This window comes from Schistocerca nitens, chromosome 4, assembly GCF_023898315.1.
Source record: "Schistocerca nitens isolate TAMUIC-IGC-003100 chromosome 4, iqSchNite1.1, whole genome shotgun sequence".
Taxonomy (NCBI): domain Eukaryota; kingdom Metazoa; phylum Arthropoda; class Insecta; order Orthoptera; family Acrididae; genus Schistocerca; species Schistocerca nitens.
In genome coordinates, this window is record NC_064617.1 from 401148876 (window position 1) to 401293054 (window position 144179).

The window sequence follows — 144179 nt, forward strand, 5'->3', positions numbered from 1 at the left end:
AATGCAATGATTTCGCTCTTACCTAAAGTTTTGCCAGCTACGCATCATATCTGGCAGCATAAAGTGACAACTGAGGCAAGTAGTATCACGAGGTCGCCCAGGGTTTGGTATTAGGTTCCATGCTCTTTTCATTGCCTGTCAATGATGTGTCATCAGTTTTTGCCCTGCTGCAAATACCACATGTACGCTGATGACCTCCAAGTGTATCAAAGTGCAGAACCAATAAACCTGAAGACAGCTACCGAGAATCTCAGTGTTAACCTGCACGCACTTTCAAAATTGGCACAGAATATAGGATTAAAAATGAACCCATTCTAAATCCAAGAGGTGCTAGTTGGTCATTGTAGGCTCCTTAGCCAAAATATATATGGAATACCTACAACCTTTAACCCTAAATGGGACAGATATCAACTTCTCTTCCCCATCAAAGTGTCTAAGAGTAACAATAAATGGAAATTTAAACTGGACTGAGTACGTGACTGCATTATGCAGGTAGACTTCAGGATCTCTCCAAGTCCTACAAAAATATAAAAATATCTTCCCTCCTGATGTGAAAAAGAACATGTACAAACCTTTATACTTTCAATTATTGATTACAGCGATGTTATCCAGAAAGATCTTTCTCAGGAAAGTTCACGGCGTCTGGAACTGGTTATGAATGCCTGTGTTGAGTATATCTGTGATGTTCGACTCTTTGATCATATTTCACATCGAATGCACAGCTATCCTGGCTGTGTGCAGAGAAGTGCACAGATTTTCATACCCTCAGTTTTCTCTTCTGTCATATCAGCGTACACTGACCCTCATATCTCTCCTTGACCTTAACATTCTTGTCTGAACAACATGGCAGAAACACATCAGGAGCAAAATTCTTTCTGTCCCAATCCGTCGTTAGCTACTTTATCGAAGTCCGTCTCAGCAGCAGGTACCAACTCCTTAATAGCCTCCCGTATTATATCAGAGAACTTAATAACATCCCCAGCTTCAGATAACAGTCGCTGATATATCTAATGAAGCAACGACAATTACTACTATTGCCCTATACGCACTCGATACAACTATGCTTACTTGCTTTCAACCATATCTTCCTCATTTCCCTGTATCCTTACCTGGTATGGTCACCGGAAATTTCGTTTTCCCAGAATTCGCTGTTTCAGGAAACATCTACATCTATAAATTCTTTTTATATCTGTCCCAGTTATTATTACTGTCATAGTTATTATTGTTAGTATTTGTCACATCTAAATTGTTATTTCTTAAGAAACTACGATGTAAAAGAGGTAGCATATGTGTGGAGCCTTGGTCCGGTGTATGAGAAGGCCTGAAGGCCCTAATCAGGACAGGTTAAATAAACAAATAAAACAAAAATATCCGAAGATATTCAATTTTTTATCCTGGTAATTCAGTAAGAGTTACTCCAAACAAAAAATCAGCAAATTTTTGCGTGGAAGTTCCCTGAATGACTGCGGAAGATGCGGTACCCAGGAACATTCAACTTCTTACATAAATAGATTGTCGAGGCTACAACTACTAGGGTAGCTAAAATGGCATACAACAAATGCAAAAATTAAGCCATACTCTTCAGAACACAGGCGTTCAGGTATACGTGCAACAGACTGTTTTTAATTATAGATCAGAAAAATACAACTGACCGGAAATATTTATAGTAAATACGAAGCATAAACCTGCCCTTCTTATTGCCTGAGTGTTTCCCTTAAAAGGAACACATTAAACACTAATCGTGGCGAAAGTGAAATTACACAAATCTGATATTGAGTTAAGGGCCAGCTAATGTTGCAATCATTCCAGCTACCATACTGAGAAGTCATCCAGGAAACCTCTCAGTGTTCGTCTGTGAGTACTTTCTGGATCGACCTGCACTATTACTACTAAAGGTTTTACTACTAGTTTTGGTAATGTCTCTGTTTTGTCGTTAATATATTTGTGTGATGTAATGTTTTTCGATGTCTTCGTTTTCCATCGACAAAATTTTTCTATGTCGTAAATCATGGTATAATTTCATAGACGTATTAGCCTCAAAAGTAGGATACAACAGTTGTAAACGAGTGAAAATCTGTTTGAAGTTGAGAATGGGCAAAGAAAGGGAAGGGATGGGAGGGAATTAGTGACTTCCAGCCACACATGGCATTGTGAGAACGCAATGGTGGAAGCTGAAAATTTGTGCCAGACCGGAACTCGAACCCGGATTTACCGCTTTTCATACGCGGTTGCCGTTACCGCTTCGGCCTGACAGACTCAAATTTCCAACTCATCGCACGCTGCAACTCAGTGCAACTGCACTGAAGCAAACGTCAGGGTGCAATGTCTGTCAGACAGACACCACTCAGATACTGGTATATACATGTGAAAATTTAATTAAATAATAATAAAATATAATAAGAAATCAGAGACAAAAGTGTGACACTTCAATAAATATAACATGGTCTGCATGGTCTACAGTGTATAAGCTGCTAGAATCGTCAGGTTTGTGTTCTACCTGTTCTGAATCTGTATCTACCTCTTTTGTGCATATAATTGGTTCATCTGATCACATTTCCATTATACCACTTGATTCGTTGTCGTATTATCATTTCCAGTTCGAATTGCTCTCATTTTGTCCACAAGTTTACTCTCGTCACAAAATTTCTTTAATCATTTTTCGTTCAGAGTTTCCCGAAACACTTTCCAGAGATCATCTCCTGGGCATCAAAATTCTACAGCGTCGTGTTCTGATTCCTTTGACTTTCTGCTTGGAAGACTCCAGTACTTTTGCTTCTTTCCAAAGAGTGAAATATCTTGGTTTGTCTCCGGAAGATTCTCATTAAATGACTCCGGCACAAATGACATCAAAACAGACATAATTAGGGTCACAGCTGCTAGTACGCCGAACACGATATAAATTCCATAAGTTTTTCCCTGTAGAAAAAGGAATCAACGTCATATACTCGCATCTAAATAATATCTATGTTTAACAGTATTTTATCTGATGAAAATACAGATATAAACAAAAACAGTACACAAACACGCTTGTTGTTGTTAGTGGTCATAATGAATGAGGAACTCCAAGTATGTTGAATGACTCAATAATATACTAATGATTTCGTAATGTTAAATGTTAGCACCTATTAGAGAGAGTTTTATCCATGCCAAAATAAAAAGTGTTTTTAAACCTGAGTGTCACTGATACAAGTTTTTTTATATCACTGTATCTCTAACCAGAATGTACATGTGACACACAAAAGTGCTGAAGGAACGAATACGACAAAGAAACAGACTTCAGGGCTATTCAGCCAAGAGTTCTACAAAAATATTGGAAGTGTGAGAATCATGTCCTACTGGTGTCAACGTCGAGAAATAACTGCTGCCATATTCTGCACTGAGGGCAGTACCAAAATATCTAGGATTACAAAACAACACACATTTGAATAGTTAATACTGAAAGGAGCGGTGTTAGAAACATAGAAGATGATTTTGTGAAAAAAATCGACAATAATAAATCTGCAAATGAAAGAATCTGAGAATCGATGAAAGAAAACGGAATGATAGGAGGAAATGAAATAATGTTAATGCACATACTGGAAGAAAACGTCACCATGAACAATAGTATGATAAGGATAACACACGTATTGTGTGTAGATTGAATAGAAGCACAGTGCAATCTATGAAATGGACAGACACATGACAAAGAGCAAATAAAAAATAACAGCCATAACAGGAATGGTAAGTAATTAAAGGAAGGCATAGATTCACAGAACTATTAAAATGATGTGAAGCCATTATGCAGAAGAATTGTTTGACCCTCATAATGAAGTATGCGAGAGGAATGAATTAGAGGAATAAGTAGAAGCAGAAGAATACAAAGAATGTGTGACGAGTGGTATGGTGCAAATATCACAAAAGAACAAGTTAAAAAATACATGGCAGATCTCAGGAAAAGAAAGACGGGGGCTGGTGATACCACACGTTACAAAAGATGTTGAAGATTTTAGGAGATGCCATACATACACTGTATTTCTCTACAAACAAAATATACTGTACACGAGATTCCCGAGGAAACTTTCTTGCCGGCCGCGGTGGTCTAGCGGTTCTAGGCGCTCAGTCCGGAACCGCGCGACTGCTACGGTCGCAGGTTCGAATCCTGCCTCGGGCATGGATGTGTGTGATGTCCTTAGGTTAGTTAGGTTTAAGTAGTTCTAAGTTCTAGGGGACTGATGACCACAGATGTTAAGTCCCATAGTGCTCAGAGCCATTTTGAACCATTTGAAACTTTCTCAAGATATTGCGGTCCTCAAACCGACAAACCCGAATAGCGGAGAGTAGTATTGTGGTCGCTTTCGGACGTGGGGAGCCGAGCCAGCCCCCAGGTCGACGATACAAAACAGTAGAAATATTGTAGAACTACTCTGCTACACATAATTAAAGGATCACTTTTTCTACATCAAGTAATTGTCCTGTATTTCGATGAATCAATATGAAATTTTACGCAGAGATGTCTACAGCCATCCCGTGCAATAGTGCAAAAGCGTGGCGCCCTGTAACGTCAGCCTCTGGCTCGACACCGCTTCAAATAACGAGGAGCCGACAAATGTGAAAAACAGGCCAAAGACCAAAACTTCATGTGAGGTGCAAGAATCGACACGAAAGGGCCTCAGGCGGAGGCATAAAGTGTGTTAAACCGCCCATTTGCTTGGGGCACTGATTCCTACACATTTCGCAGTCGAAAACGATATTTCGCAGTGCGATGAGCAACAACACGATGTTCTTGACAACCTTTGAGATTGTTGACAACCCACGAGGTTTCAGCTCTTCTCTACGGAAATTGTGGTGCTGTGTCCCCACTGGACGTGATCGCAGACCTTTGGAATGCAGTGTGACCCTAATTTTTGCCCTCGTCTACAGGCTGGAACCACTAAGAAGCATTTAAAGCCATTCGGCGAAATTTGAACACGAAGCAGGAAAGGGTACTTATGCATTTTCAGCCCTGATGTTTTGTTTCCTCCTGTTGTGTCATCGGAGGGGGAGTGCCACATTGTCTCGTGTGTGAATAAAACGGCAAAGAATCACTCTAAGACCGCCTGGTTTGACGGCCTCAGTGCCACCCGCCCACATTTATTGACACTTTCAATAATATGCCATTACAGAGAAAACTTTCGAAGCAGTCGTAGGGGCATGCAGGCGGGAAATCACTTGACGAACCTATGATTCTAGTTGCCTGGCTTTCGAAATAGTGATCCTTTAATTGCGCTGCACATTGTATTTCTGAAATATTGTGATGCTTTGCGTTTCGCTTCTTTGATTTGACGATATTACTTCTTCTTTCCCTGTTACCTTTTAATTGTGTCGTGCAGTATATTTGTAACGTGTCTTCCACTAACAAAATATGGGATATGAAAGAAGAATGAACAAACCGTCAGAAGATAATTTTGAATCCAGCATACAATAGAACCAAGAAACAAGACTTTGGAGCATCAGGATATAGAGAAGATGAAAAGCTTATGCAAGATTAATCGAGTTATTATGAAAATGCTGTTGTTTTAATAAAATGAAAAATAATCTTAGAAATACTAAATGAATGAGTAATAGATTGTAAGGACAGGAGATTAACAAGAAAACTATATATAAAATAGGGAGAAACGGTGAAACTCGATCCTGAATAATTTGATACATTAGTTATTAGAGATGTGTAATATAGGGTTGTTCCACTACTCTAGGTCTCTTTAGTATTTTCTCAATGACCTCGAACAACCTAGTGAAAATGAGTGTACGACGAGACAAAGTGAAAGCTATTAAATATGCACATCATTACGTGTTAACCGAAAGCAAAGAAGATCCTTAAAAAACAATGGGGACAATTTGAGAAATAGGGTAAAGAATTAGAATTTTTTAAAACGTGTTCAAACCAAAACTAATGAAAAAAACAGCGAAATAATTAAAACAGATGGAGGACAGATATTTGAAGATGTGAACTGCTTCACATAAGAAGCATTCTTGTAGAAGATGGAAGCTGTGATAGAGAAGTTGGAAAAAGGAGAGGGAACGAAAAAGAAGACTTCAGAAAATACAACGCTTACTAATAAAAAAGGCAATAACAATGACTGCAAGAAAGAGATTACGAAAACTATTTGGAGTGTAGTTAAGTAAGGCTCAGAAACTTTGATAATAGGGAAAAAAGACGAGAGATATTGAGAAAGGTTTGAAATCTGTCTGTTTCGTGCTGACGCTGTAGCTTCCCTAATGAATGATGGTGATATAATTATTTATTATTTTTTGGAAGATGAAGTCTAATCTACAGGGCTGAAATTGTGACTTTGCATATGAGGTGAAAACAAGTATAGTAGCCTTAAAAAATATGCAAATATAAAATTCATTTGTCTTGCCTGCCATTTTTAAATCGTGATTTTCAGCTATCATCAGTGTGGTTTTACATAGTTGATGAGTTTACGTTAACAACAGACAGTAGTCTTTACATTTCAGATGAGCCACGTTTATGTCACAGTGCATCCAAAATATGATACTGCATGAATCTGTATACGTACTACCGTAACTATTTTTAAGTAAATAACCATCTGCGTACATACCACGTGAGCAATATAAGGTGGAACACTCATAGTACATTGAACAAAGGCGTATTCAATTGCGATGCCTATCTGGCGTAAACTCGTTGGATGTAATTCCAAGCTCTGCAGGTTGGTGAGTGAATGTGAAGTGTTACAGCAGAGCAGTAGTACCAGGCACAGTGTCGTTATGATCCACTGCGCTGAAGATGCTGGAAAAGCCCAACTCTATTACCATAACACAGTGCTAAATATGTACGTGTTAAAGAATTTTGAAAAAAATACTTCCAGAGTGCAATATAATAAAACTGCAAGCTTATTTCTCCTACAGATATTTGTAAGCAATTTGTGATAAGAAACGTGGAAGAAAGTATTAAACCATGAGATACCTGCGGTTAAGCATACGAGAATGATGCACAAGCAACCTGCAGCCAGTAGTACGAGACAGTGTGTTATCCGTCTCCCAAACCTGTTTCCGACAGCGTGAGCCACATATGAAGCAGCCAGTTGCAGGGATCCTTGTCCGAAGTATGCAACAAAAGGATTCGCGCCGAAACTTTTGTTGGTAAAAAGTAGAGTGAATACAATAAATCCAGCAGCTGACCTGTAAAAAGAAAATATTGAAATTTGTTATCCTAATTAGTTTAAGCATTGAAATTATACTGGTTAAATGCAGTATTTTTAATGTTCATGTTTATCATCACACGACCAGAGAACTTGTTTGTGTAGCACTTGTACAATAAAAGCACGGTAATTCGAGGTAAATGGGATCAGGTAGAACTCGGATTTGGGAAAACTCAAATTACGCTACTAGTAACAATTTTAGAGACCTCTTATTTAAAAATTTAATTACAACTTGATGTTCCCAGTATTAACTTCGATCATGATATCAGTGATAATGATTAAAGAAAACCACCTTAGCTGTTTTAATTGTGACCGGTTTCGCCGTGTTGCGCTAAAGTCATGACACAAAAGGTCTGGTTGCCGTACGTAATGTTAAAGAGCAAAACATTGATCATAAGCAATCTGCTGATTGCCTGGTGGAAGCATGACGAACAGCCATGGCATGCTGCGCGCGTATCTTCAATGCAGCGTGGTCCCACCATCTTCGTAGGCGTATAACGTCAGATGTCGTTTGCCACTTTGCATTGCTCCACGTATTTGCTAATCGTAATGGCGTCATTTCATCACTACGACTAACTTTGTTGGCATCGAAGAATTGATCCCAAATGATTTAGGTTTTAACGACACGTTATAGAGATTGAGCACTGGTTGTAGTAGAATCACATGGTCTTCACCTGTAAACTGCCTTAGGTAACAATTTCTGGATTTGGCACAACATCCTTCTGCTAAAATGTAGTCTTAGAATCACGTTGAGCCTCTGTCATATGGTATGTCAGTAATTTTTGATAATCTCAGACTTAAAATTTACGATTTGTTAATTACGTGAGTGATTTTATTTCAACACATTTCTTGATTTTCTGCATTTATAAAGCTACTAAAGCGACATGGCTGAAAGAAACGGAGAAATGGAAAAATAAATGAACGTCGGAAGGAAAAGATCACGATATATAAAAGAAAAAATAATTTCAGGAGAATTTGAAAGCAGCGGGGTCAAAATTTAGAATGAAAATAGAATTTGCATGTTAAATGCAGAAGAGAGAGCAGACAAATGGCAAAAGACGTTGACGTCCTCTGTGAGAAGGAATAGTTATCTCCTACAGTGACATGATAATAAGCAGGCGTTAATCCGGGTGATGTAAGGATCTAGTGTGAGGGCCGATGTTTCACAGTGCATTGGAAGAACTGGGATCAGACAAGGCAGGAATTCTAGATAATATTTCTTTGTAAGTACTAAAAAGTAAAAATCAAACGATTATTCGAGTTCGTGTGCAGAATGTATGGTAATGGTGATCGCAAATTCCGAAGAATATGGGTCACGCAGTCATGAAGATGGAATCAGGTAACGCGAGATCGCACGAACAGATTGACGTCTGATGAATTGAAGTTGATGACTAGAATAACACAGAAAGGAAAAAATGAAAAAATAAGTATCTGGCAGATGAGACATTTGGCTTTAAGCAAACTAAAGCCTGAGGGACGAATTTTCGACGTTATGCTTGCTAACTGAAGCAACGGTCTCGAAAAATGAAAATATTTTATAAGCATTTGTCGACCTATAAAAAGCGTTCGACAATGTAAAGTTATGCAAGACCTTAGAAATATCCAGGAAAACAGGTATACTTCGTAAGGGAGGGCCATAATACACAATTGTACTAGAAAAATGTAGAAGAAAAAACTATGGACTTCAAATACACGCGGTAGGGTTAGATAGAGTGTAATGCAGGAATGCAGTATTTCTATTATTCTGTTGAACCTGTATATTAAGGAAGCAATGAATAAATAAACGTAAGGTTCAGAAATCAGATTAAAACTTGTTGTTGTTGTGGTCTTCAGTCCTGAGACTGGTTTGATGCAGCTCTCCATGCTACTCTATCCTGTGCAAGCTTCTTCATCTCCCAGTACCTACTGCAACCTACATCCTTCTGAATCTGCTTAGTGTATTGATCTCTTGGTCTCCCTCTACGATTTTTACCCTCCACGCTGCCCTCCAATGCTAAATTTGTGATCCCTTGATGCCTCAAAACATATCCTACCAACCGATCCCTTCTTCTGGTCAAGTTGTGCCACAAACTCCTCTTCTCCCCAATCCTATTCAGTACCTCCTCTTAGTTACGTGATCTACCCATCTAATCTTCAGCATTCTTCTGTAGCACCACATTTCGAAAGCTTCTATTCTCTTCTTGTCCAAACTATTTACCGTCCATGTTTCACTTCCATACATGGCTACACTCCATACAAATACTTTCAGAAACGACTTCCTGACACTTAAATCTATACTCGATGTTAACAAATTTCTCTTCTTCAGAAACGATTTCCTTGCCATTGCCAGTCTACATTTTATATCCTCTCTACTTCGACCATCATCAGTTATTTTACTCCCTAAATAGCTAAACTCCTTTACTACTTTAAGTGTCTCGTTTCCTAATCTAATCCCCTTAGCATCATCCGATTTAATTTGACTACATTCCATTATCCTAGTTTTGCTTTTGTTGATGTTCATCTAATATCCTCCTTTCAAGACACTGTCCATTCCGTTCAACTGCTCTTCCAAGTCCCTTGCTGTCTCTGACAGAATTACAATGTCATCGGCGAACCTCAAAGTTTTTACTTCTTCTCCATGAATTTTAATACCTACTCCGAGTTTTTCTTTTGTTTCCTTTACTGCTTGCTCAATATACAGATTGAATAACATCGGGGAGAGGCTACAACCCTGTCTCACTCCTTTCCCAACCACTGCTTCCCTTTCATGCCCCTCGACTCTTATAACTGCCATCTGGTTTCTGTACAAATTGTAAATAGCCTTTCGCTCCCTGTATTTTACCCCTGCCACCTTCAGAATTTGAAAGAGAGTATTCCAGTTAACATTGTCAAAAGCTTTCTCTAAGTCTACAAATGCTAGAAACGTAGGTTTGCCTTTTCTTAATCTTTCTTCTAAGATAAGTCGTAAGGTTACTATTGCATCACGTGTTCCAACATTTCTACGGAATCCAAACTGATCTTCCCCGAGGTCCGCTTCTACCAGTTTTTCCATTCGTCTGTAAAGAATTCGCGTTAGTATTTTGCAGCTGTGACTTATTAAACTGATAGTTCGGTAATTTTCACATCTGTCAACACCTGCTCTCTTTGGGATTGGAATTATTATATTCTTCTTGAAGTCTGAGGGTATTTCGCCTGTCTCATACATCTTGCTCACCAGATGGTAGAGTTTTGTCATGACTGGCTCTCCCAAGGCCATCAGTAGTTCTAATGGAATGTTGTCTACTCCTGGGGCCTTGTTTCGAGTCAGGTCTTTCAGTGCTCTGTCAAGCTCTTCACGCAGTATCTTATCTCCCATTTCATCTTCATCTACATCCTCTTCCATTTCCATAATATTGTCCTCAAGTACATCGCCCTTGTATAAACCCTCTATATACTCCTTCCACCTTTCTGCCTTCCCTTCTTTGCTTAGAACTGGGTTGCCATCTGAGCTCCAAAGGTCTCTTTAATTTTCCTGTAGGCAGTATCTATCTTACCCCTAATGAGACAAGCCTCTACATCCTTACATTTGTCCTCTAGCCATCCCTGCTTAGCCATTTTGCACTTCCTGTCGATCTCATTTTTGAGACGTTTGTATTCCTTTTTGCCTGCTTCATTTACTGCATTTTTATATTTTCTCCTTTCATCAATTAAATTCAATATTTCTTCTGTTACCCAAGGATTTCTATTAGCCCTCGTCTTTTTACCTACTTGATCCTCTGCTGCCTTCACTACTTCATCCCTCAGAGCTGCCCATTCTTCTTCTACTGTATTTCTTTCCCCCATTCCTGTCAATTGTTCCCTTATGCTCTCCCTGAAACTCTCTACAACCTCTGGTTCTTTCAGTTTATCCAGGTCCCATCTCCTTAAATTCCCACCTTTTTGCAGTTTCTTCAGTTTCAATCTGCAGTTTATAACCAATAGATTGTGGTCAGAATCCACATCTGCCCCAGGAAATGTCTTACAATTTAAAACCTGGTTCCTAAATCTCTAAATCGCTTCAGGCAAATGCCGGGATGGTTCCTTTGAACGGGCACGGCCGATTTCCTTCCCCATCCTTCCCTCAACCGAGCTTGCGCTCCGTCTCTAATGACCTCGTTGTCGACGGGACGTTAAACACTAATATCCTCCTCCTCCTAAATCTCTGTCTTACCATTATATAATCTATCTGATACCTTTTAGTATCTCCAGGATTCTTCCAGGTATACAACCTTCTTTTATGATTCTTGAACCAAGTGTTAGCTATGATTAAGTTATGCTCTGTGCAAAATTCTACAAGGCGGCTTCCTCTTTCATTTCTTCCCCCCAATCCATATTCACCTACTATGTTTCTTTCTCTCCCTTTTCCTACTGACGAATTCCAGTCACCCATGACTATTAAATATTCGTCTCCTTTCACTACCTGAATAATTTCTTTTATCTCGCCATACATTTCATCAATTTCTTCATCATCTGCAGAGCTAGTTGGCATATAAACTTGTACTACTGTAGTAGGCATGGGCTTCGTGTCTATCTTGGCCACAATAATGCGTTCGCTATGCTGTTTGTAGTAGCTAACCCGCACTCCTGTATTTTTATTCATTATTAAACCTACTCCTGCATTACCCCTATTTGATTTTGTATTTATAACCCTGTAATCACCTGACCAAAAGTCTTGTTCCTCCTGCCACCGAACTTCACTAATTCCCACTATATCTAACTTTAACCTATCCATTTCCCTTTTAAAATTTTCTAACCTACCTGCCCGATTAAGGGATCTGACATTCCACGCTCCGATCCGTAGAATGCCAGATTTCTTTCTCCTGATAACGACGTCCTCTTGAGTAGTCGCCGCCCGGAGATCCGAATGGGGGACTATTTTACCTCCGGAATATTTTACCCAAGAGGACGCCATCATCATTTAATCATACAGTAAAGCTGCATGTCCTCGGGAAAAATTACGTCTGTAGTTTCCCCTTGCTTTCAGCCGTTCGCAGTACCAGCACAGCAAGGCCGTTTTGGTTCATGTTACAAGGCCAGATCAGTCAATCATCCAGACTGTTGCCCCTGCAACTACTGAAAAGGCTGCTGCCCCTCTTCAGGAACCACATGTTTGTCTGGCCTCTCAACTGATACCCCTCCGTTGTGGTTGCACCTACGGTACGGCCATCTGTATCGCTGAGGCACGCAAGCCTCCCCACCAACGGCAAGGTCCATGGTTCATGGGGGAATTTTAACGTCCCGTCGACGAACAACTCAATAGAGATGGAGTACAACCTCGGATTGGGGAAGGATGGGGAAGGAATCATCCCGGCATTTCCTGAAGCGATAGAGGGAAATTACGGAGTATATAAATCAAAGGAGTCGCACGCGGATTCGAACCGTCGTCCTCTCGAATGCGAGTCCAGTGTGTTAACTACTACTTCACCGTGCTCGGCGAAAAAATATCAGTAATAATATTTGCTGCAGACGTTTGTAGCTTCGAAACAAGTGGAGATGAATTTCAGGATCCGCTGAATAGGGTGAACAGCCTACTGCGCAGATAATTTGGGTTGACAGCAGCCAGAAAAAACTTTGGAAACAGCAATATAATGCATGATGCCCGAACTAAAAGCACATAATAAGTAAACCAGCAGAGACGAATACATTATTTGCCTCCAAAAGGAACCGATATAATCGAATATAGGTTTTAATTTGAGAAAGAAATTTCTGAGAACGTACGTCTGACACGAAGGTAGTACGGAGCTGAATCATGGCCTTTGAGGAAAGTGAATAATCCAATATGCCGTAAATTCAAATTCGGAAGTGACTCAGAATAATCAGCTAGGAAAGAAGTATGTGAAAACTATTACATAGAAGAAAACATGGTAATCTCCATAATAGAATGAGTCGTTGACAGGAAACACACAATTAAGAAAGTTAGGAGTGTTACTTTAAAGTAAAAAGTTTGGCGAAGGAGAGGAATTCGAGGCGTGCTGCATCAGAACATTGTGTAGACTAATGATCCAAAAAACCGAATAATAATAATAGTAATAAAACAGCAGTAGATAAAAAATTATCGTCTGACGCGTAGCGCACACGTCTTGCGCAGCCTGCTTGTCGATTTCGCTGTTTATTTCTCCTGGCAGCTTCTCGTTTGGCCTCACGTAAACTCGTGGAGCCAGTTCTAGAAACTGATACATCATAAGTAACCAACAGTGATGTGCTACAACATCACGAGCACTGCCCTCTACTAGAATGAAGGTTGTCTGGTGGCGTTGGGACCCAGTGAAGTAGTAAGGAAAATGTATAAGTAGAGAAGCGACAAACGGGAAATAATTCTATGGTTGATATGAACCACAAATGGGTAAATCCAGTGACATAAGCCACTTTCACAAAGGACGTATTCTTATGGACCATCGCCTGGGATCGAGCATCTCATATACGGCGACACTGGGGAGCTATTCGGGTGATACCGTCTGGAGCATCTATGGAAAGCAGTTGAATGGTGGTGAAAGCAAGAGTAAGCGACAAGGTGTGGGATCTCTGAGCCTCGTCACAGTACGTGGATGTCAGTGGTTGACCGCTCTGTAAAGCAGGTTGGCTGACATCTGCAGCTTATCTGATGACAGAGTAAAATTGCTGGTGCAGGCCCGAGTGTTTCGTTGTAGCCTGTTTATAGTAAAAGTTGGTCAACATCGGGCTCCAGCTGATCTGAGTCCGACATAACACACATGGGACTCTATCGGGAGCCAGACCCTCACGCAGAAGCTACCGGTCAGTAATTTACAGGCACTGAGTGACCTCTAAGTAGACATCGGTTGCCACATACCTCCGGAAAGCTACCCAAGATTAATGGAATTCATGCCACACGGAATAGCTGTTACGTTGTCTTATTAGGTCACAAGTAACAAACGTCGAGCCTAAAGTCCAGATGAAGTCGATGCTGGACACTAGACTTCTGACAAGCTCAGAAGCTGTAATATCGAGACAACTCGTGAAAATTTTGGCAATACATTACGTCACTCTAGAGTCAAGTAATAGAAGGAACATCAACATATTCCTACAGCTTGTGATCTTCTACTATGGGTACATTTCTACGGTAATGGAAGAACATGCTTTAGTTTCTGTGTAGGAGGAGGAGGATATTAGTGTTTAACGTCCCGTCGACAACGAGGTCATTAGAGACGGAGCGCAAGCTCGGGTGAGGTAAGGATGGGGAAGGAAATCGGCCGTGCCCTTTCAAAGGAACCATCCCGGCATTTGCCTGAAGCGATTTAGGGAAATCATGGAAAACCTAAATCAGGATGGCCGGAGACGGGATTGAACCGACGTCCTCCCGAATGCGAGTCCAGTGTGCTAACCACTGCGCCACCTCGCTCGGTAGTGTCTGTATATAAGCCTCAATCGAATCTCTGCATTTTCAATGCATATTATCAAAATAAGTGCATAAATTCGTCTGCGTCTATATGTGCATGTTCCACATCTCCTACTAAACCACTGGACTCATTTCAACCAACTTTGTGCACTTATCCCGTATTGACAGAAAACAATCGCTGTGGGGATAAGAACCGTCTGTCTAGTGCAGTTCAGGAGATATGACGTCAAAAATGTGAGATACCTGGTAAACTGCCACACAATGCATGACGTTTGAAATTATTACCTATACGCTACTTACTCTATTCGCAATACTTTTCACAGACAGTATTCAAATTTACACCTAAATGCATCTAAAAATTATACCATGGTACCACACATAGCTGAGGATAAATGACTTAACAAACACTGAGATGCGTGAAAAAATGCCACAACACATATGAAGTTTTAATACATATTTTACTCTTTACTACTAAGACACTCCTTCAGTCGAGTCAACTTAAGAAAATACCTGGAACCACGCAGCGCTTATGACAGCTATCAACTGCGAAGGGCAAACGGCTGTAGGCGAAAACAGTAGCCATTTATACAGTAGCCTTTTATTATAAAGGTGTTTCCACAAATACATGGAAAAGAAGCTTTTTCCATGTTACACAACAAAGTTCATTTTTTTCTCTTCTTCTCTAATAGAAAGTTGACAAAATTATTAACTGGGCAATGCAGTTAGTATTATAGATAAAAATGGGTGTACGTATATGTGTATGAATGTATGTATGTGTGTTCCAAACCTCCTCCTAAACCAATGGATCGATAAAACAAACTCGGTTTACGTATCATTTACTGCCCAAAGAGAAACGCTGGGGGTAAGAACCACCAACCTATCAAAGGGGTGGGAGTGAAGGTGAAAAAGCAGTGTATCCACGAAGCGCCATTGCCTGTACTTTAGTCACTCAGTTCTTGGGAATGAGAGCACGTCGTAACTTACAACGAAGTTCACTCATAATTTCAAGGATTACATAAAATTTTCCTCGGTGACAACCACCACAAAATGATGAAAGGAAAAACGTTTATCGCTTAATACATTTTTATCGTTCATGCCGTAAAACTGCGGCAAGATGCATCATGTTTTGCTTTAATACGTTACTCTAGCTGTATTCGTGACCTTTTTACAGACAGTATTCACATATACTGCTTAATGTACCGGAAAAAGTGTGTCATTGTACTCCACATACTTCAGGATGATAATAATTATAATTTCGGGTGCCATAGTGCCCTGGCATAGGTCTTTCTATTGGATACTACTTCGGCAACTTGTATTTCATAATCTACTCCAGTTATCCAAGTTTAACGTGGAATCCGAACCATGTCTTGCTTCTGGCGACTCCTCGCGCCGTTCACAGGTGAAGGCTAGGTTAAAACGCAGACTAAAGAATCCGTGGTCCGGCAGGGATTCGATGCCATGATCACTCGGTTTCCAGGTAAGCGCTTTACCTTTTCTCTCCTTCATATTATCAGTCATTGTTTTCGACATTTGGTCTAGATGGTCGTCTGATGACACCCCTTTAAGTTTATCGTCGAATACTTCATTAGTTCTTTTTTTTTAATTACGGAGGACAGCCAGCCCTCTGATCGTCGAACACTCAGGGCTAATGTGTCCGCGACGGCATATACCAAGCATATGACGTCACAAACACTGAGATGCGTAAAAGACTGACGCATCATGCAAGGCATTTTAATGTATTATTTCCTTAGTACTAACTTTATTCAGAGTACATCTCGCTGACAGTAGTCACATATATCACTGGAAGTACCTGCAAAATTGTGAGAGTCTGTAGCGCATATTTCAAGACATACGACATGATAAACACTGAGTTCCGTGAAAACGAAACTGCTAGCAAAATTCGCTAGAGATACAGGAGAAGTACGTGTACAAATACGCGTTAAATGTGTGTGAAATATATTTGACATGTGTGTAGGCGGGAAAGCCATGAGTGTGAAGTTCATCCTAAAACCTTGGAAGATTTCTACCAAATTTCGTACTCATACTAGTTACGATCTGAAAAAAATACTGTGAAGGTAAGGACCACCAGCCTCCAATATAGGTGAGCATGATAGTTTGGAGAGAGATGAGTGGAGGGGGGTTGGAGGAGATGGACATACAGCGAGGAGGAGGAGAGACCAGAGCAGGAGATAGACAGAGAAAGGAAAGGAGGAAATCGACAGAGATGAGTGAAGGAAGAGATGGGCAGGGAGGGGGAGGGTGTGGACGAGATGAAACGAGAGAGAAGGAGGAGAGAATGGACAGAGAAAGTGAAGAGGGAGAGGAGGAGATGAACAGAGAAATGAAAAAGGAGGAGAAGAACAGGGAGAGTGGAGAGGAGGTGGACAGCGAGAGTGAGGAGGAGGAAATTGGCAGAGGATGGGAGAAGGAGTATATGGATGGAGATGGGAGGTACTGATGGAGAGAGATAAAACTCCTCCTATTAAGAAACCAGTTGTAATTAAGCGTAATCTTTGGATTTTTAACGTCTAAAGTAGAAGAAACATCACTAGCAATGCTCAAGCAAGATTACAGCAATGACACATAGAAAAGCCACAGTTGACGAAGGTGAAAGCAAGACGACGTTTGCTGGAAGGTAGAACGACAAGTACAGCCCATTAATTGCATGTACAACTCCAGCTGTTAATAAATTTTATTGTCTTTCTATCAGTTTTTTTACATTCGGTACCTAGTAATACCATCCAGCTACACACGCTGCTATATGAGTGCTGACCTGACAGAAGAAAGTCCACGGGCAGTACAGATCCGTACCAAAACGCTGATGGTCCAGCATACTATGAATAACTAAGTAGTAGCTGAGAAGTCAGGTGACTGCATGCAACGTCTGCTGGTAGAGAGACATCCCTGAATCTCACTTTCTTGTGTTCTTGATCTCCTCCAGGGCTTAAGCCATCTACCCCTGCCTCTCTTGGACATCAGCTCCGCTGGAGAGCAGATGCCTTTATTCCATCTGCCGGTTTGTCTCTCGTGTGACAAGCATCTGCCTTTTACTCTGATATTCTACTTTCGCCTTCAAATTTCGCCTTCGCCTTCAATTCTTGCCTTCGCCTTACATCCGTAAAATAACACATTTCTTTAAAATTGTCTAAGCTTCTAGTTACAAACCACTGTCGTCCATGCGACTCGCATATGGTAAATCTATACCCTTACTGGAGCTTTCCAGAATAGTCCGAATCGGCAAAAAACGATAGAGTTTTTTGGATTTTTTTACTTTCATTTACCCTCACACATGCTCCCCACAGTCCACTCGAGCCATCCTGTACAAATATAAGTATGGCAGTTTCAGAAACAGGATCTGGGACGATTTCGATGACAATGGGCAGTCAAATACAAAAATAAGGACTTCCCTAAGGAATATATCAGAGAAAAAGTTGTAAACCTAGAAGTGAAAGAGACGATACCAATTTACAGTCGGGAGGGTAGGGAGGGGGGGGAGTAAGATAAGAAAGAGGTCCAGTAAAAATAGAAGGGGTAATCGACAAGATGATGGGAAGAGTCAATTAATGAATATGATGAAAAACTAGAAGGACGACATGAGGGCAATGAAAAAGGTGAAGTGTACAGAGATTTGGCAAGGAATTTCCTTAGTTGGGATAAATTTTGACAGTAAGTTAAAGATTTGCAAGGTGTGGAGTTATCGAATAAAGAATTGAATGCTGTATAGGCAAACTGGACACTGAATACGAACAGAAAATCCAAATCAAAGTTAGAACAGCTCACCAAAAGAGTTTGAAATAAATTCAAGCAGTTCAATTAGGTTCAGGTGGAAAGTTAGATAAGTTTTTGGGAGGAGGCAATAATAAAGAGATGCTAACCATCTGAAGGCAAAAGTGAGCGGGGAAGTTATTAAAATTTGTGGTAGAGTTACAGATCAAAAGTTGATTAACAATGTTCAGGTACAACAAAAAAGTGACATTTCGGTAAAGATTAAGAAGGTGAGACAAGAACAAAGAATGCACGAAGAGGGCGGTACATTCATTGTGATATCATGATGCAGTAATCGGTCTTCTACCAATAAAATGTTTGATCATCTAGGTGAAATGCATCAGGTAATTTTCATTGACATAGGGATAATGTCTTCGATTGGTAATCAAAACATCATTGGTCCCGGGTTCGAATCCCGCCACTGCTTAAATTTAGATTAATAATGAACATTTTGAGACGAACACATCCGGCATAAGAAGTCATCCTTATTCTGCCAACGGCCTTGTCCAGAAGGATAGAGAAGCAGGCAGAGGTTCAGGGCACTCTTTTGTCCTTGGGGTGGGAAACTGTCCCTAAAGGCGGAAGAATCAGTAATGATCAACGGCATGAGGATGCAGAAGGCAATGGAAACCACTGCATTAAAAACAAGTAACGTGTATCCACAGGACTGTAACTGAGAAAGGGTCATGTTGACCTCTCAATTGGCAAAAGATTCCGGATTAGTCCCCCACTCTGATCTCCGGGAGGGGACTGCCAAGCGAGAGGTTACGATGAGTAAAGACTGAATAAACAATGAAAGGATAACATTCTACGAGTCAGGGCGTGGAATCTCAGAAGCTTGAGTGTGGTAGGGAAGGTAGAAAATCTGAAAAGGGACATGCAAAAGCACAATCTAGATATAGTAGGGTTTAGTAAAATGAAATGGGAAGAAGACAAGGATTTCTGCTCAGATGAGTATAGGGTAATACCAACAGCAGCAGAAAATGGGCAACGGGCGTGGAATTCTTTACGAATAGGATGGTAGGGCAGAAAGTGTGTTATTGTGAACAGTTCACTGATAGGGTTGTTCTTATCAGAATCGACAGCAAGCCAACACCGACAACGGAGGTTCAGGTACACATGCCGACGTCACAAGCTGATGATGAAGAGATAGAAGGAGTATATGAGGATACTGAAAGGGTAATACAGTGCGTAAAGGAAGATGAAAATCTAATAGTCGTGGTCGACTAGAATGAAGTTGTAGGGCAGGGAATGGAAGAAAGGGTTACTGGAAAATGTGGGACGAGGAATGAGAGAGGAGAAAGACTAATTGAGTTCTGTCATAAATTTCAGCTAGTAATAGAGAATCCTCTGTTCAAGAACCACAAGAAGAGGAGGTATACTAGGGAAAGGCAGGGTGATAAAGGAAGATTTCAGTTAGATTACGTAATGGTCAGACAGAGAGGGGGAAGACTTGTCTAACAAGACAGAAGAAAAAAAGGAGTCGATTTAGAAGAGATAGAGGATGCAGTATTAGAATCAGAATTTAAGTCAGCTTCGGATGGCTTAAGAGCAAATAAGGTAGAAGGGATAGATAACATCCCATCAGAATTTCTAAAATCGTAGTGGGAAGTGGCAACAAAACGACTTTTCACGTTGGTGTGTAGAATGTATGGGTCTGACGACATACCATTAGACTTTCGGAAAAATATTATCCAAACAGTTCCGAAGACTGCAAGAGCTGACAAGTGCGAGAACGATCGCATAATCAATTTAACAGCTCATGCATCCAAATTGCTGACAAGAATAATATACAGAGGAATGGAAAAGAAAATTGAAGATGTGTTGGGTGACGATCAGTTTGGCTTTATTAAATGCAAAGGCAGCTGAGAGGCAGTCCTGACGTTGTGGTTGATAATGGAAGCAAGGCTAAAGAAAAATCGAGACACGTTCGTAGGATTTGTCGACCTGGAAAAAGCTTTCGACAATGTAGAATGGTGCAAGATGTTCGAAATTCTGAGAAAAATAGGGGTAAGCTATATGAAGACACGTATAGTATATAATATTTACAAGAGCCAAGACGGAATAATAAGAGTAGACGACCAAGAACGAAGTGCTAGAATTAAAAAGGGTGTAAAGGAGGGATGTAGTCTTTCGCCTCTACCGTTCAAACCATATACCGAAGAAGCGATGATGGAAATAAAAGAGAGGTTCAGGAGTGGAGTTAAAATTCATGGTGAAAAGATATCATTGATACTATTCGGTGATGACATTACTATCCTGAGTGAAATTGAAGAACAATTACATAAACTGCTGAATGGAATGAGTACAGATTATGGATTGACATTAAATCGAAGGAAGACGAAAGTAATGAGAAGTAGCTGAAATGAGACCAGAGAGAAACTTAACATCAGGATTGATGGCCACGAAGTAGATGAAATTAAGGAATTCTGCTAGATGAGATTTACTGTTTGGACAGCGAAATAACTGATGACGGGCGAAGCAGAGAGCATATAAAATGCAGACTACCAATGGTCAGAAAAGCGTTTCTAAAGAAGATAAGTTTATTAACATCGGAGATGGATTTAAGTGTCACGAAGTCTTTTCTGAAAGTATTTGTATGTTGGGCAGCCATGTATGAAAGTGGAACATGAACGATGGACAGTTTAGACAACAAGAGAATACAAGCTTTTGAAATGTGGCGCTGAAGATTAGATGGGTGGCTCACATAACTAATGCGGAATAGAATTGGGGAGAAAAGAAATTTGAGTCACATGACTAGAAGAGGCAATCGGTTGATAGAACACATTCTGAGACGTCAAGGGATCACCACTTAATGCCGGAGGGATGTGGGGAGGGGGTGGGGGTAAAATTAGTAGAAGGAGCCCTATACATGAATACAATAAGAAGATTCAAAAGGATGTAGGTTGTAGTAGTCATTCGAGAATGAAGAGGCAGTGTATAGTAGCATGGAGAGTCTTCGGACTGAAGACCACAACAACAACTGGCAAAGACAGAATATTGTGCAAGCAAAGGTACACTACAGGTCAGAATTAACTGCCCATTTCACTGCTTCTGCTCAAGTGCGAATGATTACATAGTATCAAGGTAAGCCATACTTCTGTATCACACAGTTGTTTATTAAGGATTTTAATCACATTATATTTTTTAATTGTTGAATAAAAGCCTGCGTTTGGGATAATTACAGTCACCATGGTCGAGTGGCAGTGGCAGTCACCCTGCATACGCACCATCATTGCCTCAGTTGTACGCATTTTTAAACAATTTTGTTTTGATTCTTTTTGTTAAAAAACATACGAGGAAGACTGAGAAAGCTAAATGGTAAGCAGAAGATTTGAAAAAAGACTGAATACGTTGCTGTTGAAAGTTAGATTAGAAAAGCTCTGGAAACTTGTAAAGGCTTTTAGGACGGTAGAAACAAGTTTAAAGAGTGGAACGCATTCCCACCCAAGCTCCTGCATACGAAGAAGTTCTAAGTATCATGTTAAAACATCTGAATCAGGAGTGTGTTTGAAGAAGCGACTCAAGGAGCGTGGACTTCAACTTGCCACCAGTACTGTAATTGACAAATGTGGATTCCAGCCTCAAAGACACAAAAATTACGACCTGCTTCCAGACACAATTACATGTATAGTATCTTCTTCTTCCAACTATGGAGAAATGAATTATATTACTAATCTTGAAGACGATCTCAAATTTAAAAATCGTATGTATACTTTCAAATTGCGTCATCAATTAAGTTATGAACATCTGTGACATGTACTTGAAAACTCAAATAGTTTGGATATTTCACATTTTCAAGCAAGAAGGACTTATATCGCCTGATGAAGTGCTACTGTTTTCCATTTCTCTTTTTCATAACCTTGCTTGAGATGAGCGAGATTATCTCAAGGCATACTTTCCTATGGGTCACCATTATGGCGTAGACAGCTTTTATCTATGACAAACATGCAGCAGGGTTCCCAAAAAGTTAAATAGAGACAATGCTAATGTAATAATTCTCTTCAAACAATATGAAGATAGTTTGCGGTATGTATTTCCACAGCATGTTAACCCTATTAGAACTTTCAATGCGTTCGTCGAACTGTGTAGATGTGCATGAAGTGAGGTATAAGTAAAGATGATAATTTAAGTAAATAGAATTATTGTATTAATTTTGATAACTGTACTTGTATTTAATAGAGTGATGGAAGAGAAAAGCCTGCATGTTAATTTATGCTTCATATCATTCAGATACTTTTTAAAATGGCGCCAATTTACGTAAAATTCATATCATTCAGATATATTTGAACATGGCGTAAATTTACGCAAAATTCAGATCCTTTGGATGCCTTGGAAATGGTGCAAGAAACTTCAGATAATTCAGGTACGTTTCAAAATGACGGCTACAGGCTAACTGTTCGGTTTATCATAATGACTGCTATGTTTTCTTGTTTCATTTTAATGATTGGTAAAATACTGGAATTTGATTTGTGTGTGTGTGTGTGTGTGTGTGTGTGTGTGTGTGTGTGCACATGTGTGCTTGTGTACTTTTTGATAAACAGTGTACGAGTAAGAGAGATGGTCTGGATACTTTCGAACGTGTTTAAAAGCAAAAATTCAGATCATTTGGATACATTTGAACATTTTTGATTGTAGCATCAGTGGGCCTGCAAAGAATAACTGGGCTAGAGCCGCCTTTGCATTCTTTTTTTTTTTTTTTTTAATTTTTCCAATATCGTCATTCTGAATTTCTTTTAAATTTTCCACGACTTCCATCTTGCATTTTTAAATTTTCCCACCACTGCGCTTGGTGTTTGGCGACTGTAGTGCTATCGCCACGTTGCTTTTTTTGAATTTCTCACCATTTGAATCTTGCATTGTTGAATTTTCCGCCACTGCTAGGTTTGTGTTGTTCGATAACTGTAATGCCGACTAGGTACGGACACTTGAACTATGACCCAGAAGCCCTGCATTTATCCTTTTGCCGAACGTGGAGGCTGTTATAATATGATCCGTTATCAGGGCAACCATACAGTCATTTACGACCCTAGTACAGCCGGAAGAGCTAAGCGCCTGATGGCTACGTATTACAAGCGTCAATAGCTAGTGCTTTGACCTGGCAGTTGTTATAGATTCAGACCAACCGTTACTGTAACAAAGTCTGATAGTCGAAGATCTGCAGGGGAAGGCAGTTTCACGACAATTTGCGCTTGGTGCATTATATATCGTGATTTAAATATCCCGAGCCTTGATGCAGCTATGTATATGCGATCAGCGTTCAATTAACACGGGCCGAATGTTTGTAGTTCTTTTGGGTGATTATAACTTAATATTAATTTTGAACGCATGTGAAGTTTCTAACAGTTCTGACAGATGGCAGAGTGATCATTCCAAATGCCGTCTACTCAAGGCATTCTTTACAGTCAAAGTGCTGCAGTTGAATTCTTGGTTGTGGAAAAGGAAACCGTGGTGGAATCCATAAACATTTCGGTGCAGTGTACGGTAATGGTGTATTTGTTAGTAATACTGTTGGAGATGGTAAAGAAAAGTGCAGTATTCCAGTTACATGATCGGTCGAATCCGGGAAGTCTTGTCACAGCCACTGTTTCGTAATGCTGAATGGCGCGGAAGGCGTTGCTTGCGCAGACCAGTGTTTCAGAACTGGACAGTTTGGTCGATAGCTACTGGTGAGCAATGGAAGTGGGTGTGGATTGTTGAGACTCTTCGTTATTCAAAAGTGTGCTCATACTGGGTTCTACAAATGCTCGCAACAGACCACAAGATTGAACGGAAAGCCATTTCATATCAACTGTTGGAGTAATTGGAGGCCAAAGGAGAGGTCTTTCTATAACGAATCAGTGCAGGTGACGAAACCTGGGCGCATCCCCTTGAGCTGGAAACTAAAAGGCAGTCGCTGGTGTGGCAATCACCAAGAAAGAAGAAATTAAAGGCAGCTCACTCTGTTGGCAAAGTCATGATGACCATCATTTGTGACAGTGACACTGTTTTCCTCGTGAATATACTGCCAGAAAGGTCAATCATTAATCGCAGCCATCTCTGATGACTATGGATAAATTCAAATCCGTTGCCGACGTGCTCGGGCAGAAGGAAACCAAAATAAATCACCAAATTGCTTCATCCTTGATACAGTCCAGATCTGGCGCCATTGTACTTCGATATGTTTGGACCACTCCAGGATTCTCTTTGTGGGACACGCTTTGACGACGATGAGAGCGTAATTGATGGAGTGGAAACATGGCTTCGAACACAGGACCAGAACTTTTACCGACAGGAAATACAACTCCGACATAAGATCACATAACATAATGGAAAGTGTGCAGATCAATAGTTCATGTTGTAAGTAGGCTGTTTAGGTTTTTATGTTCGTAACGCCACTTAGCGCTCTATATGAAAATCACTGACTGTGCTGTGTGCAGTCTGTGGCTGGTTGGCATTGTTGGAATATTCGCTATTGTAGTGTTGCGCAGTTGGATGTGAACAGCGCGTAGCGTTGCGCAGTTGGAGGTGAGCCGCCAGCAGTGGTGGATGTGCGGAGAGAGATGACAGAGTTTTGAGAGCGGACGATCTGGATGTGTGTCCGTCAGAAAAAGGAAATTAGTGAGACTGGATGTCATGAACTGATATATATATATATATATATATATATAATGACTTTTGAACACTATTAAGGTAAATAAATTGTTTTTTCTCTATCAAAATCTCATTTGCTAACTATACCTATCAGTAGTTTTTGCCTTCAGTACTTAGAATCATTTATTTAGCTGGCAGTATTGGTGCACGCTGTATTGCAGTAGTTTGAGTAACGAAGATTTTTGTGAGGTAAGTGATTCATGAAGGGCATAGGTTATTGTTAGTTAGGGCCATTCTTTTGTAGGGATTATTGAAAATCAAATTTGCGTTGCGCTAAAAAAAAATATTGTGTGTCAGTTTACTGTAGATCAGAATAAGTAAAGAGAGAAATGTCTGACTACGTTCAGTTTTGCTCATCTGTTTCAAAATCAAATAACGTAGAGGTTTACCAGCACAGTCATTTCTTAATTTTTCTAAGGGCATGTTTCAATGTAAATAAAATGTTGACTGATATTGCAACTAAATGCTAACCCTTAAGAATATATATATTCTGGGGATAAGTGATGAAGCATCATTTATTGAGCAACCATTTTAATTACTTTATCAACAGGAACTATTTAATTATCTAACGAAGAATGAGAGTCTATATTTTAGGCGTATTGTAAGCTAATGATACTTAACACAGTACAAGCTAACAAATTTAAAATTTTACTCCACTCACCTGCTCAGCACTAGTAAAACAGTATTTTTGAGGAGAGTCTTGTTGCTTATGATGGTTTTAATGCCCATGTTCTTTGATATTTGCTGAGAAAGAAACTCAATTTTCTTCTTGATGTCAGGGGACAAAGCTTTTCCGTTTGTGCGCGCTATACGTTCCACGACCTCGAAAGCCTCTTTCGTGCGCCCTTTATTTATCAGCCATCGCGGTGACTCAGGCAGATACCTTCAAAATAAGTAGCACACAGTTATCGTAAGTTTCAAAAATTTCTATTTGTTACACTTTAGTAATCTGTGGGCGAAACCATCACGAGAAGTTCAAGTTACTTTAGATCCTATGTTAACAAGTAAATAAATTAATTCAGTACTAAATATGCCATTGTGATCCTACAAGAAAGTATTTAATTTAGAGAGGGATCTTACCGGGCACTGTTGTCACATTCGAGGCGCCGTTGAATGAAATAATTGTAAACACTTCGCTCCTCCTTCTCACGATGCTCTACAGCTCGTACGAATTTGAGAGATATCTGTGACGAATAGCGGACACTAGCGTAATAAAACTCAAATTCTAAGTACTATGTAAACTGTGTCTTATTTTAATCAGTACTAGTTGTGCCCATAAGGCTTTGCAATGCCTCTTTTTCTTTCTAGGTAGTTGCATATTTAGCGCCCCTCCCCCCTCCCCTCCACCACTACCCACTACCCCACACCATAGGGATTGAACGTCATGGTGACAATCACCACTAGATCTGGCAAACCCGAAAACTAAGGATTTTATGTCAATATTGGTCGTTATCGAATATTTTGACGTGTCACTTCTACTCAGTCCCATCCGCATTGCTAGGGGTGGTTTGGATGTATTGCCCCCACAATTCTTTTTATAAAAATGGTCACTTAGACACACAGAAGATTTGATTGAAGTTATTCCGGGCGTTCCTCAATTAAGCTTCTACGTCACTACCTTTCATCCTCACTCCTGCGGGTAGCAAGTGGTTGTTACTGCCACACCAACCTTCACCGGCGTTCGCGCAACGACTCACCGAAGTTTCATCACAATGGGATGAGTAATACAGGAACGCATAGAAGATGAACAAACTGTTATTCATTCTGACGTGAAAACGTCTATACGCTCGTTACAGTGAGATTAGATCAGACTTGCTTGTGTGACAAAATACTGTTTAGATTTGATTCTCTAATAACTGTGAGTAATAATGCGTAAAGAATGAGTGAGCCCCCAACAGACAGATAGTGTTTGTATGTGTTTGTCGCGCAGTATTTGTCCTGCGTGTGATGTTACCGTGCCATTGTAGGTGCATGCGCGTCATTGTTAAGAACTAACTTTCTGTAGAGTTATAAACCGCTGTAGAGTGGGAAAATATTCAAGCAAAGTAGTAATTCTGATGTTACTATGAACAACTTGTGGAGCACTATTAGCACACAGACAGAGACAACAAAAATATGGCCCTTAATACAAGAGAAGATTGGTATTAAATAGAAAATTACAAAATAATGAAAAATGTCGTCTCATATGACTTGTAATTATGGTTGTAATTGTATAAAGCACAAGTCAGAAGAAATATTGCGTCGAAAGAAATCCAAAAAGCCTAAGAAGTCCAGTTCTGAGTTAATGCAATAGCTAAGGCAGTGTCAAGAAAGATACAGCGAAACGGCGCAAAACTACGACATAGTTCGCCCATCGGGCACACAGCGGTCTGTGACTGTGAACCTCTACAGATCATCTACAGGCGTCATTGGAAGGCAATACAGAAAACAGTAATAATTTACAGGTAGATGTGAACGTGACAATCCCAGACAAGTATGCATCGCGGCCGGCCGAAGTGGCCGTGCGGTTAAAGGCGCTGCAGTCTGGAACCGCAGGACCGCTACGGTTGCAGGTTCGAATCCTGCCTCGGGCATGGACGTTTGTGATGTCCTTAGGTTAGTTAGGTTTAACTAGTTCTGAGTTCTAGGGGACTAATGACCTCAGAAGTTGAGTCCCATAGTGCTCAGAGCCATTTGAACCATTTTTTTTTTATGCATCGCGACCACGAAATATCGTGGTGTTGTCAACTGAAGTTATATGCGATTACCTTTTGATTTTTCTATTTTGTAAGCTTTATACTGCTATGTGTAGCCATTGTTTTAAAGAGATCATAAATAATTTCCATATTAATACGAAACGCTTGTTACGATTTCATCCCTACGTTTTCGCGAAAAAACTATGGCGCGAACCCGAACTGCACACAATTATTTTTTTTACATATTAGCTGCAGTTCCTGTAGGTGGTACTGATTGGAGAAGTGGGATAACATAAGTGTTTAACAAGAAAAACAATAGAACACTAGTAATTAATGCCCTGGGGATACAATATCTTGAATGTTAGCAGAACATAATGTAGAATACCTCATCCACCACTCCTACGGTAACGAGTCAAGTGTATAACTTTGTCGTGCATTAAACTTTTCGGAGAGTGCTAGCGGGTTTCTGTTGTCACGAGTTACAGAGAAAATGGAATAAAGGGGCCTGCAAATAGTCTATATCTGTTAAACAGCAAAAAATAAGCTAACGTGTTTAACGTGCTTATCTGACACAAGGGCCACTGCCAACATACTCATATGAAATACCAGAGGCCTGGCGTTTATCTCAGAGTATTCGCTCAGTCTTATGATCAGGAACTGTACGCCACGACGTCCCCTCCCGTTGTCAGCTAATATTAGAAGAATAATTTTTTTTCCCCAGAAATCGAACCTGCTGTCTTTAGAGTAGCATTAATTAAATTAATGTGCTGAATAACGTATCTGTCATAATGTAAACTTAAAGCTAAGATCTTAACGTTGAACTCAATAACCAAGCGGGGTGAGAATGACGGTTATTATAACCTGTGGGGATAACATCGAATTATGAGTAAAATGTCTCAGCTACCAACATGCAACTTGGAGAATACAAATCCGATTGTAAATTTCTGGAAATTCAGGCCAACATTTAGTCAGTCAAAAACAGATGCTGTCTTCTAAAATTTATGTCTCCACCATTGATCCACTGCTCTATTTATTGCTTGGTTGGGGAGAATAACTACTTTCGTTAGGGAGGTAAAGCCATTGTTTGTGTAACTTATTAGTGGACTTCAAAATGGGGTGTGTATACTTTTATGACGGCTTGATATGTGCTGGAGACACTTTCAGTGGGATGTCTGAATGTCTGTGAAGGAATGGCAGCTCATTCCCTTCAAAAGTGGCAATCGATGATGCTGCCCATGTTCGACACTGGCGTCTGGATCGAAGTCGATATTCTAACTTCTCCCAGAGGTGTTCCACTGAATTCAGGCCGGGACTCTGGGCTGGCCGCTCCATTTCTGGAATGTTATTATCTACACACTATTGCATGGCAATGGTGCTTTATGACAGGATGGATTGTCATGGTGCTACAGTCATTGTAAGGACAGCTCCTCTACTATGCGCAGTACGCAGTTATCGATTTGTTAAGTACAACAAGGGGGGCACACTATAAGCACCAAGAACAACATCATAACGTAACACCGCGTGCTCCGTGCTTCACAGTAGGCACAACGCATGATGGCAGGTGACGCTCTCTAGACATTTGCCAAATCAAAAGCTTCCATCAGATTGCCGTAAGGAAGAGCGTCATTCATCACTTCACGTCATTTGTTTCCAGCTATCTATTGCCCAGTGAATCGCCATTTGTACTACCTCAAGTGTCACTTAGCACTGACTGCTCGACCATTATGCAGGATACTTTTTAACTCCCTACACAGAGTCATGATGATAGCTGGACAGCCAGTAGCACTTTGGAACTCACTAGTGATTCGTTCCGCCAGTTTCATGCGATTTTCTACAACCACCCTCTCTGTCAGCAAATATGCTCTGTCTGGTCTTGGTTTTGCGGTGGTTGTTCCTTCGATTTTCAGCTTCGCATTCACATCACCAATAGTCGACATGGACACTTTTGAAAGGTTGAAAAATTCATGATGTATTTGATACATAACGTCCAATGACTAGTCGACATTCTAAATCACTGATCTGTCCTTACCGACCCACTCTGAGGTTGCTGCTTCTCTTCTGACAACAAAAGGCTCCCCGCCTCCTTTTATAATGGCGGATCCGCCTGTGGTGACATCTACTGGTCAAGCCAGCATTACATAGGATCTGTTCGCATACTTCTGATAGGATAGCGTACTTGGAGCAATCGGTGAAATTGGGTCAAAACCACAGCAAAGGCTACTTCGCCCACTGCCGAGTAACACATCTCTTAGACAAAAATTAAGGTGTGGTGGCATCACGCTCACGGTTTATGTCTCAGGACATGACTCCTAAAGACCCACTTTGAATGTGAAAGATGGTCATGGATGTCAGAAGTACGAGAGCTTCAGTTACTGACTGGAGCTGCTGATTCTCTTGAAAGTCGTTTTCCTATGTCTGCCCTCCAACTCGGATACGGCACGTGGTAAAGAAGAGTTCCCATTGGGTTAGACACCAATACATTCTTACTGGCTGTGGTGCAAGACAACCTCGACATCAAGAAAATTTTGCAACAGTATGCTGATAATAGAGTGAAGGAAGCAAACTGTCTTCTTAAGTATGACTGTTTTCGCAGCTGTTCTGAGACGAAACCGTACGTAATCTTGTTTGTGACACCCAGAGACAGGGGGAGGGAGGAAGAGACAGCGAGGGAGAGGTGGGAAGAAGCTACACACTGTTGCTTCTGCTGAGCTACAGCTGGCTAAAGCCGCGTCCTACTGAGGGGCAGAAACGACCGACATCGCATCACTTCACTCCTGCTACAAGTAGCAGGAGCAGGCAACATGGACGAGAAGCACATGTATAAAAGCGACAAACTCCCACTAAAAGATGGCTACAAGAGCGTTTCTAAAAAATGGCCCCCATAAACAGTAGAATGTTGCAGCTCGAGAATAACGCATGGAAATTAGCTTAAATTAGGAAAATAGGCGAAAAACGACCGCTGTGGATGACATTTGTAAAAGGAGTAATCTTCATGGATAATTTAATCATTTACATCATCAAATACTGTGCGGCTGATCCCGGCGGAGGTTCGAGTACTCCCTTGGCCATGGGTGTGTGTGTTTGTCCTTAGGATAATTTAGGTTAATTAGTGTGTAAGCTTAGGGACTGATGACCTTAGCAGTTAAGTCCCATACTATTTCACACACATTTGAAAATTTTTTGAACATCATCAGCTACTAAGATCACTAGCCACGTTCTTCGAACAGAGGAGGACACGGACAGCTAAGCCCGACTATCTCGTCTGTGAGTGAAGGACATTCTTTCTTATTTAAACACGAACTTTCAACAGCTGATAATTACAGAAGAATGATTAACTGTTGCCTCGAGGTTTTTCTGGTAATGTTTGTCGGTAGTAACCTAAATTGACACAGCTACGGGGCTAGAAATCAGCCACTTTTTATATTTTATGTGATTCGACTACAATCCTGTAGTGCACAGTGAGCTTTATCTACACTGTTTACACTGCTTATTAAAGCACATTTAAATGCCTTGGCAAAGTACTTTTCCTTTAAGAGTAAACTTTTTTTTTTGTTAAATTGTCCCATATCCAGGAAATGAGCGTAGGGGTAACAGGTGCAGAAATCCTGCATCGCCGCTCATCGGTACCAGAGAAGATGGTTTGCCGTTGCCTGCTGTGAAATGTCGAGTGTGTATAGTGTCGTGTGGGTGACTTTGGCGAGTGCTTGTACGATGTAGTGTTGAGTCTGTGTTGTCATGAATAAACAGAAGGGAGAGAGTGAAACCTGGTGCCGACACACCCACTCCTCCCGAAAACGAACAAGCGACCGCTGAGCTTAACGTCCCCATCAACAGTTTACATGGCCTCACGTATCAGAAACTGCAGGTACGTCCAGAATTTAATCCAGGACGTTGACCTTTTTAAGTCTTGGATGTTGTGTACTCTCAGTTAATTTTATCACTACCCATACTGATGCTAATCTTGAAATATGGTAGACATTATTGGAACGCATCTGTTCCACGATACTTAAAGTTCAATTTATTACTTTGCATGTAGTTGATTTTCAATTGTTTGCAACTCTAAATTGTTAAACTTCTATTGTTTGGTTCATCTTGCAAAAAAATTTTTTTAATGGTTCACCTTTCCACTCCCCATCCTTACTAGCAGGCCTGTTAAACAATGATAAATGTTTTGGTAACCCTACAGGCCTTTTGCAGTCTAACACCAGTTAACTTCTTTCGGCCAGAAACTCTCTCTTTCCCTGTTTTGAACTACTCTTTAGATCATCCTTCTTTCGCCCGTCATGTATTAGTTAATTTTGTTGTTACATTTATCGCTCATCACATTTCTGCTTCTCCTACTTCCTTTCGTCCTCCTCCTCTTCACCCTCAGACCATAGTGAGTGCTCACTAAAGTACTTATTGCATGCAGTCTTCCTGCTTTTCTTCCTAACTTTTACTGAGAACAGCAATGCCATCAGCGAATCCATTCAGCCTGAGTTGTAGTCCCACTCTTGAACGTTTTCCTTATTTTCGTAATTGCTTCTTCGATGTACAGATTCAACACTAAGGGCGAAAGACCACATCTCTGTCTCATAACCCCTCTTATCCGAGCTCTTTGATCTAGAAGAGGTGTTCTTATTTTTTTCTCTTTCGGTTCTTGTACATATTTTATGTTACCTACCAGTGCTTCTGCATAGCTTACACCTAGTTTAGTGAGAACTGCGAACACATTGCACGACTTTACATTGTCGCTCTTTTCCCGAAAAACGCTGTGAATATTCTTGATGTTACGAAGTCTTGCATTTGTTATCAAGTGCAATGGCTGAACTGCCTCTCTGATGCCTTTGTCTTTCGTAAAGCACACTAATCGTCACTGAAAAGATCCTCAATTTTCTTTTCCATTTCTTGATAATACTTCGATGCGTCATCTGTTACTTGACTAAGGAAAAGCTATCCCATTCCTTTGCTATCTTGGAGATTTTGTGAATAAAATTTTCACAGAAGTTCAGATGGTATGTCTCCAGTCTCTGGATGCCCCATGTTGTCTACGTCGATTGTCATTTCTTCTATTAGGTCATCTGACTCTTCCTCCATCTTAAGGTCGTCAATGTACTGATTCTATCGTCCCGTCTGCGTTTAGCAGTAAATTCGTCTTGAAATTTTTAATTTAGAAAAAATTGGTGTCCCCTAAACATGCTGAATGATGGAGGATATAATGAAGCAACCCCAAAGGAATCCAAACACAATGACTTTTTATGCAATGTCGTTTCAGAAAGCTTTGATGCATCGTTAACTGGAACTCCCACGTAGGTGTAGATAAAGATGTAGAAGCCTGAAGACCAGGATATTTTCTCTTGCTCTCAGTATTGACATCTTTTCTCCACAGTACTGCGTGGAATGTCTTAAGTGGTCTAATCACTGCCGATACTTATTCTTAATGTCTGTAGTGTTTGGTGCTGGATGTGTTGTGAGTATGATGATGGCGGAAAGAACGTCGTGGAATCCACTCGCATGCCCTGCAGTCCTGCAAGAGCACTAAGGGAACTGACAGGTTTCACTCCACTAGCAAACGGGTCGATAATCATCATCAGGATACCACATATGAAACACGGTTCGGAAAATAACAAATTTACATGAGCACTTGCTGGCGATTTGTTACCAGAAACTGTTGCCTTTCGGCGTCGAAAAGATTTGAACTGGCAACATACAAGCCAGCTACCACCGGCTCAGATACCACCACCTAATCCATCTCATCACGTTTAGCGACCTCAGAAATCTGGGTGAGTAAGTATGTTCATACTCTTACGTCATATAAACTATATGAGTTCACATGTTCAAAAGAGACTTTGTCACTCAAATTCAAGTTTCGATAATGACCCAAAACAATTTTTTCCCGAAATAGCAACATGCTATGGTTTAATTTTGGCATTTAAGGTCATGCACACACTGATGACTCGAAACATTATAACGGCTCAATGCGAGGTTGTATGCTGCCTCTTGGCGCCGACGGCACGTGCCGCAATAAGAGAAGTATTTGAACGGAGCAGAGAAGAATGAAGAATCATTCCGGCGACAATACCTGGCGAAAATGCAGAAATCATCGGACTTAAGCGACTTTGATAAAAGCCAGTTTTTTGTGGCACAGTGCCTGCGTGAAGAGTTTAACAGAGCACTGAAAGACGTAAGTCGAAACAAGGCTCCAGGAGTAGACAACATTCCATTAGAACTACTGAGAGCCTTGGGAGAGCCAGGCCTAACAAAACTCTACCATCTAATGAGCAAGATGTATGAGACAGGCGAAATACCCTCAGACTTCAAGAAGAATATAATAATTCCAATCCCAAAGAAAGCAGGTGTTAACAGATGTGAAAATTACCGAACTATCAGTTTAATAAACCACGGCTCCAAAATACTAACACGAATTCTTTACAGATGAATGGAAAAACTGGTAGAAGCCGACCTCAGGGAAGATCAGTTTGGATTCCATAGAAATGTTGGAACACGTGAGTCAATACTGACCCTACGACTTATCTTAGAAAATACATTAAGGAAAGGCAAACCTACGTTTCTAGCATTTGTAGACTTAGAGAAAGTCATTGACAATGTTGACTGGAATACTGTCTTTCAAATTCTGAAGGTGGCAGGGGTAAAATACAGGGAGCGAAAGGCTATTTACAATTTGTACAGAAACCAGATGGCAGTTATAAGAGTCGAGGGGCACGAAAGGGAAGCAGTGGTCGGGAATGGAGTGAGACAGGGTTGTAGCCTATCCACGATGTTATTCAATCTGTATATTGGGCAAGCAGTAAAGGAAACAAAAGAAAAATTCGGAGTTGGAATTAAAATCCATGGAGAAGAAATAAAAACTTTGAGGTTCGCCGATGACATTGTAATTCTGTCAGAGACAGCAAAGAACCTGGAAGAGCAGCTGAACGGAATGGACAGTGTCTTGAAAGGAGGATATAGGATGAACATCAACAAAAGCAAAACGAGAATAATGGAATGCAGTCGAATTAAATCGGGTGATGCCGCGAGAATTAGATAAGGAAATGAGACTGTTAAAGTAGTAAATGAGTTTCGCTATTTGGGGAGCAAAATAACTGATGATGGCAGAGGTAGAGAGGATATACAATGTAGACTGGCAATGGCAAGGAAAGCATTTCTGAAGAAGAGAAATTTGTTAACATCGAGAATAGATTTAAGTGTCAGGAAGTCTTTCCTGGAAGTATTTGTACGGAGTGTACATGGTTATATATGGAAGTGAAACGTGGACGATAAATAGTTTAGACAAGAAGAGAATAGAAGCTTTCGAAATGTGGTTCTACAGAAGAATGCTGAAGATTTGATGGGTGGATCACATAACTAATGAGGAGGTATTGAATAGAAATGGGGAGAAGAGGAGTTTGTGGCACAACTTGACTAGAAGAAGGGATCGGTTGGTAGGGCATATTCTGAGGCATCAAGGGACCACCAGTCTAGTATTGGAGGGCAGCGTGGAGGGTAAAAATCGTAGAGGGAGACCAAGAGAGGAATACACTAAACAGATTCAGATGGATGTAGGTTGCAGTAGGTACTGGGAGATGAAGAAGCTTGCACAGGATAGAGTAGCATGGAGAGCTGCATCAAACCAGTCTCTGGATTGAAGACCACAACAACAACAGTGCCTGGGAGCAAGCTATTCACTTCCTACTGTCGTGAGCACCTATGGAAAGTGCTCGAAGAATGCTGAAACGCACGAGTAGGTGACAAGAATCACAGAACGAACGGATCGAAGGCTTTCCTGCACCACACAGTTCAGCGTACAGTGTTGAACATGGTGTTCCGCAACAGAAGACCCATCGTGTTCCCATGCTGACCCAACACATCGATGATTATGATTACAGTGGTCACGGAATAAAAGAGATTGTATCGCCGATTGATCGACACGTGCCAGCTGTTCGGATGAATCCCATTTATTGTTAAACAAGGTCGATGATTGTGTCCAGATACGCCCTCATCCAGGCGAGACATTCAGCGAAACATTCAGTGCGCCACGAACGCAGACTGGAGGGAGGAGTGTTATATGATGGGGGACATTCACTTGGGCTTCCACGAGACGTGCGTTAGTAATTGAAGGCATCATGATAGCTGTGGGCAACGTGAACATTACTTGAGACCACCTGTAACACCTTACGCTTGATGTCCGATGGCATCTTCCAGACGAATAACTGTTCGTGTTACAAGGCCAAAGTCATGCTGCAATGGTTTCAGACGCTTGATGGTGAACTCACGTTGATGTCTTGGCCATCAAATTCGGCTTATCTGAATCCATTGAAATCGAGCTGGGACACTATCGGGCACCAGCTCCGCGCCCACGAACAGGTTGCCATTAAATTACGGGAAGTGGTTTATCCGTAGGCAGCTGATGCCACAATCTGCTGGAAGCTTATGGAGTACTTGTCGAATCCATGGCACGCAGAATCACTGCGAGCTACGACCCAGAAGTGGATCAACACACTTTTCAGTAGTTGGTCATAATGTTTTGGCTCCTCAGTGTATACTTGTAGTTTATAAGAATGTAGCAAGACACACTAACCAAATTCAAGTACAGCGGTATAACATTAATACACTACTAGCCATTAAAATTGCTACACCAAGAAGAAATGCAGATGATAAACGGGTATTCATTGGATAAATATATTGTACTAGAACTGACATGTCATTACATTTTCACGCAATTTGGGAGCATAGATCCTGAGAAATCAGTACGCAGAACAACTACCTCTGGCCATAATAACGGCCTTGATACGCCTGGGCATTGAGTCAAACAGAGCTTGGATGGCGTGTACATGTACAACTGCCCATGCAACTTCAACACGATACCACAGTTCATCAAGAGTAGTGACTGGCGTATTGTGACGAGCCAGTTGCTCGGCCACCATTGACCAGACGTTTTCAATTGTTGAGGGACCTGGAGAATGTGGTGGCCAGGGCAGCAGTTAAACATTTTCTGTGTCCAGAAAGGCCCGTACAGGACCTGCAACATGCGGTCGTGCATTATCCTGCTGAAACGTAGGGTTTCACAGGGATCTAATGTAGAGCGACGGGTCGTAACACATCTGAAATGTAACGTCCACTGTTCCAAGTGCCGTGAATGCGAAGAAGAGGTGACCGAGACGTGTAACCAGTGGCACACCATACCATCACGCCGCGTGATACGCCAGTATGGCGATGACGAATACACGCTTCCAATGTGCGTTCACCGCGATGTCGCCAAACACGGATGCGAGCATCATGATGCTGTAAACAGAATCTGGATTCATCCGAAAAACTGACGTTTTGCCATTCATGCAACCAGGTTCGTCGTTGAGTACACCATCGCAGGCGCTCCTGTCTGTGATGCAGCGTCAAGGGTAACCGTAGCCATTGTGTCCGAGCTGATAGTCCATGCTGCTGCAAACGTCGTCGAACTGTTCGTGCAGGTGGTTGTTGTCTCGCAAACGTCCCCATGTGTTGACTCAGGGATCGAGACGTGGCTGCACGATCCGTTACAGCCATGCGGATAAAATGCCTGTCATCTCGACTGCTAGTGATACGAGGCAGTTGGTATCCAGCACGGCGTTCCGTATTAACCTCCTGAACCCACCGATTGCATATTCTGCTAACAGTCATTGGATCTCGACCAACGCGAGCAGCAATGTCGCTATACGATAAACCGCAATCGCGATAGGCTACAATCCGACCATTATCAAAGTCGGAAACGTGATGGTACGCATTTCTCCTCCTTACACGAGGCATCACAACAACGTTTCACCAGGGAACGCCAGTCAACTGCTGTTGGAAACTTTCCTCATGTGCGCACGTTGTAGGTGTCGCCAACGGCGCCAACCTTGTGTGAATGCTCTGAAAAGCTAATCATTTGCATATCACAGCGTCTTCTTCCTGTTGGTTAAATTCCGCGTCTGTAGCACGTCATCTTCGTGTTGTATCAATTTTAATTGGCCAGTAGTGTAATACAAACAGTTCTGAATAAACTGAGAGGATATAAATAGGGAATACATTTCTTTGACTCTATAGTATTTTAATAAGGTTTGAAACATTATTTTAAAGAATAAAGTTATTGTAAAAAGGATGACAACCAACTTGAATGTACTTTGCGCAGTAAAGATGTTTTGTGGTTTTATGAAGATAAAAATAAATCTTAAACATGGAAGCCCTCGTCATATTCCAAACAGTCACACAACACTTCTTCAGGAGGAGCACCTGATGTGGCCGTACTCACCAACAGTCTCTTGTAGCATTCCAGGTGGTTCTACCGATATCAGTTATCGCCAAAAAATTTGCAGAGAAGTTTATCCATATCTTCAGTTTTCTCTGTTGACAGTGGATGAAAAGGCTGCATTTTCTGTAGGCTGGAATCCCTAAGTTTTCTTGAGCTACAACCTCTCTTCTGTACTGATTGAAACATGTTTGTCTCGGTTTCACATCGGAAAAATTCAGAGGCCTTGACGTTCATCATGTTCTCTACATTTACTGTCTGTTCGTTTCATTTAAGAGATTTTTCTCTAATCTCTTATTTTGCTTGACACCATCCACTTTCCAGTCGGTGTCTCACAACCTAACGTTATCCACTGTTCTATACACACTAACATATTCTTCTTTGGAATTATTGTAGGCACCTTCCACAACTTTTTTGAGTGTTACCAAACACTCGGTCTGCCGGCAAATAGCTATGACCTCTCGCTGGATGCGTAGTTACAATCCCTTCAATGACTGTTATTCGCAGCAGAAAATGAACAAAAGTAAGAAGTACGTGGTTATTTATTTTCTGTGAAGCACATCCATTACTAAATAATCTAATTTTTTTTCTTATTCTTCAAATCTAGAGAAGTCAACTGATGTAGCAGAGCTTTGGATATCTCTGTTGCACTTCGACCAGCTTGATATTCAGTAAATGCATAAAATACATTTTATATTACTTTCAACAATTCAGAAATTATGCAGACTTATTTGTCTCCTATAGTATGTCTCTTGAATAGAGGTGCTGGGAAGAGGCTGTACTTGTTGCACATCAGAACATAACATGACTGTATTTGGTGGTTGATTTTATCGAAGATCTCCATAAAACGCATTAGCACGCAATTTGTGCGCTTCTTTTTTCCATCATTGATTGTTTTGGATTAACATCAGTGATTGTTTTGGATTTTCACTGCTTTTGATAAGGAAAAATAATTTTGCACAATGACTGTTAAGATCGGATGCTGGTGTTCTAAAACCAAACTTGAATTCAGATATAAAAATTGGGCGAAACATTGCGAAACAGACTTTGAGCGGAAGAACTGCATCCCTGTTATGTATGCCTTTTATGTACTGTGTATAGGTTGGTTATGTTAAGTACGCAATCTATGTATATCCTCTTTGACTTTTGCCTATTGTAATGGTTTTACGGCACAGAATATAAAAAAAAATTATTGCAGGAATTAGCTAGCTTTTCTAGTTTTTTTGGCAAGGCAAATTTCAGATTGTACACATGTGGTTGTTCATTTATTGTCTGTCCAGGTCGTCTGCTGTTAATCGATCCAGTGGTAAGCTAAGAAGCAATAGCATTATCTGGAGAAACTATATAAGAGATTGGTACTAACTCATCCATTACGAATGGACTATCTGAAGGCCTGAACCTTTTACACTTAAAAGTTTGTTTTCATATGTACAAGGAATGAAAATGTTATGTTCGGAATCTTTCCTGGATCTCTTTCTTTTTTCTACTTCTGTCGCTGTGAAATCAGAGATTCTCTTTGTATATCTCTTTTGGATTCTGCAACTAACTGTTGTTCGCAAGAATCCATATTAATAATCTTCGCACAAAATACTGAGACCACAGTGTGAATCTCGTATGGTGAAAACTGTACATCAACCATATTTTTTTTTTTATTTTGCGGACAAAGTCTGTTTTGAATGCGAACTCCTCGTTTATACCACTTTTAGCCACATCAAAGTAATCTGTGTGTCACAAGTTCTGATTTGGTGTATCCGTACTATATAATGCAAGAGCAGAGTCTGGGACGTCAAATAGACTCAACACCTGGAAAAGCATAGGAGCGCTATGAATCATTGTGAGGTATTCTCGCAAAACCGCAGTTAATTAGTGACAAATGTGTGGATTTAATGTTGGCCTATTATGGTTTATGCCATTTCAATGGAGTAACAGTGTAACTAGATACTTCTCTGACAGATGAGAGTACAAGCGAGTATTTATATCTCTATGGACCATAACCAAGGATACGTAGTAGGTTATCGGCATATGTTGCTCATTCTCAAAGAATACTCCTTTTATGTAGAAACTGCAGCATATTTCGCATTGTTTGCACTTTATCAGCAGTTTAAAACCGTTAGGAGTCAACAGAATAACTATTATGCAAAGCCAAATCCACAACTTATGGTATAGTTTTAGAACTATATTCAAACTTCTGAAAAGAAAACAAATGTATTTGGAAACTATTATTATTACAAAATAAATTTTCATTTGTGAAGTACTGTGGAACTCTCAGTGAAATGATATAGCATAGGGCCTTCTTTGTTAATCAGTGTAAATGGATTCAGCAGTTTGTATGTTTGATATACTTACTTATGAAGCAGTAGTGGAATGAAACAAGGAATAGACGCAACCAGAGTGAAGTATGTCCAGTTTTTGAGAAACCAAGCCACTGATGCCATGGCAATCACACCAAGGCAGTAAGAGACGTAGGACAAAAAATTTACAGACGAACGGTGACTGATACTGGCCAACTCGACTCCTGGAAGCAATGTAGAAGCATAAAACTTTGAGTTTTTTACATTTAATACGTTACAACGCTAACTCTGCAACGGATTATGCAAAATATATTCTTATACAAAATACGAGAGAGAAATAAAGTGAAAAAAAAAGAACTGAAAACTAAGTTACCTTATTGTAGAATTACTTGAAATAATCTCACAGAAAGAATAATACTGAACTTTTTTCAACTACTACATTTACTGTTATCTGAGAAACTCAAGATATTTTACATATTTGATAAAAGAATAATAGGATACACTAAGCATAATAAATTTTGTCTTGTTGGTTTTCGCAAGTTTATTCAACTTGTATGTTCCAACTTACTGCCGCGCTTTTTTTGTTGGCGTTCTGAGTGATTTGAAGTGGTCACCGTAACTGACATTTCTTTGCCAGTGCCTACGTCTCAGAGCAGCATGTGCACCCAGAGTCCTCAGTTTTTTGTTCGATACACTCCAGTATCGAATGAAACAACAAGTTTACTGTCATCGATCACTGTTTATTTACTACCAAATTTTGAATTTTATGATTAATACAGGATGTTCACGTTGTGTTACAATTTCAGAGTAGTAACATGGCACTTTGTTTTGTAGACCTCTTTAATTAAAGACTGAGCGGTAATATGGAGCAAAGTAAAGAGATAAAATAACTCCATTGGTCACAGGTTCCATTCCTTGTCGTGATACATTACACACACTATCTAACTATGTAAAAAATGAAGGAATAAAAATGGCTTCTAGAAACTAATAAGTGCAAGAAACATAGCAAAACAAAAACAAAAAATTGGAGTGCAAAGAAAATATAGTAAAACTAAAATACACTTTTGGAGGAACTTTCAATTCGCCGTAAAGATTTTTTGATTGTGTAAATGAATACAAATGTATCTCTAGTTGTCGCAGATCCTTTTCGATCACGTTTACATACCTAAACACGTAGTATAGAGTTATCAGAGCGACACGTTAGAATATCAATAGTGGTAAAACTTGAGTATAAATAATAATTTAATTATTAGTACATAATGATAGTTTTTGTGCGTTTGTGTTTGGTGCTCTGTGAGTTTGCTGGTGCGTTTCTTTGTTTGTGTGATTGTTTGTGTTCTTGTTTCTATGTGTGTTTCTTTGTGTATTTGTATGTTTGGGTGTTGGTGTTTCTGTGTGTTTAAATTTCGAAGTAACACATTATGATACGAAATAATATGCTGATTGACAGAATCAATAATATATAAAGACATACATGACATACACATACATTCAAGCCGATAGGTGCTGTAAAATGTTGGAGTTTTGGTGGATCTGTTCAGTTCTGATACGTCAGCGTTTGTTTATTTAGAAGTTATCATGGAAACAAGCAAATGATTAACTCATTTTGATTTTTTTTCCTCTTTGTTTTGTCCATGTGACATTTTGCCTCAAAAGTAGCCGAATTAGTTCAGTTCATGCACCTTGTGTTTAACAATTTTGATATTAAGTTTATCAATAATCACACTTCCCTTAGTCCCCATTACTCTTGTCTTTTTTCACTTCACCGTCAATCTGTGTTCTGTGCTCATTAGACTGTTCATTCCAGTCAGTGTGTCATGTAATTCTTCATTTTCATCGACGGTATCAAGTCTTTAGTGAAACTTATCCTTGGTGTTCTTTCACCAACAATTTTAATCCCACTCTAGAATCATTTTTTATTTTCATAATTGCTTCTTCGATGTAAAGACTGCACAGTAAGGGCAAAACGTTGCGTCTCCGTGTTACACCCTTTTTAATCGCGAGCATTCTTCTTGGGCTTCCATTCTGTTCCCTCGAGATTCTTGTAAACTTTGTATATTACCAGTCTTTGCCTATAGCTTATACATATTTTTATGAAAAATTGGAACATCTTGCGCTATTTTACATATTTGAACCTCTTTTTGGTTCTCAAAATAATTTTTATGTGCCTTGCATGTTCTTAAGTCTATATTTGTACAACTGCATTGGTAGCAGTAACAGTACATTTTTTTTTTCGTGTAAATCACAATCCGCCTGGGAGATATACCAAGTACTTTATGAGTATCTGGAAAATTCGTTCACAGTGATACTATGGGCATAGGTAGCTTTAGAGTGTAATTCGATAATAAGGCCGGACTGCAGCTAAGACACAATGAACGGTGAAGCTACGATCAGTATTTCACGAGAACGACAGTTTTGATTGTAATGGCAGCTTTAGAGTGTAATACGCAAGGTGGTCAGAAACAGCCTGAAAATCTTGTAAGGAAGTTGCAGTGTTGTGGCGAGAAATAGTTTTTAAGGATATGTTGCGCCGCTTCAGAGTTAATTATCATTGAAGTTTGCTAATCAAGCCGCTGCGATCGTCAATTCAAGCTACTGTCCCTTGTTCCATTTTTATATCACCCTCATGTTCGTTTTTAGGAAACAGATCGAAGAACAAATACAGCGATACAGTCTATGGCGGGCTCTTTGAATTTGCGCCCACAACGGGCTGAATGGTTAACTTCAATATTAACTCGAAAACTACGAAGCGTTCCGATACTTTTTCTTAACAATTGCTTCTCAGCACAGGCGACCCTGAAACATTCTTATAAGCTTTTCAGACTGTTTCTGACCACCCTACATGTAGTCTCTGAAGGCGATTACAATTTATTGTTTGGATTTTACATTGACATCTACGTCTACATCAATACTCCGCTAGACACGGTACGGTGCGTGGTGAAGGGTGTATTGTGCCACTACTAGCCACTTCCCTCCCTGTTCCTCTCGCAAATAGGAGAAACGGCTATCTTTGTGCTTGCATATGAGCCTTCATTTCTCGCATCATCGTGATGCTTATGCAAAATTTACGTTGGTGGTAGGAGGATCGTTCAGCAGTCAGCTTCAGATGCCGTTTCTCTAAATTTTCTCAACAAGGTTACTAGAAAACAACGTCGCCTTCTTCATACTTGTATCATACTGGAACTAAATGATGTCCATTCATTGTCTATATGGGATACCAGCAATGGATTATCTGATTTTTCTTGCAAAAATACTCTCCTAATCTCCTTGATTGATTCGTTAATTTTAGTGACCATTGTCGGTGTGATGATATCATGGACACTAACTACTGTCTCTATACTGACACCATCGGTAAGGTCGGGTCTGTTTGTAGCTATAGAATCTAAAATGTTACCATTGGGTGAGCTGTCGAACTAGCTGATCGGAAAACTTCCTCAAAAATTCTTCTCATGACTGCCTGTCCGCACTCTCCTACAATGAATCCAGAAGCGTCCGAGTCAACATTCAATAGGTAAAGTAGCGTTAAACTCATAAGAAAGCTCTTTTCTAGTGTACTTCATATCTTTGCACAATAATAAACGTTCGGGGAGACACAGGCTGGATATTTTCCTCATGTATATAGATAATGTTGTTGCAAAAATCTCGAAATGTTTTTGACTGATATATTCAAATTTTTGCACGATATCCAAGTGAACACTCGGAATGATGTCTGCTACATATTATGTTTTAATGCATTTGACTATATGTTTAATATAGAAATGGGCAATGTTAACAAAAATCTCGAAAAGTCTTTAATAGACTTACTTCTAAATTTAACGTGATACTCTAATAAAAATCAGACAGACACTGAATATACATATTTTAAATGACAATGTACATGGTTTCTATCATTTTTAAACGACAATGTACAGATATTCTGTTAAAATAACTGCTAGAAAGAAAATGCTGAGCTGTGTCATGTGGGTTTCAACTTATGTCTCGCATTCAGTATCAATAACGATAGGAGAGCATGTAAATTTTTAGACAAATTGTTCCTCCCATGCGTATATACACAAATCAAAAAGAGTTTTGCATCACCTCGATTCGGAGAGTTCCGGAATCTGTACAGAAAATTGGAACAGAGATCAACATAAACATCATTTCCGCCATTTTATTGCTAATGAAAATCACACATTGCATGTTGTATCACCACACAGCGAGACCTTCAGAGGGGTGAACCAGATTGCTGTACACACTGGTACCTCTAATACCCAGTAGCACGTCCTCTTGCATTGATTCATGCCTGTATTCGTCATATCATACTATCCACAAGCTCATCAAGGCACTATTGGTCAAGCTTGTCCCACTCCTCAACAGCGATTCGGCGTGGATCCCTCAGAGTGGTTGGTGGGTCACGTCGTCCACAAACAGCGCTTATTAATCTATCCCAGGCATGTTTGACAGGGTTCATATCTGGAGAATATGCTGGCTCCTCTAGTCGAGCGATGTCGTTATCCTGAAGGAAGCAATTCACAAGATGTGCGCGATGGTGGAGTGAATTGTCGTCCATGAAGACGAATCCCTCGCCAATATGCAGCCGATGTGGTTGTATTATCGGTCGTTGGATAGCATTCACGTATCGCACAGCCGTTACGGCGCCTTCCATGACCTCCAGCGGCCCCACGTAATGCCACCCTAAAGCAGCAGGGAAACTCCACTTTGCTGAACTCACTGGACACTGTGTCTAAGGCGTTCAGCTTGACCAGGTTGCCTCCAGACACGTCTCCAACGATTGTCTGGTTGAAGGCATAAGCGACACTCATCGGTGAAGAGAACGAGAGGCCAATCCTGAGCGCTCCGTTCGGCATGTTGTTTGGAACACCTGTACCGCGCTGCATGGCGTCGTGCTTGCAAAGATGGACCTCCCATGGACGTCAGGAATGAAGTTGCGCATCATGCAGCCTATTGCGCACAGTTTGAGTCGTAATACGACTTACTGTGGCTGCACGAAAACCATTACTCATCATGGTGGCGTTGCTGTCATTGTTCCTCCGAGCCATAATCCGTCGGTAGCGGTCATCCACTGCATTAGTAGCCCTTGGGCGGCCTGAGCGAGGCATGTTATCGACAGTTCCTGTCGCTCTGTATCTCCTCCATGTCCTAACAACATGTCTTTGATTCATTCCGAGACGCCTGGACACTTACTTTGTTGAGACGCGATGGAACGGCGGCATTGACCGTCTAGGCCTGGTTGAACTACAGACAACGCGGGCAGTGTTACTCCTTCCTGGTGGAATTACTGGAACTGATAGGCTGTCGGACCCCCTACGTCTAATTGGCGCTGCTCATGCAAAGTTGGTTACATCTTTGGGCGGGTAGAGTGACATCTCTGGACAGTCAAAGGGACTGTGTCTGAGTTCCGGTAACAGGTGTGATGCAAAACTTTTTTGATGTACTTATATATTCTTTCACCTTATACATATTATCAAACTAAAATTGTATACACAACAATGTGTTCTGTGTTCTTATTCTCCGTCTTAAAGCAGAAAGTAGCATTTTCGGCTTATCAGCTTATGATTACAGTGTTACTAAGGAATCTGAATCCTCAGAAATTTTGTAGTCACTGGTCAAAACTGTGCTACTTCTACAATGAAGCTTCTATCCTTACATATCCAACAGTTGGAGCAGTGTCTCTCATACTCCGTATATAAATGATCCCAACCGCTTTACTAGTCCATCATAAGCGATTGTAATTCCGAATCAAGGTTTAGTTCGCAATAACATTAAACAAGGCTCACTTTTAGAGAGAGGCGGCAGAGGAGATGAAGAGAGTTTGGGGAAGAAATGGACATATATAGAGGGAGGGAGCCTATGGACGTTGGGAGGGGGAGGAGGAGAGAGAGATGTGGTGGAGGAGGAGATGGACAGAAATTAGGGGGAGGAGGTGATGGACAGAGGGGGAGGAGGAGGAAGAGATGGTGAAATAGTGGAGGTCGGTGAAGATGGCCAGAAAAAGAGGATAAAAGAAAACATGAGATAAGGACGTACACCCAGTTCCTACAAATATTTAGCTAAACATGTCCTATATTTAGAATTGTTACCTAAAATAACTTGCTTCCGTTTTCAAGCCCAATGTCAGCACTTCCTCCGTGGAGCCTTTACTTCCCTTAATGCGAAACTAATCGTCATCTAGTAGATCGTCAATTTTATTTCCCAATTTTTATGTATTATAATCCTGTCAGCAGCTCTGATATGCGAATAATCAAGATGATTGTACGATGTATACATGTCGAGACAATCGTTGTTCCCTCGCACTATTTGCGAGAGGAACAGGAAAGGAAATGACTAATGGTAGTAGTATAGGATACCCTCCGCCACCCACCGTACGGTCGTTTGCGTAGTATCTACGTACATGTGTATGAATTCTGCAAATATTTGCTCTTGCGGGCATGTTCACAGCCACTCTGTGCCGGGACATTTTCAAAAGAACACACACCACACATGCAGGGTGATTCACGAAGATATGCAAATATTTTAATATGTTATTCTACAAGTAAAACTAAAGAAAAAAGTTCATATAAACATAGGTCCGCAAATGATTAGTTACGGAGTTACAGCTACTAAAAGATTTTGTCTGAAACTTAGCAACTTCGCTAATATGAAGCCATCGCAAAACTGTACGAGGTTATCGTAAAGCATGATTTCCAATTATTTAATTGTTATATGTCTGGTGAATCTTATAAAACGTGTCCCAGACGTGTATCTGCTGTAGTTTTTCAAAACATCCAGAGAAGCAAAGATTATTATGCAAGTAAATTTGTTTGTTTTCCAATAAGAATGTGGAAACGTTTACAAAAAAATGGCTCTGAGCACTATGGGACTTAACTACTGAGGTGATCAGTCCCCTAGAACTTAGAACTATTTAAACCTAAGTAACCTAAGGACATCACACACATCCATGCCCGAGGCAGGATTCGAACCTGCGACCGTAGCGGGCGCGCGGCTCCAGACTGTAGTGCCTAGAACCGCTCGGCCACTACGGCCGGCAGAAACGTTTACATCATTGTGGCAACAGTGAGTTGTTTCAGTCATTTGCTAACCTTGAAATGACTTAGTTTGCTGTATTTTGTGGTGAAAGAACATAATAACAACAGCGTATTTAAGTGAACCAAATAGTAACTGTGGTATCAACGTTCGATACCACACATTTTAGGCGTTGCAGTTATCGACCGCGGTCCGCATTAGTATCTTTGGACCCGCGAGTCGCGACCAGCGCCGCTAGCGCTGCTCCGCGGCTTGTATCAAGTTTCTAGCGAGTTCTCGTCCACTCCAGCTCGGCAGTCAAGTAGTAAAGTAGCATAGCCTTCAGCTGATAGGAAGCAACCTCTAACAAGGCTCTTAGTAACGTATCGCCCAAGCGAGGCCTCAATAGCTATCTGTTTATATGTTTGCTGTCAAGAATAATCCTGTACAACCAGTTAAGTACAATATATATTTTGTTCTATCAACGATTCTAATTATTTTAGTCATTGCAAATCCAGACCATGCAGCCAGCACCTTATCGACGTTACTGTCAAACCTACTGTGATTTAGATGTTTCTATTTAGCACTGGCCACCAGTCAACATTGGCGACGACTCGTTCGTCGTCATCATAACAGTAACTGTTGTAGTTTGTAGATTATTCATGGAATAGGGACGTCTTTCAAATATACGACAGAGGAATACGCCGATGTGGTGTTTATTTAAGGCAAGTGTGGTGGTAATGCTACAGCTGCAGTTAGCGAATATCGCGTACGTTATCCACCTCAGAGGATTCCGAATGCACGAACCATTAGCGGAACATTTCGAATGTTACAGGAGACAGGTTCTCTACCTAGCGTTTATAATCAGTACGAGCGCTCGATATGTGAAAACGATGATGATGATATTGTGCGTACCAGTACATGACGTATCTCTCAACGACTAGCCGTTTCGCAATCTAAGGTATGGCGTACACCGAAGTACAATAATCCGTATCCTTACCATAAAAAAGTGATCTTTTGCATACGGGAGACCCTCCCCTTCGTTTGGAGTTGTACAGCTGGTTAAATACTAATCGGCGGTTACACAAATACATTTTATTTACTGATAAGGCACAGCTTACTCGAGATGGTATGAACAATATACATAACGAACACGTACGGTCTGAAGCAAACCCATATGCAACGCAATTTCCAGAAGAGATTTAGCATAAATGTGTGATGTGGTATAATCAACACACACTTTACTGGACCATTCATTTTCCCAGGACGTCTAACTGGGGAGACGTACTTACAATTCCTCCAAGAAGAAATGACCCACTTGCTCGAAGATGCCCACCTTGCTATGCGATTGCAAATGTATTTTCAACATGACGGCGCGCCTCCGCATTTCGCCAACGCCGTTACTACACATTTGAAGGAATATTTTGCCTAGAAATGGATTGATCGTGCTGCTACTTGTCTGTGGCCACCCAGATCGCCCGATATAACACCAATGGATTTTTATGAATGGGGATGGATGAAAGACATAGTTTATGAGGACAAAGTCAACACACGCGAGGCATTACTTGCTCGCATTATGAATGCAATAGACGTAATTAAGGACAACTCTGTGAAACTGAAACGAGCATCTGTTCATACACGTGCAGCTAAAGGCATTGAACTCGGAGGAGACATTTTTGAACATTTATTGTGAATGCATTGTGAAATTGTATGTACACTGTACAACTTCCTTAACACTGAGCTTTGTTTTTTTTTCGGTTTAACACAAATTCACGTGTGCTGTAGTATTAATAAAAGCAGATTATCTGACACATTATACAGTTTCAGTTAACGTTATTACCATCGTTTTTACGAAATTAAATTCTCTACAACCTCTGTTGAAAACTTCGTGCAATTTTCTGGAATTTAAAAAACAAATTGGGCCAAATAGCTGATAAATTAAAATTTTTACGAAATTACGTCTTTGCTTCTCTGAATGTTCTGGAAAACTAGCGCAGATACACGTCTGGCAAATGTTTTATTAAATTAAACAGACCAATAACAACAAAATAAATGAAAATCGTACTTTACTTTAACCTCGTCCAGTTTTGCGATGGCTTCATATTAGCGAAGTTGCTAAATTTCAGGCAAAATTTTTTATTAGCCGTAATTCCGTAACTAAACATTTGCGGACCTACGTTTGTCTGAACTTTTTTCTTTAATTTGCCTTGTAGAACGACATATTAAAATATTTGCATATTTTCGTGAGTCACCCTGCATATAAATGCAGGCTTCAACGGCTTGAAAGCCATAAGATAATTTCAGTGCGGGTACATTCTCTCTCTCGTGACGTCTTACGTGAACACAACGTGATGCGGCGAGCAGTCAGTATGATGGACATGGGGCGTGACAACATGGGAATTTGATTTGGACGGATAGCGTTCTCGGATAGCCGAAGTGGTTAAGACGACCCCTTGCTTGTAACAGGAAATATGGATTAGAATACCCATCCTGCAAAAATTTCCAGTTGTCGCCATTGAATTCATTTCCATGTCAGTTGCGGCCGATGTCAGAATTTATTTCATTCCATCAAGTATATATTCGGCTGCGGAACTGAGAATGGTGTCAGTTCTTTCCGACATATCCGTTACAACAGACACCACACACATATGTAAATTTCCAAAAATTGAAGTATATAGTGTGAAAAGAGCATCAAATACAGAAACATGTGCAGGCAAAGTTCATTTGACACCACAGTAATTCACGAAAAGGGACACAAACACTCAAAGGCCGAAAGTGCAGATTGTCACTATCACTGTCAATTGCGACGTAGAAGCTTACGAATATAAATATCAACTAGACCAATATTTGCAGTGTAGAACAATTTTACATCCGGTTAACGCAGTTAAAATTGTAGTTACTTGAAACTGTATTGCCGGCCGGAGTAGCCGTGTGGTTATAGGCGCTGCAGTCCGGAACCGCGCGACTGCTACGGTCGCAGGTTCGAATCCTGCCTCGGGGATGGATGTGTGTGATGTCCTTAGGTTAGTTAGGTTTAAGTAGTTCTAAGTTATAGGGGACTGATGACCACAGCAGTTAATTCCCATAGTGCTCAGAGCCATTTGAAACTGTATGTGAGCTGTTGTTTCAATGGGTACAGAGTTTTTTGGAATCTTTATTAGCCAAGATCGCATATAGGGAGGAAGTAGGTAACAGGATTCGACCATTTACGGATATCTTCAAACCGGAATATAAAAATCCAAGTGTGAGATAAACGGACACTTTGCAACCTTGGCTAACAAGGATTTCACAAAAAAAATCAACGTTTGTTGAAGGTTAAGTTGATAAAATAGTGCATGGGTATACTGCCAGTTCATGGTGTCCAATGAACACATTCTTCCGGCAGACATGTCGTCATTGTCACGTGTGCTGACGAACAGAGTTCCTTGAAGCGCGCAGCCAATTTATATCCCTTCCACACACGAGCTGTTCCTGCGTGGTTCTCGCTCGAGCGAACAGGCCGGCGGCCGAGGAGGCGAAGGTGTCGGCATCTCTAGTAGTGTAGGTGTAGTTACTCTCTCCACTCTGGCCGCCAGATCGTTGCGTTTGCTGAGTGTAGTGTTAAATAGAACCAGCGTTGGTTTCCAAGCCTTGCTGAGATTATAGCACCGTTTCCAGTCGGTGAGACTGTCCCTGGGCCGAATTCCGATGGCCTCGCCAACTGTTCTGTTCCAGGAATTTTGAAGTATGTGCTGAAATACTGGTATGCTCATATTCCATTGCGTTACTCTTGGAAAAACAGCGCTTTACGAGCGGTGACTTATTAGGATACATTTGTCGAGTGTAACACTGGAGTATCCGGCAACGATCTTCAATGGCGAGCACTGTTTGTTCAATATATGGCTTACCACACAGGTGCAGAATCATGAACACCCTGGTATTCCACAACCCGAGGTCGTCTCCAACGCTCCTCAAAAATGCACCTGTTTCACTGGGAAGTTTTTACTCAGTGCTTTTTCCGTGTGAGTTCGACTTTTCCCAGTAATACACCTATGTACAAGGTATCTATAATTATAGTGCAGTTACTCACAGAGGTCCATTGTGGGCTGTGATTATCGTACAAGAAGCGAAACTTGGAATGTACGCTAATGCGTCAATGAGGAACCGATTTACGCTGGGAGAAAATAGTTTCCAATTTTGGCCACCAGGTGCAAATGTGGCGCTGTGAATGCGAGAAGAACGTACAGAAATATGTAAATTGAAGATGGTTGGGGGAGAGGGGGGAGTTGCATCGGGCTATTAAGTGGAACAAGCGGTGAAAGTTAAACTGCGTGCCGCACTGGGATTCGAACCCACGATCTCCTGCGTAATGGGCAGTTGCGTTAACCACTGCGCCACATGGACACAGAGCTAGCAAAAACTACGCAGACTATCTAGGCACATCTCAACGGCGGACCCACATTCCCACCTAGCGCCACCTGTACATCCTCACTGAAGGAGGTGAATTCGTTGCCCAGCGAGGTGTGTCAATTATATTCATGCCTGATGACTGTTCTTTCAGACATGTTCCTTAGTACTTCTGTATCCCACTTCTTCATGCATTAATTCTTCTTGACTAGTCTCTTAAACTTAAACTTATTCTTCACCACAAGTGAATTGTGATCTGAGTCTATATCTGCTTCCGTGTACGCCTTACTACCCAATATCTGATTTCGGAATCTCTGCCTGACCATGCCGTTATCTAGTTGAAATCTTCCAGTATCTCCCGGCATTTGCCAAATGTACCTCCTCCAGCTGAAATTTATTGCCGAACTAAATTATTTTATCTCCTCTCTCATTCCTAGTAGCAAGTCAATATTGTTCCGTAACTTTTTCTTCCACTCCCTCCCCTATGACCCCATTCCAGTCCACCTTGACTATTAGATTTTCGTCTCCATTTACGTACTAATTTACCCATGAAATATGCTCGTACACTATTTTTTTATGTCTTCATCTTTGGTGTGTGACGTCCGTACATATAACTGAACTATTGTAGTCGGTGTTGCATTGCTGTCGATTCTAGTGAGAACAACACTATGGTTCAAATGGCTCTGAGCACTATGGGACTTAACATCTGAGGTCATCAGTCCCGTAGAACTTAGAACTACTTAAACCTAACTAACCTAAGGACATCACACACATCCATGACAGAGGCAGGATTCGAACCTGCGACCGTAGCGGTCGCGCGGTTCCAGACAGAAGCGCCTAGAACCGCTCGGCCACTGCGGCCGGCAGAACAACCCTATCACTGAATTATTCACAGTTTCTGCTGCTGCTGATATTACCCTATACTCCTCTGAACATTACGGAATCCATAAAGTATTCACGGGACTGGTCCTTGAGGTAACAATTTCTTGATGACCCCTCTAGTAAATCCCATGAAAAAGCGCCCAGGTCCAGATTTCCGCCTTCTTGCATAGGCCCAGCGTTGATCTTTCTGTAGGAATCGTCATTTAGAAGGCTCTACATCTTCTCCATGTGGGAGAAAAAGGTAGTAGCGTTGCGTTTGTCAGTAGCTAAGACAACAGCCTCACTGAAGTCTCTCAGCTCCCGGATGGTGTCCCTCTCTCAGCTGGTAATGTTTGACTTCGTAAACTTATCGTCGGGGTACGACAAGTTTCACGACGTACTTCTTCAGCTGTTTGAGGCGTTAGCCGCGCAGGAATCTATTTAGCTACAATGACGCTGTCCGTGACTCACGTGAACTTGGGGGGCAGTAAGGTGGGAGGAGGGGGGACCAAATCGTTATTTAGCGGCACATTACATTGATGAGACTCTAGTATGGGGCCTCCAGTGATGGTATGTCTACGAGGCGTGAAGATTTTGACGTTGGACGTCCTCTATGAGCAGAATCGACTGTCACCCAGATAACACCATCAATCCAGTCCTCATTCCTGAAGTTAAAGTGATTGACTAGAGCTAAAGGTAGTAATAGAATTTCCTGGGAGCTGTACTGAAGTTCGGCGAGTGAAGAGTGCCCTCTCACACACCAAGGGAAGGCTGGCTAGCTTCTTGATTCTACTGGTTGCCACTGAACCGATGTGTTGTGTGACCTCAGCTCAGCACAGTATGCTCGGTACGACATCTATCATAAATTCAAGAGAGCTAATTGCATGTTAAGTTGTACAGCTTGTTGAATTTCCTCATACTCCCCGTAAAAGTATCTGAATTGATTCTTCAGTTTTTCTTGGCGTATTTATTGATCGAACAGTCCTCGAATGTACAGCCAGTCCATAGCTGAAAAATGCAGAGCTACTGGTGTTCTCTCCTATAAAGACTCCACTGATAAGAGGCAGAGGTTGATAGATGGTGACTCCTATAGGAAGATCAATGCTGAGCCCACCGAGAAGGTGGAGAACAGGACTAGGTTGGTTCTCATGGACTCTAATTTGCCACAGCGAGTCATCAAGACATCGTTACCACCTAGATTTTATGGACTCATTAAAGTCCACAAAGGTGGGGTTCCGTTACGCCCAGTTATTAACAATACCAGGGCTCGCACATATTTGCGGGAAAAATACCGCCGGCCTAAGTGGCCGTGCGGTTCTAGGCGCTGCAGTCTGGAACCGCAAGACCGCTACGGTCGCAGGTTCGAATCCTGCCTCGGACATGGATGTGTGTGGTGTCCTTAGGTTAGTTAGGTTTAACTAGTTCTAGGTTCTAGGGGACTAATGACCTCAGAAGTTGAGTCCCATAGTGCTCAGAGCCATTTGAACAATTTGTAAAAATACCTGACTGAAACTTTAAACCCTTACTTGGGCAAATGCCTGCATCACACTCTCAATTCTTTAAATCTTGTCTCGCCTACACAACTTCAGGCTGAAGGCCTCAGGCATTCTAGTGAGCTTAGACACTGTTTGGCAATATCCCAGTGTGACCCTGTGAGAGTCAGTAGAACACCCGAAATATCTAAGTGTCACATCGGACTGGACACTGTTCTAGTAGAAGCATCTGGAAAACACCTCAGCGAAGTTATGAAATAGGAAAAACATCCTCCATAAGAACATACGACACAAGCTGTGTCGAACAACCTGGGGCTGCACTACTGAAACTCCGCACTCTTCAGCAGTTGGACTAGTCTACTCTGCTGCGGAATATGGTGGTGGTGGTGGTGGTTAGTGTTTAACGTCCCGTCGACAACGAGGTTATTAGAGACGGAGCGCAAGCTCGGGTTAGGGAAGGATTCGGAAGGAAATCGGCCGTGCCCTTTCAGAGGAACCATCTCGGCATTTGCCTGAAACGATTTAGGGAAATCACGAAAAACCTAAATCAAGATGGCTGGAGACGGGATTGAACCGTCGTCCTCCCGAATGCGAGTCCAGTGTGCTAAGCGGAATATGGTGCTTCAGTATGGATAAATAGCGCGCGTACACAAATGTTCAACACAAAGCTGAAGAACACAATGAGAGTACACTTAAGTCATGCGACGTCGAATGGCTGCTAAAAATGAGCCACATTCCACCCCTAGCCGACGAAAACAATCTCTTCTCCTTGAGTTCAAACACATACAAGGCATCCCTGTCCATCAAGATCCAATTATCCGAGAAACAAAACCAGCTTCGGTCAAGAAAACCTTACATGAAAACAGCCGTGGAATTGCACACGCCTCAGTTCAACTTAACCGAATAACAACCACAGGACTAGAGAGAGAGACTTTTTCACCACATTTTTAGAACTTACCGTGCATAAGAAGGGAATCTTCCTTCTACAAGTCGCGCAGAATGTGGACCGATTACGCACGAAACATGACAGAAGTGACTCTATAAATGAGGGAAGTCTCCATCTCCAAAGCGCAATTGTGGCAATCCGTTCCCCACATTACCACAGACTCTCCCAGCAGGACATATCGGCTAACCATCAACAGTTCCCTGATGGAAACTAACGACGCAACTGAATATATTAAAAATTTAAATGTCTGTAAAATAAATGTGCTGATATTTGTATTTTACTTAATACTGAGCTTAAAAACAGTACCATACCATATATAAATTCGTCAGAAATATGGCAGTAAGACCACCGACCGTTTCAGGCATGTCCTGACCTCCGCATGTTTTCTATTTAATGGAAAATAATATGAAAAACGGAGGGATCACAATAGACAGCGGACTCTAGCCTGTGGGAGAGAATTTCTATACATGGTCTTCAGGAACAGCGTGAAAAAAAAAGCGGCCTGTAAGGATGTTGCGTGGTAGGTCGTGCTGGGAAATAGTTAGCAATGTACTTTTCTAATCAGGAAGTTGAGTGCATGGATTCTCCTGACTCGCCAGAGTCTATGGCGCTAATTGAGTTCTTCGTTTCGTTTCCTAACACCGAACAAGGGAGAAATAAAAATTAGACATGTGACGCTTGTAAGGTTCGAACCCGAGCCAAAGGCTGAGCAGTCTTGTGTAGTATTATCATCGCTGTGAGAACAACTGACTCTAACTGTGAATGGCGGGCCGCTTGAATCTGCGAGCAGAATGGCTTGACTGGCTAAGTTTATCGCTAATTAACGTTGATGATGATGTTGATGTTTGGTTTGTGGGGCGCTCAACTGCGCGGTCATCAGTGCCCGTACAAAATCCCAGTTTTTACACAGCCCAATTTTTTACACGGTCTAAAGTAGCCACTGCCAGGAATGATGATGAGGATGATGAAATGGTGAGAACAACATAAACACCCAGTCCCTTGGCAAAGAAAATCCCCAACCCGGCAGAGAATCTAACCCGGGACCTCGTGATCCAGAGGCAGCAACGCTAGCCACTGTACCACGAGCTGCGGAGGTAATTAACGTTGAAACGTATCGAGTTTTTTCCTTAATAATTATTCATCAGCACTACCTACCCTGCGACATCCCGACATTCTAACAAGCTTTTCAGATTGTTTCTGACCACCGTGCGTATGGAACACTGCGAGGAAAAAGCCCTGCCGTCATCCACATGGAAACCCACCTTCTATTTCCGTTATGCAGATGACATGTTCGTAATCTGTCCCCTTGGAAAGGAGAAACTGTTTGAATTCCTTGCACATCTGAACTCCAGAAATTTGAACATCAAATTCACTAAGGAGAATGAAACGGGAGGAAGACGTCATGATCAAAACAGGACAGCTGGTGGTACCCTGGGCCACAGTGTGTGTCCGAAGAAAGTGCATACTGTTCTGTATTTGTATGCAGACAGCTGCCATCACCCTGCACAGATGAATGGGATACTAAAAACAGTAGTACATAGGGCGTGCACCCTCACAGACTCACAATCTGCCCGAGGAACTGAAACGCCGCAGAAATGTGTTCCGAAACACGGCTACTCAGAATGGCCGATTAGGCGCGCTCTCCGCCACATCACTACAGTGCAACTTCCAGAGCGCGAGCAGTTAACTTATATCCCATCGCCCCGCGAGCCATTCCCTCCGCGGTCTGCACAAGTAGGCGGTAGCGTGGCTGCAGTTACTTCTGTCCGCCGTAGTCGCCACACTGCTGTGTTTGCTGTTTTCTCCATTATTATTAATTGTCAAATATGGATTAGACGCAGTGCCGGTCTTCAGGCCTTGCTGAGATTACAGCCGCAGCGCAGGCTAATAAGGTTGTTCCTGGTACGATTTTCGACGCGCTCTCCAGTGACGATCCCAGTATTTCGAAGTACTCGCTAAAATACTGATAAGTTATATTTCCATCACGTAATTCTCTGCTAAACAATGCTCTGCGGCCGCAGACATGTTGGGATACGTTGTTCGAGGTTGTCACCGGTGTTCGCGGCAGCGATCTTTGACAGTGCGCACAGTTTGTTCAATGCATGTCTTGTCATATTTGTACGGAATCTGATACATCCTGACATTCCGCAATCCGAGGTCGTCTTTGACAGCCCCCATTAACACCAATGTTTTATTCAACAGCAAAAGGCAGTTTTTACTTGAAGCATTTTCAGTATTCGTCAGACTTTTCCTGATAATGCGCCAGTGTTTGGTATGAAGGCAGTAGCGACGACTTCCTTTGTGACTTCTTCCGTCAACGCAACTGACAATGGCAAATAGGTCAAATCGTTTTAATATTGCTCCCGTAGGACACTATGAACTGGCAGTACGCTCATGGAATGTTCAATCAACAAACACCGGAAGAAACTGGAGAGTAACAAATTTAAAATTTGAATTGTCGCGCTGTGCCGTTAGGAAAGATTTCGTGCCGCTGTGCAGTACGTTTGCCACGGATAACAACGAAAGGGGTCCTGCTATGAAAAATGGTAGCCAGACCGTCACTCTTGGTTGTCGGGCCACGTGGTGGACAGCAGTCAGGTTGGTAAACCAACGGCATCCCATCACAGTCCAGGGCGTCGCCAGAGACGTCGTCGACTTGGAATCTCATTGACTGGAATAGAACTGTCTTAAGTTATGTTCTGCTTCGAAACGAGCCCTGAATGACCAGCGAGTCGGCCGGGACAGTGGTGAGATATCATTTTGACTGTCGCTCGCCATACGCCCCGACAACCAGGAGTGATTGTCCGGAGAGCCATTTCATTTTATAGAGGGACCCCTTTGCTTGTCACGTGCGGTACCCTTATAGGACAGCGGTACGTCGACAGTATTATACGCCCTGTTCCGTTAGCGTTCATGGCAAGCCATCATTCGCTTCCATTTCAGCAAGAAAATGCCCACCCGCACACGGCGGGAGTTTCTAATGCTTGTCTTCGTGCTTGCGTAACCCTACCTTGACCAGCAATCTCTCCTCTGTCGACAGCATTTGGAGCATTATGGGCAAGGGCCGTGCAAAAATCTCGTAATTTTGACGACATAAGACACTGATTGGACAGAATTTGGCCCTATATTCCTCAGGACGACATCCAACAGCTCTGCCAATAACAGCCAGAGGTGGACCAGCGCGTTAATAACTTGCTCAATTTTTTCTTTCTGTTGAATGAATCATCCCATATTTCTGAAACTGTACTCATTTGTCTGTCTGCACATGAACATCACATCTGCCGATTTCCGTCGCATTCGTATAATTCGTTCGTGGTGCGTCTTTTTTTTAATTTTTTGCCTTAGAGTGTATTTATCCTGAAGTTATACACGAAGTTGCAATGAGCTCGTCGCAGCGTCACAACTTATTTAGTGTACGATACTTGCTTTTTTTTCTTGGAAATATAGTGTTCATTGTTTTGGCGTTCCCCTTATTTGGCATTTGTCGTGCCCACACTTCAGACGAACGCGCACGCTCCATCATCAGGAAAACCCTCAGATTCCAGTGTCCATCAACCAGCTTTCTGCATTCCTCGCCCAGCTGCAGACAGTCGTAAAACTCACTACTGGCGTTCGCTCCGCGAGGCGGCTTCTTGTACTGTCGCAAGCTGATGGAGACAAACTTCTTTTGATGTGGAGAGTGCCGTGGTGTCACTTGTGCTTTCTAAAGAGCCTTTTGTACAGTTATTGTGAATAATCGTCTCTCTAATGCCGGCCGGTGTGGCCGAGCGGTTCTAGGCGCTTCAGTCTGGAACCGCGCGACCGCTACGCTCGCAGGTTCGAATCCTGCCTCGGGCATGGATGTGTGTGATGTCCTTAGGTTAGTTAGGTTTGCGTAGTTCTAAGTCTAGGGGACAGATGACCTTAGATGTTAAGTCCCATAGTGCTCAGAGCCATCTCCCTAACGAAGAACGATCGACAGTGCCGTACTACTAAACATAGCTGCAATACGATATAAAATAAGAATGGAACACGAGAGCCGCTAAATAGGAACGGCAGTACAGGATATATTTCTGCTTCTCTATTATGGTTCCAGCTTAACTCACCTGTCGCCATGGTTGCTTCTGACATGGGCAAGTGTGCACCTTCAGAGGCTGCGGAAAGGGCAATGTACAGAGGAAAGACGGACGCTGATACGGGGAGCAGCGTCTGTGACAACGCCGTGGCACTTATGCCTAGCAGAAACTGTTTCCTTCGTCCAAATCTGAAATAGAAAAACACATTCGGAGTAAACAAAAACCATCACAGAAGTCATAAGCTTCTGGTGACTTCATGGATCATGCCATTTAGCATAGAAATACATACTAATTGCAGCAGTGTGATATAATATCATAATGTTTTGTCATTCATTATATTTCTGCGTAAATCATTTCTAACACCATCAGCGTTATGTGTGAAACAATCATTTCGTCGCCTGATGTAATACAGTTTTTGTTCTCTTCTAACGACTTTGAGCGAAATCTTTTGGTTCAAGGTTTAAAGAATGGGATCATAAATTAATCATGAACGTACTATATGGTGAATTATGTCTCACCCTTGGGACATAAGTTGTGTTCGAAAATGTTTGTAGCGAGATAAATTATCGCCTTTATTGATGGCTGATGACAGATTCGTCTTTAATGCACTGCCTGGTGTTTTGTTCAATAAAATACATCGTTTAAAAGCAAACAGGCAACAAAGGTTCGTTCTTCGGCTAGTTTGAGCCACCAAGGAGTATCCAACCATTTACTGTCTGTGAGTACAGCATGAAAACGTGCCGAAAGAAATGTGTCCCCAGGTTAAGACCAGTGTTTGCCGACTACCTATTTACAAACTAGAGTTTCATCCTCAGTAGCGTTATATTACCTGGAATATGACTTAACCCAAAGGAAGGCAGTTTGAAGTCGCAATTTTACTATTATCCTCATGGAAAACAATAAGATTATTTTGGTAGTTTCTGTACACAGATATAAATTCGCTTCGTAACAGTTGCTAGACTTATATTTCTAATACGGAAACATCAAAGCACTTAATGAATTGTTCCAAGTGACTTCCTCACTGACATGTTCTTACCAAAAAGAGGAAACTGATATTAGAGGAAATGGCGCTGCCGCTCAAAGACCTGAAGTTTCACATTTCAGGCTACATAAATTACCTGTTGAACAAGGATTGTCAAAGGAGAGTAGTTATAACAGTACCTCCATTATTAGGCTTAAAATCGTCAGGTGAGATGTCTCATAAACTACGGTGCCTCACTATATGTAATAGAACAAAAATAACAGCACCAGGATCTGGTCTCCAAGTACAGGCTATGCTACGAATAGATCGGCGAATGTGAAATTAATCTTTTTCGAGCAAGATATTGATGGATTTATCCTTTGGTGTTAAATGAAGCCAATGTCAAGCAAGACTGTACAGGTCCACAAAGCACTCCCCATGAGTTGACGGTAAAACTGAGAGCAAACAAATGAGGATACTAATGAAGTGATGAAATACGCACCTCAACAAAAATTTGGAATATCGTAGAGTTTACTACAATGACTTCCTGCAGTACACACAATAAACACAACTCTTTCTGAAAACAAGAACGATTTTGGTTAGTTACAAAAACTCATTAAAAAACAAAGCAGGCCCCCCTCCAAAGCGAACATCTTGAAAACAAAATCAGTGAAAATCATTTTCACATGATGATAATTATCAATATTTAGCAGCGAGTATGTCCACCCCTCACATGGATGAGTTCTTCCAACCTACAGGCATGCTCTAGGGGTATGAGCTCCTTTTCCTCAATGGTAGTTTTGGAGAGGTCCTGAAGATTCTCAGGTGGATCCGGACGCAAAGCAAGGGGCACTTTCAGAAGGTCCCATGCACGCTCAATTGAATTCATGTCTGGGGGCTGTGAGAGCCAATGCATTCGGTTAGTGTTGCATCTTTGACACTACTAGAGATCGGAGTATTCTTGCATTATCATTGATTAGGGTGAAGTTGGCATCAACTTCATGTCTGTAGTGCCTTACAATCGTTTGTAGGACCTCTTGCAGGTATCGAAGACCAGTCAAATTGCCATAGATGGGTATTAGAGGAGTCTGCCATTCCAGCAATATTGCCACCCAGAACATTACACTTCCACCTGCAAACGGATGGATTTTCTGAACTTATCAGCGTTCCTGGTATCGACTAGCGCTTCTCCAAAGGCTAGTTTGTCTTCTCACTGGATTGATGCGGCCCGCCACGAATTCGTCTCTTGTGCCAATCTCTTCATCACAGAGTAGCACCTACAACCTACGTCCTCAATTGTTTACTGTATGTATTCCAATCTCTGTCTTCCTCTTCAGTTTTTGCCCTCTACGGCTCCCTCTAGTACCATGGAAGTCATTCCCTGATGTCTTAACAGATGTCCTGTCATGCTGTCCCTTCTCCTTGTCAGTGTTTTATACGTATTCCTTTCCTATCCGATTCCTTACCTTATCAGTCCACCTAATTTTCAACATTCATCTGTAGCACCACATTTGAAATGCTTCAATTCTCTTCTGCCCCGGTTTGTCCACAGTCCACATTTCACTACCTTACAATTACAAGACATTGCCTCCTCAAAGTAAGATCTATGTTTGGTACTAGTCAATTTCTCTTGGCACAGAATGCCCTTTTTGCCTGTGCTGGTCTCCTTTTGACATCCTCCTTGTTCCGTCCGTCTTTGCTTATTTTTCTGCCAAGGTAACAGAATTGCTTAACTTTATCTACTTCGTGGCCATCAGTCTTGATGTTAAATTTCATTTCTGCTACTTCTCGTTAATTTCGTCTTTCTTCGAGTTACTCTCAATCCATATTCTGTACTCATTAGACTGTTCATTTCATTTAGCACATCATGTAATTCTTCTTCACTTCCACTCAGAATAGCAATGTCATCAGCGAATCATATCATTGATATCCTTTCACTTTGAATTTTAATTCCTTAACTGAATCTTTCTTTATTTCCATCATTGCTTCTTCGCTGTACACATTGAACAGTAGGAGCGAAAGACTACATCCCTGTCTTTACCCTTTTTAATCCGAGCATTTCGTTCTTGGCTCTTGTACATATTGTAACTTACCCGTCTTTCCCTATAGCTTATCTCTATTTTTCTCAGAATTTCGAACATCTTGCACCATTTTACATTGTCGAGGCTTTTTCCAGGTCGAACGTGTCTTGATTTTTCTTTAGTCTTGCTTCCATTATCAACCCCAAGGTCAGAATTGTTTCTGTGGTGCCTTTAGCTTTCCTAACGCCAAACTGAATGTCATCTAACACATCCTCAAATTACTTTTCGCTTCTTCTGTATATAATTCTTGTCAGGAACTTGGATGAATGAGCTGTTAAGCTGATTTTGCGATGATTCTCGCACTTGTCGATAATTGTATGGATGATATTTTCTGAAAGTCAAAATGGTTCAAATGGCTCTGAGCACTATGCGACTTAACTTCTGAGGTCATCAGTCGCCTAGAACTTAGAACTAATTAAACCTAACTAACCTAAGGACATCACACACATCCATGCCCGAGACAGGATTCGAACCTGCGACCGTAGCGGGCGCTCGGTTCCAGACTGTTGCGCCTAGAACCGCACGGCCACTCCGGCAGGCTCTGAAAGTGAGATGGTATGTCGTCAGAGTCATACATTCCACACACCAACGTGAATAGTCGTTTTGTTGTCTTCCCCCAATGGTTTTAGAAATTGTGATGGAATGTTCAGTATCCCTTCTGCCCAGCCCTCTTAAATTCTGGCTGTAATTCTGGATCCCCTCTCTCTTCTAAGTCAACTCCTGTTTCTTCTTCTGTCACATCAGGCAAATCCTACCCATCATAGAGGTCTTCAGTGTACTCTTTTCACCTACCCTCTCTCTTCTCTGCAGTTAACAGTGGAATTCCTGTTGCACTCTTAATCTTACCACCCTTGCTTTCAATTTCAGCGAAGGTTGTTTTCACTTTCCTATATGCTGAGTCAGTCCTTCCGACAATCACTTCTTTTTCGACTTCTTGACATTTTTCATGCAGTTATTTCGTCACAGCTTTCCTAAACTTCCTATTTATTTCATTCCTCAGCTACTTTTATTTCTGTATTCGTGTATTTTCCTGATAATTTTCGTACTTTCTCTTTTTATGGATCGACTGAAGTATCTCTTTTATTTCTTCGTCTAGTATCCGGTCGCAAACCAATCCTGGTGTCGTCAGCAAACATGACATACTCCAATCCACAAGGCTCCAGTGTTGATGTACAAGAGCTCAGGTCCTTCGATTGCGTCAGTTCCGTTGGTTCAGTGCAAAATTTCTCAAGGGCCATTTGAATGAAGACCACCTTGATTCAATATTCTAGGCACTGTTTGTTCTGAGATATGAATCTCTGTTGCCTGGCAGTTGATGTCGGGAGCCCGCGAGCCGACAGCTGGAGGAAATAATCCTGCATTGGTGCTGTCATAAAAGGACGACCACTGCGAGGTACGTCATTGACATTTCCCGTCTCTCTATTCTTTCTACACACCTTAGACAGACTGCTTTGAGTGACACGTAACCGATCGGCAACGTCTTGCTACGGATGACCTGCTAAAACCAAAGCCATAATCCTATCAAAGTGTTGTATGCGTCTTAGTGGCATGTTACTGTAGTGCTGAACACAAACTGAATTAATCTGTTGTTGATACTGGACTGTTCGCGGTCTGCCGCTGCGGCAGAGGAATATTTACATGACTGAAAAATGGCCACAAAGCATGCCAGTAGTAAACATCGGCCAGTATATCGTTTCTGACTGGACGTGCCTAGGTCAATGCAGCCTCTAATATCGTAGACTATATTTCACGATAGTATTCGAAACCTTTGTAGAGTAGTGTATATAAAGGGATATTAAAATCTGTGAATAAACAGTTTGATCTCTTTGAAACCAAAATTAGTGCTGAGAGATATCTCAGCTAATTCACTTTTTTGTAGCTCATAAGATTCTTGCAAAAGGACCTACTTGAAAACGTTTGATAGGCATGATCAAATAACAACTTGACTGCATCATGGTTAAAGAAAAATTTAGTGATCAGATGTTAACATGAAATGCTAGGAGATCGGAGAAGTGAATGTAGCGCAGAGAAAATGTCGTTGTGAAAATATTAACTACATTCAGTGATTACTTGATCTTCGCTGAAGAGAATATCGTTGTGAGAATACGTGACCTTTGCAGAATATAATGACAGTTGTGGCTAAAGTCTAACAAAACTGAAGAATATGGCAAGTCAGGTTTAGAATTACGGAATTAGGACCATAGCTCTTCCGGGCGAAATAAATATTTCTACTAATAGTCTGAAAACGATAAAAATAGATAACAAGTACAAAGGAATCTTCACACAAATGTGGTTTGATAATAAGAAATGAGAAACATTAGAACTACGTCTTCTTGGGTCCACCTCACTCACCAGATCTGGTACCATCTAAATTCCAACAACTCCAACATCTCCACAAACGAATAGTGGAAAACCTCTCGTTTCTGGCAATTGTCCCCGGTAGTTAATTTTTCCTTACCAATCTTACTGCAGGACTCTAATCTACTTACTGGGAAATGATTATGCACAGTGCACTCATCGAAAAGAACCGCCAGTGAAAAAAAAAAAAATCTACATAACACCTACTATGTCTTTTTACACGACTGAGAAAATTTCACTTTATCCAAGAAGATACCCAATTTGTTTCAGCAACGAAGATTCTCCTCCTACTTAAATCAATTGTGTGTTGTCGTGTAAATGCCGGAATCAAGAGCGTAATGTGAACTAATAAGTAATGGAAACAAGATTCTGAGTGCGGTCTTCTAGTAGCACAGTAAATATAAAGTCATTCTAGGTCTGCCCTTCACTTTCTTTCTTTGGTGCCACTTGTCATTTGCTTGTGAGCATCAGAGAAACATACATAACAAAACTGTATGATTGACTCCAGTCTTCCCGGAAAATAACATCTTCGACTTAGATGTGAGATAATTAATAAATTATTGTTGGCAAATTTTTCATCTTTCGTACACGAAGAACAGCTTTGTTTCGTATTCAAATTTGTTGGTATATTTTAATGATATTGTGAAGTACTCAATGTTGTGAAGCACTCACCTGTCTCCAATGTAAAAGAGAAGTATCCCAAAGACGGTGGAAACGATGTGGCTCACGGAATACACAGTATTCGGGTACAGTTCCTTATCGCACACCCAGTTCTGTTCGGATGCGGCTGTCATGGAGAACCATGTGGTGTCGTAGTCCCAGCCGTAGATACAGGATATTGTTTCGTTCTCTTGCTCTGGCGCCTTCATCAGGCATCTGCTGTATTTCCCGTCTTGTCTGCGAAAGTCAAACAGTTTTCAAGGACCACTGAACAACGATATGTATACTTGTTGGTAACACATTTCGGGAAGGCTATTATCAAAATATGACAACTCCAAGTGGTCAACGTTGTTCGATTTCAGAAAACACATCAGACTGTAAGAGAAACAGTTTGACAACGAACCAGAGAAATAAAACTGCATAAAAAACTCTTCCTTCGCACCTTATGAAAAATAAAACTATATTAACTTTTATAATGTCCACAGAGACACTATAAAAAGCTATACTAATTTTTATAAAGTCCTCACGACAGTATAAAAGGTTCAATACAGTTTCAGACATGAACTGCCACCCCTCTCATTAAATACTTTTCGGATAAATTTTTATAGCTACTAATAATGTAGAACAATGACCCATAAAATAAATTTGGATAATAATGTAGTCATTCCGTGAGTAAAATTACATGTAAATGGGTCAACTGCATTAATGAAGCTCATGAAAATGATTATCAAATGGTTCAAAAGTTCTGAGCACTATGGGACTTAACTTCTGAGGTAATCAGTCCCCTATAACTTAGAACCACTTAAACCTAACTAACCTAAAGACATCACACACATCCATGCCCGAGGCAGGATTCGAACCTGCGACCGTAGCGGTAGCGCGCTTCCAGACTGTAGTGCCTAGAACCGCTCGGCCACCCCGGCCGGCAATGATTATCAGAGTCACAATAATTTAGAGCTCTAATCTCAGGTATTTAATATCAAATTCTGATGCTAGTAAGATGTTTGTGGTAACTTAAAAAGATTACCTCCTAAAAATCTCCTCAATCATGTGGTTACCAAATGGTACAAGAAGAAAAGCCGATACAACCCAGATGATGGTGACAGAGAAGATTATAAAGAAACTGTGGCGATTGACTGAAATAATGTTGGTGATAACCTAATGATTTTAGGCAATTACACTCTAAGACAATAAATGAATAATTAAAGAAAAAGATGCACAGCGAATGAATTACCCGAATACGACGGTAATCAGTAGATGTACAAGTGGAGACAAACAAATGACTACAACTTCAGAAAAAATCGTCGATTTAGTCTAGAGAAAGGGGTTCACAAATTGAGCAAGTCAATAACGCGTTGCCCCATATTAGCCCTAATGCAGGATAGTTATTCGCCTTTTCATGAATTGATATACATTTTGGATGTCCTCCTGATGGATATCATGCCAAACTCTGTAAAATTGGCCGTTTACATCGTCAGAATCTCGAGATTATTGAAGAGCACTGGTTACTATGACCCAGACGTTCTCATCAATTGGGAAGAGATCCGGCAACCTTGCTGGCCAAGTTTGGACTTGGCAAACACGAAGACAAGCAGTAGAAAATCTCGCGGTGAATGAGCGGGCATTATTTAGCTGAAATGTAAGCCCAGGAAGGGCAACAAAACGACGAGTAGAATAGCGTCGACGTACCGCTGTGCTGTATGGTACCTAGGATGACAACCAAAGGAGGACTACACTGAAATGAATTGAGACCCCCGGAGCATCATAAGTACGCTCATGCTCATAAATGAAGGATAACTGCAGAATGTGGTGCCACACAACGTGGCCCTACAAAAAACTGGCGCTAATAGCATAGGCACATAGGGAACACACACGACACAGATCTGTAAGTCCACGGTATTGGTGGTAAGTTGAGAGACCCGTCCCGAAACATATGTGCTACGAAACGCCACTGTTTCCTGCGCATGTACCCCGACATCAATGCGGGATATGATCACCATACACACGTACATAGGCTGCACAACGGGTGGGCATACTCTGGATCAGGTGGTCGAGCAGCTGCTGGGGTATAGCCTCCCATTCTTGTACCAGTGCCTGACGGAGCTCCTGAAGTATCGTAGTGGTTTGAATATGTTCAGCGATACGTCGACCCAGAGCATTCCAGACGTGCTCTATGGGGTTTAGGTCTGAAGAACAGGCAGGCCACTCCATTCGCCTGATATCTTATGTTTCAAGGTACTCCTCCACGATGGCAGCTCGGTGGGGCCGTGCGTTTTCATCCATCAGGAGGCAGGTGGGACCCACTCCACCCCTGAAAAGGCTGACATACTGATACAAAATGAAATCCCGATACACCTGACCTGTTACACTTCCTCTGTCAAAGACATGCAGGGGTGTACGTGCACCAATCATAATCCCAACCCACACCATCAAAGCACGACCTCCATTCAGGTCCCTTTCAAGGACATTAAGGGGTTGGTATCTGGTTCCTGGTTCACGCCAAATGAAAACCCAGCGAGAATCACTGTTCAGACTATACCTGGTCTCGTCCGTGAACATAACCTAGGACCACTGTTCAAAAGACCATGTACTGTGTAATTGACACCAGGCTTTACGGGCTCCCCTGTGACTAGGGGTCAGTGGAATGCACCTTGCAGGTCTCCGGGCGAATAAACCATGTTTGTTCAGTCGTCTGTAGACTGTGTGTCTGGATACAACTGTTTCAGCGGCTGCGGTAATGTCCCGAGCGAGGCTAACTGCAGTAATCTGTGGCCGTCTGCGGGCACTGATGGTAAGATATCAGTCTTCTTGTGGTGTTGTGCACTGTGGACGTCCTGTGCTGTAGCGCCTCGACACGTTTCCTGTCTGCTGGAATCGTTGCCATAATCGTGAGATCACACTTTGTGGCACACGGAGGGCCCTTGCTACTACCTGCGGTGTTTGACCAGTCACCAGTCGCCCTAGAACACTACCCATCACAACGTCATCAACATGTGTTATTTGAGTCATTTTCAACACACAGTCACCATTAGCACGTCTGGAAACACTTACTCGATACACTGTACTCTGACAAGCACCAACACACCTCTGCATATGTGGACTGCTGCTAACGCCACCGTGAGACGATTGTAAGTCAAATGCACCGCATGGTTATACCTCGAGGTGATTTAAAACCGCAAACCGCACACCAGAGCGTTCTTTCACCACGTATCAGCATTATCCTTAATTTATGAGCACGAGTGTTGTTGTCGGGCCGTATTGTGGGCGGGATTCAGGCTGGTATCCCACTGCTCTTTGGGGCATTTCGCTGGTCATCGGGGCTCATTTAGAAGCCGGATTCGTTGCTGAAGACAAACTCCAGTCAATGAGATTTCAGGCTGAATGTGTCTGACACCACTGCAAGCGGCCTTGTTGCAGTATACATGTCAATGCTAGTGCTCGTTGCTTTCCGTGAGGCCTATTAATTGTCTTTATGGTTACTGAAGCACCAGTTGCACGTTGTCTCGATGATAATGACGAATCTCTGAGAACCACCCTGACGATTGTTCGTCGCCTCTTTAATTCGACCACTTCCTTCTTGACGCTGTGTGCGGACATGTTTCGCCCATTCTTGCCACCATCGTCGAATAGTTTTATTTCTTGCTAACACAGCTCCTATTCAAATGTCAAACGATTCGCCTATTACACAAACTGGCTTTCTTGACCCCAACTACACTTCTTCTTTCAGGTGCTGGTGTCTGAGTGTATTATTCACGCGTCTGACTGCGAGGCATAATTACTGCTGAACTGAGTACACTATACGCAACGATATTCGCGACGACTTTATACACGGTTACCGACATGTACTCAGGTTAACATCCTTGCCAGCTGCGCGGTGAAATTGCTCAACAGCGTCACACACTCATCCATCGGCCGCCAAATTTTACAATTTTCTATGATTCTTGAAAAATCAAGTTTTCCAAGACCGCTAGTAATTCTTTTTATTACTGTTATCAGGTTCGACAGATCTACGCTGTCAGCATTGGATATTGTAACGTTATTAGATGCACATTTAAGAATGTCAAAGGATCCGATCATGACAGCATAGATCTGTCGAAACTGATAAAAGTAATAAAAAGGATTACATGTTCTCGTATATCTAATAATGTTACAGTATTCGATGATGACTGCATTGATCTGTCGGAACTGGTAATAGTAATAAAAGGAATTACTGTCGGGCTTGGCAAATTTGATTCTTCAGGAATAGTGTAACTTTCAGATCGCCCTCAACGACTGATGCAATGACAAACACATATTTATAGTTTTGCATTTTCTGTCGATAGCTGTATGATGTAATCACTCTTTAATGGCTTTAAGCTGTAATTTAATCTAGAAAATCTCCAATTAATTTAACCGAAAAATTTAGGTATTAGTTATAAAAAAAACAATACAATATAACCCTAAAACGGTAAATGAGTAATAATACTCTAGATTGAAATTCGGTTCTTTGTATTAATCTATAAGTAGTAGAGACAATAGTGTCTCTCTCACTTAGTTCAGATTATTCTATTAGCTCATTTCGGTTCGATCACCTTGTTTCCTCAATAAGTGTTCATCCTAGTTCAGTGTTAGCTCGTGTGAACTATATGTATCTCGAGTTGTGAAAATATATGAGATCAAAAGGAACGACAAACTTTAATTTGTGAAAAATACCCTACCTATATTATGAAGACATGAAGACGTTATACGAGGAAAATTTAGCTAAGAAAGAGTTTCAGTTTTAATTAAAATGCAGTTCAAGACTAGTTTAGTGAAAAATCAATTTAATTGACCTTGAGTGAGTTATTTTGAAATTGTATTGAGAAAAGAAAACTGTTCCGCATCGAAGTCATTTTTGCTACGAAAAAGTGATTTCAAAATATAATCAAAGTGCATTTGAGTTTTCTAGACCCAAGACTATAAAACCATATAATGAAACACTTTTTTATCAGTGATTAATTTCTATCAGAGAAGTAAATCAACAACATTTAGTTCACTATAAAAGAAAACGGTATTTAACCTGGATTCTGGACAGTTTTGCCTTGTTCCACGTTCCTGAGATACTTCGATGTGTGCTTCATAATAAAGTCTACTGCTAGAACAGGAAAGAAGCCACGTAAGCACATGGAAGTGTTAATATGACCATCAATTAAAAATAGCCAGGAGAAGACAAGATTAAATACAATGAATATCGATTTATGACCAGGTTGCTTAACGCCTTCTCGGTGCGTCTTTTTTTGTCTTAGAGTGTATACTGAAACACACTCATTGTACTGAGAAACGACCAATACGGGAAAATGTAGGACGACCGTAGGAAAGTTTGGGAGGGTATGTGACAGTAGTGAGCAAACAAAATTCAACAAGGCTCAAGAGGGCTCAACAAGTGCATCTAAAAGACAGAGGATATGAAAGATTAAGAGGAACTCTAGAGTAAAAGCCGCTTACTACCTCTTTCACCTTAAGCAGAGTGTATAACTAGTATAACTCAGTATAATGTCGTGAATACATTCTTCTTGTAATGCAAGATGACGACTTTTGAATGGCCAGCAAAGCTATCTGGTCGTTATTAATGTAATACTCAGCTGTAGACAAAACCTTCACATCCCAACTGAAAATAGAAAGAGGTTTTTCACACGTGTTTAAGTAACGCAGATTTACGACCAAGGCGTTCAGTCATTCTACCACGATCTGAAAGGGTAAGTGCGACGAGATAAAGATGTACATTGCCCTTTGAATAGCCTAACACGTATTCGTGAAAATCATAAATCAAATCACAAAGCCATTCTCAACTTAATCAGGATTGCACAACTTGTCTCGTAGTTCTCTGCATTTCACACCTACCCTATTTGGCGGCAAATAAAGAAAAATTTTGTATGCAAATAGCAGTTGATAGGGGTAGCAGTTTTCTGATGGCAGAAAGTATTCAGTGAATTGTCCGCGCATCAACTACGAAGCACACAACGGATTGGGGAGAACATGTAAATTGATCATGAAGTACGTAACATTTTACAAACGAGATGAGGCTGAAATAATTAGTGAGAAATTTGTAATGAATTCCCGTTATTATTTAATAAACAATCATGAAAATTCACTAACAAGTTACACGCGTTCTCGGTGGCACGATGCCGGAATACAGTACCAGATATTATCAAACTCAGATCAAAAGAACACCATATGTTCACAAATCACTCTGATATTGTTAAAGGAGTGGAAAAATTCCTTGCATCGTGACCTATATCCACAGATGACTTAATGAAACCCCAATATTGATCCTTGAACAAAGAACAAAGCTCCAGTCAGAGCAACAGAACTAATCTCGGTCAGAAAGTGACACACCTTTAGAGATGAAAGATCACGTAAGAGAATGTTACGTCAAAACACGCTACGAAGCAGTGTTCTCATCATGAACGTCTGGATTTTGCAGCTTAGAAGTGGCCACCTCGGTAAAATAAGACAGAAACGTCTGAACTTAAAGATACAGAAACATGTTAGCTCAATGTGGCGTCCACGTAAATAAGCATACAGTGGAAGGGTGTACATTTTTGTGCTAATCCGTATGGGCAAGCGTGCTGAAGCTTTACCTGTCCCGTTATGTGGCTGGTCAGCTGGGATCTGCAGTCCGAGCACACTATACAGATACGCTTTTACTATGCAGCCTAGGATGAGGCTGCCTTCGTAGACGAGAACAGTGCATAGAGTGTCTTTGCGGCATCCTAGTGATTTAAACTCACGTTGTGATATTTAATACGAAAAATGTTTCTAACAGATAGCTTTCAACTGTAACAGGTCTGTAATTATTTCTTGTCGGACGTTTCTAACAGATGTGACACCTATTTTCGACTTATTTTGTATATGCATCGATATTTGTTTGTCAGTTTGTAGTGTTGATTATGTAGAATGTTGTACCTGTCATGGAAAGTCTTTGAGTACGTATACATACATCAGTTATATGAACTTTTGAACGATCTTGTTTAAATTATGCTTGTAAATTTAAATAACTACTGAAATGATTGTTATAAAATGTACCATAAATGACTTGGTCCGTAGTTAGGGAACGTAGTGTTGAATGTTATAGATGTGAGGGAGTCCCGCAGCTACGGAAGTAGCCTATCGGAGTGGAAAAGGTGTGGTTGGTGCGCAAGTGCAACTCCTTTGTGACGGGTAAGAAGTCTGCGCTAAGCAGTGCTGTAGTTAACACCTCGCTAGCAGTAGCGGATATTGTGGCTCATATTCCTGGATTTTTGAGGAGCTAGGGGCAGTATTTATGGGCCTTGGAGGTTGCATTTTGTGATAACATTATCATGGCGTGATTTCTGGCTCTATAAATATAATTCCGACGCCAAGAAGATATGTAACAGGGCAAGGCCAAGAGTATTGCTATGACTGCACCGCAGCCAAGTTAACAGCCACTGAAAATTACGCCACCTGTGGCACCAGCCTTCCACCAAGTTTGAAACGTCCCCTTTTGAACAATATACACGACTGTCCTTAACCTGACACACAATATTTATAGCGCAACGCAATCTGACTTTCCACACACAATATTTTGTTAACGCAACGCAATCTGACTTTCAAAATTCTCTACAAGAGAATGGCCCTGACTAACATTAACCTGTACTTTTCAGAAATCACTTACCTCACAAAAATCTTGGTTACTCCCACTACTGCAATACAGCAAGCGCCACTACTGCCAGCTAAATAAAAGATTCAAACTATGGAAGGCACTAACTACTGATAGGGATAGTTAGCAACTGAAAGATATTAATAGAGAACAAACAATGTATTTACCTTGATATCATGACAAATTACAAAACTCCGCCATCTCTCTCCCCACATCCACCACTGCTGGCGGCTCACCTCCAACTGCCCAGCGCTACGCGCTGTTCACAGCCAGCTGCCTAACACTACAATGGTTGAGTATTACAACAATGCAAAGCAGCCACAGACTGCACACGGCACAGCCGGTGATTTTCATACTGAGGTGGCGTTATCAATAAAAAAACCTAAACAGCCTACTTACATAGCCCCCATGCTCCCCACAAAAAATTTTACAAATTGGGTTGGGCAGTGCCCAATACAGATTTGAAAAAAATTTTCATAATTACAATAACTAAGAAATCAAATGCACACACTTATTGATACAATGTTGGTCAAAAGCTAAAATTTTCTCACAGTCCATAAAGACAGTCCTGATCATTCATCACATTGCAGTGTTTTTCTCAAAGTCTGAGCAGTAAAAGAAAATGCACATAGACGTAGTGGATTTCCATGCAGTCTTGAAGAAGTATCGTTGTCCTTCCAACGGAAAGACAGTGCTGACTCTTGACATGCTGACACGTAATGGGCCACAACAGAGCAAACCCACAGTGTAGTCTATCGAAGTTTTGAAGAATATCGTTTGCTAGGTCATCACAGAGCAGACCCACTGTAGTCCTGGTAGAGATTATGGTATTGGTGGGCCACCAGAGGCGCAGACCCACTGCAGTCCTTGTAGAAATAATGGTATTGATGGATCATCAAAGATGTAGACCCACTGTAGTCCTTGTAGAAATAATGGTATTGGTGGGCCACCAGAGGTGCAGACCCACTGTAGTCCTTGTAGAAATGACGGTACTGGTGGGCCACCAGAGGTGCAGACCCACTGTAGTCCTTGTAGAGATGGCCAGCAACCATCTGTTGTGACTGTGCAGGTGCACAATCACCATCGAAGAGTCTTGCGGATAATGTAGCAAGTCCATAACCACCACTTGTGCACTCACAAAGTTTTTGGAATTGTCCTCAGAACCAGCAATGCTGTTATCCAGTCCCTTGCTGAATCATTAAATCACATGCAAACACTATCACTCCCTACTTCTCACATATTGTCCATATACTATGACCAACAGAAACGTGTGCAGTGAAATGTAACTTACAAGTTACTTAATTTGATGACCTGGTATCAATTACAGTTTTATAACATAAGAATACAATTACAAGGGTACAGAAAACATCATTAAAAACATAATAGTAGAGATAACATTCGTAGTAATAGGGGCTTTACAAAAGAATAGAAATAAACATATACATCAGTGTTACAAAAATAATGACATAAGTACTTACATAAAGATCAGAATAACTTTTGAAACATCACCTCCACATATGAGCAACAAAACAGAATTTACCAAGTAAATAACATAGTATTAGAAAAATTCTACAACATAGCTCTAATCAGCTAAACACATAAAGACAGGAAAAACACAAATACACAAGGGTACACAAACACATAGAGGGCTGACACAAAAGGAATGGATAGGGTTCGTTTTCAGTGTAACTTTTGGTACTGCAGTATTGTGCGAACAAAACCTTTTTTGTTCTTGGAGATCTCCCTGTGTTCATCATTATTCCCAAAAAGTCCTATCTGTACCTCTTTTCTGTATTCCAACCATAAGTCTTTCAAAATAAATATGGCTCATTGTACAATACTCATTTAGGCCCAAATCTTTTTTTTATATACCTTGTCAATGCATTGCTTCCAATTCATCATAGTTAGTTTCTTATATAGTCTACCCCCTCTTAAGCTAACTTAAATCTACTGAGCTCAGATATATATACCAAGGGACGAGGCAATGCAGCATCACATAAAACAATCAACATCAATGACAAAAATTTCAAACTGGCAAAGCAAGCTACAGTAAATCTAAATTACCAAGCAATTCAACATTACAACTAATATGAGGCAATGCGCAGCAAACAATAAAATAATCATTAGTAAAACTGGCTTAACAGCGTAATACAAAGTCAAATTCAGTAACATTATGCCTGGCAAACAGCAGCAACTTATACCTAGACATGACAACGCTCAAGCAGAAAAAATAGTAGACTAAAGATAACAATGCAGATAAGGGAAATGTATAATCACATCTTAATGTCTAAGTAATTAAAGTGGTGCACCACAAAAACTAATTCTACAAAAAAATTACTAAGTACTAGAAAAGAAATTTATGTATGCAGTTCCTGTGATTAATCCCTTCTTATTGTTCTTTCCTTTCCAAGTGCTCCTTTTTTTTTTTTAAGAATGTGGATTACAAAATTATTATTTAATAGATCTGTTGACAGAAAGTGTTCACATTAGCAAATAAATTTTTTTTATATATATAAAACCCATGCTGCAAAACAGCTGGAAACTAAATATCAAATGAAATAAGCAACTATGAAAGGCAAAGCATAAAAATATCATTCAATAGTCATGTGACATTTCATAAGTTAACTCTCGTAGAAAGACGCTTGTCGTAATCAGGTGTGCAGATGTAAAAATATTTCTCGTCATTTCATTAGGCATTTCTGTCGCCATATGGCATTTCTCTCAACTAGCACGACAATAGCCGTGAAATGTTGCGATGCTTTCTACAAAGGAACGTCAAGCGAGGATAATGGCCCCCCTTTTTTTTTTTCTCCACCTAATGGCTGTTTCTCCAGGTGGCTGGCACAGGTGGCCGCTCACAACGAATTACGTCTCGGTCACTTACCTCTCATCCCGGAATATTTACGACAGCAGTTTTCGCTACAGTGACTCATATAAAAATATTTCACAGGTCAAGAATTTGGATTACAAATCTGTAGAAACAAAATCCTATAAATATAACAGCGTCCAAAAAAAATTTTCGTCGGCATTGTGATACATTCACGCATTTACACACATTTCATAATTCTAAAATACGATTCTTGGTTTCCAACATCCTTTTCCACAAAGCAGAGTCCCTAAATCACTATTCATTACTCCTTACCTTATTACACATATATATATCGTCGACACATAATCAAATTCCTCATATAGCATCAGCTTCTTGACCATAAACATACCTCAGCAGCATAATACACATCGTCGTCGTAATAATAACATCATAAAACCTCAGTCAAATCTCAAAAACGTCGTAGCTTCCTCCAATAATTTCAAAACCTAAAAAAATTCTCTGCTCATTTCAATAGTGTCATCAACCTCAAACGTACTTTAAAATCATGATCCCATACCAAATACATCATTCAAAGCTCTCATAGTATCACAATGCTTCCAAAAAAAAAATATGAACAGTTCACAAAGTACAGACAAAATACAATTTCGTAAGTGTGAAGTTACCCAACTGTGTAATTGCGTAAACGTGTGTCACTGATGTAGTAAAAAAAATGTTTGTTTCTCTGTTAAATAATCAGGTAGCTGTGTAATTCTGTGTTGGAGAAATATGGTACCGATGTGTAAAGTTGTATAAGCAAATACCATATTAGCTAGGGCTCCTTGTGCGTGCCAAACACATGGTACACAAAGTAGGCGTGTACCCCCCTGAGGATAAATGTAATTATACCCTCAGGTGTTACAAATTACAGCAATGGAATGAAATGTATGACGGAAAACTTTCTTTGCAATTTAAAAATCTTAAAAAATAAATGTTTGAAGTACAAAATCAATCACTCAAATACGTGTCCTGTAGCGCTAAATGTGCGTCTTGTTGCAACATAATCTCTGTGGCAGTGTCGTAGTTATCGTCTTCCGAAAGCTAAGTTCTGCAGAAGTCAATGCACTTACCTCATGATAAACAAAAGTGAAATGCTTTGCGTATAGATATCTTAGTTATTACGCTTATTGCCGTGATGAGGAAAGTACTGTACTGTAACGTATTGTTGTGCTATGAAAAAGGCTGTCTCATTGTTGCTATACCACAAAAGTTACTACTAAAACATGTTTTAATTTCTTGAATAATGCCGAAAAACTGTGCAGATATAAAACAGATACACCGCAAAAGCAACATTGTAAATTGTCACTCATTAGTAACGTCGTGATAAAATCCTGTAGCTGTCACATAAACTAACCACTGTGTCATCTAGTATCTCTCAGAAAGCACTTTAAATCCAGAATGTATTTTCAAATAAACCAAAATGTTGCATTAAAATCTCAAGTTAAAAAAGCACATTATCTCTCAATAAACGGTGTTACATGTGAAATGTGGTGTAAACCTTTGCTCTTCCTAGCACGCAGAGTTTCAACTTTAACGCAATTATCAAGTGGTATACGTCGGTAAAGAATACTGGAATTTTTCTCAAGGTTAGCGTCTGTGTTATTTTTCTCGGAGCCAGCGGGCGCACGCGGCTGCCTGCTGTGCGAGTCATTGTCTGTTTCTTTGCTGGCGCGCGTCGTTATTCGGATTAGGAGACCGAACTTCTACAAATTCGCCTTGTCGAGAGGGCCCTGCTCTGTTTGAATCCCGCCAGTTCTGATGCAATTCAGGTCTGTCGTTACGATCACATCGTCTGTCGTCATGTCGGTAGTTTCTGTGGTTTCATTCTTGTCGGTTAAGTGGTGGAGAATTTCTCCCCGAATCGTAACTGCGCGCTGGACCGTTGCGTCTAAAGTTATTCTGTCCCTCGTAATAATAATTGTTTTGGTTCCCATATTGTCTGTTTCTCTGATTGTCTCTGTGATAGTCATTACCGCGGAGAGGTGATCTTTCCCTGTAATTATTACTACTCTGCCAGTGGTTGTCATATGGGTGGTGTCTATTTTGGTCACGATTTGTGTTGTGAGAATAGCCTTGTCGTGTCCATTTATTATTTCTGTCGTCACGGAATTGTGACGTATGTGACCTGTAGTGATTGTTTTCCTGTTTTCGCATCCGGCAATTGTCAGTGTCAATTTCTAATTCTTGTAAGAGTCCCTGAAATGCTTCAATGTCGTCTTTGCAACGTCCTGCCAAAATAATGTGTCGTAAATGTTCAGGTAATTTCATTAAGCAAATGCGGATGAGTTCTGAAGGGCTGTATGGGTTTGAAAGATACTGATTCTTATGCAACATGTCTTCAAAATATTTCATAAGACTGGAGAATTCAGATTGTTCGAAACGTTTCATCATTATGATGCTATGTTTTACTCGGTCTTGTGTGGCTTGAGACCAATATGCTGAGAGGAAGGCATGGTAAAACTCTCCTTCACTGTGGCAATCGTGAATGACCGAACGCATTCTTACAGCTGGTTCATTCTCTAAATAGCCACACATAAATTCTAATCTGTGTTCTAACGACCAGTTAGGGGGAAAACAATGAGAGAATTGATGGAGCCACGCTTGTGGATGAATGTCGTTGGCAGAATTTTTAAACGTTTTGAATTTACGTGTAGTAATGAACAGCTTATAGTCAAAGTCATCATGTCGGCGAGTCGCATATCGGTCATTATTACGTCGTTTCGGCGGTTCCATCTCAAAATTCGGTGTGCCTTGCCAATTTCTGTCATAATTTCCGAAGTGTCCTGTGTTATTATTTTGTGGCTGTTCCATATTGCTAAGTCCCTCTTCCCGTATTGGGGCGCGAGTGTCCTCCGAAATACGTAATTCTTGTACTACCTGTGTCAGCTGATCTTGTACTTCGCGGATTTCTCTTTGGTGTTGCGTATTAATTTGATTCTGATTTTGTTTGAATTTCCTAATTTGTTCGCACTCTTCTGTGTCATTAAAGACTACCGGTTTTGTGTCATTCAGATTATCATCTACCTTCGTAGATAAATTATTTAGCTGATCCGAAAGTTCAACTACTTTCTCTGATAATGTACTAATTTCCTCCATGTGTCTTTCTACTGTGTCTTTTAAGTTTTCCTGGGTTTTTGCAAGTTGCCTAACCGAATCGGTAGATGCAACTGAGTCAAATTTAGCTTGCAAGGTCTCATGATTTTCATGAACAATAGTTTGCAGTTCTTTTATGGCTACTTCGTGATTCTGTAGTGCATTTTCATGCCGCGAAAAAATAGGTTGGAAATGCTCACAAATTTGTGTTTTTACGTCGTTACAGACTTTTTGACATTTCGATTCAATGTGATGTAACTCATTAGTTAAATCCTCACGTGTTTGTTCAAGAATTTGCTCCAATGAGTCTAACTTTTGAAGCTGTTGCTGTGTTTGACTCTGATTTTGTTCCATTTGTTTCTGATTTTGTTCGATTGTGTCTAATTTTTGAAGATTTTGTCCCATTTGTTTCTGATTTTGTTCGAGCGTTGTGTCTAACTTTTGAAGCTTTTGTTGTGTTTGTCCCATTTGTTGTATTAATTGTAATAACAATGCACTGGTGTCTGGAACATGTTCCTCAGTGCTTTTCGGCAGTGAATTTGCACCGGAAACATTCACATTTTGACAAGCAGAAAATGTGTCTTGACTCATTTGAGAAAACGGTGAGGACCCAAATCCTGAATTCACAGCATTTGCGAGATTGTTTCCTGTCGTTTCGGATTCCTGAGGCGAGCTGTCGCCGACCGATCGATCGATAATGCTTCCCTGTTCTCTAATTGTTTCGCTGTCTACACCATTGTTTGCAGCCCGCTCCATTTCCCTATGCACAGCTACCAAATTATTACTTTGAACATCTGTTAATTCATTACACAGTGGTGCTGGCAAGCTACGCTCGTCGTCACTATTAGTTCTCAGTTTGCTTTGGAGCCTAGTGTTACGTTTTTCACACGCCATTATTGTCACAGTATTTCACACGACAACACAGAAAAACACAATTTGAAGAGCAAAAATAAGAAAACACATTAACATAGCACTGAAAATAATATCTAGTTAATTGCAAGCGCAGCTGCGAAATACTTGCTGCAAATCTACATGCATGCCACAACTGTTTTACTGTACAACAATGAAAAACTACAACTACAAAGGAAATTCTCTCTATAATTACGCGCTAGCAATAAACAAAATCTACACTAATTACACAAACTACAAGGAAAAAATCAGAAGATTCCAGTGAGGTATCCTCGGCTAAGGGTCGACATATGAAACGTCCCCTTTTGAACAATATACACGACTGTCCTTAACCTGACACACAATATTTATAGCGCAACGCAATCTGACTTTCCACACACAATATTTTGTTAACGCAACGCAATCTGACTTTCAAAATTCTCTACAAGAGAATGGCCCTGACTAACATTAACCTGTACTTTTCAGAAATCACTTACCTCACAAAAATCTTGGTTACTCCCACTACTGCAATACAGCAAGCGCCACTACTGCCAGCTAAATAAAAGATTCAAACTATGGAAGGCACTAACTACTGATAGGGATAGTTAGCAAATGAAAGATATTAATAGAGAACAAACAATGTATTTACCTTGATATCATGACAAATTACAAAACTCCGCCATCTCTCTCCCCACATCCACCACTGCTGGCGGCTCACCTCCAACTGCCCAGCGCTACGCGCTGTTCACAGCCAGCTGCCTAACACTACAATGGTTGAGTATTACAACAATGCAAAGCAGCCACAGACTGCACACGGCACAGCCGGTGATTTTCATACTGAGGTGGCGTTATCAATAAAAAAACCTAAACAGCCTACTTACAAGTTGTTTATATTTGGCATTCTGCAAATGGACCAGGTATTTATGAAATTTGGTTGATTGTATTAATAGTCGTGGTGTTGCTAAAAACCATCTTACACTAGTGATTATCCCAAATCACAAACCTGGACAGGAATCCTATACTAGTGAATTTAATTCGGAGTTTCCTAATTTATTATGAGAAAGTGGTTGAGCTTGAATTTAATGTTGAGTTGCCATTTGTACAGCCAATTATAGTTTTGAGTAGGTAAAAAACTGCATTGCACTTTTTAACATTTTCTTATAGATTTTGCCCTACCATAATCAGGAAAAATATTCAAAAAATTCTATCACATAGGTTTTTATGTATTTCGCAGTATTTATGTTCATTAGTAATAAATCTATGTGCTTTTTAAGTTAATAATTATAAAAAATTATATCAATTATAATTGATAAAATAAACTTAAATTTAAAAAAATTACAATATTAACTATTCTTTGTTACCACTTGCAGGTTTTACTGTGAACTCCTGTGCGCCAGAAGCAAATGCAAACAATCTTACCAGTACTGTTCAGTTTTATTGTGTTGCGACAAGTCAAATGATGATTTGTATCTCGTATGAAATGAAGAGAAACTCTCAGTAGACATATTGCTATTCAAGTGAACAATGCTGTTGTTTCTGTCTAGTCATGGTTACAAGAGGTTGTGTTATTTCTCCAAACAGTTTTTGTTAAATCTGTGGTGAATACACTATTAAAAGTCAACAGAGAAACGTAAGTGATTTTGTGAGAAAAGTTTATTTTGTTTACTTTAAATTAAAACTTGGTGATCAAGATAAACCATGGGCCCCGCATAAGATGTATGGAAAATCTTCGTTTGTGCTTTAAGGTTAAGAAAAATGCATTTCGATTTGGAATTTCTATGATGTGGCTTGAGCAGAAAAACCATACAACTGATTGCTATTTCTGTTCAGTTGACGTAAAGGGATTCAATTCAAAAAACAAAAGAAGCATAAGTTATCCTAACCTTGACTCAGCTATAGGTCCAGTGCCCCATAGCTCTGAAATACCTATCTCACAGCCACCTTCCAGTTTGGATGAATACCCGAGTGAGTTGGAGGACGAAGTTACACTACCTTCTCAGGGTAAATCAAGCTCAGATTTTTCTTCAGACGGAGATGAAAGGCCTCAACTATTTTTTCACAACTGTTACGTTCCAGATTAAAAAATAATAACCTTTTATCATCTGGCACCTCATTTTCATGGTACAGACACAGAGAAAAATAATTTACCTAGTTTTTCTCAAAAGAAGGAAATTTAGTTTTTTGATATGATGTGGAAGGACTCATGCATTGTTGTGATATGCAGTATGACTCAACTGAATGGCGCCTATTCATTGATTCATCCAAAACCAGTCTTAAAGTAGTATTATTGCACAATGGAAATAAATTTCCATCACTTCCGATTGGACATTCTGTGAATATGGACGAAAACTACAACAATTTGGCCATTATCCTGGAAAAAATTAAATATCAGGACCATCAATGGATGGTGTGTTGGGACTTCAAAATACTCACGATGCTTTTGGGTCAGCAGGCAGGCTATACTAAATGCTCATGCTTCTTATGCTTGTGGATAGAAGAGCCAGAGAACAGCAGTGGACTAAAAGTGATTGGCATCCCGAGGAACTTTAAAACCTAGAGAGAAAAATGTTATCAATACTACTTTGGTACCACTAGAAAAGGTTTTGTTGCCCCCTCTCCATATCAAATTGGAGTTTGTAAAATCGCTGCAAAACGGTGGGGACTGTTTTAAATATCTATGTACAAAATTCTCGAAGGTTTGAGAAGCAAAGTTGAAAGAAAGAGTTTTCACTGGCCCTGACATAAGAAAACTTTTAACCGACACCCTCTTTGTGGAAAGTATGAATGAGAAGGAAAAAAAAGCTTGGGTATCTTTCAAGGATATAATGCGAAAGTTTTTGAGAAATACTAGGGATCTTGACTACAAAACCATTGTTCAACGGATGCTAGCAGCATAGGGAGCCCAAGGCTGCAAGATGAGCTTCAAGGTCCATTTTTTACACCCCCACATAGACAGTTTTCCTGAAAACCTGGGAGCTTACAGCGAAGAAGAGAGGGGGCGCTTTCACCAGCGTGTCCGTGATATCGAGAGACAGTATCAAAGAAGATGGGATGTCACTACGCTTGCTGACTACTGTTGGATGCTTAAGCGGGAAACTAAAGATGGAAATCGGAAATAAAATAATGTTTCATTGGTTGTAAGGAATTTTGTGTTTGATAATTTTGAATGAACGAGTGCTTTTACCAATTTTTTGTGTTTGAATTTGCAAAAAACCTTATGTGATAGAAAAAAAATCGACATCGCTTCTGAAATCAGCGCATTCTAAAACATATAATTCAGTAAAAATATCTCATGCAGCTGACAAAAAAATTTTTTTTGCAGGCCTGTGTAATTAAAGATAAGAATACTTACCACTTCCCGCAAATACTGGTGCAGTTTTGTTAGTGAGCATGGTTCTCCAAACCATGTAAGTTTAAGGGTCATCTGGTATTAGGCTAGTTAGTTGATGAAGCAATGCAAAGGCTCCTTCAGAGACAGTGTAGTTAGATTTGCACTCTGTTTAGTTGCTTCAATTCGAGTTTAAGAAGGAACTATTTACTGTGTTATCTATTATAATGCAAGTTGGTTAATGCACAGGCATAGAGACTCTGTACTAAGCAATGAAGTTATAAATTGCGATCATTATCAGACCTCTGATTTAAATTCAGAATCATTTCAAGCTTTTTACCTGTTCAGTATTGCTACCAGTTTCACGTGTGTCGGTAATTGGTTTTATAAACTGTTACACCTAGTTCATATAAAGTACGTGTTGTTGAGAGTCATATGCTGCTGGTTACTATCTCATTGGCCACTTGTTTGTTAGTAGCACACCTATCTGCAATGTTAGGTTACTGTGTAGTAGTGTGAACAGATATAAGGAAAGAGTTTAGTGTGCGTGTCAAGGAAGGTTAGGTTAGCCTTATCACTGCCTTCTGCTTTATCATTTTGCTTGACACATGAATGCCTAATTAGGCTGGCGACCGGTTTCAATATGTAATGTTACGACTTGGTTCTGTGCTCGGAGACCCACCGTTTACTATTATTTATATTCTGCTGGAGTGTTTCGAAATGATTCGCAGTTTGATTGTTCTGTTTTCATTAGGTTATTTCACGGTCACAACTTTCAAAAATTCCTCCCAGATGTATAACGTTAACATCGATTGCCGTTTTAAGGTGGTCGGTGGTACCGTTACAAGATGACTTTCAAATGTAACAGATCTACTAGGCTACGAAGGAAGCGTTCGTGTAGTTACAAAGGTACATGCATTAAAATAACTTCAACGACAGAAATCCTGAATATGTAATAAGTGATTCTTGAACGTAGTGTCACAATACGGATCTAGTGGTGCGATGCAGAAAACTTAAGAGGCACAGTGATCCTCTTGCCATCCCCAGAAGGCACGCAGGTGACAACAGACCAGAGCTACTAAGGACTCCATAACTGCAATGTGTATGAAGGTTCCTGTAACGAGCTGCTGACGAACCATTTTGTCTATCACGCGTGCGTGGCCTCCCCCCCACCAAATAACAGATATGACGTTCGCTACAATTGTTGTATACCTTCAGTTCTATCAGTCAATCGCTACATAACTTTTTGTGATTTAATAGAGACAACTTGAATGTTATTTGTTTGATTCTTTGCCGTTACGCTGCAGTGTGTTACTTTTTTTTTCTTCCAACATCGCAACCCACAAAAAGAAATGAATCTGAAAACTGCGAATACAGAGTCACTATCTCATTTGGTAGCATTATCTGTTCGTGAAACAGTTGCAGATGTCAACTTACGAGAGCAAAATTGAGACAGTTGCATTTTTTCGTGAAAAACTTCTAAAGAGGAGTAGGTTATGAGGTCAACCACTTACCATTCAGAATTAGATGCCATTCCATATGTCGCCTTCCACTTAACAACCACCCGCCCTCCCCCACCCTCCGCTCACTCCCCCATTAAAACTTCAGACACTTCATCAGTCAGCTTATATGTGTCAGGAGTAGAATTATCGTTTGAAGCCCTTACCACTCACTCAATTATAGGGTTGCTAGTAGTCAGAAACGCAACGCCCACCGTTGAAATAATGCGGTTCTGTTATGGGTAGCGAAGAAAGCATTTCAGATGCACGTCGCTTAGAACTGTCACGAAAACGCCTCAAGGGTAGCGTCCACGAAGTTACCCCTTTCCTTAGGGCGTCGAGGGAATTGCATTTCTTGTTAAACCAGATCTTTGGTTGTATCCATACGCGCCGTCATACAGGCAATGGCAGGGCGGTGAGCGCAAAATAATTCTATGGGGTACACTTTGGGCGACTATGGGACCTATGGTTGTATCGAAGATACCATGACAGCAGGGAATTATGTGAACATTATTCCGGAACACTTACATTCCTTCATGATTGAAGTATTCTCTGATAGCGATGACATCTTCCGGCAAGACAACTCTCACAAGGGGAGGCCGCCAATTGTGAAATTCAGATTCGATTCATACTGCGCATAATAAAAGCTCATGGCCAGAGGTGTAATGTGGCAAAGCACCAAGATGCACTTCTCAGCCGTTGTCGAGAAAATCGACAGTTAAAAGAAACCGTTGCCATGAAATACTCTCTACGATAAATAACTTTTCTACAGCGTCGTGGCGCAGCGGTAAGCGCTCGGGTTCGTAATCCGAAGGTCGCCGGATCGAATCTCGCGCTATGCAACTTTTTTTTATTATTAGTTTATTGTAATAATGAATTGCTTATGCATGTTGGTGAAGGCAGATCGCTCTCTAATTGTACCGCCTCCATTTTTCCGTTTGTTTAACAAGGTGTACCAAAGCTCTCACGTCCGCACTGATTTTCGACGATGTTATAAGTTGCGCTAGGGACCGCATCTACCTTCTTTCGAAGTTATCAGGCAACTACGCTGTTATGCGGCGGCTCGTTTCGGCCCATTCAACATCTGTCCTTCAAGTGTAACGAGCGCGTAACGGAGTTTATATTTCATACCTGCCACAGAAAATTCTATTCTAATTCGTACGTTTGACTTACGCTATACGTATTCGTTTCGGAATATCGTTTCTACGTCATCCGTTAATTATACGTGGTTAACATTATGAAGACAATTAATAACATTTGTTGAAATACAACTTTGTTTGCGGGAAACATAAGGATGTTCGAAGTCGCCAGTTTTTCCACGACAAACAACTTTCAACAACTTATTATTTGCACAATTGTTGCAACTGATTGCCGGGAATTATATATATATATATATATATATATATATATATATATATATATATATATATATATATATTAGTGTGTGTGTGTATACACACATTTGAATTACAAAAAACAAATACTAAAAAAAAGTTGCATGGTGCGAGATTCGATCCGGCGACCTTCGGATTACGAAACTGAGCGCTTACCGTTGCGCCACGAGGCTGTCGAAAATTATTAATCGTAGAGAGTATTTCACAGCAACGGTTTATTTTAACTGTCGATTTTCTCGACAACGGCTGAGAAGTGCGTCTTGGTGCTTTGCCACATTACACCTCTGGCCATGAGCTTTTATTATGCGCAGTATGAATTGAATCTGAATTTCACAATTGGCGGCCTCCCCTTGTCAGCGACAGAAAGCTGCAGTGCTTAGAGGAACATGATGTGGCTCTTTGCACTATAGGACTTAACATCTGAGGTCATCAGCCCCCTAGAACGTAGAACTACTTAAACCTAACTAACCTAAGGACATCACACACATCCATGCCCGAGGCAGGATTCGAACCTGCGACCGCAGCGGTCTCGCGGTTCCAGACTGCACCGCCTAGAACCGCACGGCCACTCGGCCGGCTCTTATCAGTGATATTCCTTCACCTTGAATTTTAATTCCACTCCTGAACCTTTCTTTTCATTTCCATCATTTCGTCTTCGACGAGCAGATTGAGTAGGGCGAAAGACTGCATCCCTGTGTCACACCTTTTTCAGTGTGAGCACTTCTTTCTTGGTCTTCCCCTCTTATTATTCTCTCTCGACTCTTCTAAGTGTTGTGTATTACCCGTCTCTCTCTATAGCTCACCCCTATTTTCCTCAGACTTTCGAACATCTTGCACCGTTTGACATTATCGAACTCTTTTTGCAGGTCGACATATCCTATGAAGGTGTCTTGATTTTTCCTTAGTCTTGCTTCCATTATCAACCGCAACGTCAGAATTTACTCTCTGGTGCCTTTACCTTTCCTAAAACCAAACTAATCGTCATGTAACACATGCTCGTCTTCCTTTTCCATTCTTCGGTATATTACTCTTGTCAGCAACTTTGGAAGTTTTAGTTTTGAGCTGATTGTGCGTTAATGGAGGTAAGTTCCACGTATGCAGCTAAATGAAAGGCAGTTTGTTTTTTTGCTGTATGCGTTTCGCTTCCTGTATTTGTGAATCATCTTCAGTGACCTGTAGTACTACTTCTTTCTTTTTATGCTTGTAATAAATGTATTATATAGGAGTTACAATATGTTACTATGTTGCATTTTGTCATGTTCTTGTCTTTGATTTTAGATTAGTAACAACTTCTACAGCGTAAATATCGTGATGTTAAATTGTACAGTAGTTTGATCCTACTTACGATTTCCATTGTTATTAGTCCATTTGTGTGGTCCTGGAGATATATTTATTCTGTCCCCATGCTTCAGCTGGCCGATCTCCGGCGTTTTTCACCCACATTCTTTATAACACATCACTTGCACATTCCATTTACTGATAAAAATGTATCTGTTTACAGAGTTTACTGTTGCCAACTGTCTCTGTGTGTTTATTATTCGTATTTTGTTTGTGTTGTGTGTGTAGTTTGATAGTTTTCATATTTTCATTTGTTTTGTGTGTGTGTGTGTGTGTGTATTTTGTTATGTGTCGTTCCTTGTGAGAGCGATTTTCTTCATTTTTATTTATTTTCTTCAAAAAAATGGATATTTGTGTGTGTGTGTGTGTGTGTGTGTGTGTGTGAGAGAGAGAGAGAGAGAGAGAGAGAGAGAGAGGGAGAATGAGAAAGATGGGAGGGTCTTCAGGTTTCTATTGGGGCCAACACGATGCGGGCGTTATTGATTATATTGGTTTGGTAATTAATTACTTTCTTTTTTAATGCAAGGGCTCTTTGTAAGCGAAATTTTTCTTGTAATGGCTTTTACATACAAAGATCCCTTGCAACGAAAAAGAAGGTAATTAATGACCACAACAATATAAGGGGTAACTCACTCATCATATTATCAACAAAAACAATAACAAGCATAGATCATGAACAGAAATTTGAAACATAACGAGAGTAAATAATTCAGATAGTAAATAATTCATCAGTCTGCCTCCTCCTTTTCTTAATCGTTCTCTCCCTGTTTCTGTTTCTCTCTCTGTCCCATTATCTCCTTCTCTATCTCTCTCTCTCTCTCACCACACACACACACACACACACACACACACACACACACACACACACACACACACAAAACAAATGAAAAATATCAAACCATATGCATAACACAAACAAAAGACGAAAGATAAACACACGCTGACAGTTGGCAACACTATACTCTGTAAACACACACATGTTGATCACAAAATGAAAAGTGCAAGTGAAACGCTACACTAAATGAAAAACGCCATAAATTGGCCAGCTGGAGTATGGGAACCGAACGAACACCTGTCCAGGACTACATATATGGACTAACAACACCGGAAATCGTAAGTAACACCCAACGATAATTTAACATCGTGAAATTTGTGCTTCAAAATTTCTTTCTAATCAGAAAAACACGAGAAAAACATGACAAAATGTAGCATAGTAACATATTATAACACTACATAAAAACAAACTGCCTTTCATTTAGTTGCATAAGCGGAAAACACCTCCATGAATTTTGTAGCAACTAAGAAACCACTGAAAACGGAAAATGACGAGATATCTAACACTTAATATTATCGTCATTTTCTTTTTGTTTTCTCGTTCCTTAGTCAGCTCTGGCAGTCTTAGGAATTGTGTGGATGGTATACCGCCAGACGCTTACAGTATACACACCAACATGAATTGATTATAGATATTCTGTTGGAATGCTATCTACTCCTTCTGTCTTGTTTGACCTACGTCTTCCAAAACTCTTTTAAATTTTTATACTTGTCCCCTATCTCTTCTGAATCTACACCTCTTTCCTCTTCTGTCAGATGAAACAAATCTTTGCCCTCATAGAGGCCTTCTATGTACTCTTTCCATCTATCTACCCTGTCTCTGCATTTACCAGTCGAATTCCCGTTACACTCTTAATGTTACTACCCTTGCTTTCGGTTTCACCGAAGATTGTTTCAATTTTTCTATATGCTGAGTCAGTCCTTCCGACAACCACTTTTTTGTCGGTTTCTTCACTTTTATCATGCAGCCATTTCGACTTATCTTCCCAGTATTTACTATTTATTTCATTCTTCAGTGACTTGTATACGTGTATTCCTGAGTTTCCTTTAACATTCTGTACTTCCTTCTTTCGTCGATCAACTGAAATAACTGTTTTGATACCCATGGTTTCTTCGCTGCTAACTTGCTTGTACCCACGTTTTTCTTTCCCATTTCAGTGATTGCCCTTTTTACAGATGCCCATTCCTCTTCAACTGAAATGCCTGCTGAGATACTCAATGTCACAGTAACTATAGCCTCAGAGAACTGCAAGCGTGTTTCTTGATCGCTTAATACTTCCAAATCTTAATTGTTTGCCCAGTCAGTTTTCCTGACTAGTCTCGTGAACTTCAGCTGCCCTCCATCGTTACTAAAATGTGATCCGAATCTACTTCTGCTCCTGGGTATGCCTTACAATCCAAAATCGATATACAGTTATATTATGGATCATGAAGTAGTGGTAAAGTATGAAGTGTAAATGATATCCAATTGGGTAATATGTGCTGTTCTTCCTCCATTCTGACTGTCTATAGTTAGTTTGCTACTGTACATATGTTCTAAGCATTTTTCCATGCCTTTTCTTTTTCAAGTTATTGTGTGTTCATCGTAAATTGAAATAAGTGTCCCAATTTTTTATAAAATCAGCTGCCGAGATGTAGTGGTCAGGAAGACTGAATTTTTGTATGTTCATTAATGTATTATTAATACTAACTTTTAAGTGTTAAGCTACACAAGGCGAAACTGTATATCATAAGAAAGCAGAAGAGGCAAGTCGACAATGCCTTTCTCTCTGCCTACTTTAGCGATGAGCGGTGCCCGGCAGCCGAACCTGGGCGTGATTGGGACTCCACGAGGCTCCTGCGGGGTGGCTGGGCCACGGACAAACTCACCTCCCGCCGCTGTCGCACTTTCGCTGAGGAAGCCTGCAGATGGCTGTTCCTTTCAACTAGGTTTAGATCACCTTCGAGAGCCGCTACACTGTTGATATAAATCCACCCTCTGATAACGCAGACACAGACGTCAGATGGGACTTACTGTTTAGGGGTTCGTTTCAGCGCACGTGTCACAGACACTCGCCGAGATACGCGTCCGACCGTTTGACTGGTGAAGCACACCGGTAAGGGAGGGTTGTTGCGTATGTACGACTGATAGGGATACTCATCGCTATAGCACGGTTTTCATATCAAAGGTGCGGTTAGTTGTGAGCCTGTGAACTATATACTTTGCTGTAATGGCACATAAGTCATAAGGGGAGGCAGTACTCTAATACGAATACTCAGGTTTCAGGACGGTCCATTTGTGGGCGATATCAAAGTGATGGTGAAGAGCAGATATCTTCATGGTGCCTGTCGCTGGATTTATTGAGTAGAAAATATGGCGAATGTCATGTCACAAGTGCCTGTCGACGTACACTCAATTTCGACACACCGCTGCCACCTGCTGGATGGTGAACGAGGCGAGCTTCGTGGTAGATGCAGTGTGAGGTACAACGCGACAGACAGAGCTGATGGATATCCTCGCCGATCAACAGTCCATCTACACTGAGACCGAATCCTCGAAATGCCCTTCAAGCCAACTATTAAGCAAATTGCCTTCAAACTGCTCCAACAACGCTTCCCCATTTCCTAGTGCAAGGAAACAGTGAACTTTGAAGTATGAATGTAGTACGATATAGGCTTCCTGTTAACATGTGTCTATCTTTCCGTCAGTCGAATGAAACCATTTCTACTACTCCGTAATGTTAGGATGTGTGCATTTGTGATTTATTTTCAGTAATATTTCAAGATAAATAACACCGATTCCTAGTTTCATAACATGGCCGACAAATAGCCCTTGTTGGCTAATCCTTTTACATTCGATTAGATGATTATTTTTGGTGTACTTTTAATCAAATGTGATTTGTACCATTAGTTGGTATTGTTTTTTTTTTGTGCGTTGTTGACTAGTACCTGTACAAGAATTGCTTTTCTAGTTATCACCTTTCGTCTGCACAGTGAATTGACATTATTTGCATGTACAACAGGTGCATGATAATCATTCCCTTTGGACATTACTTTCGTTCGTGACATTGAGCACATGTATATGTTTGACACTTCTTGTCCTCTCATACTATAATTTCTAAACAATTTTTATTGTAATGGCCTGGTATACGGTTGTGAGCTGCTTTTTAACATGACTTCACGCATGTCTTATGCGTTTCGTTGTCGTTGGTTGATTGGAATCGTTATTCGAGGGTACAGTTATTGTCCTTTTTTTTATATGTGACATTGAGAACATTTATGCTGTCACGTTATCGTAAATGTTTTTAAGTGTCTTTTAGAGACATTTATATCTTACATTTATTGTTGTTGCGTATTTAATAAATTTCACTTTCGTGATTTCGAATACTTTATGTGATTATTGAAGTACCGTCTAGAGACTTATGTATGTTTTTGTCATTCTGAGGCCTTTGAATAATTTTGTTGATCCTTAAAACAATTTGCATACATAGAAAACTTATTTTGTTTTTGTATGTCCATCCTTGTGATTGGAGGTCTGAAGGATTTCGGCCCATCACTTATGTAATAAAATCGAACACCTGCAATTGTCCTTACGATATCATTTGTTATATGGCTACCAGTTTCGGTGCTTCAGTGTACCATCTTCCTCTACATCTACATCATTACCCTGCTATTCACAATAAAGTGCGTGGCAGAGGGTTCAATAAACCACCTTCAAGCTGTCTCTCTACCGTTCCACTCTCGAACGGCGCGCGGGAAAAACGAGCACTTAAATTTTTCTGTGCGAGCCCCGATTTCTCTTTTTTTATTGTGATGAACATTTCTCCCTATTGAGGTGTGTGCCATCATGAGAATTTCCCGTCGCAACGAAAAACGCCTTTGTTTTAATGATTGCCGCTCCAATTCACGTGTCATGTCTGTGGCACTATCTCCCCTATTTCACGATAGTACAAAACGAGCCACCCTTCTTTGAATTTTTTCGACGTCATCCGTCAGTCCCACCTGATGCGGATCCCTCACCGCGCAGCAATACTCCAGAACAGGGCGGACAAGCGTGGTGTAAACAGTCTCTTTAGTGGACTTGTTGCGCCTTCTAAGTGTTCTGCCAGTGAATCGCAGTCTTTGGTATGCTCTACCCACAATATTATCTATGTGATCGTTCCAATTTAGGTTATTTGTAATTGTAATTCCTATGTATTTAGTTGAATGTACAGCCTTAAGATTTGTGTGACTTATCGAAATTTAGCGGATTTCTTTTAGTACTCGTGTGAATATTCGCACTTTTCTTTATTCAGGGTCAATTGCTACTTTTCGCACTATACAGATATGTTATCTAAATCATTTTGCAATTTGTTTTGGTCATCTGATGACTTTACAAGACGATAAATGGCAGCATCATCTGCAAACAATCTAAGACGGCTACTAAGATAGTCTCCTATATCGTTAATATAGATCAGGAACAATAGAGGGCCTATAACACTTCCTTCTCGACCGCCGGATATTACTTCTGTTTTAATCGATGACTTTCCGTCTGTTACCACGAACTGTGACCTTTCTGACAGGAAATCATCAATCCAGTCGCAGAACTGAGGTGATACTCCGTAGGTACACAGTTTGGTTACTGGGGGCCAAATCGAACCGCACAATAACCCTGGGTTCGGTGTGGGGCGGCGGTGAGGTAGTTGGACTGCTGTGGCCTGTTGTGAGGTTGTGAATCACTGAGGGCTACGGCGGCACGATGCCTCTCCATCGTTTCTAGGTCCCCGGTTCAGTACACAATGCAATATGTCATACAATTACTGTAGCCCAAATAGGGATGGCCCCGCATATAAGCCTCCTACTGAAATATTATGTAAAGTGTGTTACAATTTAGAGGTAACTTTGAAAGACACTAGATGAATTGTTTATGAAAATGTTGGAACCAAATTTTTGCTGCAACGATAGTTGCAAAATACATTCATTTCGAGTGATTTGCGTATGATGAGAGGAATCCGTCCGATCCCTCTCATATGTCTTTCTGCTTTTCTTTTATTGTTTACTTGCTCTACCGCTCGCTACCTGTTTTGTCGGTAGTAAACCTCTCGGAAGGACATATCATTCCAAGTGTCATTATTTCCTTTCGGTTTTCATGTTTAGAAAGTATTGGTATTACTCAGGTTAGCTAATGTGGCAGTGCAGTTCAATAGTGGATTACAAAGAAAGGGATTAAGAAAGATAACCTGAGAAGATGCTCGCAGATGTCACTTGTCTGAGACATCACCTCGCTGAAATGGAACATTTAAGATTAATTTCCGCTAGTTATTTCAGTGTGAGGATAAGGAGCTATCAGGGCAGAAATATTAGCAATTAGCCAAGATGCTAGATCCTTCTACTTCCGTTTATATGTAACTAGCTGAGTACTCGGTATTGTGCTGGTATGTCTTTATTACATTCTCCTTCCCCCTCTCTCCACATACTATTACTCCCCCCCCCCCTCTCTGTCCACCACCACCACCCTCTCTGCCTGTCCACATCCTTCACCCACACTCTCTGCCCATCTTCTCCTTCCCCTTTCTCCATCCATCTACGCCGCTCCACCTTTCTCTGACAATCTGCTCCTCACCCCTTTACTCATCTGCTCCTTCCATCTGTATTCGTTCCTCCTTAATCCTCTGTCTACCTCCTCCCTCACCAAATTCCGTCTCCCCACTCTTTGTCGATCTTCACCCCCCTCTCTCTGTCAATTTCCTCCTTCAACCTCTGTCACTTTCCTCCACCCCCTTCTAATTCCATATCCTCCCCCCCATTTTGTTCATCACACTCCTCTTTGTCTCTTTCCTGCTCCTCTCTCTGTCCATCTCCTCCTCCCCAGACCATCACCTCCCGTCCCCTCTCTGCGTCCATCTTCTCCTACCTCTTCTGTCTCTTCAACTCCTCCTCTTTGTGTACTTTGTCCATCGATACCTGTCCCCTCTTTCTGTCCATTTCCATCTCATCTCTTACTATCTCCATTTCCTCCTACCCCAGTCTCTGTCCATCTGTTCCTCTCCCCTAACTGTGTCCATCTCCTGCTTCCCCCTTGCTGTCTGACCATGTACTCCTAATCACTTCCGTCTGAAAGTTATCAAACTCCTCCCAATAGGGGACTGATGGTTCTTACCCCCACAAATCGTAAGTAATAATGTACCAAATTTGGTTTAAATTGTTTCAGGAGTTAGGGATGAGCTTTTTAACTGTGGCTCCACCCGTGTACGCACAAGTCAATAATATTTCACATATATTTTATGTATTTCTCACGTATTAGTACACAAAATACGCCTGTTACTCTAGCGAATTTCTCTCTGCAGTTTCATTTTCACACAGCTGAATGAGTATGACAAATATCCTGAACTGTGGGTCATACAACGCTATAATTTTCCAGGTATATCCAGTAGTATAAACGTCTTATGCCTAATAAATGGGTTGTGAAAGGAATTTGCAGCAAATAAGCAATAAATTGAAAAGTCACGCATGATGCGGTAGATTTTCACGCGTCTAAGTGTTTGTAACGTAAAATCTTCTGCGCTGTGTGTTGTACAATGATGTATTTTTGTAGGCATAATCAGCCGCACAAGTGGATACTGTCTGCGAAATGTTTTGCGAATAGAGTTAATAGAAAAGTAGTAATAAATTAAAACGTTATACATGATGCGGCAACTTTTCATGGATCTTAGTGTTTATGACACATCTCGTGAACTTTATGTCGTAAAATGATATAATTTTGCTGGTACATTCAGTAGTATATTTAAATATTTTCTGCAAAATATGTCGCTAATTCAGTTAGTAGTAAAGAAGTAATAAATTAAAATGTCATGTTTGGTGTGGCAGTTTTACTGCACGAAAACTGCAAATTTTGTAATCGATAGACTTTTTCCCTTTCATCATTTTCTAGTGGTTGTCAGCGAGAAAAAGGTTCGCAAATATTTGAAATCATATGTAACGTTCGTTGCAAGACGCCAAAGTGCAGTCATTCTCAAATACTGGATGTATAAGTTACGCGTATTCGCGCATCGTGGGCTGTACTGCTTTTTCTCTTCACCCTCACCCCCTTTGATAGGTAGGTGGTTCTTACACACACACACACACACACACACACACACACACACACACAGTGATTCTTTCTAGACAGTAGGTGGTATGTGTACCAAGTTCAGTTGATACCGGTCCATTGGTTTAGGAGGAGGTGCGTAACACACACTGGTAAGTCAGAACACTATGACCACCGACTTATTATCGATATAAACCTATCGAGGCGACAGCAGCGTCACCTGACAAGGAATGACTTCTAGTCGGACACATGCACGGTGCACATAGTATCGGTGAGCGTGTTGTCCGTGTGTAGAATGGGGAAGGCGCGCAGTCTATTTGAGTTTGACTGAGGGTAGATTGTGACAGTCCAGAGGTTCGGCACGAGCATTTCGGAAACTGCTCGGGTGTTCTAGGAGTGCTGTGATGAACGTCTTTAATACGTGGTGAAACCAAACTGAAACAGACGTCGTGGGGTTGGGCGATACCCCTCATTGTTGATGTCGGATGTCGTAGGCTGGGCAGTCTGGAAAAGAGGACAGGCAGCAAACTACGAAGGAACTAACAACAGTCCTTAATGGGAGGGGGGGGGGGGGGGACAGAGTAAAATTGTATCTGAACACAGAGTGCACCAACACTGCAAACGATTGGCCTCCGCAGACGAAGATCTGTGCATCTGCCTATGTTAACATCACAACGTCGGCAACTACGACTGATACGGACACGTGGCCATAGTCACTGGACACTGGTGCGGAGGCAGAGTGTTGAATGGTCTGATGAATTCCGATACATTCGTCATCATGCCTGCGGGAGCGATTGAATCCGTCGTCTCTGAGGGCAACGTCTCCTTGACACCTGTCCTGTGGAACTGAGACAAGCTGGCGACCCCTTCAGGACGATCATGTTTCCCGTCGGCAGTGGCATTTTTCAGTAAGCTAGTGCGCCAAGTCACAATGCCACGAGTGTGACGGAGTGGTTAGAGGAACACAGTGGAGAGTTCCAATTGATGTACTGGTCCCCAACTCGCGAGATCTGAATCCCATCGAACACCTCTGGGATGTGATTGAACATGGGTCAGAGCTAATCGCCCTCCTGCCCGGAATTAAGAGGGATCAGGCGACTCGAGTTTGCATTTGTGGTGCCAGCTGCCTCCAGTGACCTACGAAGCATTCATTGCTACCTTGCTGTGACGCGTCGCCGCTGTTATTTGTTTCAAGCATGGTCATGTCGGCTATTTGGTAGGTGGTAATAATATTCTGACTGATCATTGTACATAGATACCATTGTACATAGATAATATTTCACATATATTTTAAGTATTTCTCACGTATTAGTACACATAATACGCCTGTTACTCTAGCGAATTTCTCTCTGCAGTTTCATTTTCATCCATGTGCATCCATCTTTATCATATGCGTTTACTAGTTAGGGTAGGGTTCTCCCTAGAGTCGTATGCCCTTTGGGCGACTAGCTTGTTTGCTCCTCTCACACAGTAGAGACTCCATCCGCATAATATACACAGGCGCACTGTGCTACAGAGCTTATGAGAAGCAGGGAACCGACACACTAAATTTTATATTGGAATGCGCTGCAGAAGCCAGTGTTCTGACAGACGAGGGTAACGCCTACGAGCGACTCGGCGGCGCCAGCAATGGCAGTTGCTTGTGTTACTCATAAAAGGTGTCCCCTTTCCCTGGTACTTTAGTCTGGCCACCTTATTTTAGGAATACGCTGAATAGAAAGGAAAGGCACAAGCATCTCCCCTTTCATCATAGGCTAATGACTTCTAGAGCTCTAATTAGCCTCTAATATTAAGGCAGGGAATTTTCTCAGGGATTCGAGTAGAAAATATCCTCTCCTCTCATGCGTCAACGAATAATCACGAGCTTAGATTGACCGCTGGTGGTTTTGACGCAATCCCTACTTTCGCGGGACACCTAAAATGTACGAAAAGTTCTTTGGGATGTATAGGGCCCGTGTTGAAGATGAGAAAATTGGGAAGGGAAGCAGGGTGCTTCAAGCAACCAGGGGCTCTAATCTAGTGCTGTGTAGACTGGTAAGTGTTGGGTTTCAATTTAAATGAGACTGGTATCTTGCGAATTTTCTGGACGTGACGATGTTGGATGTTGCTTAATGCCGTGTGCGTGGTTTGTCGACATCCCTAAAACTCCGTTATACTGAAACATCCGTAATACAGCTACTTCCCTGTTTCTGTACCTAGCATTGTGAGGGATACGCCATATTTACATCCACACACCTACCGTATGACAGTTACCACTATCAATTTCGTTGCATTTAACCACATGTGACAGTATGAACACTGGGGACATTTGTAGTTAGCGTTGTTAATTATGTAAACATGACGACCTACTTTATATATAGCTTTCTGCAATTTACCAAATGTGCTTTGTGCGGTTTTATTTCTGTAACGATGTTTAAAAAATTTCCAAGAGCGATTCAACTCAACAGATTATGACAGTGTGTAATGCCTGGTAGCTGATACGTACTGAATTAAGTAATAATTTTTGTAGTATTTATAACAGAGTGAAAGTTTAAATATAAAATGTATGTTACTATTGTTCATCCCTTTTATGCAAATCTCTTATTTGAAGATGGCTCGTCAGTGAGCTGAAACTAGGAACCAGAACTCTAGCGACCTTGAAAGAGGATTTTTTATCTACACATTTTAACATAACAGATGACTTTCTTCCGATCTGACAATGTCAAATTGCAAATTATTTTAGTCATTTCATCTCCATCTCGATTAGGCAGTGGATTCTTATTTCAGCGAATCTCTTGTAATCATGATCTGTTTCCGACTTTTAAGAAAAATACCTCTTTTATCCTACATATCCCACTACCTTGGGAGCCCGTCGTATGTGTGTTATGTGCAACTGAAACAACTTAATGCTTCATATGCATTTTATTAATTTTAAACGTAGCTGTTCACTGTGTTTAGTTTTTCCTCATTCTTGTGAAATAAATGTGCTGTAATTGAATTCCTTTTGCTATTATTTTGCTAGATAGGTAACCTCAGGCACTCTTTATGGATTACCCAGGGCCATAAGCCACACTTATAAACTGAAGCGCCAAATAAACTAACATAGTTCAAATGGTTCCAAGCACTATGAGACTTAATATCCGAGGTCATCAGTCCCATAGAATTAAAACTACTTAAACCTAACCAACTTAAGGACATCACACACATCCATGTCCGAGGCAGGATTCGAACCTGCGACCGTGGCAACAGCGCGGTTCTGGATTGAAGCGCCTAGAACCGCTCGGCCACCTTGGCCGGCAGACTAACACAGACATGCGTGTTCAAATATGGAGATACTCAAACAGGCAGATTACGGCACCACGGTCGGCAACGTCTATATAAGACAACAAGTGTTGACACAGTTGTTAGACCGTTTACTGCTGCTACAATTGCAGGTTATCAAGTTTTAAGTATGAACGTGGAGTTTTGTCGGCGGACGAGCGATGGGACACAGCATCTCCGGGGTAGCGATTAAGTGGGCGTTTTCCAGTACGACCATTTCACGAACGTACCACGAACATCAGGAACCCGGTAAAACATCAAATCTCCGACAGCCGGCCGGGGTGGCCGAGCGGTTGTAGGCACTACAGTCTGGACCCGCGCGACCGCTTCGGTCGCAGGTTCGAATCCTGCCTCGGGCATGGATGTGTGTGCTGTCCTTAGGTTATTTAGGTTTAAGTAGTTCTAAGTTCTAGGGGACTGATGACCTCAGAAGTTAAGTCCCATAGTGCTCAGAGCCATTTGAACCAACCAAATCTCCGACATCGCTGGGGCCGGAAAAAGATCTTTCAAAACCGGGACCACCGACAACGGAAGAGAATCGTTTAACGTGACAGAAGTGCAACCCTTTCGCAAATTTCTGCAGAATTCAATTCTAAGCTATCAACAAGTGTGAGCGTGCGAACCAATCAACGAAACATCATCGATAAGGGCTTTTGGAGCCGAAGGCCCACTCGTGTTCCCTTGATGACTGCACGACACAAAACTTGGTGCCTCGCCTGGGCCAGTCAATACCGACATCGGACTATTGATGACTGGAAATATGTTGCCTGGTCGAATGAGTCTCATTTCAAATTGCATCGAGAGGATGGACATGTAGAGGTATGGAGACAACATCGTGAATCCGTGGACCGTGCATGTCAGCTGGGGACTGTTCAGGCTGGTGGAGGCTCTGTAATGGTGAAGGGTGTATGCTCTTGGGGTGATATCGGACACCTAATACGTCTAGATACGACTCTGACACGTGACATGTACGTCAGAATCCTGTCTGATCAAGTCCATGGTGCATTCCGAAGAACTTGGGCAATTTCAGCAGGACAATGTGACACCTCAAACATGCCTGGCCACCAGACGCCCCAGATATAAACTTTATTGAACATATCTGGGAAGCCTTGCAACGTGCTGTTCAGTAGAGATCTCCACCCCCTCGTACTCTTACGGACAGCCCTGCAGGATTCATGGTGTCAGTTCCCTCTAACACTGCTTCAGACATTAGTCGAGTCGATGCCACATCGTGTTACGGCACTTCTATATGCTCGCGGGGGCCCTATACAATATTAGGAAAGTGTACCAGTTGCTTTGGCTCTTCAGTGTATACGAGGCACTTTCCTTTCAACAAATTCGTGCACCAATTCCAGTTTATCTTGTGTCATCCTACAGTGGATACCTTGTATTTAGCTTACCCTACCCACACATATAATTTAACATTAAAAGATATGTTTCAATTAGCTTACGCTGCCAGGATTATTTATTCACTATCATCAGATACTTTTTAGCTAACTGAGCCGGCCGGAGCAGTTTTCTCTTCGTATGATCTCCCAATTACTACACGCATCTAAAAAAAGTTATGCGTCACCCCGGTTGCCAAAAGTCCTGAAGATAGACGTTGACTGTGGGTATTACATCACAGACACAATCCCTTTGACTCTTCAGAGATGTCACTATACCCGCCCAAAGATGTAAACAACCATGCATGAGCAGCGCCTATTAGACGGACGAGGTCCGACAGCCGATCAGTTCCAGTCATTCCACCAGGGAGGAGGTACATAGCTTGTGTTGTTTGTAGGTCAACCAAGCCTAAACGGTCAGTACCACGGTTCGATTGCGTCCGCATTACTAATTTGTTCCAAGAAGGGCTCTCAACAAGAGAAGTGTCCAGGCGTCTCGGAGTGAACCAAAGCGATGTTGCTCGGACATGGAGGAGATACGGAGAGACCGAAACTGTCAATGACATGCCTCGCTGAGACCGTCCAAGAGCTACTACTGCAGTGGATGACCGCTACCTACGGATTATGGCTCGGAGGAGCCCTGACAGCAACGCCACCATGTTGAATAATGCTTTTCGTGCAGCCACAGGTCGTCGTATTACTACTCAAACTGCACGCAATAGGCTGCATGATGCGCAACTGAACTCCTGACGTCCATAGCGAGGCTCATCTTTGCAACCACGACACCGTGCAGCACGGTACAGATGGGCCCATCAACATGCCGAATGGACCACTCAGGATTGGCATTGCGTTCTCCTCATCGATGAGTGTCACATATGCGTTCAACCAGATGTTCGTCGGAGACGTGTTTGGAGGCAACCCGGTCAGGTTGAACGCCTTAGACACAGTGTCCAGCGAGTGCAGCAAGGTGGAGGTTCTCTGCTGTTTAGCGGTGGCATTATGTGTTGCCAACGTGCGCCGCTGGTGATCATGGAAGGCGCTGTAACGGCTTTACGATACATGAATGCCATCCTCTGACCAGTAGTGCAAACATATCGGCATCATATTGGCGAGGCATTTGTCTTCATGAACGACAATTCGCGCACCCCATCGTGCAAATCTTGTGAATGACTTCCTTCAGGTGTGGCATCGCGTTCTCCTCATCGATGAGTTTCACATATGCATTCAACCAGATGGTCGTCGGAGACGTGTTTGGAGGCAACCCGGTCAGGTTTAACGCCTTAGACGCAGTGTCCAGTGAGTGCAGCAAGGTGGAGGTTCTCTGCTGTTTAGGGGTGGCATTATGTGTTGCCGACGTACGCCGCTGGTGATCATGGAAGGCGCTGTAACGGCTTTACGATACGTGAATGCCATCCTCTGACCAGTAGTGCAAACGTATCGGCAACATATTGGCGAGGCATTCGTCTTGATGAACGACAATTCGCGCCCCCCATCGTGCACATCTTGTGAATGACTTCCTTCACGATAACGACATCGCTCGACTAGAGTTGCCAGCATGTTCTCCAGACATGAATACTATCGAGGATGCCTGGGATAGATTGAAAAGGGCTATTTATGGATGACGTGACCCACCAAACACTCTGAGGGATCTACGCCGAATCGCCTTGAGGAGTGGGACAATCTGGACCAACAGTGCCTTGATGGACTAGGGGATAGTATGCCACAACGAATACAGGCATGCATCAGTGCAAGAGGACGTGCTACTGGGTATTAGAGGTACCGGTGTGTACAAAAATTGGCTCTGAGCACTATGGGACGTAACAGCTGAGGTCATCAGTCCCCTAGAGCTTAGAACTACTTAAACCTAACTAACCTAAGGACATCACGCACATCCACGCCCGAGGCAGGATTCGAACCTGCGACCGTAGCAGTCGCGCGGTTCCGGACTGAAGCGCCTAGAACCGCCGGCACCGCGGCCTGCCCGGTGTGTACGGCAATCTGACCACCACCTCTTAAGGTCTCGGTGTATGGTGGTACAACATCCAATGTGTGGTTTTCATGAGAAATAAAATGGACAGAAATGATGTTTATGTTGATCTCTATTCCAATTTTCTGTACTGGTTCCGGAACTATCGGAACCGACGTGATGCTAAACTTTTTTTGATGTGTGTATTAGGTACATTTCATAGTTCGTCACCATCTGACAGTTTCATTGCTCAGCAACTTCTTTCCATAGCTGCTCACGACAGTAGCACGCGGTCAGGCGACCACCTCTTACATTTCCAAGAAACTCATTCCCACATGCCGAACCGTCACCGATCCTTTGTTAAAGGTCTTTATGTCAATGAGTTACACCAATTTCTGCCCGTGCCGTCGTTAGAATGATTCCCTATCTGCCTCCGTGTATATACAGTCATGCAATAAGATATACAACGTTTTCATTCAGAATAACTTTATTTTTTAGAACTAAAGATCACAACCAGAAATACATCAGAGAAGTTAACTTCTTTGCCAAGGTCGCTAATAATAGCCTTTATTCTCGATAAAAGTATTATAATCTTCAGATCAGCAAAGCATTTCTGCAGTTTGACTACGCAAAACAAATGTAATACACAGTATCAGGTACAATATAAAAGAAAAAGCCATAAAAATAATAAAACTCGATATAATGTTTCCCATCTGTCTTAAAACTGCAGCAAAACTATTCTATCTCATGAAGTAGCAGGTACACAACAGGCTAGAAGACTATATACACAGTTATTCACCAAGTACGTCTGTCTTACATCACTTGCAACAGAGTACATCACGGCTGCCAGGGAGCCGCTAAACTGGCAGGCGGTGGCCAATAACAGACAGGCGTTGAAAACTGGACCGCCAAGTGTCACTAGTGTGATATGTATTTCGTATTAAAAATCATTTATGTGATTACATTTCAGTATTCCAACTAAAACATTGACAAAAATAAATCTAAAAACGGTGTTTACAAATTTATTACCAAGTATTAATTGATACAGACTCTAAAAAATTATTCTTATTGCGTTAATAACGAAATGTACCTATGTAGGACCAGTATTAGTATTTGGAACAGCTACCGCTGACTGATACAAGGTATATTACTTAATAGGATTAGACAAATTACAAAATCCCCAGACACACATACAAAGCCTTTAAAAGTATTTGTAAAAATTTGAACAATTTTTTTACAAATCTTAAACATGCACGGATTACCATTACAATCTGGGCTTCTACAGTATTATTAAAGTGTCAGCGTAAGCTGTGATTACATCCAATGTAATGACGATGTACTCAAATAATAATACGTTAAAAATTTTACTAAAAATGCGAAAAATATAATTATTAGCCGGCCTTACAAAAAGTAGTTTGGGTAATGTCAATTCAGTAGCACTGCAATCTGTGGTTACCTCTGAAGTAACAACAATGCACTCAAATAGTAACATAGTAAAAATAAAATAAAAAATACAAATAACTTTTTAAAATAGTTATTTATAATGATGCAGAGATATAGTTCAAATGGTTCAAATGGTTCTGAGCCCTATGGGACTCAACATCTGTGGTCATCAGTCCCCTAGAACTTAGAACTACCTAAACCTAACTAACCCAAGGACATCACACACATCCATGCCCGAAGCAGGATTCGAACCTGCGACCGCAGCAGTCGCGCGGCTCCAGACTGAAGCGCCTAGAACCGCTCGGCCACGGCGGCCGTCAGGGATATACACTCCTGGAAATTGAAATAAGAACACCGTGAATTCATTGTCCCAGGAAGGGGAAACGTTATTGACACATTCCTGGGGTCAGATACATCACATGATCACACTGACAGAACCACAGGCACATAGACACAGGCAACAGAGCATGCACAATGTCGGCACTAGTACAGTGTATATCCACCTTTCGCAGCAATGCAGGCTGCTATTCTCCCATGGAGACGATCGTAAAGATGCTGGATGTAGTCCTGTGGAACGGCTTGCCATGCCATTTCCACCTGGCGCCTCAGTTGGACCAGCGTTCGTGTTGGACGTGCAGACCGCGTGAGACGACGCTTCATCCAGTCCCAAACATGCTCAATGGGGGACAGATCCGGAGATCTTGCTGGCCAGGGTAGTTGACTTACACCTTCTAGAGCACGTTGGGTGGCACGGGATACATGCGGACGTGCATTGTCCTGTTGGAACAGCAAGTTCCCTTGCCGGTCTAGGAATGGTAGAACGATGGGTTCGATGACGGTTTGGATGTACCGTGCACTATTCAGTGTCCCCTCGACGATCACCAGTGGTGTACGGCCAGTGTAGGAGATCGCTCCCCACACCATGATGCCGGGTGTTGGCCCTGTGTGCCTCGGTCGTATGCAGTCCTGATTGTGGCGCTCACCTGCACGGCGCCAAACACGCATACGACCATCATTGGCACCAAGTCAGAAGCGACTCTCATCGCTGAAGACGACACGTCTCCATTCGTCCCTCCATTCACGCCTGTCGCGACACCACTGGAGGCGGGCTGCACGATGTTGGGGCGTGAGCGGAAGACGGCCTAACGGTGTGCGGGACCGTAGCCCAGCTTCATGGAGACGGTTGCGAATGGTCCTCGCCGATACCCCAGGAGCAACAGTGTCCCTAATTTGCTGGGAAGTGGCGGTGCGGTCCCCTACAGCACTGTGTAGGATCCTACGGTCTTGGCGTGCATCCGTGCGTCGCTGCGGTCCGGTTCCAGGTCGACGGGCACGTGCACCTTCCGCCGACCACTGGCGACAACATCGATGTACTGTGGAGACCTCACGCCCCACGTGTTGAGCAATTCGGCGGTACGTCCACCCGGCCTCCCGCATGCCCACTATACGCCCTCGCTCAAAGTCCGTCAACTGCACATACGGTTCACGTCCACGCTGTCGCGGCATGCTACCAGTGTTAAAGACTGCGATGGAGCTCCGTATGCCACGGCAAACTGGCTGACACTGACGGCGGCGGTGCACAAATGCTGCGCAGCTAGCGCCATTCGACGGCCAACACCGCGGTTCCTGGTGTGTGCGCTGTGCCGTGCGTGTGATCATTGCTTGTACAGCCCTCTCGCAGTGTCCGGAGCAAGTATGGTGGGTCTGACACACCGGTGTCAATGTGTTCTTTTTTCCATTTCCAGGAGTGTAGTTATCAGCAATGGTAACACATGTCTTTCGGGTAACCTTCCATGCTACAGAAGATCCTGACCGACACCCGCGTGAGTCGAAAAGGAATAATTACAGCAACATTGGTAGTAGTAGATCGATGATATGGTCACTTGCTTCAGAGACGCGTTCTGTCCCTACACTGTAATAATTACAGTGTATGGACAGAATAAATGTAATTATTACATTCTAGTGTGAATGCTAATATGCGGAAGAGCTCTAAATGCATGTTTAAAGTTTATTGGCACATAAGTATTGATTGCAGAAGCTAAAACATTATTCTTATAGCGCGCATTACGCAATGTACGTATGTAGGCTGAATCAATATTTGATGCAGTTATCACAATTGATATACCTATGATTATTTAATATAGTGTATAGTAATTTATGAAATCCACAGATACAATTATATAGCCATCAAAAATCATAAAAAACTTAAGCACATTATTCTTTCACTCCTAAAGCTGCAGAGGTAATGTCACACAAAGTCACTTACGAAACGGTGTACGCTGCCGTTATTGTCTGTGACAATCCTATATGATCATATAATAAAATGAAAAGTAAAAGAACCTTTCAAACATTTTTTTCGAAGAGGTGGAGGTATAGTTACAAGCTAGGGTTACACAAAGTCATTTAGGTAGCTGTCGGCGCTGTGGTTCCATCCAAGTGAACACCGTGTGAAAAGAAACTACTGTAAGACTGGCAGCACACATAACTCAACGTGGAAGCAGTAGACAGACGATGTGATGGCCCGCATTGTAGTCACAGCCTATGCTCACAATCTTTTCCTATATACAACTACCACTATAATAAAATGATAGGACTAAGTCAACGAGTAACAGCAAGCTGACACAAACGGCAAAGTTCTAGGTTCAAATGGTTCAAATGGCTCTGAGCACTATGGGACTTAACATCTATGGTCATCAGTCCCCTAGAACTTAGAACTACTTAAAGCTAACTAACCTAAGGACATCACACAACACCCAGCTATCACGAGGCAGAGAAAATCCCTGACCCTGCCGGGAATCGAACCCGGGAACCCGGGCGTGGGAAGCGAGAACGCTACCGCACGACCACGAGATGCGGGCCAAAGTTCGAGGTAGTAAAAAGTTAGGTCATTTGGTAATTACTTTGTAATGTTAAGGATATCATGAGCAGTGTTTTTATTTTATTATGTGAGTACATGAGATTGTCTCAGACCGTAACGGCAGCGTACACAGCTGCTCAAATCACTTTGTGGCTGTCCCGTTTGTAACACACGTCCACAGTTTTTGGAGTGTAAAACAAATTTGTTCAAAGTTTTTTATGGGTTTTTGATAGCTGTGTAATTCTGTCTGAGGGTTTTTTAAATTACTAAATGGTATATTAAATAATCGGCTGTACATCAGTTCTGGTAACTGCATTCAATATTTATCCAGACTCTGTCTAGGTACATTGCGTGATGTGTGCTATAAGAATAAATTTTCAGCTCCTAAAATCAATAATTATTTGATAACAATGTTTTAAATTCGCCTTGAGAAACCTTGCACGTATTACCATTCACAGTGTAATGTAACTATGGTGCATGGATAAACTGCGTCTTTGAAGTACGTGATCTCACCGTCGATCTACGGCTACCACACTGAACAAGTGTGTCGCCACTACTGCTGTAATTATTCCTCCTTGGATTACGTAGCTTTCATTCAGGTTTTTATGCAGTATGGATGGTTCCCTAAAAGTCATGTGTAAGCCGTGCTGATACATATATCTCTGCAACTTAAAAAATGTAAAAGAAAGATAAATTTAAAGCAATTATGTTTTATTTTTTATTTTTACTACGTGATTATTCGAATACATTGTTGTTGTAGACGTAACTACACCTTACACTGCTATATAAATGAAATTGTAAGCCTAGTTTACCCAAATTACTTTATGTAAGCCCAGTTACTAATTGTAGTTTCGCATTTTTGCAATAAAATTTTTTGCTCTGTTATTATTTGAGTTTATCGTTGTGTCCTTGGATGTAGCCACTGACTACAATGCTGCTTTAATGACATTGTAGAAGCCCAGATTGTAATCGTAACATGTAGACTTTTTCGGTCGGTGTCTTCATTAATTAAAACTTCCGGGTTAACAGGCGGTGGTCGAACAGTAGAAATTCTTCATCCTGACGTTTCGCTTCCAACTGCGGGGAACATCTTCCGAGGTGAGCCAACGACTCGCTGTAGGTCTCGTTTACATAGAGCGCATAGAGGATGCCACCACTCGTCATGCGCTCACGTGCTGTTGAGGGTAAAACTCTCTCTGACCAAAGTGATTACTCTCGATTAAAGGTAATCGATTGTCACATTGCTGGTACGAAGTCGACCGCCATATCTTATCTGTCGTTCAGCCCCTTTCTTTTCTGTTAAAATTATTGTGATGTTTATAAATCTCCATGGTTACTTTGTACATACGTGCATAATAATCCGATGTATTAGCTAGCACTCTCGTTTCACAAAATTTCATTTCATGATCATCCTCTTCAAAAACATGTTCCGCTGCACAATATTCGTCAGTGTTCCCCAGACGACAGTTTCTTTTCTGTTCGGTTAGGCGCGTCTTAACGATTTTTAAGTTGTTATAATATAAACCTTACCACAAATACAAGGAATTTTTACACGGCAGGGGTTGTAAAAGGGTGTCGTGCATCTCTCGCCGATCTTAAACATTCGCTAATCATCTTGGTGGGTGTAAAGACTGTTTCAACCGTAAAAACTGTCTCAACTCGAAACTTGGCCAGAACTTTCCCACTACGGCCGTAATATTGTGGATAAATGGAAGAAAAACTTTCGCAGTCGACGGTTGTTGTTGTTGTTGTTGTTGTTGTTGTATGTCTTTGTACACTTTTCTTGTGGGGTGGAGTGCTCGATCATCTATCAGTGTATCCATTTTTTTAAAAAGGTGTTCGCATTGATTTAGTTCCTCTTACAGGTAAACTGGTTCACAGATTTTAGTAGACCTATTACACGATCTCGTTCAAACTCAGTGAAGTGTTTTTCATGGCGTCTTTGTCGCCTTAAAAGATATTCTTGTCTGCCACCAGCTCACTACGTCCAATTTCAAAGGTAACTAACGCTCACTACCGTTACGTCGTATATTTAAAGGAAACCTGATTGGCGCCCTGACATTGGCGCTACAAGCGCCACTCTTAAGCGACTGGCGCAAAATTTTAATAGAGATCATCTTTCACATGTACAAACACGCCTACCAACTTTCGTTTCTGTCGCATAACTCTTTCTTAGTATTGCCATTTCTTTCCATCAGTATAGTTACAACATTTCTTATCCAAGTTGCTTACGTCGTTTTGCTCGATTTTCTCAAAATTATTCTGCTTGATATCCGCAATAGGTTCTTACCGAAAGGCATGAACGACTCAGTTCAATTTCGTGGTGTAAATGTTCCTATGCTCCATCTCTTGAGGAACATTTTCTTCGAATGTAACTAGTTTATTCTGTTAGTAAGCTACTATGCCCGCAGTAATCTTCATAACGTTCAGGACCACACCAGAAACTGATTTTAATGATTAAAGAAGGTAACCTCAGCTGTATAATCACACACGCCTTGTGGTGTGTTACATACGACAATCACACCACTTATGCCACGGCTTTAGCACAACCCGGCAAGCTGAAGATGTTCTAAGAACAAAACAAATCTGAGCACAAGAAATGCGTGATCATACAGCAGAGGCGGTTTTCACTAATCGTTAAAAATATGTTCTCAGATGGCTCTGCCCAGGATTCTGAAAACCGACTGCTCTCCTAAATCAGTATACGAGCTGAACGAAATTAAATAAAAAATGGTTGAAATGGCTCTGAACACTATGGGACTTAAAATCTGAGGTCATCATTCCCCTAGAACTTAGAACTACTTAAACCTAATTAACCTAAGGACATCACACACATCCATGCCCGAGGCAGCATTCGAACCTGCGACCATAACGGTCGCGCAGTTCCAGACTGAAGCGCCTAGAACCACTTTTTTTAATCTCATTTTGTTCGTTTTCGTTCGTTGTATCTGTTCGGGGCGGGCGTCGCAAGACACCCGTTTCAGTTTGTCGTTGATCCATTACCTCAGCTCTTTTTTTTTTCTATTACAGAGGGCAGCTAACGCTCTGACCAAACACGCTGAGTTACCATGCCGGCGTCGGCCACACCGGCCGGCCGAAATTAACTGTTAGTCTATTTTATGTGAGTCTGTGTTCAACCTCATAAGTTTACGAATTTCAACACGTGTTTTCTTGTTAGTTCTTTAGCTAGAAAAGTGTGGTGTTTAACTCATATCAGTACACGTAAATGGAAGCGTAGGACAGACTCAACGAAGGAGGAGATTAACGAGACCGTTGCGAAAGAGCAGAGGGGCGCTATCGCGACGGAAATTGTTTAGGCAGTCGGCGCAATGTGTGACGAAATTGCTTAGTGGTAAACAGTGTCATTAAGCTAGGAACAAGGTTACCAGTCTTCACTAAAGTGACAAACTGACTTCAGCGTTTGAATTTCACAAGAACGACTATGTGGCAACCGAAATTATGCAGCCCAAATACACCTGAAAGAGAAAACACTCGTCAGTTATCAACTGCACAAGATAAAACTGGATAGTGATGGCTTGCAAACTGAGTGTTCATACAGACTGGCAAACGTGTACTGAGTAAGATAGTTACACTGTTTAAGTTGAATGATACAGTTTAATCACTGTTGTTGTTGTTTTGTTGCTGTTGTTGCTGCTGACAATACTACTGCTGCTGTCTAATTTGGAACACGTGACAAGTTTTCCATTAGTGTCCAGACTTGCTGATGTCCTGTAAACAGGCGAACAAGCACTAACTTTTGTAGTCACAAAATTATTTCAGTAAAGTGCTACAAGTACTGGGAAGTATGGGATACAAAGTGAAGATGTCATGAATTTCAGGAAAATACGAAGGAGCTCTAAAGTGGAGTGTACAAAACATTATACACTAAATATATGAACGCGTGGTGTCTGTTCTTTCGGACATGTGCGATAACGCTGTGTCGCGGATGGTGCAGTGGTTATCGCACCTTCCGTGGTCGAATCCCGGTCTGGCATACATCTTCACTCGTCATTGCTGATTCCACGTAATGTCCCGATGTTGCTGACATCAGTAATCCCTTAACGTCCCCCCCCCCCCCCTATACCTTCAATTTACGTATAATAATACTCGAACTTTCTACATAACCAACACGAGAGAAGGAGGAACTTCTTAAGAATCGTCACGCACGTTTTCCCTGGTGTTTCGGCAGATGTTCGCAATTTTGTTTTCGCGTTGTGTAGCTGTAGTGCCGACAGAAAGCGTCGATTTGTTTCCCCATTACGAACAAAATTATATTTAAATCAGAATTTTTCGTGCCTGTTCGATAGTATGCTGTCAAATTAGTTGGTGCCTACAGTCGTTTAATCTATATGTATTAACTTGGACAGTAAAACACGAAGAATAATTAGCAATCCAGCAGCTACCCTGTAGCGCTGCACAAACTAGGCGGTAGCAATCAGTCGGGCCATGCCAGTGCTGTCGTTGCTGGAGTACTGGCTATTCTCCGAGTTCTACTGTTTCTGTTAATGCATATACAGAAAAAAAAAACCACAAGACTAATGCGGGACTGCTCAATCGAATGTCCGCTTTAAAAATAATTTTGTTTGTAACGGGAAACAAACCGACACTTTCTGTTGACACAGGTAGTCACAAGAAGGACCTGACGAGCAGTAATTGTTTGAGCTGACTTCAGCTACACGATGCAGAAACGAAAGGCAAATATTAGCCAAAACACCAGAGAAGAAACCAGGGCGACTCTTAGGAGACTAACAGAGTTAAAGCACAGCAAAAATTCATAAACGTTGAAGCAAGTAGATTTTGTAAAGTCAGCACATAGAAATCCGTGCTTACAAATTAATACTGAAAAGTGGTTCATTTTTCACTTTAAATGTACATAGATCCTCAATGGATCAGACCACAAGAATAAGTAGTAAATAGTACACGGTAATACCAAAATAGTTTTCCCAATAGATTTTGATACACGAAATATTCTGTAAAAATGATTTGCATCCTACAGTTTAACGTCAGCGTTCTTTCCAACGTGGGTAGAGAAACACAACTGAACTTTTATGGGTAAAGTTTTCTTTCTCTAACAAGTAAGCTCAAATCAGCAAGTAAGTTGTGTACATAGTTACAAAAACTTTGTCCGATCATGAGGCACAGTTATGATGATTAAAACGTTACCTTACAGCACAGGTTCCACTCAGTGGAAATTAGTTATATTAAATAACGGCTCTAGCACACACGTTTTCGGCCGGCCAGGTTAGCCGAGCGGTTCTAGGTGCTACAGTCTGGAACCGCGCGACCGCTACGGTCGCAGGTTGACGTCCTTAGGTTACTTAGGTTTAAGTAGTTCTAAGTTCTAGGGGACTGATGACCTTAGAAGTTAAGTCCCATAGTGCTCTGAGCCATTTGAACACACATTTTCAAAAACAGTTCACCAGCGGTAACGTGACAAAAAATGTATAGTGCGCAAAATACTGACATATAGATGGATCTGTTCTATGATAAATTCGTATCATAACTCGAAAGTAGTTTTCTTTGTCATGAAATAATCAGAAAGGCATCAAACAGTCAAGGAACACTAGTTGTATTAAAGTATCGTAGGGAAAGACGTAAAGATCCTATAACAGTTTCACACCGTAAATATTACCCAAGATTACAAAGAAAAGTTATCAAAACTGAAGTAATATGCACACTGTTTCATAAATCTGTAATTACGAACCAGACTTAAGTCTACATGCAATAGTGAAACGGGAGACAGGTTAAAAGCTCATACAACAGGTTAACATAAGTAGTGTCTTTGAACCGTCTCTTAATGACTGGTACAGGCAGGAGCTACGTTTATTAGTCAATTATTAACTATAATAGAAAATATATGGGAAAACCAGTTTAAGGAGAAAAACAGCAGCATGTTGAAAAAGCTACGATTGTCTCACTCACTTCCTCTCGTAAAATTAAGAAAATTATATATCCCCTTAAAATCAAAAGCTCATCTGGTTTTAATACCGATACTAAGTACTCACGACTAGTTCCCACGCAATATGTGGTGCCTTTTCTGAAATATGTAGTGCATCACTCACGCAGTGCATTTGTCCAGAGAGATTGCATACGCCGTTGGTAAACAGCTTTATAAGAAAGATAATTGGAGAGATGTTAATAACTACCGACTTCTTCCGCTATTGGCATCACGTTTACAATATTATTGAGGTGATGTACTCTAGAACAGTATCCAACTTGAACAACTATAATATCCTCAGCAAATCACTGGACTTCAGAAAAGGTGCTCGACTAAGAGTGGCATATGCAACACAACAAACACACGTAAACAAGCACTGCAAACGTAAGTATAACAACTACTCGCAATCACACTTGAACAAAACTAACCGCGTGTTTGAAAGCGCGTTGTTTACAAACAGCAGAAACAGAAGAATACCGACCGTTGCATCCAAGGATACCCAACAAACTCGGGAGTTAAAAAAAACCCTAACGTATAATGTAGGGGATATAAAGATCTAAAATATATGCAGAAAAGTGGGTGACAGAAAATTGGGCGTGGCACATAAACAGACGTGGTAGGAAACTGCTCTTTAAATGCTCGAAAAAAAATTTCAGCAGAATCCTTTTCAGAGTATTTAAACAAAACCTTAATCTATCGAAATATGATGAAAACCGAAAATCGATTGTTTTCGACCTGAACCACAGCGTGGTCCCCTTTAGGTGTCCGTATTGATGAGAATTTAAACTGGAAAAAGAAACTCTTCGAATATCTCAGTTCGACAATATTTGCACTTCGAATCATTGAAAATCTTGGAGAGCAGCTCGACCACATTTGCACTTTGAATCATAGAAAATCTTGGAGAAAGACAAGTCATTAGGTAAACATAGTTCGTGAATTCTCTTTCAATAGTGTCCTGTGGGATAATATTAAATGATAGTTTTGCTGTGCCCCACAGAACGAATTTATCAGTAAGAACAGTGCTTGTGTCTTACAGCACATCGAATGTTGTTTGTGTCGTGCCGTCCCTTTCCCAATCCCAATTCGTATTTTAGCACCACGTCACTAGCTTTCCAATTGCTTCCAATGCATGAAGCAAATATTTATCTACGCAGCATTCGCTTTCCGTTGAATTTCTAACAAAATTTAGTAATGGGTTCACTTTACTTCCGTGCCACATTTCTGAGTATTGTGGCAAACTTGTCAGACAGGGGATCTCATTATTCATTTTACAGTGTATAGTGTCGAAACAAGGCACCGGGAATAGACAACATTCCATTAGAACTACTGACAGCCTTGGGAGAGCCATTCCTGACAAAACTCTACCATCTGGTGAGCAAGATGTATGAGACAGGGGAAATACCCTCAGACTTCAAGAAGAATATAATAGTTCCAATCCCAAAGAAAGCAGGTGTTGACAGATATGAAAATTACCGAACTATCAGTTTAATAAGTCACAGCTGCAAAATACTAACTCGAATTCTTTACAGACGAATGGAAAAACTGGTAGAAGCCGACCTCGGGGAAGATCAGTTTGGATTCCGTAGAAATGTTGGAACACGTGGGGCAATACTGCCCCCACGACGTATCTTAGAAGAAAGATTAAGGAAAGGCAAACCTACGTTTCTAGCATTTGTAGACTTAGACTTTTGACAATGTTGACTGGAATACTCTCTTTCAAATTCTGAAGCTGGTAGGGGTAAAATACAGGGAGTGAAAGGCTATTTACAATTTGTATAGAAAGTAGATGGCAGTTATAAGAGTCGAGGGACATGAAAGGGAAGCAGTGGTTGGGATGGTTGGGAAGGGAGTGAGACAGGGTTGTAGCCTCTCCCCGATGCTATTGAATCTGTATATTGAGCAAGCAGTAAAGGAAACAAAAGAAAAGTTCGGGGTAGGCAGTAAAATCCATGGAGAAGAAATAAAAACATTAAGGTTCGCCGATGACATTGTAATTCTGTCAGAGGCAGCAAAGGACTTGGAAGAGCACTTGAACGGAATGGACAGTGTCTTGAAAGAAGGGTATAAGATGAACATCAACAAAAGCAAAACGAGGATAATGGAATGTAGTCGAATTAAGTCGGGTGATGCTGAGGGAATTAGCTTAGGAAATGAGACGCTTAAAGTAGCAAATGAGTTTTGCTATTTGGGGAGCAAAATAACTGATGATGGTCGAAGTAGAGACGATATAAACTGTAAACTGGTAATTGCAAGGAAAGCGTTTCTGAAGAAGAGAAATTTGTTAACATCGAGTATAGGTTTAAGTGTCAGGATATCGTTTCTGAAAGTAATTGTATAGAGTGTAGCCATGTATGGAAGTGAAACATGGACGATAAATAGCTTAGACAAGAAGAGAATAAAAGCTTTCGAAATGTGGTGCTACAGAAGAATGCTGAAGATTAGATGGGTAGATCACATAACTAATGAGAAGGTATTGAATAGAATTGGGGAGGAGTGTGTGGCACAACTTGACTAGAAGAAGGGATCGGTTGGTAGGACATGTTCTGAGGCATCAAGGGATCACCAATTTAGTACTGGAGGGCAGTGTGGATGGTGAAAGTCGTAGAGGGAGACCAGGAGATGAATACACTAACAAGGGAACCTCCCCATCGCACCCCCCTCAGATTTAGTTATAAGTTGGCACAATGGATAGGCCTGGAAAAACTGAACGCAGATCAATCGAGAAAACAGGAAGTTGTGTGGAACTATGAAAAAAAGAAGCAAAATATACAAACTGAGTAGTCCATTCGCAACATAGGCAACACCAAGTATAGTGTGAGCTGAGGAGTGCCGTGGTCCCGTGGTTAGCGTGAGCAGCTGGGGAACGGGAGGTCCTTGGTTCAAGTCTTCCCTTGAGAGAGGAGTTTAATTTTTTTTCACACAATTATTACCTGTCCGTCCGTCCGTCTGATAGGATCACTTTTTTTGGGAGTGATTATCACATCAAGAAAACCTAAATCGGGCAAGGTAGAAGAATCTTTTTACCCATTCGCCAGGTGTACAAGTTAGGTGAGTCGACAATATATTCCTGTCATGTGACGCACATGCCGTCACCAGTGTCGTATAGAATATATCAGACGTGTTTTCCTGTGTAGGAATCGGTTGACCTATGACCTTGCGATCAAATGTTTTCGGTTCCCATTGGAGAGGCACGTCCTTTCGTCTACTAATCGCACGGTTTTGCGGCGCGGTCGCAAAACACAGACACTAAACTTCTTACAGTGAACAGAGACGTCAATGAACGAACGGACAGATCATAAGTTTGCGAAAATAAAGAAAGTAAACTTTTCACTGGAGGGAAAACTTGAACCAAGGACCTCTCGTTCCGCAGCTGCTCACGCTAACCACGGAACCACGGCGCTCCTGAGCTCACATTGTCCTTGATTTGCCTATGTTGCGCATGGACTACTCAGTTTGTATATTTTCCTAATTTTTTTCATAGTTCCACACAACTTCTTTTGTTTTCTCGATTGATCTGTGTTCAGTTTTTCAAGGCCTATCCACTGTGCCAACTTATAACTAAATCTGTGGGGGTTGCGATGGGGAGGTTCCCTTGTAAGCAGATTCAGAAGGATGTAGGATGCAGTAAGTACTGGGAGATGAAGAAGCTTGCACAGGATAGAGCAGCATGGAGAGCTGCAACAAACCAGTCTCAGGACTGAAGACCACAACAACAACAACAGTGTCACGCTCATAAATTCGCGACGCGCCTGCCAAAATCCTGAATAACCACCTTCTGCAGCGCGGACCGCTGCGAGATGTACAGGAAGAGAGCCAATGAGATTCGACGACAGGGATGAGGAGCCATGACGACTCCAGCGCCGCGGCCAGCTGCGGTAGGTTTCCCGGCTGAGGATGAGCTCCGCGGAAAACCCGATTCAGGTGGCCCCACAGACTCTGACTGAGTCCCTAGCCGGGACGCTTCTGGCGACTGTTGCTGAGTGTTTGCTTTCAGACATTTCGCACCGTACACGCCAGCGGGCCACGTCCAGTTGCGGTACTAGTGCGCAAGTTCCGGCCCTCGTCGTCGATGGACAACAGCTTGGGTGCGCGAGGCCCATACGCAGCAACGTTCACTGAAAGTTCGTTGAGAAGACGCTGCTGGTAGCCCCTTGGTTCATCAGGGTGATCAGTTGCTCAACAGCAGCATTCTGCCAACGGCGTTGTCGAAGAGGGCGGAGGTGTAGACAAAGTGGATGGGAAACTGCCCCTAAAGGCGAAAGAATCAGCAACAGTCAACGCCATGAGTATTCAGAAGACAATGGAAACCTCTGCATTAGAGACACAAGTTGTAAGTAGGCTGCTTAGGTTTTTATGTTGGTAACGCCACGTAGCGGTCTGTATGAAAATCACTGACTGTGCTGTGTCCAATCTGCGTCTGGTTGGCATTGTAGGAACATTCGTATTGTAGTGTTGGGCAGTTGGATGTGAACAGCGCGTAGCGTTGCGCAGTTGGAAGTGAGCCGCCAGCAGTGGTGGATGTGGGGAGAGAGATGGCAGAGTTTTGAGAGCGGACGATCTGGACGTGTGTCCTTCAGGGGAAGGAAATTTGTAAGACTGGATGTCATGAACTGATATATACCGGGTGATCAAAAAGTCAGTATAAATTTGAAAACTTAATAAACCACGGAATAATGTACATAGAGAGGTAAAAATCGAAACACATGCTTGGAATGACACGGGGTTTTGTTAGAACCTAAAAAACCGTTATCGGGCCTTTTTTCGTTGAGGAAATCCGTGATTCTGGTTTTGTAACTGCTACCATGACGGGTGAGAGGTACGCTGATATGTTACAGAATCGCATCATCCCCAGCCTGGCTGATAAACACCTGCTGGAACGTACGATGTTTACGCAGGATGGCGCTCCACCCCATATTGCTAGACGCGTGAAAGATATCTTGCGCGCGTCGTATGGTGATGATCATGTGCTCAGTCGCCACTTTCGTCATGCTTGCCCTCCCAGGTCCCCAGACCCCAGTCCGTGCGATTATTGTCCTTGGGGTTCCTGAAGTCGCAAATGTATAGTGATCGACCGACATCTCTAGAGATGCTGAAAGACAACATCCAACGCCAATGCCTCACCATAACTCCGGACATTCATTACAGTGCTGTTCACAACATTATTCCTCGACTACAGCTATTGTTGAGGAATGATGGTGGACATATTGAGCATTTCCTGTAAAGAACATCATCTTTGCTTTGTCTTACTTTGTTATGCTAATTATTGCTATTCTGATCAGATGAAGCGCCATCTGTCTGACATTTTTTGAACTTTTGTATTTTTTTGGTTCTAATAAAACCTCATGTCATTCCAAGCATGTGTGTCAATTTGTATCTCTCTATCTACATTATTCCGTGATTTATTCAGTTTTCAAATTTATACCGATTTTTTGATCACCCGGTATATTATGACTTTTGAACACTATTAAGGTAAATACATTGTTTGTTCTCTATCAAAATATTTCATTTGCTAACTATGCCTATCAGTAGTTAGTGTCTTCAGTAGTTGGAATCTTTTATTTAGCTGGCAGTATTGACGCTCGCTGTATTGCAGTAGTTCGAGTAACGAAGATTTTTCTGAGGTAAGTGATTCATGAAAGGTATAGGTTATTGTTAGTCAGGGACATTCTTTTGTAGGAATTATTGAAAGTCAGACTGCGTTGCGCTAAAAAAGTATTGTTTGGCAGTTTACTGTTGATCAGAATAAGTAAAGAGAGAAATGTCTGAGGACGTTTAGTTTTGCTCAGGTGTTTGAAAATCAAATAACGTACAGGTTTACGAGCACAGTCATTCTTAATTTTTCTAAGGGGATGTTTCAAAGCGAATATCCGTAGGACATGTGGCCTTTAATTCTAAAGGTGTCATGATGATCCCTACAATGGCAAATGATTCTGGAATACTTCCCCAATCGTGTCTCCAGGAGGAGACTGACAAGAGAGAAGTGACAATGATAATGTTCTCCGAGATGGGGCGTGGAATGTCAGAAGCTTGAATGTGGAAGGGATACGAGAGAATCTGATAAGGAGAGTCAAAGGCTCAGTCTAGATATAGTAGACGTCAGTGTAGTGAAGCGGAACGAAGACAAGGATTTCTGGTTAGATGAACGTTGGGTAATCAACAGCAGCACAAAACGTTATAATGTGAGTAGAATTCGTTACGAATGGGACGGTAGGACAGAGTGTTACCCTGAACAGTTGAGTGAAGTGATGGCGTTGTTCTCATAAGAATCGACAGGAAACCAGTGTCGGCAACGATAGTTGAGATACACATGTTGACATCGCAAACTGAAGAAGAAGAGACAGAGAACGTGTATGAGGATACTGAACGGGTAATTCAGTACGTGAAAGGAGATGACAATCTAATAGTCATGGGGGCTTGAACGCAGTTGTAGGGGAAAGAGCGGAAGACAGGGTTACGGGAGAATATAGACTTGGTACTAGTGATGATAGAGGAGAAAGACTATTGAGTTCTGTAATAAATTTCAGCTAGAAATAGCGAATACTCTATTCAAAAATCATAACAAGGGGAGGTATAATTGCTAAGGCAGGGAGATACGGGTAGAGTTACATTACGTCATGGACAGGCCGAGATTCCGAAATCATGTAATGGATTGTGAGGAGTACCCAGGAGTAGACAAACGCAGATCCCAACGTAGCAGTGAAGAAGAGTAGGCTGAAGTTTAAGAGATCAGACAGGAAGAACCAAAACGCAAAAAAGTGGGATACGGAACTACTAAGAAATGACGATATAAGATTGAAGTTCTCTAAAGCTGTAGATATTGCGGTAGGAATAGCGCAGTAGGCAGTACGGTTGAACAGCAAGGAGCATCTTTAAGAAGGGCATCCGCAGAAGTTGGAAAGGAAGATGGTAACCGCGAAGAAACCCTGAGCAACTGAAGAAATACTGCAGTTGATCTATGGAAGAAGAAAGTACAAAAATCGTCGGAATAATTCAGGAGTAAAGAAGTAAAGTCACTGAGGAGGGAAATATATAGGAAGTGTAGGGAAGCTATCGCGTAATGGCTGCATGAAAAATGTGAAGCAATCGAAAAAGAAACGATTGTCGGACGGACTGACTCAGCATATAGGAAAGTCAATACAACCTTCGGTGAAATTAAAAGCAAGGGTAGTACCATTAAAAGTGAAACGGGAATTCCGCTGTTAAACTCAGAGGAGGAAAATGTTGAATGGGGCCTCTTGTAGCTGTAGGTGTAGGAAACATGCAGCATTCCTCAGCAATTAGGAGGCCTAAGTCAGTTGCATACTGTAACAGAAAGAAAAAGGTTCTGCTGCTAGGTAGTTCACATGGTAGAGGTGTGGGCCAGTAGTTGCAGAAAGTGTTGGGGAGTGAGTACCAGGTCACCAGCACTGTGAAGCCTAGTGCAGAGTTGGCTGAGGTGACCGACAGCATAGAGGAGTTATGTAGGAATTTTACGAAGAAGGATCAGGTAGTGCATTTCGTGCAGCTGTTTCAGCGTCATGATAGGCCTTATCTTAATGTGGCTGTTAGGCACGTTAATATGGGGCTGGAGAAGGCAATAATGGCAGAGGGCATGGGTCACATTGTGGTGGCGCCAGTTGAGTCGATCAGTAGAACGGGTTTCACTAGGCGTGGCCTGCACCTCAATAGGTATGGGAAGGGGAGGCTGGCACAGCTTATAGGTGACACTGTACTGGGTGGTGGTGGGATCACTCATGGAAAAATTCCTGTAGTAGTTGTTGTTTTCAGATTTAGGACAGCTGATAGGTATACCTGCTTAAGGAAAGTCCCTCTAACTAAGGAATCACCTTCAAAGGACGTCATGTTTACAAGTAGAGAAAGGATTAGCATATTTCATCAAAACATAAGAGGTGTTAGAGATAAAGCTAGTGAACTGCTTATAGATGTTGACTGTGAAATTATTGCTATATCGGAGCACCACTTAAATAATTTGGCAGTTCACAGGCTTCCCTTACCAGGAAACAGATTAGCTACCTGCTTTTCAGCGAGAGCCTTGCAGGATGGGGGAGTGGGTTGGGGTTGTTTTAGGGAAGGACACCAGACAGCGAGGTCATCGGTCTTATCGGATTAGGGAAGGGTGGGGAAGGAAGTCGGCCATGCCAAAGAGGAACCATCCTGACATTTGGCTGGAGTGTTTTAGGGAAATCACGGAAAACCTAATTCAGGATGGCCGGACGCGGGATTGAACCGTCGTCCTCCCGAATGCGAGTCCAGTGTCTAAACACTGCGCCACCTCGCTCGGTGGGGGGAGTGGCCATGTACGTAAAAAACAGTATTCCATTTGAGTACATAGAGTACATAGACGTATCGTGGAACTGCACTGAACATATATTTAAATGTTGTGCAGAGACAATTGAATTTAGTGAAACTAAACCTCTAATATTTGTTGTTTATGGGTCCCGTAACTCTGACTTCAGAGCATTTCTGTTCAAGCTAGAGAGGGTTCTTGATTCACTTTATAGAAAGTACCAGAAATTATTTATGTGTGGTGACTTCAGTATAAATTTTGTACATGATGGTGCAAGAAAAAGGATGTTGTTAGAGTTCCTAAATTCATATGATCTGATGCAGACTGTGTTTTCTCCAACTAGGGTGCAGGGGAATAGTAGCACAGCCACAGACAATAGTTTTCTTCGTTCTTCATTACCAGATGGGCATTCTTTTAGTGAAAGTGTGAATGGCTTTTCAGACCATGATACACTGTATCACTAAAAGCCATTTGCACTCAAACAAATGGTACAGTAATTACAAACTATGTAGGAAAGTTAATCCAACGGTAATATAGAGTTTTTTAAAACTCGTCAAGGAACATTGTTTATATTGCCGATAACCTAGTTGATAAATATGTTTTCTTAACACATTTCACATGCTCTTTGAGAGTTGCTTTCCGTTGGTAACGTTCTAAACTTGATACTAGCAGTAAAAGTCAGCCTGGGTGGCTGACCAGTGGTATAAGGATATCACGTAGAACAAAGCGGAAATTATATCAAAATGTCAGAAGTAGTCACAATGAAGCTACAGAGGCCCATTACAAACAGAATTGTAAGGTGCTTAAAATGTTATTAGGAAGGCAAAGAGTTTGTGGTACGCAAATAGAAAAGCTAATTCGCATGATAAAATTAAAACCATATTATGTGATGTGAAGGAAGTGTCTGGTCAGCAGCACAAGGTCGACGATATAAAGTCAGTTCGTATTAAAAATATTTCTGTTACTGATAAATCAGATGTATGTACAGTATTTAACAATCATTTTCTGAGCTTTGCTGGTGAATTACATAAAAATTTATTTTCGACAGGGATTCATGGATCTGATGGAGTGTCTAGCAGAATATTAAAGTACTGTGCTGCCAATGTTAGCCCTATACTTAGCCTTATTTGTAATTTTCCTTTTAGGAATTCTCAGTTTCCTTACGAATAAAGTACTCAATAGTAAAGCAGCTTTATAAAAAATGGAGAAAGAGATAATGTAGGCAATTTTAGATTTATTTCTATGCCATCAGTATTTCTAAAGTTATGCAAAAAATCTGTATATGTAAGGATAATTGATCATTTTATATCACATAATTTGCTATCAAATCTATAGCTCTACTTTAGAAGTCGTTTAACAACTGAAAGTGCTATATTCTTTTCTGTGTCGGTTAGACCGTCAGTGAGAGAGCACTTCGATTTCCTGCTGCTAATAAGGCGAGTACACCGTTCGCTTGTTACACATTTTTACGAGCTTCAAACAGGTACAACTTATTTTCAGTTATCTGGGTAGTTACTATTTTATTTTTGTAATTTCTTGCGTGTTTGAGTGCCTACTAGACACAACCTTTTATTTTAATAACAGTGTAGTGTACAGTATCGCCGTTGCTATCGACCCTCGTATCGTACAGGCTTTTGTTTGTTTGGTTAGAACAGCTCAGTGTCGGTTAGACCGTCAGTGAGAGAGCACTTCGATTTCCTGCTGCTAATAAGGCGAGTACACCGTTCGCTTGTTACACATTTTTACGAGCTTCAAACAGGTACAACTTATTTCAGTTATCTGGGTAGTTACTATTTTATTTTTGTAATTTCTTGCGTGTTTGAGTGCCTACTAGACCCAACCTTTTATTTTAATAACAGTGTAGTGTACAGTATCGCCGTTGCTATCGACCCTCGTATCGTACAGGCTTTTGTTTGTTTGGTTAGAACAGCTCAGTGTCGGTTAGACCGTCAGTGAGAGAGCACTTCGATTTCCTGCTGCTAATAAGGCGAGTACACCGTTCGCTTGTTACACATTTTTACGAGCTTCAAACAGGTACAACTTATTTTCAGTTATCTGGGTAGTTACTATTTTATTTTTGTAATTTCTTGCGTGTTTGAGTGCCTACTAGACCCAACCTTTTATTTTAATAACAGTGTAGTGTACAGTATCGCCGTTGCTATCGACCCTCGTATCGTACAGGCTTTTGTTTGTTTGGTTAGAACAGCTCAGTGTCGGTTAGACCGTCAGTGAGAGAGCACTTCGATTTCCTGCTGCTAATAAGGCGAGTACACCGTTCGCTTGTTACACATTTTTACGAGCTTCAAACAGGTACAACTTATTTTCAGTTATCTGGGTAGTTACTATTTTATTTTTGTAATTTCTTGCGTGTTTGAGTGCCTACTAGACCCAACCTTTTATTTTAATAACAGTGTAGTGTACAGTATCGCCGTTGCTATCGACCCTCGTATCGTACAGGCTTTTGTTTGTTTGGTTAGAACAGCTCAGTGTCGGTTAGACCGTCAGTGAGAGAGCACTTCGATTTCCTGCTGCTAATAAGGCGAGTACACCGTTCGCTTGTTACACATTTTTACGAGCTTCAAACAGGTACAACTTATTTTCAGTTATCTGGGTAGTTACTATTTTATTTTTGTAATTTCTTGCGTGTTTGAGTGCCTACTAGACCCAACCTTTTATTTTAATAACAGTGTAGTGTACAGTATCGCCGTTGCTATCGACCCTCGTATCGTACAGGCTTTTGTTTGTTTGGTTAGAACAGCTCAGTGTCGGTTAGACCGTCAGTGAGAGAGCACTTCGATTTCCTGCTGCTAATAAGGCGAGTACACCGTTCGCTTGTTACACATTTTTACGAGCTTCAAACAGGTACAACTTATTTTCAGTTATCTGGGTAGTTACTATTTTATTTTTGTAATTTCTTGCGTGTTTGAGTGCCTACTAGACCCAACCTTTTATTTTAATAACAGTGTAGTGTACAGTATCGCCGTTGCTATCGACCCTCGTATCGTACAGGCTTTTGTTTGTTTGGTTAGAACAGCTCAGTGTCGGTTAGACCGTCAGTGAGAGAGCACTTCGATTTCCTGCTGCTAATAAGGCGAGTACACCGTTCGCTTGTTACACATTTTTACGAGCTTCAAACAGGTACAACTTATTTTCAGTTATCTGGGTAGTTACTATTTTATTTTTGTAATTTCTTGCGTGTTTGAGTGCCTACTAGACACAACCTTTTATTTTAATAACAGTGTAGTTTACAGTATCGCCGTTGCTATCGACCCTCGTATCGTACAGGCTTTTGTTTGTTTGGTTAGAACAGCTCAGTGTCGGTTAGACCGTCAGTGAGAGAGCACTTCGATTTCCTGCTGCTAATAAGGCGAGTACACCGTTCGCTTGTAGGGTAAACATAGTCATGTGTAGGGACTGTGGTTGTTGTGAGCGGACGCAAGGAGAATTGGCCACTCTTCGGGGGCAGGTGGAGGCTTTGTCTGTTAGGCTCATCGAGCTCGAGGCGCAGGCGTCGGCTCGTAGTGGCGTTGGGGCAACTGTGGTGAGACCTATGCCTACTTCGGTGGCCTTGGAATCGCATGGAACCCCTGATGTCGCTGCGTCTTCCGGCAGTGAGCATCTTACCGGTCAGCCATCACTCCAGGGTGAATGGCGGACAGTGGTGGGCTCGCGCGTGCCTGGCCGAAAGGCGAAGGTGGGATCTGGCCGCGTGGCAGCTGCCTTACCCCTTTCCAACAGGTACGGGGTACTTCCTAGTGGTGATGACATCGTTTCCGAGCCACCACAGGATGCCTCGCCTGTTGGGCCAGTGGCCGATTCTCCGGCAAGGTCCCGACAGTCACAGAGGGCGGGCCTATTAGTTATAGGGAGCTCCAACGTTAGGCGGGTTATGGAGCCCCTTAGGAAAATAGCGGGTAGGTCGGGGAAGAATGCCAGTGTGCACTCGGTGTGCTTGCCGGGGGGTCTCGTCCGTAATGTGGAGGAGGCCCTTCCGGCAGCTATTGAACGCACTGGGTGTGACCGGCTGCAGATAGTAGCACATGTCGGAACGAATGACGCCTGCCGCTTGGGTTCTGAGGCCATCCTTGGTTCCTTCCGGCGACTGGCTGATTTGGTGAAGACAACCAGCATCGCACGCGGAGTGCAAGCTGAGCTTAATATCTGCAGCATAGTGCCCAGAGTCGATCGCGGTCCTCTGGTTTGGAGCCGTGTGGAGGGTCTAAACCAGAGGCTCAGACGACTCTGCGACTATAATGGTTGCAAATTCATCGACCTCCGTTATTGGGTGGAGAACTGTAGGGCCCCCCTAGACAGGTCAGGCGTGCACTACACACCGGAAGCAGCTACTAGGGTAGCAGAGTACGTGTGGCGTGCACACGGGGGTTTTTTAGGTTAGAGGGACCCCCCCTTGGGCGAAACGATAAAATACCTGACGGCTTACCAGAGAGGACATTATCATCGTTGATAAAGAACGTCCGTCCTCAGAGACCAAAAACAGGAAAAGTCAACGTAATATTGGTAAACTGCAGGAGTATCCAGGGCAAGGTTCCTGAATTAGTATCTCTTATTGAAGGAAATAGTGCGCATATTGTATTAGGAACGGAAAGTTGGTTAAAACCGGAAGTGAACAGTAACGAAATCCTAGACACAGAATGGAATATATACCGCAAGGATAGGATAAACGCCAATGGTGGAGGAGTATTTATAGCAGTAAAGAATTCAATAATATCCAGTGAAGTTATTAGCGAATGCGAATGTGAAATAATCTGGGTTAAGTATCAAAGGTGGGTCAGATATGATAGTCGGATGCTTCTATAGACCACCTGCATCAGCAACCGTAGTAGTTGAGCGCCTCAGAGAGAACCTGCAGAACGTCGTGAAGAAGTTTCGTGATCATACTATTGTAATAGGGGGAGACTTCAATCTACCGGGTATAGAATGGGATAGTCGCACAATCAGAACTGGAGCCAGGGACAGAGACTCTTGTGACATTATCCTGACTGCCTTGTCCGAGAATTACTTCGAGCAGATAGTTAGAGAACCAACTCGTGAAGCTAACGTTTTAGACCTCATAGCAACAAATAGACCGGAACTTTTCGACTCCGTGAATGTAGAAGAGGGTATCAGTGATCATAAGTCAGTGGTTGCATCAATGACTACAAGTGTAATAAGAAATGCCAAGAAAGGAAGGAAAATATATTTGCTTAACAAGAGTGATAGGGCACAAATCGCAGAATATCTGAGTGACCACCATCAAACGTTCATTTCTGAGGAAGAGGATGTGGAACAAAAATGGAAAAAATTCAGAAACATCGTCCAGTACGCCTTAGATAAGTTCGTACCGACTAAGGTCCAAAGCGAGGGGAAAGATCCACCGTGGTATAACAATCATGTACGAAAGGTACTACGGAAACAAAGAAAGCTTCATCATAGGTTTAAGAGTAGTCGAATCATAGCTGATAAGGAAAAGCTGAACGAAGCGAAAAAGAGCGTAAAGAGAGCAATGAGAGAAGCATTCAACGAATTCGAACATAAAACATTGGCAAACAATCTAAACAAGAACCCTAAAAAGTTTTGGTCATATGTAAAATCGGTAAGCGGATCTAAATCCCCTATTCAGTCACTCGTTGACCACGATGGCACCGAAACAGAGGACGACCAAAGAAAGGCAGAAATACTGAATTCAGTGTTCCGAAACTGTTTCACTGCGGAAAATCGTAACACGGTCCCTGACTTCAGCCGTCGCACGGACGCCAAAATGGAAAATATTGAAATAAACGATATCGGAATTGAAAAACAACTGCTATCACTTAGTAGCGGAAAAGCATCCGGACCAGACGAGATACCCTTAAGATTCTACAGTGATTATGCTAAAGAACTTGCCCCCTTTCTATCAGCAATTTATCGTAGATCGCTGGAAGAACGTAAAGTACCTAGCGACTGGAAGAAAGCGCAGGTCGTTCCCATTTTCAAGAGGGGTCATAAATCAGATGCGAATAATTATAGGCCTATTTCGCTTACGTCAATCTGTTGTAGAATAATGGAACATGTTTTGTGTTCTCGTATTATGACGTTCTTAGATAATACAAATCTCCTTCATCATAACCAACATGGATTCCGCAAACAGAGATCATGTGAAACTCAGCTCGCAGGTCGTTCCCATTTTCAAGAGGGGTCATAAATCAGATGCGAATAATTATAGGCCTATTTCGCTTACGTCAATCTGTTGTAGAATAATGGAACATGTTTTGTGTTCTCGTATTATGACGTTCTTAGGTAATACAAATCTCCTTCATCATAACCAACATGGATTCCGCAAACAGAGATCATGTGAAACTCAGCTCGCCCTATTTGCCCAAGAAATTCACAGTGCCGTAGACACTGGCGAGCAGATTGATGCCGTATTCCTGGACTTCAGGAAGGCATTTGATACGGTTCCGCACTTACGTTTAGTGAAAAAAAATACGAGCTTACGGAATATCGGACCAGGTTTGTGATTGGATTCAGGATTTCCTAGAAGAAAGAACACAACATGTCATTCTTAACGGTTCAAAATCTGCAGATGTAGAGGTAATTTCGGGAGTACCGCAGGGAAGCGTGATAGGACCTTTATTGTTTACAATTTACATAAATGACTTAGTTGACAACATCGGTAGCTCCGTGAGGCTATTTGCAGATGACACGGTTGTCTACAAGAAAGTAGCAACATCAGAAGACTCGTACGTACTCCAGGAGGACCTGCAGAGGATTAATGCATGGTGCGACAGCTGGCAGCTTTCCCTAAACGTAGATAAATGTAATATAATGCGCATACATAGGGGCAGAAATCCATTCCAGTACGATTATGCCATAGGTGGTAAATCATTGGAAGCGGTAACGACCGTAAAATACTTAGGAGTTACTATCCGGAGCGATCTGAAGTGGAATGATCACATAAAACAAATAGTGGGAAAAGCAGGCGCCAGGTTGAGATTCATAGGAAGAATTCTAAGAAAATGTGACTCATCGACGAAAGAAGTAGCTTACAAAACGCTTGTTCGTCCGATTCTTGAGTATTGCTCATCAGTATGGGACCCTTACCAGGTTGGATTAATAGAAGAGATAGACATGATCCAGCGAAAAGCAGCGCGATTCGTCATGGGGACATTTAGTCAGCGCGAGAGCGTTACGGAGATGCTGAACAAGCTCCAATGGCGGACACTTCAAGAAAGGCGTTACGCAATACGGAGAGGTTTATTATCGAAATTACGAGAGAGCACATTCCGGGAAGAGATGGGCAACATATTACTACCGCCCACATATATCTCGCGTAATGATCACAACGAAAAGATCCGAGAAATTAGAGCAAATACGGAGACTTACAAGCAGTCGTTCTTCCCACGCACAATTCGTGAATGGAACAGGGAAGGGGGGATCAGATAGTGGTACAATAAGTACCCTCCGCCACACACCGTAAGGTGGCTCGCGGAGTATAGATGTAGATGTACTGTGTGGGTTAAACAAATGGTTTCGAACGCTAGGCATATTTTTTGGTTTAACCAAGACGTTTGACTGTGTTGATCACAAAATATTGCTCCAGAAGTTGGACCATTACAGAATATGGGGAGGAGCTCACAATTAGTTGACCTCTTATTTTGACAATAGACACAGTGTTGAGAATGGCTGTGATGTGGGTCTGTATGGGGTACAGTCAAATGGGGGGTGTCCTAGGGATCAGTGCTGGGGCCATTCCTCTTCCTTATTTATATAAATGATATGCCCTCTAGTATTATGGATAACTCTAAAATATTTCTGTTTGCTGATGACACTAACTTGGTAGTAAAGGAAGTTGTGTGCAACATTGGTTCGGTTTCAAATACTGCACTGTATGAAGTTCATGGCTTGTAGAAAGTAAACTAACGCTAAATCTCACTAAGACTCAGTTTCTACAGCTTCTAACACACATTTCAGCAAAACCTGACTTCTTGATTTCACAGAATGGACATATGATTAGTGAAACTAAGAAGTTCAAATTTCTAGGTGTTCAAATAGATAGTACACTGTGGTGGAAAGCCCACGTTTAGAATCTTGTTGAAAGATTTAATGCTGTCATTTTTACTACTCGAAGGTATCTGAAGTAAGTGATGTTTGACACGAAAATTAGTCTACTTTGCTTATTTTCATTCTATTATGTCCTATAGTAATATATTTTGGGGTAACTCTTCCATTTTAAAAGGATATTTTTGTTCAGGAACGGGAGGTTCGGGCTATAAGTGGTGTGAGTTCGCGAACCTCTTGTCGCCCGCTGTTCACTAGTCTGGGTATTTTGACATTGGCTTCTCAATATATATATTCCTTACTGTCACTTCTTATTAACAGTATTAGCTTATTCCCAAGAATAAGCAGCTTTCACTCGGTTAATACTCGGCATAAATCAAACCTGCATTTGGATCGGACTTCGTTAACTCTTCTGCAGAAAGGTGTTCAGTATACTGCTGCATCCATTTTCAGTAAGCTACCACTCCAATGAAACAGGCGAAATACCCTCTGACTTCAAGAAGAATATAATAATTCCAATCCCAAAGAAAGCAGGTGTTGACAGATGTGAGAATTACCGAACAATCAGTTTAATAAGCCACAGCTGCAAAATACTAACACGAATTCTTTACAGACGAATGGAAAAACTGGTAGAAGCTGACCTCGGGGAAGATCAGTTTGGATTCCGTAGAAATACTGGAACACGTGAGGCAATACTGACCTTACGACTTATCTTAGAAGAAAGATTAAGGAAAGGCAAACCTACGTTTCTAGCATTTGTAGACTTAGAGAAAGCTTTTGACAATGTTGACTGGAATACTCTCTTTCAAATTCTAAAGGTGGCAGGGATAAAATACAGGGAGCGAAAGGCTATTTACAATTTGTACAGAAACCAGATGGCAGTTATAAGAGTCGAGGGACACGAAAGGGAAGCAGTGGTTGGGAAGGGAGTAAGACAGGGTTGTAGCCTCTCCCCGATGTTATTCAATCTGTATATTGAGCAAGCAGTGAAGGAAACAAAAGAAAAATTCGGAGTAGGTATTAAAATCCATGGAGAAGAAATAAAAACTTTGAGGTTCGCCGATGACATTGTAATTCTGTCAGAGACAGCAAAGGACTTGGAAGAGCAGTTGAACGGAATGGATGGTGTCTTGAAAGGAGGATATAAGATGAACATCAACAAAAGCAAAACGAGGATAATGGAATGTAGTCGAAGTAAGTCGGGTGATGTTGAGGGTATTAGATTAGGAAATGAGACACTTAAAGTAGTAAAGGAGTTTTGCTATTTGGGGAGCAAAATAACCGATGATGATCGAAGTAGAGAGGATATAAAATGTAGACCGGCAATGGCAAGGAAAGCGTTTCTGAAGAAGAGAAATTTGTTAACATCGAGTATAGATTTAAGTGTCAGGAAGTCTTTTTTGAAAGTATTTGTATGGAGTGTAGCCATGTATGGAAGTGAAACATGGACGATAAATAGTTTGGACAAGAAGAGAATAGAAGCTTTCGAAATGTGGTGCTACAGAAGAATGCTGAAGATTAGATGGGTAGATCACATAACTAATGACGAGGTACTGAATCGGATTGGGGAGAAGAGGAGTTTGTGGCACAACTTGACCAGAAGAAGGGATCGGTTGGTAGGACATGTTTTGAGGCATCAAGGGATCACCAATTTAGTATTGGAGGACAGCGTGGAGGGTAAAAATCGTAGGGGGAGACCAAGAGATGCATACACTAAGCAGATTCAGAAGGATATAGGTTGCAGTAGGTACTGGGAGATGAAGCAGCTTGCACAGGATAGAGTAGCATGGAGAGCTGCATCAAACCAGTCTCAGGACTGAAGACCACAACAACAACAACACCACTCCAATTCAAAAATCTTAGCACTAATCCATGCGCTTTCAAATAGAAAATGAAAAGTTTCCTCATGGGTCACTCCTTCTATTCTGTCCTGGAGTTCCTTGAAAAATTAAGCTGATTCTTATGGTATACTGTTGATTGCGTGTACTTACACTTATGTCTTGAGTTTTTTTTTTTTTTGGGTTCATATACATTTCATTTCTGTACGTTATTACTTTTATGTTGTAATTTTACGTACTGACCCGTTCCATGACCTTGGAGATTTGCTCCTCAATTTGGTCTTACGGAACTTGGCGTGTAAATAAATAAATAGTATATTGAAGGCCTTTATGAGGGGGCGAGGGGCCAGATTTGTCTGATGTGATAGAAGAGATAGGGGAACCAGTGTTTGAATCATAATTTAAGAGAGCTTTGGAGAACTTAACATCAATTAGGGCACGGGGGATAGACAATATTCCATCAGAATTTACAAAGTAGTTGTAGGAAGTGGCAAAGAATGACTATTCACGTAGGATGTATGAATCTGGCGATATACCATTTGACTTTCAGAGAAACATATCCACACACTTCTGAAGACTGCAAGACCTTACAAGTACATGTGTTATCACACAATTAGGTCAACAGTTCATGCATCCAAGTTTCTGACAAGAATAATATACGGAAGAATGGGAAAGAAAATTAACAATGTATTAAAGACGATCAGCTTGGGTTTAGGAAAGGTAAAGACACCAGCGAGGCAATTCTGACGTTTCGGTTGAAAATGGAAGCAAGACAAAAGAAATATCAAGACACGTTTATAGGATTTGTAGACCCGGAAAAAGTGTTCGACAATATTAAATGGTAATAGATGTTCAAAATTCTGATAAAAATAAGGATAAGATATAGGGAGACACGAGTGGATATACAATATGTACAAGAGCCAAGATGGATATAAAAGAAAAGTTCAGGAGTGGAATTCAAATTCAAGGCGGAAGGATATCAGTGATACGATTCGATGGTGCCACTGCTGTCCTGAGTATAAATGAAGAAGAATTACATGGCCTGCTAAATGGAATGAATTATACAGTATATGAATTCAGAGTAAATCGAAGAATGATGAAAGTAATGAGAAGTAGCAGAAATGGAAACAGCGAGAAACTTAACATCAGGATTTACAGTCACGAAGCAGATGAAGTTAACTAATTCTACTACCTAGGCAGCAAAATAACCAATGACGGGTGGAGAAAGGATAACATCACAAGCGAATTAGCACAGGCAAAAAGGGCATTTCCGGCGAGGAGAGAAGTGTACTAGCAAGAAACATAGGCCTTAATTTGAGCAAGATATTTCTGAGAATGTATGTTTGGAGAACAGCATTGTATGGTAGTGAAACATGGACTGTGGGATAACTGGAACAGTAGAGAATCGATACATTTGAGACGAATCTTTAAAATTAGGTGGACAGAGAAGATAAGGGACGAGGAGGTTCTGCTCAGACTCTGAGAAGAAAACAATATGTGAAAAACACTGACAAGAAGAAGGGACAGGATTATATGACATCTGCTAAGATATCAGGGAATAGCTTCCATGGTACTGGAGGTAGATGTAGAGGGTAAAAAGTGTAGAGGAAGACAGAGATTGGAATGCACCCAGCAAATAATTGAGGACGTAAGTTGCAAGTGCTGCTCTGAGTTGAAGAGGCTGGCACAGAAGAGGAATTCGTGGCGGATCACGTCAAACCACTCAAAAGACCGATAACTTGAAAAGAAAAACAGAAAGAAAATAATTGTCTTGGCTCCGGTTTTGGATAGCGCCATTTTACCAGGTGCGGTGTGCCTTAACCGCTGTGATGAGCGAACCTTTACAGTCTTAGCCCTTTCAGAAATGCTTCCGGCCCTGCCCCGAAAGCCAATGACCACGCCCATTTGGACGTGAGATAATTTGAACTGTTCTTCGCATTGCAGCAAAATCTGCACTGTTTTCCTCATGCCCCTACATGCATTACATATCTAACACTGCTAGTGCTGCCACCTGCAATCTGCGAGTGGTTATTGCACGTTGACGTCGTACATAGGTTGTGGTCAGATTAATGTGAAGCACTGTGAATTTCAGTGTATAATTTTGTCACTGACTAACTAAACTACCCAAAAGTTATAAAATATTGCATGTTACTCTTATTATACCATTCAAGAGTACTTTTTCCATATACTAGAAACAAGCGTTTAACTAAATAAAACGTTGTATTTACTTGCCTTGGTATTGTAAGATTCTTCCACATTTCCAGAGTTAAATTTGTGTTTTCTATTCCTGGAACATGGCACCAGTGTTCAGGTACCGTCAGAGCAATTATCTTGGCGTATGAAGACATTGTTGAAAAGAATATTGCGATGATATTGAAGATAATGTTCATTTGTATTTGGAACTTCCCATCACTTCCAAGTTCTTCTATTATATCTTCAAATCTAACATTTTCGTTAATCATCTTGTGTCTAGCTGTATCCTGAAATTCGACATATTCACCATATAGAATGTTGGTATTTATTTTCCCCCATGAATTCCAGCAAGTAGCAATATTAAGGTAAATTAAATTATGTTACTGTTACACAAGAATCTTGTACGAAATACTTCTATAAAAATTAAAATTTTACAATAAATGGGATGCAACAGAAAAAACTCCTAAAACATGTAAGGGTGACGTGTTCCCGCTTCGTGCTGTTAACTGTGGCTAAAAGACAAACATCTGTTCGAATGAGCTTTTTCTAGTAAGAGTCTTTTACATTTATGTGACATAAGTAGTGCATTTTCTGATAACCAGCTTCAAGAAATAAGTCACAAATATTTTCGCATAAGAAGTAACCATAGAAAACGTAGCAGAAGTACGAGTAATCACACTAAACGGAAAACTGTCTGAGATCTCCTTCTCCACTTATTTAACATACAAAAGTCGTTATCATCTACAGGTGATGTCGGCATTTACGGCAAGTGTATCATATCACAACCAGAATTACTGCTTACTTTGCACTCTTCCATAGCGCGTTGTTTCTTGCGGTGTTTTGCACCTAGCGTCGTGTACACCGGAGGGCCGGATGACTTCTGTAAAACTCCTCGCTAACTGCTGTCAGCAAGCCAAACTGCCCAGCGTGCAGTCTAACCGTGTCACGTGTAGCGAAAACTGGAGTGACATCAGCCATTACATAGAAAGCTGCAACCATGTGTTTCCGTTAACACGAAGATAATGGTGACAGTGTAGTTAGACAATGCTTAATAGTCTGTCTTTGACTTCTTTCACGACCCAGAGGCCGATCCGTATTTCTGATAACATACAATGGCTTTTTGAGGGACTGTTTCCTATCCAAGAGACATTGTTGTTGATTCAGTGACACACTCTTGAAATAGGTACGTACGCAAGGCGGAACATACGTACCACTTTTCCAACATGTTTTCGAGATATTAACGCTGAAATCCAGAAAATAATAAAAAAGGTCAGCCGCTCGTGGTCTCGTGGTAGCATTCTCGCTTCCCGACGACGGGGTTCCGGGTTCGATTCCCGGCGGGCTCAGGGATTTTCACCTGCCCGAAATGAGTGGTTGTCGTTGTACCGTCATCATCATCATTCATCCTCATTACGGTCGTTGGAAGGCAATGGCAAACCACCTCCACTAGGACCTTGCCTACTACGGCGGTGCGGGTCTCCTGCATCGTTCCCCTAGGCTCTTTCATGAAATATGTGACTGTATTTCGTGGTGTAGGGGTAGCGTATTTGATTCATAATCTAAACGTCTTCGGTCCCGGGTTCTATCCTCGCCACTGCCTAAATTTTGATAAATAATCAGCATTGGCGGCCGAAGACTTCCGGCATAAGAAGTTAGCCTCATTCTGCCAACGGCCTTGTCAAAGAGGGCGGAGGAGCGGATAGAGGTTCAGGGCACTCTCTTGTCCTAAGGGTGGGAAATTGCCCCTAAAGGCGGAAGAATCAGCAATGATCAACGACATGAGGATGCAGAAGGCAATGGAAACCACTGCATTAAAGACACGTAACGTGTATCCACAGGACATGTGGCCTGTAAGTGTAGAAGTGTCATGATGATCTCTCCATTAGCAAAAGATTCCAGAATAGTCCCCCATTCGGATCTCCGGGAGGGAACTGTCAAGGGGGAGGTTACCATGAGAAAAAGATTAAATAATCAATGAAAGGATAACATTCTACGAGTCGGGGCGTGGAATGTCAGAAGCTTGAACGTGGTAGGGAAACTAGAAAATCTGAAAAGGGAAATGCAAAGGCTCAATCTAGATATAGTACGGGTCAGTGAAGTGAAGTGGAAGGAAGACAAGGATTTCTGGTCAGATGAGTATCGGGTAATATCAACAGCAGCAGAAAATGGTATAACAGGTGTAGGATTCGTTATGAATAGGAAGGTAGGGCAGAGGGTGTGTTACTGTGATCAGTTCAGTGACCAAGTCGTTCTAATCAGAATCTACAGCAGACCAACACCGACAACGATACTTCAGGTATACATGCCGACGTCGCAAGCTGAAGATGAACAGATAGAGAAAGTGTATGAGGATATTGAAAGGGTAATGCAGTATGTAAAGGGGGACCAAAATCTAATAGTCATTGGCGACTGGAATGCAGTAGTAGGGGAAGGAGTAGAAGAAAAGGTTACAGGAGAACATGGGCTTGGGACAAGGAATGAAAGAGGAGAAAGACTAATTGAGTTCTGTAACAAGTTTCAGCTAGTAATAGCGAATACCCTGGTCAAGAATCACAAGAGGAGGAGGTATACTTGGAAAAGGCCGGGAGATACGGGAAGATTTCAATTAGATTACATCATGGTCAGACAGAGATTCCGAAATCAGATACTGGATTGTAAGGCGTACCCAGGAGCAGATATAGACTCAGATCACAATGTAGTAGTGATGAAGAGTAGGCTGAAGTTCAAGACATTAGTCAGGAAGAATCAATACGCAAAGAAGTGGGATACGGAAGTACTAAGGAATGACGAGATACGTCTGAAGTTCTCTAACGCTATAGATACAGCAGTAAGGAATAGCGCAGTAGGCAGTACAGTTGAAGAGGAATGGACATCTGTAAAAAGGGCCATCACAGAAGTTGGGAAGGAAAACATAGGTACAAAGAAGGTAGCTGCGAAGAAACCGTGGGTAACAGAAGAAATACTTCAGTTGATTGATGAAAGGAGAAAGTACAAACATGTTCCGGGAAAATCAGGAATACAGAAATACAAGTCGCTGAGGAATGAAATAAATAGGAAGTGCAGGGAAGCTAAGACGAAATGGCTGTAGGAAAAATGTGAAGACATCGAAAAAGATATGATTGTCGGAAGGATAGACTCAGCATACAGGAAAGTCAAAACAACCATTGGTGACATTAAAAGCAACGGTGGTAACATTAAGAGTGCAACGGGAATTCCACTGTTAAATGCAGAGGAGAGAGCAGATAGGTGGAAAGAATACATTGAAAGCCTCTATGAGGGTGAAGATTTGTCTGATGTGATAGAAGAAGAAACAGGAGTCGATTTAGAAGAGATAGGGGATCCGGTATTAGAATCGGAATTTAAAAGAGCTTTGGAGGACTTACGGTCAAATAAGGCAGAAGGGGTAGATAACATTCAATCAGAATTTCTAAAATCATTGGGGGAAGTGGCAACAAAACGACTATTCACGTTGGTGTGTAGAATATATGAGTCTGGCGATATACCATCTGACTTTCGGAAAAGCATCATCCACACAATTCCGAAGACGGCAAGAGCTGAAAAGTGCGAGAATTATCGCACAATCAGCTTAATAGCTCAGGCATCGAAGCTGCTTACAAGAATAATATACAGAAGAATGTAAAAGAAAATTGAGAATGCGCTAGGTGACGATCAGTTTGGCTTTAGGAAAAGTAAAGGGACGAGAGAGGCAATTCTGACGTTATGGCTAGTAATGGAAGCAAGGCTAAAGAAAAATCAAGACACTTTCATAGGATTTCTCGACCTGGAAAAAGCTTTCGACAATATAAAATGGTGCAAGCTGTTCGAGATTCTGAAAAAAGTAGGGGTAAGCTATAGGGAGAGACGGGTCATATACAATATGTACAACCACCAAGAGGGAATAATAAGAGTGGACGATAAAGAACGAAGTGCTCGTATTAAGAAGGGTGTAAGACAAGGCTGTAGCCTTTCGCCCCTACTCTTCAATCTGTACATCGAGGAAGCAATGATGGAAGTAAAAGAAAGGTTCAGGAGTGGAATTAAAATACAAGGTGAAAGGATATCAATGATACGATTCGCTGATGACATTGCTATCCTGAATGAAAGTGAAGAAGAATTAAATGATCTGCTGAACGGAATGAGCAGTCTTATGTGTACACAGTATGGTTTGAGAGTAGATCGGAGAAAGACGAAGGTAATGAGAAGTAGTATACATGAGAACAACGAGAAACTTAACATCAGGATTGATGGTCACGAAGTCAGTGAAGTTAAGGAATTCTGCTACCTAGGCAGTAAAATAACCTATGACGGACGGAGCAAGGAGGACATCAAAAGCAGACTCGCTATGGCAAAAAAGGCATTTCTGGCCAAGAGAAGTCTACTAATATCAAATACCGGCCTTAATTTGAGGAAGAAATTTTTGAGGATGTACGTCTGGAGTACAGCATTGTATGGTAGTGAAACATGGACTGTGGGAAAACCGGAACAGAAGAGAATCGAAGCATTTGAGATGTGGTGCTATAGACGAATGTTGAAAATTAGGTGGACTGATAAGGTAAGGAATGAGGAGGTTCTACGCAGAATCGGAGAGGAAAGGAATATGTGAAAAACACTGATAAGGAGAAGGGACAGGTCGATAGTACATCTGCTAAGACATGAGGAAATGACTTCCATGGTACTAGAGGGAGCTGTAGAGGGCAAAAACTGTAGAGGAAGACAGAGATTGGAATACGTCAAGCAAACAAGCAAATAATTGAGGACGTAGGTTGCAAGTGCTACTCTGAGATGAAGAGGTTAGCACAGGAAAGGAATTCGTGGCGGGCCGCATCAAACCAGTCGGTAGACTGATGAAAAAAAAAAAAAAAAAAAAAAAAAAAATTTCATTCAATATAAAACTACAGTTTTTAATATCTTCGAATTTTATGATCAATTACGGTAGAAAAAATAGCCTGCACCAAGAAAAATGCAAGATTTCAACAATTCTGAAAATATTAAAAGCTTTCTCCAGTACGCCATGCTTTCTTCCGTTATTTTCCTTAATTCATAATTTTTATAGGCAGAAGCGTACCTTCAGTTAGGTTCACCTCCCACTAGTCTCTTAAACTCAACCGAGAACTAACTTGCGGTTTAATTTCTCTTCCACGGAGATAATTAAATCCCTTTTGGTTTAGTCTTTTAGCATGATTCGTCTTCTTCTGTGAAGAGGCCTGTTACTTCCACAAATGTATTTTAAATCTCTTTTGTTTCTTGTCGGCTATTATATCTTCAGAAAATCATATTGCTGTATCTCACATATTCCTGTTTTCTCCGTTTATCACTACCCATCATTTACTTCTGTGCGAATTGCAGTCCCGAAGCAAGGACGATAGGATTTTGGATGCCCAGCATATTGACGAGCACGTTAGAGTTGGAACCTTAGGACGAATGGGTCAAGAATGGGACAGAAATTCGGCTGATTTGTTTTCTAAGGATTTCATCGCAGCATTCGTCTTAATCAGTTTCGGGAAAATCGGAAAACCTTGTAAAGTAAACGGTATGCTGTCGTGAATTCGGCCATGTTAAAGTTTGAAGATGTGGAAGGTATTTACCTTAATTCAGAATAATTCGATGGTTTATTGCAGCACAAATACAAATGCACCAGCGTATTCACTGCGCTTAGACAAATCTATAGGAATATTGATAGCAAATTATTAGTGTTACACTGATCAATGAAAATTAATAATTACTGAATGCCGGGTGACAGCCTAGCACGACAGCTATCATTTATGAATGCCTCACATTTATATATATATTTTGTTTAATGACCTATTACTATTTTACACCTTTATCACGAAAATGTGTCAGATCATCGTATGCTCCACAGTCACACAGTAAATGAGTGCAGCATGGAAAGTCTCTTGTCGCACTATGCACTATCATAGTACATTTGTGAAGACTGATACTATCTAATTTAACTAAACAATCACTTACTAGCTGAAATGTTCATCCACAAGTGGGATGCTGATTTTCTAAGGACAGAACCACTGGCAAAACCTGTTGTGTATTGGTACATATATGTAGATGATATTCTTTGTATATGGAAAGCTTCCAATAGGCAACTCCATAAATTTGTAGAAAATATGAACCAGTGGCACACTAACATAAAGGTCAGCGTGGAGATGGATAAATTTCCTGGACATTAGCTTATGGATAGAAGACTATAACCACAAATTTAAATTTACCGAAAAGATCCCTTCGCAGTCACTTACTCACAACATCCTACAACCTACAAACATGCAGTATTCCATCACATGATCCGCCGTCTCCTTTCTATCACTATGTCCCAAGAAGACTTTGACCAGGAACTTAACAAAATTAAAACAATAGCCACAAATAATGAATTTGACCCCAACAACATTATGAAATTTTAGGTGAAAAGATGAAGAAGCAAGCCACGTCGCTACTGTCCCCAATGATAAACACACACAAACTGGAAAAGAAATGGTGCAGATTACGTTTTATAGGGAAAACATCAAATAGCATAAGTAACTTCTTGAAGGCAAAGGGTTTCTCTGTGTTTTTCTATGTACATCAGCCAATAAGTAGTTTCTTGTTCATTGCAAAAGACAAACAAACAGCTATAACAAAAAGTTAGATTTATAAAATCACATGCCGTGAGTGTCGCTCTTGCTACATTGGACAGACAGGGAGGTCAATCTGTACCAGGCTTAAAGAACACAACAGAAGCTAGAGATTGAAGAAGCCTTATTCAGCCTTTGGAGAACATTGCCTGAACTATAACCACAAATACACAATACATGTACAAGTCCTACACACAGAGGAAAAGGGGGCCAAACTCAACCAATCAGAAATTTTAGAAATTAAAAGACAGATGTGTATATCCCCACACCTATTACACAGCTCTACAAAATAAAATTTTTTTTTCGTTGCCAGGGAAGTTTGAACGAAAATGGGATATTGTTATGATACTCATTCCGAGTATATTTGTACTTTTTCCAAATTGGCTCTGGTTTTTGAGATATAGGTTATTTGTGGAAATGAGAGTTTCATGTGGATAATATCGTCTGCAGGGTCCATATATGGTGTAATGTATTTGCTACCTGTTTTTTAATTAGTGATATTGTACTATCTTTATTAAACAATTGTGCTCAGGGAGTGCATCTGTGTGGTTGAGGATTACATCATGCAAACATCACACTGTCAGCATGTGTTCAGTCCTGTTGTGCAGTGCGTGTGTTGAAGATATTGAGGGTTGTGCAGATTTGAATTCGGCGGTACTCGACATTCATTTGTTGGCCGAGGTAATCCCCGCAACAGCCGATAGGTAGCGTTCAGTGTAAACAAGAAAAATGGCGATGGTCGAAAGTCACACACATGTGCAGTGCAGCTTCAAGGAGATAGAACCTTTTCATCGTGACGTAGCAAATAAGAGGTGAGTATTCATTTCACACAAAACAATTAATGATGGCCGGCCGAAGTGGCCGTGCGGTTAAAGGCGCTACAGTCTGGAACCGCAAGACCGCTACGGTCGCAGGTTCGAATCCTGCCTCGGGCATGGATGTTTGTGTTGTCCTTAGGTTAGTTAGGTTTAACTAGTTCTAAGTTCTAGGGGACTAATGACCTCAGCAGTTGAGTCCCATAGTGCTCAGAGCCATTTGAACCATTTGAACCAAGCCAATTAATGATGTTTGTTGGATGTGATCGACATGCAAATACAAGAAAGTTCTGCATAATATGTAGTATTTGTGCAATTTTGTTTTAGGAAAACATGAGTTCTTCACGCCGTCTTTGCGTGAACCATCCAGATGAGTTCTGCTACATTTGTGGTGAATACGTTCTTCAAAAGAACAGGAAGAATATCACTCCTTTTGTGAAGGAAGCGTATCTGGCATATTTCGGAATTAAACTTGGAGATCAAGTAAGGCGTGGGCACCCCATAAAGTTTGTAAATGCTGTGTGGAGTGCTTACGGCAGTGGACAAAACGAAAAAGGAAAAGCTTAAACTTCGGAGTGCCTATGGTATGGCGAGAGCAGAAGAACCATACAGATGATTGCTATTTTTGCATTGTTAATGTGAAAGGTTTTAATAGGTTCAAAAAACGAAAGTGGGAATATCCCGATTTGGAGTCAGCAAGAAGACCGGTGGTGCACAGCAACGATGTTCCTGTACCAACCTTCACAACATTACCCACGCTAACATCATCAGATGACGATGTGCACGGCGAGGAATGTACAAGTAGTGGTTCGGAATACGAAGGACGTGAGACACAACCCCAGCAGTTCGACCAGAAGGAGCTCAGTGACTTGATACGAGAACTCAATCTTTCAAAGCAAGCATCAGAACTCTTAGCATCCAGGCTTAAGGAAAAGAACTGTCTTCATCCAAGTGTTAAAATAACAGCTTACCGGACGAGAGAAGAAAACCTTCTTCCATACTTCAACCAAGAAGAGGTTATAGTGTATTGCAGCAATATACCTGGACTTTTACTTGAATTGGGGCTGCCGGAATATGGACCAGAGGACTGGCGTCTCTTCATAGACAGTTCCACTAGAAGTTTAAAATGTGTTCTCCTACACAATGGCAATCGTTACGCATCTATTCCAATTGCCCACTCAACAAAACTTTGTGAAGCATATGCTAACATCAAGATGGTTCTGCAGAAAATTCAGTATATGCAGCACCAGTGGTTGATTTGTGTTGATTTGAAAATGGTGAACTTCTTGCTTGGACAACAAAGTGGATACACAAAGCACCCATGTTTTATCTGCATGTGGGATAGTAGGGCAAAGCACGAACATTGGAAGCAGAAAACATGGCCTCCAAGGGAACATATGGCTGTTGGTGAAGCAAACATCATTAATGAACCTCTGGTTAGTAGGGACAAGATTGTTCTTCCACCATTACATATTAAGTTAGGACTAATGAAGCAATTCACCAAAGCTTTAGACAGAAATGGTAATTGCTTCACATACATCTGCAATACGTTCCCTGGACTCAGTAGTGAAAAACTTAAGGCAGGAATATTTGATGGTCCTCGCAGGCTCATCAACGATACCAATTTTACAAGTGTCATGACTGTCACTGAAGCATCGGCCTGGAACAGTTTTGTCGCTGTTGTAAAATGTTTTTTGGGCAATCATAAAGCTCCCAATTACGAGGAACTGGTCAAAAACATGCTCACTAACTTTCAAAACTTAGGAGCTAACATGAGCATAAAATTGCACTTCCTTCACAGCCACTTGGATCGATTTCCTCGTAATCTAGGTGATTTCAGTGAGGAGCAAGGAGAGCGGTTCCATCAAGATATGAAAGGAATAGAGGAAAGATATAAAGGAAGATGGGACAGGCATATGATGGCAGATTATTGCTGGAATCTGCAACGTGACTGTTCTGAAGAGACCTATAAAAGGAAAGCGTGCAGGAAGCGGTTCGTCATGGACGGAAAATGATATACATATAGAGAAACTTTTCAATTATGTTTTATACGTGGACAAATGCCTATCAGGTTTTCATAGAAGCTATTTATAAAAATTATTTTCTTTTTTCATTGTAGTTTGTAGCGCTCGAGTTCAGTATTAGCAATTTTTTCTAATTTTTTGAATAAATCATGCATTATCTCAAAAACTAGAGCCAAACTGCATAAATGGTTGCTATATTCGTCCTCAGCACCACTAACCCATCCTAAAGCCACTCAAATATCCTTGGCAAGAAAATGAGTGTTGACCAGTGTTATTAAATGAGGAAATCAATTTCAATTATTCACCTCTTTTAGATGAGATGACAACCCCAGGAGAGAAGCAAAACTTTGGGTCCCAGTCCATTGGAGTTAAAAAGCTCTTGGTGATGGATAAGGTTAGTCCGGTCATTGTAGTGTAATTGTTGAATGTGTAATAACGTATGTAATTTCTCATAAATGGTCATTGACTTAATTGTACATTAAGCTATGGATCGATACCTTAGGAAGTTGAGATGCTTATCTTTGACTTGTCGTCATGTTTATCTGTGCATGATCATATTCGGAAATCAGTAATGTACTTTAAAATGGGCTTATAGCCAGAAACCTAAGTTGTGCAACAATATTAACAATAAAACTGTGAAACAAGACAAAAAACAGTATTCGTTTAGTTAATTTAAAATGTTTCACCAAGAACCCACAGTTGATTCAATTGAAATATCTAACTTATTTAAAGAAAAGCCGGTTTGTCATTAAAAACAATTGTAATTTAAAAATGGTGGAATTTCCATAGGATGTGATGCTATCTCCAGATTCAACGTTAGAAGACGCTTCACCAGAACAGACGAAAATCATTTATTTCATATATTCTAAATGTTTTACCATGGTTGTTATAAGCACGAATCCGCTAGTTACTTGATAAATTATTTGTGTGTAAACGTTTGTAAATGTTGTATAGTGCTTGATATCAACAGAATGGTAAAATAAAAAGATGTCACTTAAAACATAGGACAAATTTGCATATTCCTTGATAATCAAGTGGTAGTACATTTATACACTGTTTCACAATTGCTGAGGAGCAAAGACATTTTAGAACAAGAATAATCACAGGCAATGACGGACGACATGAAGCAAAGTACACACACATATCAAAATAAGTTTTGCATCATCCCGGTTCCCAGAACTCCTAAAGATAGACCTTGGCGCCTATTAGACGGAAGGGGTCCGACAGCCCATCAGTTCCAGTCATTCCACCAGGAAGGAGGTACACGGCTCGTGTTGTCTGCAGTTCAACCATGCCTAGACGGTCAATACCGCGGTTCGGTCGCGTCCGCATTGTTACTTTGCGCCAGGAAGGGCTCTCAACAAGGGAAGTGTCCAGGCGTCTCAGAGTGAACAAAAGCGATGTTATTTGGACATGGAGGAGATAGAGAGAGACAGGAACTGTCTATGACATGCCTCGCTCAGGCCGCCCAAGGGCTACTACTGCAGTGGATGACCGCTACTTACGGATTATGGCTCGGAGAAACCCTGACAGCAACGAAACCAAGTTGAACTTTTTCGTGCAGCCACAGGACGTCGTGTTGCGACTCAAACTGTGCGAAATAGGCTGCATGATGCGCAACTTCACTCCCTACGTCCATGGCGAGGGCCACCTTTGCCATCAAGACACCATGCAGCGCGGTACAGATGGACCCAACAACATACCCAATGGACCGTCAGGATTGCCATCATGTTCTGCCTTCAACCAGACAATCGTCAGAGACGTGTTTGGAGGGGATCCGGTCAGGCTGAACGCCTTAGACACAGTGTCCAGTGAGTGCAACAAGGTGGAGGTTCTCCGCTGTTTTGGGGTAGCATTATGTGGGGCCGAGGTACGCCGCTGGTGGTCTTGGAAGGCGCCGTAACGACTGTACGATACGTGAATAACATTCTCCGACCAGTAGTGCAACCATATCGGCAGCATATTGGCGAGGCATTCGTCGTAATGAACGACAATTCGCACCCCCACATCGTGCATATATTGTGAATGACTTCCTTCAGGATAACGAAATCGCTCGACTAGAGTGGCCAGCACGTTCTCCAGACATGAATCCTATCGCGCATGCCTGGGATTGATTGAAAAGGGCTGTTTATGGACGACGTGCCCCACCAACCACTCTGAGGGATCTATGCCGAATCACCGTTGAGGAGTGGGAGTGCCTGGACCAACAGTACCTCCATGAATTTGTGGATAGTATGTCACAACGAATACAGGCGTGCATCGAAGCAAGAGGACGTGCTACTGGGTGTTAGAGGTACCAGTGTGTACAGCAATCTGACCACCACCTCTGATGGTCTCGCTGTATGGTGGTACAACATGCAATGTGTGGTTTTCATGAGCAATAACATGGGCGGAAATGATGTTTATGTTGCTCTCTATTCCAATTTCTGTACAGGTAGCGGAATTCTTGGAACTCAGGTGATGCAAAACTTTTTTTGATGTGTGTGCATAGTAGAGGGGGAGTGCTATATTTAAAATGAGAAGCGGTACGGCTATCAGCAAATGGGAAAGCAGGATAACCGACACAAATAAAGTTCATGTTTGATACAGATCAGACTCCCAACATGAAGGTCGATATCG

The 144179-nt window shown here is 41.4% G+C and overlaps 1 protein-coding gene across 1 annotated transcript; it reads right to left on the reverse strand.

Moving 5' to 3' along the window:
• Nucleotides 1–2424: 2424 nt before the first annotated feature.
• On the reverse strand, nucleotides 2425–65161 carry LOC126253036 (solute carrier family 22 member 6-like). The gene is made up of 7 exons (XM_049954105.1): nucleotides 64949–65161; nucleotides 58907–59064; nucleotides 40189–40357; nucleotides 25589–25810; nucleotides 6944–7158; nucleotides 6579–6766; nucleotides 2425–2916 (listed from the first exon to the last, which is right to left on the reverse strand). Exons 1-7 carry the CDS (start codon nucleotides 65143–65145, stop codon nucleotides 2707–2709), a joined length of 1359 nt encoding a protein of 452 aa, XP_049810062.1. The 5' UTR covers nucleotides 65146–65161; the 3' UTR covers nucleotides 2425–2706.
• Between the last annotated feature and the right edge of the window lie 79018 nt (nucleotides 65162–144179).

What these genes read in the sequence shown, in the direction of transcription:
- LOC126253036 (XM_049954105.1), bottom strand. Translation starts at nt 65,145, where the DNA reads ATGAAGGCGCCAGAGCAAGAGAACGAAACAATATCCTGTATCTACGGC. An exon ending in CTCTTTTACATTGGAGACAG is followed by an intron (nt 59,065 to 64,948) that starts GTGAGTGCTTCA and finishes TTTCTATTTCAG; the next exon opens with ATTTGGACGAAGGAAACAGT. An exon ending in AGAAGCAACCATGGCGACAG is followed by an intron (nt 40,358 to 58,906) that starts GTGAGTTAAGCT and finishes CATTGCTTCCAG; the next exon opens with GAGTCGAGTTGGCCAGTATC.